Genomic DNA, 144,179 nt, shown 5'->3' with positions numbered 1-144,179 from the left:
ACTGAAAAAGACATATACAAAATATCATCATAATAAACAAATCCAACAAAATAAAATGTATACATAGAAATAAAGTAGGTAGCATGTTAACAATTATTCAGCCTAATTCAAATTCACACAAAACAGAAATACTAAATAAAAATCTTAGAAAAAATGAAAGAAAAAAGGGGAGGGGATAAGAGGTAATAAGTATGTCACCATATCTATGAAGGTAAATATGGAGGGGAAGAGTTGAAGTAGGCATTAAATTCCGAGGACCCCTTAAACTCCAGCCAATCAAACCAGGTGGCTGAAAGGCAGAGAATGTCAGTTTGGAGGAAGATGTAAGGTCCTCCATAATCATGTAATGGCCGATTCTTTAGAACCACCTTGAAATAGGGGGTCGCACGGGAGACCTCCAGAAACATGGGACAGTTGCTATTGTCGCATTCATTAAGTGCTGGAGTACAGATTTCTTGTACTGAAAAATGGACATGTCCATTTTTGACATTTGGTCGGGTCTAAAAGAATTGCCTAACACCAGTGACACCTCTACCGTAACTCCATCTAATACGATTACCATCCAAAGAATGGTGGAGGATTATTTTCAGGACACCGTACAAGTAGACATGTCACAGAGTCCCTTCGAATAATGGAAGAAAAAAAAGGCAATTTGGAGACCCTTGTATAAACTGGCTTTGCATTACTTAAGCTGCCCACCCTCCAGTGTGTACTCAGACAGAGTTTTCAGTACAGCCGGGAACCTTGTGAGCGAACAACATAGGAGGCTACTTCCACAAAATGTAGAAAAAATGATGTTCATTAAAATGAACTGGAAATTTCACGAGGAAAACCTTTCCCGCCAATCACGTCACAGTACAAATTCTTCTGTAATGGTGGATTCCAGCGGGGATTAAATAATATTGTGTGAGGAATCGGATGATGTACACACTGATGAGGGTGAGGATAGCAATGATGGTGACATCTTGCCACTGTAGAGCTGTTGCCTTTAGCTGATTGGTAGCTTTTTTTGTGGGGGCCCAAACAAACCAAGCACTTCAGCCACAAAGTGGCAGTCCCTGTCGCTGAAGTGCTTGGTTTGTTAAAGTGTGCATGTCCTTTTTAATATCCAACATAAGGGTGGGTGGGAGGGCCCAAGGACTATTCCATCTTGCACTACCTTTCATTTCTGCCACTGCTGTGTGGCAAAGTTTCATAGATGTGCTTTAAAATGTGGTGTTTGTGCCACTGTGCCGCTGCTCTGACGCTTGGTAACCAGTCAGCTCACTGCAACCTTTGGCCAATAATGGTGAAAACAATATTATAAGCTGTGAGGTAGTCTAAATTTACTGTGACTAGAAATTAATGTTATTGAGGTTAATAATACTCTAGGAAGAGAAAAAAGCCCAATTTATGTGATTTTAGATATTTTTGTTGATTTTTGTAAAAAATCCACATTCAAATCCAAATCCAAAGCCAGTCACCGCAGTTTGTCCAATCCAAATCCGGACGACGAATTAGAACCAAATCCGGCAAAAATGGTCCGGCGCACATCCCTAATTTGGACACATTAAATTTTTAATTGCACCCAGATACTGTACAATTGCTTTCGGGACACATCTTTTAACATAACTCAGATACTGCTCAATTGCTTTTTGGGCACAAATACATTTTAATCTTAATAGAACTAGATACTGCCCAATTGCTTTCAAGATACAAATTACTTTGTTAACAGCACATACTGTATATACTGCCCTTTTTTTTTTCCCTAAAACCAAAGGGCCTAATTCAAACCCAGTCGCTAAGCTGCAATCGCACGCTAGCTGCCGATTTTCCTTTTCTGCGTCTGCGTATGACTCACAGTGCGCGTGCGCCAGCCTGTCATTGTGATCGGGAAACGATCACTCATAACACACAGTCGTCCCACTAGCTTGAGTGACATAATACACTGTTTGTGGGTGGTAACCGGGGAAGGTGCTTGTAAATGAGTGGATGTGCGAACGCAGGTGTGTCTGACCATCAAAACGGCGTTTACAGGGTGTGCATAATTAAAGTGGAGCGTCATTGTACACCTCACCTGGCTCTTTTTTTGACTGAAGCACTCGCAGTGCTTAAGGTAGCATAGGGTCTACCTCAAGCACTGCATTTGCCTTCGATGGTTCTCGATGTTACCGATGGTCTTCTACACTTCCTGGAGATGACGTGTGCTGCAAAGGAAAAGGGGGCGGCATTACACCAGCTTGCGATCACTCAGCCATTGCACGCTAAGACATGAAAGGCATTCTGAAGCCAGGCAGTGTGATCGCTGGATTTGCATACCCGGCCCCTTTCGGCTGCGTGCGATCGCCGCTTAGCGACCGGGTCTGAATCAGGCCATGCTGTGTGACTTTATTGTGGCTGGCATTCTGGGAAAAGACCGGACTGGAGTTATCGCCAGGCGGCAGTAACAGTCCCTAGGTCACACCTGCCCGCCGCCACTGGGATATAGGTCCACCCTGTGAGTGGGACTTTTGGTGTCACCTCACACCCACACAGTGACGCAACAGTTATCATTATTAGTAGTAATAGGAATAATACTGTCATCACTGTTATAATTGCAACATTTTATCACTAATTCTTTTAATGAGATTGTATAATATGTACCTTTTGATCTCTGTATAATTATTATTATAAAGCTTTATTTATAGGGTGCCACATGTGGTTCGCAGCACTGTACACATGTTCACCTGTGACTTTGGGTCTGTTTAATGCCTGAGAAATGGCAGAGATTGTCTGCAGAAATGAGGAGGAAAACGAAGGTTCCTCAGCCCTAGATGTAAGTGCAGCTTTGTGGTTTTATTATTCTGGTTTCTCCATGCAGCAGCCATTTGTAACAATTTGCATATTAGAAAGACATCATTGCTGCTGTCAGGGCCGGATTTGGGGCCACATAGGCCTGGGGCTAAAAATTATCAAGGCCCTATAGTAAGAAGTGGAGGAGGTGTGGCCAGTGCTGTGTGGGTGTGGCTAGTGCTGTGTAGGTGTGGCCAGTGCTGTGTGGGTGTGTACACCCCCTACACTATCAGCCCCAGTGTCTCCCTAAATATGTAAAAGCAGCCAAATTGCATCATTTTTGTCAGAAAAATAAAAATACAAGTTTAATATTATGCTTTGTGGCCAACCATGTGGAAGCTGATCATCAACTTGCCATAATGACCATGGGCCTATTTAAATGTACAGTCCTGGAGATGTGGTTCCTGTCTGCCCCATTTAAATCTGGGCCTGGATAGAAAGATTATAATTAGATAGATAGCAATGGTAAAATGCAGGCAGGCTAAGATTTTTCATCTCAGTATGCTGATCATAGGACTTGCTCACATCATAACCAGAATTTGTGATGTCACTGAGCTTTGATAGAGAGGTCACTGATTTGTAGGAAACTGTCAGATACTCACTGAGCCTGCTTATATGACATCTCACAACCTAAGGTATGCTTATTTTACCCTAAATGTTACCTGAAAATGATAGATAGATAGATAGATAGATAGATAGATAGATAGATAGATAGATAGATAGATAGATAGATAGATAGATAGATAGATAGATAGATAGATATGGTGAAATGCAGGTAGGAACATTAGGCTGATCATGTGACTAGCTATAGAACTGTTAGTTATCACCTGTATCTGTTAATACAGTTGTGTCCTCAGTCACTGTGCTGTGTGGGTGTGTACACCCCCTACACTATCAGCCCCAGTGTCTCCCTAAATATGTAAAAGCAGCCAAATTGCATCATTTTGTCAGGAAAATAAATATACAAGTTTAATATTATGCTTTATGGCCAACCATGTGGAAGCTGATCATCAACTTGCCATAATGACCATGGTCCTATTTAAATGTACAGTCCTGGAGATGTGGTTCCCATCTGCCCCATTTAATCTGGGCCTGCATAGATAGATTATAATTAGATAGCAATGGTAAAATGCAGGCAGGCTAAGATATTTCATCTCAGTATGCTGATCATGGGACTTGCTCACATCATAACCAGAATTTGTTTTGTCACTGAGCTTTGATAGAGAGGTCACTGATTTGTAGGAAACTGTCAGATACTCACTGAGCCTGCTGATATGACATCTCACAACCTAAGGTATGCTTATTTTACCCTAAATGTTACCTGAAAATGATAGATAGATAGATAGATAGATAGATAGATAGATAGATAGATAGATAGATAGATAGATAGATAGATAGATATGACATTGACAGATAGATAGATAGATAGATAGATAGATAGATAGATATGGTGAAATGCAGGTAGGAGCATTAGGCTGATCATGTGACTAGCTATAGAACTGTTAGTTATCACCTGTATCTGTTAAGAGAAACCGAAAGATTGCATAAGAAAAGAGGTGTTTTAAACCTCTAGGATGGGGGCAGGCATGTATGCAAATTACTTGTGGGAGTTAGCCTATGGCAAGTAGGGGCGGGTTTGTAACAGGAACATTATATAGTGGGATAAAAGTGTGGGCCAAAGCCTCTTTGTTCCAGATTCCTCCAGGACAGGGAAGTGCATTTTGTCAGTTGTCATTTTCCTTAATAAAACTCTTAGTGCTTCTCCTCTTCTCTCCTCCTTTTCCTTATTGTATTTAGTCTCTTTTCATTTACTTCATATCATTGCTTTTACTTTTCCTTTCTGTCCTCAATCACTGTCTTTTCTGATTTCTTGTTCTGCTGGGGGTGGGTGTAGCTATGTCCTGCCTAGTAATGAGCCTCCCCAGACCCTGGTCCCTGGCTCCACAGTGCCCCCATGTTATTAGGAGCTGCAGGTGTGGTTCCCCTATTGATAGTTCTATCCCCCCTCAGGCTGCTGCAGCAGCTTTGTGGAAGGTGTGCCAGTGCGGGGGAGGGGTGCTTCCCTTCAGTCATTAATGCCCCTGGTCAATATCATCTTTGTGGCTGCAGTGGCCAGCACCATAGGCAAATGCAGGAGGGGTTTATGAGTGCCTTGCCTGAATCCCCCCTCAGCCCACACCATGATGACTACAATAGAAATAGCATATAATACTAAAGTTGCATGTTTTTTTAGGATCCCCTCAGTGTCACAAATGAAATAACTAGCACTACAGTCCCTGTTGATCTTTTAAATGTGTCAGCCAGTAGAAAAAGTTAAAAGCCAGTAATGAATATTGTTGTGCACCAACTAGATCTGGAAAACATGCACTGTACGGGGTGCACTGATATGGATCACCTATTGGATCAATTATTGATACTGGATAATACACCATCCAGTACATAAGTGGACCAATCTGTGCATCTATGTCCAGGACAGTGCATGGTTTCTTTTTCTGCCCTCTCCCAGATTCCCCAACTTGCTCATATGATCTGTAAAGGAGCCTGCACATGAAATAAAAAGATTCAGCTCAGACAGGATGGCTCTACTTCTACATATAATTGCTTACTGTGTTTGCTGGTCCTGTATATGCCAGAATTATATCATTCAGTACATTCGTATGATGTATTTTATAGCTGGTCTGTGCTGATTATGCCCGCTTAATGGTAGAAAACAGTTGCAGCAAACAGTGTCAGTATTATGCTGGGCATTGAGGTATCATTGGGGGAATAGAATGCTTTAGTGATGCGTTATCTGACAGTAAGGGGTAATGGCTTTGACACTGCTTTATTTATGTATGGCACCTTAGATCTAGCTTTTATCTCCTTTGAATCATATTATCAGTCAATAGAGGAGATTGTATTATATACTGTATTCTGAGCATTTAACTTACAAAATAGACAGAATACATGTGCTACAGTGAATTTCTACAGGGTGCACAGCTTATTATTGCAATCACTGCCCCAAGCAGCTATCACCGGGAAGCTCCATTCTCAGCTATGCTCCTACTTCGACAAATATACATTGCTGGAGGTCACGCAGCCTTCGCGTCCTGCCTATGAGGGGTACAACGCGAGCAAAGCAGCTAGTTCAGTTCGTCAGGGCTAACAGCAGGCGTCTGGGGAAAATGCTTCGCCTTTAATAATTCCACCTGTACGCAGGGACGAAAATGTCATTTTCGTCACCTCTGCTTGCGATGTGGTGGCAATCACCCAGTTGCCAAGTGTTTCAAGGGGGGTGCCCAGCAGCAGCCTGCACAGCCAGCAAAAGGCACAAGTGCTAAGTAAAGTTCCATCCCCTGTACGTGTCACAGCGATAGCAAAATGGTTGAGTTGGTACCCGGTTCTGCAGGACGCAGAATTTTCGTTAAAAGGCTTCAGTTTTGGTTTTCGTTTACCTATTTGCAGGGATGTCGACACATATTCGCCTAGAAATTTGAAGTCTGCCTTTGAATTGCCTCACATTCTTAGGGAAAAGTGGCTGGCGAGGTTAGCGTCAGGCGCATTGCAGGGCCTTTTGCAGAACCCCCATTAGGGATCTTGTGAATTCCCCGGTGGGAGTGGTTCCCAAGAAAATTCCAGGAAAATACAGGCTCATGCAACATCTGTCTTATCCGCCAGGCTCGTCAGTAAATTTTGCCATACCAGTTGAGGTTTCCTCGGTGGTGTACCAGTCTTTTGACGATGCTTTGGATGTCATTAGGTGTTATGGTCCGGGCGCACTGATGGCTAAGATAGATGTTGAGTCAGCTTTTCGTCTACTTCCTTTGCACCCAGAGTCATTCCAGTTTATGGGTTTTTAGCTTGGACAACGGATATTGCATAGACAAATGCTTGCCTATGGGGTGTTCTGTGTCCTGTGCGTTTTTCGAGCATTTTAGCACCTTCCTACACTGGTGCGCGGAATTTATTTATTTAATTTTTGCGGTAGTCATGGAATAGCCCACTATCTCGATGACTTTCTGTGTGTCGGCCCTTCCGGTTCAGGCAGATGCAGTTATCTTTTGTTTTCTTTACGAGCGCTGTTTTTTCATTTGGAGTTCCCGTTGCTGCGGACAAAACGGAGGGCCCTTCCCCTTGTCATTCCTGGGTATCGAGATCTGTACCTCAGCGGGTTCTTGTCGCATTCCTCTCGATAAGCCTGTCAAGTTGCGTAATGCCATAGCGGAATGCACGGCTTCCAGTAGAATTACCCTGCGGCAGGCGCAATCCCTCCTGGGCCTGTAAAGTAATTCCAATGGGCAGAGCTTTTTCACGTAAATTGGAAAGGGCCACGGCTGGTGTCACTAACCGAGACATTTGCTACGTTTATCCTCAGAGATTAAGCAGGACCTCTCTGTCTGGGTCTCGTTTCTTCGGGATTTTAATGGCGTTCGGTTGTGGATGTCTCCAGCCGCTGACAATTTGCAGCTGCAGCTGTTCACCGACGCAGCAGGCACCACAGGGTTCGGATGTTACCTTGATGGCTCCTGGTGCGTTGGCCGTTGGCTGGAAGAATGGGTGGGAAAGGGTTTGACTAAGGACTTACTCCTTCTCAAACTCTTTCCCATAATGGTTTCCTTGGAAATCTGGGGGGAATGGTTACGCAATCGCAGCATCATTATCAGGTGTGACAACCTGGGCGTGGTCCATGCGATACAATCAGCAACATGCGGCTTCCCTGCTGGTTTTGCGCTTGCTAGCGCAGCTGTGCTCACATGTTTGCGCTGTAACATCATGTTTAAGGCAAGACACGTTCCTGGGGTGGAGAATGAGATAGACGATGCGTTATCACGTTTCCAGTGGGCTAGGTCCCGATCTGTGGCCCCTGGTGCTGACGTTGTGCTTTGCCCCTCTTATGTTTGGCAGGTGATCGAGCCGGCATGGAGGGCTTAGCAGAACAGTCTTTAGCCCCCTCCACGTTGCGAGCATATCGGCAGGCATGGAATGAATGGGAAGATTATTCCCGTAGCAGCAAACAGGCAGGTAAGAGTCAGCATCGTTCCATGCTTTCTTTTATTTGGAGTCTCCATTTGGCTGGCAGATCCAGGGCTTCTGTTGCGCGCTCTTTGGGGGGCATTGCATGTTATTGTAAATTGAAGGGCCAACCTGACTTTACTAAAAGTTTTCTGATTGTGAAGGCTTTAAAGGGTTGGGCACGGGTCTCCCGGCCAGTAGCTGACCTTAGGAGACCTGTGGACGCTCATCTGCTTCCGGCAGTATTAGGGGCGGTTCTCGGAGTGGCTCTTACTGCGTATGAGGCGGTCCTGATTCAAGTGGTGTTTTCAGAGGCTTTTCACGGCACCTTGAGGGTATCGGAGCTGGTGGCATCATCCAAATGGGTTGATGCCGCCATGCTCCTCTCGGATATCCTGGTCAGTGAGAGGTCTGTTCTCTGTAGGATTCGGCAGTCAAAGACCGACCAGACTGGTAGGGGTGGGTGGATCTCGTTGGGTCCATCTAGGTACGAACAGATCTGCCCCGTGGCACTAGCTATGCGGTATGAGTTATTGCGGCCGGATGTTCCTGGTTCATGACTCATGCATATGGACAGGACTCCGCTTACCAAATACCAGTTTGGTTGGTTTTTGAAGAGGTGTGTATCAGTTTTAGGCCTCCCGCCTCAAGATTTTGGTACACACTCGTTTCTGATCGGAGCCGCAACTTCGGCGGCAGCTGCGGGTTTCTCGGCATCAGAAATTAAGGCCCTAGGACGTTGGAAATCGGTTAGTTATAAAGGTTACATTCGACCTAGGCGTGAAGACCCTTTGTTTTAAAGTCATTTCACAGTCTGTTCCGGTTACGTTTATATTTTATGCTTGCCTGGTTTTTGTCTTGTCTCATGTACTGTCCTGTCTTGTCTGTTACCCCTGTCCGTCCTACTCGGGATTAGCTACTCGCCATTGCTGGCAATGGGAGTCTTGAGGGATTTTACAATTTTTACCTGAACTGACGGATTCAATTCGGCTATTCTCAATCATTTAATTAGGCCATAGTCCATCCCTCAGCAGGTTTTTATTTTACCTCTTGCCGAGTTCACCTGTTTTTTCCCAATTCCCCCCCACCCATTCTTCCCCTTTGTGTCTTCTGTTTGTCTCAGCCACTTCAAATAGTAAAGTCGGCGACCAATAGAAAATTTTTCTTTTTGGCAGATACTCACTTATGTTCTATCAGATCCCACTAATACACCATAAAATTTTATTGTTTTATGACAATTACTAATTTTTTATTTACTGCTTTCCTCCACCTTTAGGATTGCTCTTTGACACGCAGGAAATTTGGGTTATAGGCCACTCATATATTTTCTGGGCTGCTAGGTTTGAGTTCAGATCAAGCTCCAATTTTTGAATATTCAGCTAGGGTCCGTTGCATAGGTTCCAGAGGTATGAGATGGCATTCCTTTTGTCCTAAACTGTTAGAGTATGCAAGGCTTTTTGGTAGGCCACGTATTTTGGTGGCTTATTTAGGAGGTAACGACTTAGGGCAGAGGTCCACTGTAGAATTACGAGTTGATATTGTCAACGATTTGGCGAGGGTGCTATCGGCCTGGCCCTTGTGTAAATTAATTTGGTCTTGCATTGTACCTCGACAGGTCTGGCGTGGGGTTAGGAGTTTTCCTGCTAATGACGAAGCTAGGAAGAAACTTAATTTCGTAGTTGCCAAATTTGTGATGGCCAATTATGGCCGTTTCATTTACCATAAGAACATTCAATTTCGATTTAGTTATATGTATAGACCTGATGGAGTTCATTTAACAGAGGAGGGTTGGTCATTGTTTATTGGGGATCTTTTTGAGGAGTTGGCGTTATTGGGGTAGTACTTGGTATGGTGGCGGTGCAGCGGTTCTATAAGCAGAACCTTGCTGTGGCGGGAAAGAACGGCAGGTCGCCAGTCCGGGTGCAATTATGATTTAAGGGCGCTCCCTTCGTTGACTGGTAGTTGGCTGTACCAACCTAACGGGGGGCAGTATCACCACCTAAACGGGTGGGAAGTCAAGATGGGGGTGAGCGTTACCTTTTGTTGTTGATATGAGTTACATGGTTATGTGTATGCACTCTGGGCGATCTACGCCTGCTATGCCTTTTGTTGTTTGTGTGTGGGCATAGCAGATCTGGCTGATTTCTGGCCGTCCTTTCTTTGCCACCATACATCCTTAAATAAATAATAATTATTATTGCTCCAATAAATCGCCATCAAGTTATCTGCCAAATCCACGTCTCAGTGTCTTTATTTTATGTTAGTATGATAAGTGGTTTGCACACATGACAACACCTCATCCGATAGAAGGTTTAGAGAAACCGAAAGATTGCATAAGAAAAGAGGTGTTTTAAACCTCTAGGATGGGGGCAGGCATGTATGCAAATTACTTGTGGGAGTTAGCCTATGGCAAGTAGGGGCGGGTTTGTAACAGGAACATTATATAGTGGGATAAAAGTGTGGGCCAAAGCCTCTTTGTTCCAGATTCCCCACCCTCCCTCCCCTATAAATTTTGGTATGTTGTGGGTTTGGTTTTGGGTGGCGGGAAAGAACGGCAGGTCGCCAGTCCGGGTGCAATTATGATTTAAGGGCGCTCCCTTCGTTGACTGGTAGTTGGCTGTACCAACCTAATGGGGGGCAGTATCACCACCTAAACGGGTGGGAAGTCAAGATGGGGGTGAGCGTTACCTTTTGTTGATGATATGAGTTACATGGTTATGTGTATGCACTCTGGGCGATCTACGCCTGCTATGCCTTTTGTTGTTTGTGTGTGGGCATAGCAGATCTGGCTGATTTCTGGCCGTCCTTTCTTTGCCACCATACATCCTTAAATAAATAATAATTATTATTGCTCCAATAAATCGCCATCAAGTTATCTGCCAAATCCACGTCTCAGTGTCTTTATTTTATGTTAGTATGATAAGTGGTTTGCACACATGACAACACCTCATCCGATAGAAGGTTTATACAGTTGTGTCCTCAGTCACTGTGGCTCTAGTGGCACCAAACAGCTCCTTTCAGCACCACAGTATAGGGGGGGCTGTACCAACCAATCAGCTCCAACTGTCATGTTACAGGCTGTTTCAAAAATGACAGTTAGGAGCTGATTGGTAGGTACTTTAACACTCTCCACTTTATCACTTTCCAAGGCTTAGTATATCTCCCCCTTGGTCCCAGACGACTTGGCCATGTTAAGCGTCTATAGTAGGAAGTGGAGGAGGTGTGGCCAATACTGTGTGGGTGTGGATAGAGCCATGTGGGCGTGTACACTCTGAGTCCCAATGTCCCCCTAATAGTATGTTCAGCCATGTGTCATGATGATGCTGTTATGATGATTGGCCTATGTTTATGTGGGGGCCTGGAGCTGTAGCTCCATCTGTCCCATTGTTGATCTGGCCCAGGCGCTGTGCACAGTTTCCTTAGAATATAGGACTTATTACTCTTCTTGAGTTTTTTTCTTATAAAAGTATCTGCATGTTGTGCCGGGATTCAGGATCACTGTTTTACTGCTAAAAGAAAATACATGCACATTAACACAAACATTTTAACATTTAGGTAATCATAAAGTTTAGAGTCCCAAATAATTTTGTCACCGGAGCAGTGTGGACTTGAAATATAACAATAATAATACAGATTAAACACCATTGGTGGCTTAGAAAGAAACTTCATAATAACCTTTGCTAAGGATAATGTATTAGGCAACTACGGTACAAACTGGACAGCTATAAAATGTCACATAAAACAAACTGTTACGGCTTTTCAGGATCATTTTCAGGTATTGTCATCTGATTATTAATTATTAAGCAGATTATTTAGTCACTCACAATATTTGCTGCCCCAGTGGAGCTTATGAACTATGGCCCTCATTCAGAGCCGTTCGCTATTTGCGTTCGTTCGTTCAAAAACAAGGGGTGGCTATGCAAATGATCCGTTCGCACATTGCAGTCTGTTCACACCTCTAAGTCTGAACGAGCGAGCAAAACATACGCTCTTTTATTTCTTAAAAACGCCCCCTGGCCGCTCGCACCATACGTCATGTCCGCTATTTATTAAATTAATCGAGTACATCGAACAGGATATGAACTGCTCGCTATTCTTGTGGTTGGTTTTTTCAACCGCTATTTTGCGAGCAGTTCTGAGTTAAAGAAAACCAAATGACGTGGTCATTGACGCTGCTATATTAATTATGCACACCCATAAAACGCCCATTTTGACCTTTAAGCACGCCTGCGATCGGATCTCCACTCCCCGTTTTCAAGCACCTTCCCCTGTTACCACCCACATACTCCTCATTCTGTCACTCAAAATAGCAGGCACTCGCTATATTGCATACAAATGATTTTCGGCCGCACTGACTGGTTCGCGCATGCGTACTAAAAACCGTACGCATGCGCAGATGTGCGAACATCGCTCGGAACGAGCGTACTGCCGATAGCGAGTGGCTCTGAATGAGGGCCTATATTCCATATCACATGGACACACAAACAAGGGTTCATTTTTTTAGTAAAAGCCAATTGATTTACTAGAATATTTTTGGATTGTGGAAGACAACCTAAGCACCTTTAGGAAACCTGGTGAGTACATACAAACTCCACACCAGTAGGGCCTTTCTGCTCCATGAGACATTTCAGTCCTCCCTGTGTCACCTATGTTTATTCTTTTGGATTGGTTTATTATATTTAGTGGTAACAAATCCTGGGGGTCTCAGGCGATAGACAGCTTATTGTTGATAAATGTTTGGCCATACTTGCGTGCAGCTTGAAAGCGCATTGTCATAGAAACGGTAGCGATAGATGAGAATGCTGCCATTATTTTGCTTGCTTTTCTATTCTGTGACTTTCTGACGTGTGCTGTGCAGAAGGCGCTAAACTGTCTAAATTGCTTTTTTAGTCACTAAAGTACACGGAGCCGAATTCCCCGGCTGGTTCCCAGACATAAGATCATACCATCTTGTGGGACCCCAATTCTATCTGCTGGGACGGTAAGTAGCAGAGAGACAGAAGTATATCTACTGCACTGGGAAATAATACTCTAGTGGTGTTTAGTAAATATAATGTATATATGTATTTGCTACAAATATCTGATCAGAAATGTAGGGGGTGCAACCACAGACTGAGGTATAACCCATTTGTAGAGAAAGAGAAGTCTGTATAGGGCGCACAAATAATCAATAACATTTAACTTTTATTAATTCATTATAAAAACGTAATTTTACCTAACAAAAATAAATTACAGCTAAATATTTATTAAAATGAATAGAGATGTATAGTGCTAATACAGATGTGTCCCCATACCCCTAGCATCAGTACGCCACGAGGCGCGTGACGCCTGGAGCGAATGAGCTGCCAGGTCCCAAATTTGCGCTGGGCATGTTTTTTGCAACTTTCTCAGCTGATAATGTGTATTAGTCACAATATGTGGAGACTGCACTGATTTATATCATATGTGACACTTGTCTATCTGTGTGCGATTGAGAACTTGGCGTGAAAAAAAGCTGTGATTCCTGCATCTTAGCACTTAGTATACAGATACAGACGTAGTCGCACACAAGTGACGATATATCAAATTAATCAGAGCAGTCTCATGGTGAATCCTAGTCACACATACTTGTCGACATTCAGCTTCCTCCTTTCGGGAGGGAGCTGAATGCCTGCAAACAGTTGGGGCGTGGCCGGGCAATGGGTCCTTTTTTGGGGGCAGGGCCAGGGGGGGAGCAGCATGATAGCGTCATCATGGCCCCGCCCCCTCCTCGCAATGGCAAAAAATAAAGGCATTGTGAAGTAGGGGGCGGAGCCAAGATGACGCGATTCAGCGCGAATCGCGTCATTGGGCCCCCCCGCTGCGGGGGTTTCTACTAGGTAGTCGGGAGGGCAGGCGGCAGCTGGGAGGCTTGCCTGTCTTTCCGGGGGTTCGGGAGTGGCACCCGATTTTTGGGAGGCTTCCGACCAAATCGGGAGGGTAGGTAAGCCTGAGTCACATTGTGAATAAGACGTATTTGTGGCCGAAAAATAAGCAGGGTTAGGGTTAGGCTGCGGGAGAGGAGTGTTAGGCGCTATAGGGGTTAGGGTTAGGCTGAATGAGGGGGTTAGGCTGCCGGGGGTCATTTGGGCTAGGCTACAGGGGGGGTTAGGGTTAGGCTGTGGGGGGAAGGTTAGGACACTTACCTGCATGAATCAGGATTCTGACTGTCGGGATACCACTGATGGTATTCTGACCTCCGGAGTCCCGCACCTAAACTTATAAAGCTTATTCTTGATAATTGTTTACCAGACTTGCGTTCAGCTTGAAAGCGCAATGTCATAGAAACCATAGCAATATATGAGAATGCCTCCATTATATCTGTCTGCTGTAGGATTTTCTGTTCTGACTGACGTGCGCTGTATAGAAGGCGCTAAATTGTCTAAATTGCCTTTTTTATATTCAGAAAACAAAAGGAGTGAATTTTACAGGCAGCCGCATATCTAGTCATCTATAAGCAGAGCCAAATTCCCCGGCTGGTCCCCAGACATAAGACCATACCATCTTGTGGGACCCCAATTCTATCTGCTGGGACGGTAAGTAGAAGAGAGACAGAAGTATATCTACTGCACTGGGAAATAATACTCTAGTGGTGTTTAGTAAATATAATGTATATATGTATTTGCTACAAATATCTGATCACAAATGTAGGGGGTGCAACCACAGACTGAGGTATAACCCATTTGTAGAGAAAGAGAAGTCTGTATAGGACGCACAAATAATCAATAACATTTAACTTTTATTAATTCATTATAAAAACATAATTTTACCTAATATAATAAATTACAGCTAAATATTTATTAAAATGAATAGAGATGTATAGTGCTAATACAGATGTGTCCCCATACCCCTAGCATCAGTACGCCACGAGCCGCGTGACGCCTGGAGCGAGAGAGCTGCCAGGTCCCATGTAACCAAATTTGCGCAGGGCATGTTTTTTGCAACTTTTTCAGCTGATAATGTGTATTAGTCGTAATATGTGGCGACTGCACTGATTTATTTCATATGTGACACTTGTCTATCTGTGTGCGATTGAGAACTTGGTTTAAAAAAAAAAGCTGTGACTCCTGCATCTTAGCACTTAGTATACAGATACAGACGTAGTCGCACACAAGTGACGATATATCAAATTAATCAGAGCAGCCTCCTGGTGAGTCCTAGTCACATTGTGAATAAGACGTATTTGAGGCCGAAAAAGAAGCAGGGTTAGGGTTAGGCTGCGGGAGGGGAGTGTTAGGCTGTGGGAGGGGAGGGTTAGGCACTGGAGTGGTTAGGGTTAGGCTACATTGGGAGTTAGGCTTAGGTTGTGGGGGGAGGGTTAGGCTGCTGGGGTCATTAGGGTTAGGCTGCAGGGGGGGTTAGGGTTAGGCTGCCTGGGGTCATTAGGGTTAGGCTGTAGGGGAGGGGGTTAGGGTTATGCTGTGGGGGGGTTAGGCTGTCGGGGGTCATTAAGGTTAGGCTGCAGGGGAGGGGGTTAGGGTTATGCTGTGGGGGAAGGGCTAGGATACTTACCTGCTTGAGTCAGGATTCTGACTGTCGGGATACCACTGATGGTATTCTGACCTCCGGAGTCAGCTTCAAAGCGCACTGTCATAGAAACCATAGCAATATATGAGAATGCCTCCATTATATCTGTCTTCTGTAGGATTTTCTGTTCTGACTGACGTGCGCTGTACAGAAGGCGCTAAACTGTTTAAATTGCTTTTTTTATATTCAGAAAACAAAAGGAATGGATTTTACGGGCAGCCTGAGCTCAGAGGAGGAAGGCTTCTATGACATCTTGCCACGCCGGACTCTGAGTTACTTCTCCACAGGTAATAAACTTGTTATCTTGGCTACATCTCTTTATAATGCAGGTGTGTAATTGGCAGACAGCGTTTCCAAAACAGCTTTTATATACAAGCTGCCACTTCCCACGGACCTTGTTGAGTCCTCCCACTTCCCCAGTAGGGTCACTTACCTGGTTGGTTGCATAGGAGTATATTTACTAAAGTGCAGGGTTTTAGAAGTGGAGATGTTGCCCTTAGTAACCAATCAGATTCTGACTATTATCTTATAGATAGTGCTAGATAAATGATAAATAGAATCTGATTGGTTGCTATGGGCAACATTTCCACTTCTAAAAACTCACACTTTAGGGGAGGGGGAGGGGGAGAGGGAGAGGGAGAGGGAGAGGGAGAGAAAAAATTTCTTACAGGGGTAGTGCCGTTGCCACATGTTGTTGCCTTATATGTATATATATATTCACCCAGCACTGGAATGCAGGTCACATAAATCGCTCTCACACCAACGGCACGGGGTCTAACCTGCAACAAAGAACTGACATAGGCTAAACCGAAACAGCCATAAAAGGCTGGATGGCAGCTAATGCCGCAAGGTGCAGTATGTTATTAACTCAGCACAGGCTTATTTCTTTTCTATAATGTGTCCAAATATTGACTAATGTCTTCACTTCTGTCCATCCCTCCAATTATAACGTAATCGTCCCCTTGTTACACCTCAGCCTCCATAATTGACAGGTTCATTTAACCTTAACTTAATGTCAGTGTTTGGAGAATACAAGCCATTGGCGCAGGTTGGTTTTGTCTTTTGAATTATTGCTGCTTTAAAAATTTCCCACATAGTTTTAGATCATGCAACATACTAGGGAACAGGGATGCAAGATCCCCAGTGTCTAGATAGACAGTCAATAGGTTAGGGTGAGGATTAGGGTTAAAATAATAATAAAAAAAGTGTCAACCTTTTCTATGTCAACCATGTTTATGTCGACTTTTTGACCACATCAACTATTTGACCGTGTTGACCTTAGTCCATGTCATACATTTACTAGTCGACTGTTTGACCCTGTCGACCTACTGCATGTCAACCATTCACTGTTCACTTATTGACTATCTACCTAAATACTGTCGATCTTTCAGTCCACACCCCACATTTAGATATTGCCACAAAATGCATTACATGCAGCAAGCGGTGCCAGGCAGTGGACACGCACAGATATCTGAGCTGCTCATGCAGTACCGCTGTGCCATAATGAGGATGGCTGGTGTTATGGGACACACACACAATAACAAAATAAACTAAATATTCCAATTATAACGGATACAATATAACTATACTATATAATAAACTTCTAACTTATAATACCGTCTGTGATGAGGGCCAGGTATAAATAGTCACTCATCCTTGTGCGAAACGAGGTACTGCATGTCTGTGGGTTAAGTGAGTTTTGGGCACAGGGTGTATCATTCTGTTGTGTTTATCTGGCAGGTGTATGGCAGCTTAATCACTTTGTGTCTTTCTTTTTTTTTTTTTTACAATTTAGGAAGTGAAACATCGAAGCCAAGCGGTATAAGCTCCATTTCATCTATAGACATCCCTGCCTGGCCCAGAGGTCACAAGACGCCTTTCCCTACCAGGTAAGAGGTCACACTGGTGCACCTGTAGATAGTGTTCCCTGAGATGCTGTATGGGGAAGGCTGTGAAAGTAACAATCCACCGCTTAGGGTGATCCCAGCACATTACATCCATTCTCCCAGACAGCTCTAGGACTTTAACAAACCAAATATACTGAACCAACGACACATGACTGGGGAATACGCCTCCCAGCAATAAGACCAGCCACAAGGCTCACAGTACCCTTGTACCAACACCAGTCTGGGTCTTTAGAAAAGTCTTAAGCTGCCTACACACTAGATGATATTTTACAGGATTCACCCGATATCCACACTTTGGAACGACAAATCGTGTAAAATATGTCCAAATCGTGAGTGTTCACTCACGATCACGATGCCAATGCGCGTACCCATGGGACGTACATCGCATCTTCAGATCTTGCCTACTGCAGGTAAGATTTGCCAATCTCATATACGATTTTGTGCAATAGATAGATGTTGTGCACAATAGCACCATATCATGTCCAGGAGAGCCTGGGAGCTGCCAGGGAGAGTTCAAGGGAAATCGCTCACTATATCTCATCGTGAGCACATCATCCAGTGTGTAGGCACCTTAAGAAGAGTCTTAGAAAATGACCACAGCACAATCACCGACCACAACCCCCACCCACCACTGATCCTACACAAAATAGGCCTGATATTTTATCTTTGTGTTTGTGTAGTTGTGTTTCGTTGGAATGATCAGTAAGGATGGGTATGGGATGCCGACGCTCAGGATCCCGGTGGTCAAAATCCCAATGCCAGCATCCTGACAGGGTTAAGATACCGACACCTGTTGGTTTATATCCTAACCCTCCGCTCTCCCTACCCCTAACCCACCCTCCCTGGTGCCTTAAACTAACCTTCCCCCTAGTGCCTAACACTAACCTCGCTACTTACCTTCGGGGTGCTGGTAATCAGGATGCCAGCGCTGGGATTCTGACAGGTGTCAGGATTCTGGTGCCGGTATTTTAAGCGCCAGGGTCTCAACTGTCAGGATACTAAATATATCCCATCAGTTGGTATTCTATAATTGAAGTTTATGGAATTTTATTATATAATGATGGGCCTATTTTATGCAGGGGCCTGGGGACATAGTCATCTACAAAATATGATCTTATATTCTACAGAAAATATCCCCTCCCTTTGTGGTTTCATACTGCCCACTACTGGTAACTTTGTTGTCCTGCACATTCATCCTTAATTTCTACTGCAGGGTCCATAGGGTATCCACAGGATACCTTGGGGTATAGGTGATGACGTCACGCATCTGGCACCACAGAGTTAAGTTTCTTCATCCTCCCAGGATGCACTGGGGTCCCTCTGCTATACCCTGCCCCCGAGCCTCAGGCATCTCAGTTTTCGTTAGTGCCTGGCTCGGAGTCGGATGCACCTGTATCAGAGGGGGGTCTGTCAAGGCCCCTGAAGTTTCCTTGGGCAGCTGTGGCTGCATATTGAGTGTACAGCATGGACAGTAGGTGCTGACGTCCATGTTGCCACTCCTCCAACTCATCGGTACCAGAACGCCGGTACTGATCTGGGGATGCTGGTTGGTAACTGGGGTCACAGCTAGCGGTGACCCCGGTTACCATGGACTGTGGCCGGATCTACAGGGATGCAGGTAAGTGGGCGGGTCAAGCGGTGGGTCCCCGCTGGTATACACAGTCCTGAGACCCCAAGCAGGGGGCTCCCTGGGGACTGGTCGGAGCATGGAGCCAGGTACTGATCTTGCGCTTCCACTTACCCCCTGGGACAGTGGGCCGTGGTGGGGCAGAAAACGCTCCGACATCCTAGGGGTTAAATGTAGGCATGGGGAGGCATGGCCTCCCAACAGCAGTCTGAGCCAGTGCAGCTGCTCCTCCCCCGGGCCGGCCTCCTTCTGCTCCTCGGCGCCCATTTTATTTTACATGTGGCAAGCGCTGCTGGACACGGTGAACGGTGGCAAGTGGTCCGGGTCCCCCCTGCAAACCACTTCTCCGGGCAAGGTTTGTGTATGTGGCGCTGTTTCCTACCAGCCTGAGTAGTTGATCACAGCGCGGATAGTGCAGTGTTATTCTGCATGGTATGTGACTTAATGCTAGTACTGCTGTCTGTAGTTTCACTTTCTACTGTCAGCCATTTTAACTGTCCCTGTCTTCTCTGCTAAAAGCCCTTGCGGTGTGGTGTTGCAGGGCATTATTGCCTCACTGAACACATAGTGTTTGGTGAAGCTCCGTTTACTCACCATGTCTGACAGTGAATGCGATTATCCTCTGCAGCCAAAGTGTTCCATATGCCAGGTGCAATTGGCGGAGGGTGATGGAAATTCTGAGGGGTTATGTAAGGCGTGCTTTTTAATGTCACGCCCTATTTTTGTCACTGCACCTGTGCAGGAGCCGCCATGTGCTTGTTTTGCTAAGGTACTTACGACCCTGGTGGGCCAGCTAGTGACGCCCCCTGTGTTACAGCAGATAGGGTTTTCACAGCACTCAATGGTGTCATCTCCCATGCAGGGGTTCCCCAGACAATTGGTGGTACCCCAGAGTCTCCTGGTTTCGGCCCCTCAGCTCCCACCAGAGCCTGCGTGGGTTAGCTCTCTGTCCACTACAGTGAAACACCTGTCAGACGTTTTACAGGGGGAGTCTTCATTGCGGCGGCATAAGCGACCTTTGCCATATCAGGACACACAGTATGATCAAAATGATGTGTCCACTGATGACGGTGAAATGTTAGACCTTTCTGACCAGGAGACTTTCCGTACAAGAGAGGCCGAGTCTAAGGTCTATGGTCTCTATACTGGGCCTTATACGTGCAGTCCGTAAGGTTTTGGTTATAGAGGAGGACGATCCTCACATGACTAAATCTAAATATGCCTTCTTTAAGGATATTAAGGGGGACGCCACTGTGTTTCCCCTATCTGGTCAATTAGTGGACCATTTAGAGAAGGCGTGGATAAATCCGGGTAAGCGGTACCATCCTCAGAGACGGTTGGCAGTCGCGTACCCTTTTGCGGATAATTATTTCTCAAAGTGGGAAACCCCTCCACAAGTGGACTCTCATGTCACACGCCTTGTGAAGAGTGCTACATTGCCCATGCCCTCCATGTCCTCGTTAAAGGATGCCACAGATCGTAAGGTGGAAATATGCCTGAAGTCCATTTATTCCCTTGCTGGGGGGCATCCAGACTGGCTATGGCTGTGTGTTGGGAAGCTAGAGCCATGGAACGCTGGACTGATAGCTTAGAGGCGTCTCTGGACACTGACTTGTCACCTGACCAGGTGGAGTTGGTGGGCAACCTAAGAGATTCGGCCACAAACATTAACGGTCTACTTGCTTCCAGGATCTCCTCGGCAGCAGTGGCGGCTCGCCGCTCACCTTATGGTTGAGGTCTTGGAATAAGGATGCAGATTCAAAGTAGGGTTTGGAATGCTTGCCTTTTAATGGACAAGTACAATTTGGGCATGATCTGGACAAAATTGTGGCTACTCTGGCGGCAGCTAAGTCACCGTGTCTGCCATCGGCTTGAGTTCCATCAGGGTCGGGTTCTTCGTCCTTTCGGCCTTATAGAACCCAGGGTAAGTCCAAGGTACAGTCCTTTCCAAGGCAGGCAGGAGCCAAGAGACCTGTAAAGCCAAAGAAACAGGCTTGGAGTACCAGACGTCCCGCTCCCAAGTCCAACAACAAGCCTTCAGTCTGACGGGACGGGCTTCTCTTTGGATGACCCCAAAGTGGGAGGCCGACTTCTTCAATTCGCCCAATGCTCTCGTCTGACCACTTCAGACACTTGGGTAAGAGAAGTAGTTTCTCAGGGGTACGCACTCTCCTTCCGGCGAAGGCCTCCCAGCCAGTTTTTCACCACGGGTCATCAGTACAATCAGGACAAGGCCCTGGAGTTCAAGAAGGTATTGCACTCTATGCTCCAGGCTGGGGTCATAGTGCCGGTTCCTTTGTCTCAGAGGGGATTGGCGTATTACTCCAAACTTTTTCTGGTTCGGAAACCCAATGGGTCCCCCCGGCCAATACTCAATCTCAAAGCCCTCAACAAATTTTTGAGGGTTCATCGGTTCAGGATGGAGACCCTGCATTCCATCATTTTGGCGATGGAGCCTGGGGATTTCATGCTGTTGCTGGATATTCAGGATGCTTACCTGCATATCTCTATTGACTCAGTACACCAGCGATTCCTCAAGTTTGCAGTGGTCAACGCCCACTTCCAGTTTCAGGCTCTGCCCTTTAGTCTGGCCACAGCTCCTCGTGTGTTCACCAAAGTTATAGCAGTTATGGCAGCTCACCTGCGGATGCAGGGGGTTCGCTTGTTACCCTATCTGGACGACCTCCTGTTGGCAGAGTCTACAGAGATAATTCAGCGCCATCTGCAACTAACAGTCTCGGTGTTACAGACTCATGGCTGGCTGATAAATTGGAAGAAGTTCTCCCTGGTTCCATCGCAGAGGATGCTCCATCTCGGAGCTCTGTTGGACTCCCAACATCAGAGGATCTTTGTAACAGAGGACAAGGCCTCTGCATTGCAGAGATTCGCATTTGCCTGCAGAGTTGCCGGGTGTCTATTCACTCGGCAATGAGGCTACTGGGTTCCATGGTGTCAATGTTTGACATGGTGGAGTTCGCCCCGTTCCACTCCAGACCTCTGCAGAGGTTAATCCTCTCCAGATGGAAGGGGTTGCCCCACCAAATAAAGTCACAGACAATGGTGCTGTCACCGGAGGTTCGTCGGTCTCTGACCTGGTGGCTGCAGACTGCTCACCTGAACAAGGAGCGCCCCTTTTGGGTTGCAGACTGGGTCCTTCTGATGATGGATGCCAGTCTCCGAGGCTGGGGAGCAGTGATGGGTCCACACTTCTTCCAGGAAAGGTGGATGCCAGCAGAGACTGCTCTTCCAATAAACATATTGGAACTTCGGGCAGTGTTCGTGATTCTCCAGCAAGCAAGACAGGTACTGCATGGAAGACCGGTGCAGGTACAGTCAGACAACGCCACCACGATGGCTTACATAAACCACCAAGGAGGGACCCGCAGTCAGGCGGCTCTGACAGAGGTGTTCCGCATTCTAACTTGGGCGGACAGCAATCTCCTTGCAATATCGGCAGTGTTCATACCAGGAGTCCTCAACTGGGAAGCAGACTTTCTCAGCCGTCTAGACGTGCATCCAGGAGAGTGGTCTCTTCACCAGGAGGTGTTTCAGCTACTGGTGAACAGGTGGGGCCTTCCAGAAATAGATCTCATGGCATCCCGACACAACAAAAACTGCTGGTGTTAGGGTCAAGAACAAGAGACGCAAAGGCTTTTCTAGTGGATGCCCTGTCAGTCAGGTGGACCTTCCAGTATGCGTACCTCTTCCCTCCATTCTCCCTTCTTCCTCGAGTGCTACGAAAATTCAAGCAAGAAGGCGTCACGCTCCTGCTGATAGCTTCAGCGTGGCCCAGACGGCACTGGTACTCAGACCTTCGGAGTCTCTCAGTAGACACTCCGATGCTGCTGCCTCAAAGTCCGGACCTGTTGTCTCAGGGTCCTTGTCTTTATCCGGACCTGGATCGGCTGTCTTTGACGGCGTGGCTATTGAGACTGCCCTCTTGAGGTTCAGGGGATTTTCCGGCTCTGTGGTTAACACCATGCTACGAGCTCGGAAACCTTTTTCTGCCAGTATCTACCATCGGGTATGGCAGGCTTTCTTTCAGTGGTGTCGCCCTAGAGGCTATGCTCCTCGGGTGTTCTGGTTATCCAGGGTGCTGGCTTTCCTACAGACAGGCCTAGATCAAGGTCTTCACCTTGCTTCTCTGAAGGTACAGGTGTCTGCCGTATCAGTGTGGTTCCATCATAGGATTGCTACGCTTCCTGATGTCTGTACCTTTATTTAGGGTGTGCTGCGTATTTAGCTGCCCTTTGTTCCACCTGTGGTGCCTTGGGATCTGACTGTGGTCGTAAGGGCTCTTCAAGGACCGCCATTTGAACCACTGGGCTCAGTGGATTTGAAATGGCTTACGCTTAAAACTGTGTTTCTTCTGGCCATTGCTTCAGCCAGAAGGGTTTCAGAATTGGGGGCTCTCTCCTGTCGACCTCCATTTCTAATTTTTCATAGAAACAGGGCTATGCTTCGCACTCGTCCTGGTTTTCTCCCGAAGGTGGTATCTAGTTTCCATATCAACAAAGAAATTATTGTGTCGGCCTTTAATTCACCTGACCTTTTCGTTTGGTGAGGCTTGGATGTGGTGCGGGTTTTAAGGCTTTATGTAGACCGCACTGCTTCTTTTCGGAAGTCAGACTTTTTGTTTGTTCTTTATGGCTTCCGGAAGAAGGGTTGGCCTGCCACTAAGCAAATGTTGGCAGGTTGGATTCGCCTCGCTATTTCTGAAGCTTATGTTCATGAAGGCCTTCGTGTTCCATCTTCTGTTAGGGCTCATTCCACTAGGTCAGTGGGTACTTCGTGGGCAGCTCGACGTGGCACCTCAGCGGTTCAGCTTTGCAAGGCAGCCACGTGGTCATCTCCATACTTTCGTACGGTTATGCTTTTGATACCTACGCCTCTCAGGATACTTCCTTTGGGTGGTGGATTCTCCTTTCAGCACAGGCGCGTCCCCACCCTTAAAGGATACTGCTTTGGGACATCCCCAAGTTATCCTGTGGATACCCTATGGACCCTGCAGTAGAAAATAAGAGATATGGTAAGAACTTACCCTTGTTATCTATTTCTACGAAGTCCATATGTTTCCACAGGACTCCCGCCCTATCGCACCTGTACTGCAGATGGGCTTTGCTCTGGTCACTGGTTTTTCCATCTCCTTCTGGTGAGAATGTGATTTCTTGTGTGTTCCAGACTTTCTTCTCTCTCTTTTCTCCTCCACCGGCCTATGGCTTGTAACGTAACTGAGATGCCTGAGGCTCGGAGGCGGGGTATAGCAGAGGGACACCAGTGCATACTGGGAGGATTAAGAAACTTAACTCTGTGGTGCCCAATGCCTGACGTCATCACCTATACCCCAAGGTATCCTGTGGAACCCTATCGACTTCGTAGAAATAGAGATAACAAGGGTAAGTTCTTACCATATCTCTTATTTTCTGCATTACTCTGAACTGCACTGAGTACTACTGGCATGCTCTGTCATGTTTTCCTCAGTAAAATATAGATAATTTTCTTACAAACACTTTTAATAACTTGTTTCATGCCACTGCCAAACCTGCCTGCACTCTGCATGATGATACCGCTGCAGGTATACACAGATGTGCTCACTTGTGTTACTGCCATACCTGCCTGCACGCTGCATGATGATACCGCTGCAGGTATACACAGATGTGCTCACTTGTGTTATTGCCAAACCTACCTGCACTCTGCATGATGATACCGCTACAGGTATACACAGATGTGCTCACTTGTGTTACTGCCATACCTGCCTGCACTCTGCATGATGATACCGCTGCAGGTATACACAGATGTGCTCACTTGTGTTACTGCCATACCTGCCTGCATGCTGCATGATGATACCGCTGCAGGTATACACAGATGTGCTCACTTATGTTACTGCCATACCTGCCTGCACGCTGCATGATGATACCGCTGCAGGTATACACAGATGTGCTCACTTGTGTTACTGCCAAACCTGCCTGCACGCTGCATGATGATACCGCTGCAAGTATACACAGATGTGCTCACTTATGTTACTGCCATACCTGCCTGCACTCTGCATGATGAAACTGCTGCAGGTATACACAGATGGAGTGTGCTCACTGTGACAAGCATTTGTAAAAGTTGATACCAAGTCCTTCTGTCTTTCTCTTCCAACATAGGCGTACAGAGGACATCAGTGAAAAGAGCCCCACACTGAAAGCATGCATGGACACACTCCTGCAAAGGTATCTGCTCCTAGTGACCTATTAGCTGTGGGATAATGCATCTTGCCTTCACTTTAAGTGTTTCTCCGCTTAAAAGAAAACTCCAGTAAAATTTTATCCAAAGTCCATCTACGGGGACACTTGTTCACACTGTACCTGCACCAATCATAGAGTTCCTATGTGTCCCAACAGTCCCCATTTTTACACAAGAAATGTCTATCGGATAGGGCTCATTTTCCTTAAATTCTCCTTGTGCACCCAATTCACAGAATAACTGGTTCATGGAGCTTACAGTCTAAATACCATAACACAAAATCACAAGCTATGGCCCATGTATAGTCTGTAGCTAATTATCCCACCAGTGTGATTTTTGGAGTGTACCTAATGGAAACTCACAGAAGCATGGAGAGAACATAAAAACTCCAAACATATAGCTGCCAGGTCAGATATCATACTAACTAACCACTGTGGTGCTATCAGCCTTTCACTTAAAAATATGGGAGCCCATAACCACTCTCTCCATTTTCTGAATCCCAAAAAGCAAGTGGGGCTGCCTGTGTTTCAGCTGTCACCAGTCCGCAGCTTGTCCATTCAGCTTAGACACATACAGTATATCCCATTACACTGTGCATTACAGCACTCGTTCTAATCAGTCAGGTGAGAAGAAAAAGTCACAACCCAAATGCTTCATTATATACTGTAAGAGCAGCTCACAGCCATGGCCCGACATGGGAAAATCAGGGGCACAGCGGATGTAAGGGGAGTATAGCTGATGTTTGCTACTACAAAGTTGTCTCTAAAAGGAATGGGGTAGGAGTTATATATGGGCTTTGGGTGAATTTATTGAAGACAATTATTCTATGATCAGTTAGACCAGTGCAGGACTTGTAGTGTCACAACAGCTGGAAAACCACAGGCTGGCCAGACCTCAACTACATTGTTACATGGGTGATATCACTGACCCAGGGGCAGGTGCTGTGGAGGCCCTTACACAGAGGTGCATTGTACTAATGTGGCACCAATACATTACATTAAGGCTACCTCCCAGTATCCTAACATGAACCCTTACAATATTGCTACATATGGCATTTTTCTTCCCTGCTGACCCCATCACATTCTGGCAACTTCTACTCTGGTCAAACATTTTTATTTTCATTGGTAAAATAATGACTGACCCTCACGAGCCATCTCTGCAGCCATGGAAATAATTAGTGCGGTCCGCAGAGTGATCCACCTTGGCAATGTCTGTAACCGTGGTAACAATCTTTAACTATCTAATTGCAATGACAGTGTGCTACTGTATTTTAAACGGATGATTCCTTTCAGAAGTACTAGTTTAAGTACCAAGAGTAATTTTTAATTATATTTTTTTAGTCAGAGTTGTCATTTAAAGTTGTATTTTCAGGCTATAACCATTCTTTCTGATATTGCAGGGAAGCTGAAATAGCCCTTCTGAAAACCCAACTTGCCCAAAACATAGAGGCTTGTTTAGAGGAGGAGTGCCGCGTGGTCGAGGCCCAGATATCCCTCTATGAAGCCCAAAAAGAAATAAAACACCTGAAGAAAAAATTGAAGACCTTAAATAACAAAGTGGCTGAGAGGGATAATTCATGGGGCAAAGTGACCGCATACCTAAGCCAGCAATGTAACAATCTACTTTCTGTGGCTGTGCCAATAACACCCATTATCATCATGGCACTGAAAGGAGGATCCAGCCCTGGCATTAGCATAGGATGTCTGATACATGGCCTGTTGGGAATATATGGACTGAGAAAAACTACTGGTGTGTAGACTCGGACAGAAGAAGGGGAGCACATAACTTACTACCAGCAAATCTCCCCAAAAAAGACAAGTAATAAACACATAAAGTGGTGTAATATTGGGTAATATACAGAATGCACAGAGGAAGTAATAGTGTTGTATGTAAGCAGGGTTGTCCCTGTTTATATTTAACACTATTACTTCCTTTGTACACTTCTGTACATTACCCAATAATTCACCACTTTATGTGTTTATTACTTTGATTTTTGTGGGAACTTAACATCATCATACCAGCAATAACAGTTATGTGTAATACACCTATCATCTACCCCTCTTACTGACATAACACCTGCTCCTAGACTGCCAATAAATCCTGAAGGGAGTATCACCATAATCTGTGTGGTTGATTTTATTTTATTGTGGGTCTGGTATTCAGAGCATAACACCTTCTGTGGGGGGGAGGAGTCATTTAACATTTCTGTGGGGTCATTTAATGTTTTCTGTGTGTGTGTCTGGCTGGGGCCATTTTTCATGTGTGTGTGTGTGTGTGTGTGTGTGTCTGCATGTGCGGGGGGGGGGGGGGGGGGCATTTTCTATAATTTGGCATATTCCACTCTCTGAACACTATTCTTATACTGAACTATTTGTAACTATCTTGAATTGCTAAATTTTTTTTATTCAATTGTCATCTATATTGGGTATTAACATATAGGGAAAAACCCTTTATAAGAGCCCCCAAGTAGGGTCTACTATCTCCTGAAAAGCAGATATTAGCCTGGACTAATAATGTGAGTGATTCCTTTTAGGGGCATTTCACCTTTAAAGTAACAGGGTATACAAACTTTTTAAATGATTAGTCTGCCCCAAACAACATAACGTATGCTATATACTTGGCATTAAGGTGAAATTATCTGGAGGATGAAAAATCTTCCAGCGGCGAAAAAAAATATTTTCCAAATAAATTCACTAACGAAAGTAGAATACAGGGAGTGCATATTACTAATAATTCTCCTTGTAATAAACAGTGTATTGCAGCAGATGTAACATCATAGTAACCACTTTATATAAGTACCGTGTTTCCCCGATAATAAGACCTACACCGAAAATAAGCCCTACCCCTACTTTTGAAACCCGGTCCAAAATAAGCCCTGCCCTGAAAATAAGCCCTAACTAAATCCCCATTTTGTCCGGTCCTACACTAAAATGCCCCCAGCTCCGCCCCCTGCATGAAATGGATGCCGCCAGGGGGGAAAGGAGACCTGGTCTCTTACTAAATGATAGAGATGGAGGAGGCTGCCCGGCTCGGGCCGCTCCATCCACCAGCTTACAGTGAGATACAGTAGTCAGACTCCAAAACAAGCTTTCAATAAAGCTTGTTTTGGAGTCAGCGTGAGTGACATCACGCCGCGACTCTGAAGGGCGAGGTCGACGTCGGAGGAGCCGCGGATCAAGAGCTGTGGACCGTGGAGGAAGGTAAAGGTAAGTGGGGAAATGGCGCACATTCAGACTGCATTCCACAGGGAGGGGGAGATGAAAAAAAAATGTTAATTAAAATAAGCCCTACCCTGAAAATAAGCCCTATGGGGTTTTTTTGACCCAAAAAAAAAATAAGACAGTGTATTATTATCGGGGAAACACGGTATTCATGAAATAACATTAAAAAAATGAATTGATCTGAGGCCAGCTGGAATACAATGTGAGGTACAATGTATCTACAGCAGAGGGGATTTGGTTAGCATATAGCATGTCTGTATTACAATTTATAAACAGACATTGACCAATTGATAACTTGTGTTTGATTGCGTATAATAGATAGTACAACATTAAAGCTGGGTACACATTAAACGACTTTCAAACGATGCAATGTCGTTACCGATTTTCCGTGATCTACCTGGAGCTCCTGGATAAACGATATAGTGCACACACACTGTACAATCTTACCAATGATCAAACGATATATTGTTCGTTGTTAAAGATTTCAAAATCGTTAGATTGTTAATGATATATTGTTTCCTTGCCAAAACAACAGACGACCATCTTACACATTTCTTCAAAATTGAAATACTGGGCTATAATAACTGCAGGGTATATAATGCAGGCGCCTTTTAGCTCTGTGCAGTTTTGCTCTATTACCAGTGAGCAGGGGCATAACTAGGCAGTTGAAGGCCCCATAGCAAAAGTTTGTAAAGGCCCCTATGTACCACAAAAGAGAGCTCATTCAGACCCGCTCGCTAGTTGCGTTCGCTCACTCCCTGCGTATGCAAATCCAGCTCAAGCCCAGCAAGGCGTGCGATCACTTAGAGTATGCAGATGCCCATCAGCCATTCATAAGACGGACACTTGCGTATGTCATCTCCTGGAAGTACTTTAAGCCATTTGGTACATCAAGCACCATCGGATGCGATCGCAGCGCTTAAGGTTGAGTATACCCTGCTGCAAGCACTGCGAGCACTTCAGAGTGAAATCCCACCAAGTGACGTGCACTATGACGCTGCCTTTTAATTAAGCACGCCTCTGAAATGGCGTTGAAATACTCAGGCACGCCTGCATTCGAACCGGCCTCTCCTGTCATTCACTCTGCTGGGCTGTCTATGCGCAGCGAGTGAACGCATCCCGGTCTCTCGCACTCGTTCGTGTACACACATTGCGATGTGTACACATGCGCAGAAGAGCGGCTATCGGCCAACTACGAGTGTTCGCATCATAGCGAGCGGGTTTGAATCAGGCCCAGTGGTCGACAGGAAATTTTAAAGTGGGGGTATGGAAATATCAGGGTGGCTTTACTTAGGCAGGCCCATATCCCCCTTGATATTTCCATACCCCCACTTCCTCCCATCACAGTACACACACCACACATCACAGCACACACCACCACACAGTATATTACACCCCACAGCCCACCACACCTCAGACCACTCCACACCTCACCTCGCTGTGCTGCACTCTGCTCCAGTGACCGTGGCGTTTCCAAACTCCCTTCCGCTCACTACTCGGTGGCTTTGAATAAGGTGCTGGCCGTGAGCTGTCATTGCCAGTTGGGCTGCATGCCCTATGCTACCAGAGTGCCGGAGGAGTGCATTATTCTTTTATATATATTATATATATATATATATATATATATATATATATATAGTGTATATATTATAAATATATATATAGAGAGAGCATGTTTGATTTTTGGATGTCTGAAACAATGGCAAATAAAAGTGCAATATTTGAATGAGATAGGAAGGGGCAGGTGCAAGATTAAAATTTTTGTCAAGTTACATACAAGATAATTACCAAGCTAAATACCGACACTGGGCCAACAATGGTGATCCCAATCACACTTTTTGTTTACAGCTTAGGCCCGTATTCAGGGCCTGATTCAGAGCTGGACGCTCTGACAGAGCGTCTTTATTTAATATCCTTTCACTTACACATTGCACACTTACACTGAAAGGTTCCCTAGCATTAAGGTTAATATTAAAGGTTTTATTCATTATCAACCATGTTGTGAAATGCATATACTTAATATCTAAGGTTTAGTGCATGATAAGCAGACCATGTTTGGTGCCATTCTAAACCACTGTTTATTTGCATATCTCCAGTTCTCGGCAAGGAGATCGCAACATGCGTCTGCAAGTTATGAACCATAGAGAGTTAGGCACTGAAATGTACTCTGTAATGTAATGTTTATTAGCCAGTTTAGACTTGTTCTTCGGCGGGAAAAGATATACAAAGAGCCGTTGGAGGACTGAACTACAACTGTTTAAACTGACCTATGAACTGCATCGTAACAGAAGACCCAAGAAGAAGAACCAATAGGATTATGCCAACGTTTCTATTGTATTGCCCACTCTCAGTACTGTATATATTCAGGCACTCTATTTCCAGTAGTCATCATATTCTTTCTTTTGACGGAGGCTTCACCTTTGATGCTGGGAAATCTGGATCCAGAGCGCCTGCATATGTATCGACTATACATTGTTTATGTATAATCTTTTGCGCTAATTGTATTTAGATCACAGCATGTAACTAAATGCTTTTGATGTGAATAATAACTTTTTGTGCTTTGGTACCACACTCAAAGTCTGGAAAGCAATTATTTCTTGTGTGACTTACAATGCTAAATAGCGACATTAGGGTATAAAGATACTTAGATATTTATAGTTGGGGGCTCGTAGAGTGAGGACATGCTACCACAATTTACATGGTGACACACGGTTATCGATTTCTCACCTAAGGGTGGACGGCGCCATATGCAAGAAAGGATGCACTGTGTCCGAAAACCTGCTACCACTTGATGTTGAGAGACCAATATCCGTTATTGTGTAAGTTCAAGCATCGCTGATTAGAATCCAGGGACAAGGAAGGAAAAGTTTGTTTTCTTTCATTGATAAAAGTTTGTGTTAGGGGGGTAAGTCGCACAATAGTGAACGCATATTTCCTGTATTGCTGCCACGTGTTCAAACGGTCATTGTATTCATAGCGTGATTGCTTGTTAAACCTCTGAATTGCACTGCTATATTTAAGGAAAAGGTTTTAATTTTTTTCTGCGCAGAAAAGGTGTATGTAACTGAAACGCGTGATTGTAAAGTGGAGGCTACTGTCTGGTTAAGCCTAGGTTGAAACTCAGTAGGTGCCCGACGGGGCCATACAAATTACTGGGCCAGTGTACAAAGCAGGTACATTGTGGTTATCAAGAAACTAAGGGGTTTCTTGGTCTGACACCCATTAATTGCAAAGTCCATTGATCAGTTAGGTTCTTTGGGCGATGCGATCAAACCACATGGTTATATAAACTGTGATTTTGAAGTGGGTTGTTGTGGGAGTGAAACTGCTGGCAAGGTTAGTTATTCGAACTCCTAGATGCTACCAGCTGGGAGTAAACTCAAAGTAGGAAGCCAAGCGGTGAAGCTTGAGGTGAATTCACCACAAGTAGAATAATCAGCTAGGCGGTTATTTTACTCCTCGTTTATGCACACGGACCATATTGCTTATCGGGAAAGGTGCATAACGGAATGTAGCGAGCAGCTGAAGCTTGTTTGAATTCGCCGCAGGTAGAATTTACAATAGGTGATTATTCTGCTCCTTATTGTGCTAGCTGACTGTAACACCCTGCGGGCCAGCTGTGTATGACGGGAGGGAGTGCGTGAACGTAGCTCACTGAAAATCGTTCACCAATCAAAATTCTCTAGAAATTGCTAAGCGTTTTCTCTGATGGGTTCGAAGCAATCTCTGGTAATGGTCGATGATGTGCTGCTGATGGAAGGACCGACTGGATCGGCCAGGTATATCATGTTTAAAAAGTATGGTGCATACGCTAAGGTGTACTATAGCATATGGGTCAATATGACCAAGGAATGTAGAAAACCTTTTCCTAAGATTGGTAGCTTTGATTCGGAGGTAGTGAATAATGTTAGAGATAGTATATGTTTAGTGAAATCTCTAAAGAAAAGGATAAAGTTTAATGATTGTTTAAAGTTGTGCCATCATGAGGGAACATGTGGCTTAGTGGTGTGCACGTGACGCAAACTAACGTCACGCCGCAAGGGGGCGCATACGCAATGCAAAATAGCATTGTGTGCGCGCACGCACAGCAAGGTAGCGTTACCAAAGGTAATGTTAGTAGCGCATGCACACCACCTCCGCCCTATGCGGATGGGGGTGAAGGTACAGTCGATCTCAAAAACATAAAAATGTAACAAGTAACTTGTACCCTCTCCTGAGTAACTATAAGGAACATGTTTATAATGCAGATGATGAACCTATTGTAATGTCAGCTCTATCCCATGTTGCCCAAATGTTAAATATACCACCACAGCAAGCACAGGTAACTGACCCATTAGTACCAGTAATGGAGGTAGCCCCACCAGTGCAGGAAGTATTAACACCCGCTGTAACAGCAGCGGAGATTGTTAATACCATAAGTAGTAGTAATAGGCTGAACCCTCAACCATGTAGCAAGACCAAAGGTAGCGGTGTGGCAGGCTTACATCCCGTCCGGACAATAACTGTTCCTAATGGGAATCCAGACGCAAATGGAATAGTGACCACCAGGGATGTAGCGATGCATTGTCAATGGACGAGAGCGGAGCTACATTCCATAATGCCAGATTTCCCTGACCCTAGGAAAGAACTAGCAAAGTGCCAGAGATCTGTAAAGGATTTGGGCAATGCTCATGAGCCAACCAACAAAGATTGGCGAGTGGTATTACGGGCATGTCTTCCACCCAATACTGATGTGACAAAGTTTATCACGGCCTGTGTATTGGATGGAGATGGTCCCATAACTGATGAAGGTAATCAGGACAACATAACCCGCATTCTCATCCAATTGGCCATTTATTTTCCAGTACTAGTTAACTGGAGTAAAATTTTTACAATTAAGCAGAAAGAGAGTGAGTCTGCAGCAGATTATTTCACCAGAGTGTTGCAGACTATTACCCAATACACAGGTACAGAATATATAAAAGACAACACACACCCTAGGGAATTGACAATCACAGTGCTTATGGATGGTCTTAAAGACACTCTAAAGACCAGGGTTCAGACCTCACTTCCTGGATGGAGGGGAATTACAGTAGACACACTCAGGAAATCTGCAATTGAACATGATAATAACATCCTAAGGAAGAGAGAAATGCAGAGCGAGAAACTAATGGCTGTTAGTATTCAAGCTCTGGAAGGAATGCAAGTATCACCAATACACTATTATCACACAGCCACAATACACCCGTCCCACACAACTTCCAAACCCATATCCCCATACACAACCACAATCTTTCCACACTCCCCAACCCACACGACAACAACCTTTCAACACACATCAATCACGAAGGTGTTACATTTGTAACCAGGAGGGACACACAAGTAGGTTTTGTAAAGCTAGAAAGTGGGAACCACCAAAACAGGGAACACCGAGATACCCACAGAAGGGGCACCCACAACAGTCAGGACAGTTCCAGCAATCACCTGCTCACATCGTAACAGTAAATGCCTTACTGTAGGAAGACAGTCAGCTCTAGGGGTCAGGTCACATCTGTAGTCTACAGCCAGTCAGGTTAACTGGGGACACTAGGGAAGAGCCTGTAATGATAGTTGATATAGCTGGTAACAAACATTCTTTTCTTGTAGACACAGGGGTGACCAGATCAGTGTTAAATTCTCCATCCAATTTACAGGTGACCAGCAAGACAGTACCAGCAATGGGTGTAATGGGTAAAGTGCAACATTATCCTTTAACCAAATCTGTAGAGGTTACTATCGGACCAATGCATACCAGGCATTCCTTTCTCCTGGCAGCAGCGGCCCCTACTAGTCTACTGGGAAGGGATTTGTTATGTAAAATGGGATGTGTCATTTATTGTACCACTGATGGTATATTTCTAGATATCCCAGAGAGACTTGCGCATGAGGTGAGGGACATATTGGACACTCCCCAAAGGTTAATGTTTCACTCTACCATTTCAGATAAAAATCCATCTCAGGTAGAGCAGATGTTATCTCAAGTATCAGGGTCCCTCTGGACCAAAGATGGACAGGACACTGGATTGATGGCAAATGTAGATCCCATAATAGTAAATCTAAAAAGTGGTAGGCAAGCTCCAAAAATTCCCCAGTACCCGGTAAAACCAAAAGTAGAGATAGGGCTTTATCCCATAATTGAGCGGTTACTAACAGGGAATTTTAGTCTGTACAGCAAGTGTAGCCAATCATCCCATTTTTCCAGTAAAGGCTGGGGGGAGGGGCTATAGATTAGTACAGGACCTTAGAGGGGTTAATAAGGCAGTAGAAAGCCAATTCCCCGTAGTGCCAAACCCAGCTGTCATCTTCATGCAAATCCCACCATCTGTAACCCATTTTACTGTCATTGACCTCTGTTCTGCCTTCTTCTCTGACCCTCTTCATCCTGACTGTCAGTACCTATTTGCATTCACATACAGGGGGGTAAATACACATGGACACGATTGCCCCAGGGCTTCATAGACAGTCCCAGTATCTTCTCCCAGGCCTTACACGACTGTTTACAATCTTTTCAACCTGCCAATGGATCTGTTCTAATACAATATGTCGATGATTTATTGTTGTGTTCTGATTCGTTTATGTCATGTTTAAATGATACAAAACTACAGTTGCTTCATCTCTCACAGACAGGACACAAGGTTGCTAAGGACAAATTACAGCCATGCCAGACCAGGGTTAAATACTTGGGACACTGCCTAATCCAGGGATTATGACATCTGACAAATAACAGAATACAGGCTATACAGACCATGACACTGCCGCAGAACCAACAGCAAATCCTAACCTTCTTGTGTGGATACTGCAGATTGTGGATCCCAGGTTTTTCTATTTTGGCTTTACCATTTCAGGACTTAGTTTCCTCCTCAAAACCCAACCGTGTCATACACACTGAGGAAACAGAGCAGGCTTTCCTTAACCTTAAGGACAGTCTGACAAGAGCACCTGCATTGGGAATACCTGATTATGAAAAACCTTTTGATTTATACTGTACGGAAGCTAATGATTGCGCAGCAGGTGTCCTCACACAAAAACATGGTGATGCCTGTAGGTCCATAGCATACTACAGTGCACAATTGGACACTGTGGCAAGATCACTCCCAATGTGTTTAAGAAGTGTAGCAGCAACTGCTCTATTGGTCAGTAAGAGTGAGGATGTAGTATTAGGCCATGATATGCCTGTTAATACACCCCATGCTGTATCTGCTTTGCTGAATTCTGCCCAAACCAGACATGTTTCCTCAGCTAGGTTCACGAAATGGGAACTAGCTCTAATAGCACCTGCAAACATCACCATTAAACGGTGCAGTACGTTAAACCCAGCAATGTATTTACCATATGTGCCTCAGGATGCACAAAGGGTGGAGAGAGGTGAGTCGTTGGTGGAAGGTGAGTTCTGCAGGTATACTGATGCACATGATTGTATGGAATATTTGAATCAGACCTTTGCTGCAAGACCTGACATACGTGATACACCTTTAGTAAATGTAGATGTCACATTTTACATGGATGGGAGTTGTCATAAACAAACTGACACTGGAGAGTTATGTACAGGTTATGCTGTGGTAAGTGACGAGGACATTATAGAAGGCAAACCCCTTGGTCCATCTCACTTGGCCCAAGTGGCTGAACTGGTGGCATTGAGGAGAGCATGTCAACTGGCAGAAGGTTAGTCAGCTAATATCTACATTGACTCCAGGAATGCCTTCAGGGTTGTACATGATTTTGGTGCTCTATGGCGTCTAAGAAATTTTATGACAGCTGCAGACACACCAGTCGCACATTCAAAACATATAAAAGGACTATTGACAGCGATTCAAAAGCCTAAGGCAGTGGTCATCATTAAGTGTAAAGCTCATACATATGAGGATGATCCGGTGTCACTGGGCAACAACAGGGCAGACGAAGCTGCCAAATGGGCAGCAGGTTTAAGAGTAAACATGCCAATTAATCAAATGATGATGATTCAAACGATTGATATGCAGAAATTAATTGAGATGACAAATTTGTGTTCCATTCAGGAAAAGGCAGTCTGGAGATCAAAGGGATGTGGACAAGAGTCCTCTAGACTCTGGAGAGATGGACAAGGTAAGCCGGTAGTACCCAAGGCATATTACCCAAGCTTGGCTGAGGCAGCGCACGGTCTGACTCACCTGGGAAATCAAGGTATGTGCAAGTTGGTCAGGGCATATTGGTGTGCACCAGGTTTCTCTTCCCAAGCCGAAAAGAGGGCAATGTCCTGCCTGACATGCTTGAGGAAGAACTTTGGAAAATCAATACCAACCGAGCCATCTCACATCCCTCCGACAGACGGACCTTTTCAGGTAATGCAAATTGATTTCATCCAATTACCACCCTGCAGGAATCTCAAGTATGTATTAGTTTGCACAGATGTTTTCTAATTGGGTTGAGGCATATCCAGCTGCCACTAATACTGCTGTGTTCACTGCTAAAAAGATTGTACAGGAGTTTGTATGCAGATACGGTATCCCTAGAATTATTGAAAGTGATAAGGGTACTCATTTCACAGGTGATGTCTTCCAGAGCATGTGTAAGTTGATGGGTATTAATAGTAAACTTCACACCCCCTATTGACCACAGGCCAGTGCGAAGGTGGAGAGAGTGAACGGTACTATTAAAAATAAACTGAGTAAGATCATGGCAGAAACTGGACTAGGATGGCCAGAAGCCTTGCCGCTAGTCCTTCATAGCATCAGGACAACTCCTAGACCCCCTCTCAATCTGTCCCCTTTGAAATACTGTTTGGTAGACAACCTCATTTGTTTGTAAGTCCACAGGAAGATTTGAAGAGTAACAATGAGGTAATTGTAAAGTGTCTTATAACAATGAGTAAACAGTTGTAGCAGCAGCAACAGCAATTGAAATTGTTGTCACCTGATATGCCTGAAACAAATTGTCATGCTGTTGAACCTGGAGATTTTGTTATGATCAGAAATTTCTTACTTTCAGATTGTCTGACAGATCGGTGGGAAGGTCCGTATTAAGTGTTGCTGACGAGTACAACTTCCTTGAAAGTGGCAGAGAGAGATACCTGGGTCCATTCCACTCACTGCAAAAAGGTCAACCATCCGGTGGAGATACAAGGCAGAGTCGAGGCAGATAACGTAGATCTGTCAATTGCGAGCCTGTTCCGGGAGAGTTAAAAGTTTCAGTGAGACACCTGAGCTAAACAAATCTGTAAATCACTGTTCCAGCAATGGAATGGTGTGTTGGGGTTATGTCTGTGTCTTCTTCCAGAGTTTTTATCATCCTAGTTTGTTTCGGGATTTCTGGTTTCTGTGACGGAGGACAGATGACGGAGAGGGGAGCTGATGGTGATATCGATGGAGTGGAGTTGGGAGAAGGAGTGCTAAACCAATCGGGGTAGTATCTGACCAAACTAATTTCAGTAATTGTTAATAGATCTGTCAGCATGGAAACTCGGAGACAGTGTGAAGGTTTATCATCTGAGGAATATTGTATTTGTGAGTTTTGTTTGTCCCTAATTGATGAGAGATGCACTCAACGGTGCCAACCTAAGTATAATCAGTATTGGGGTGGGTATCCTTTAGAGGATTATCATACCATGGGGGGCAAAGTTTTAAACCAGACTGACTGTTGGGTGTGCTCTCACGTGCCTCAGGGACAACATAATGTAGGGTTAGTGCCATTTCCATTAAATGTCTCTGCGGTCTTTTTGCAACAAGGGAAGATGCTGGATGGAAAATTTCTTATGTCCAAACCACCTCATCTTAAACTTCACCAGTATCAAGTAGATAGATCACTTCTGTGTTTGAACATCACCAACTTCAGTAAACCAGGAAGTTGGGAGGTGACTGGGAATAACCAGACGATGACCTTCTCACTAAGAGCTGATAATGAACCTATACATTTTGAACTTTTACACACAATTAGATTAGGTGGGAGACACTTCCGGTATCGGTATACACGTAGTGACACCAAAGAAATGGTTGGCAGGGTACCAGAAGTGTACTGTGCCAGGGTTATACAACCAGAAGTGTGTTAGTCAGATGGAAGAACCTGAGAGAGAAACATTTGCTAGAGAAATGTATTTAATGATTATGATGTATTCTGGGACTGATTCAGACCCGGACGCAAGTGGCCATTCGCTCGTCCGCCGTACGAGCGGAAATATTTAAATTCAAGCGCTCGCTCGTAAGTTCGCTCGTAGCTAATTTTCCACCCCATAGTCTCCCAACCCCTCCTCTAGCTATCGAACGTTCAAAATAGCAACCATCCGTCAATTCCAGAAGTGGCCCTGTCAGTTTTCGATTGCCTGCTATTTCATTCTTCAAACATACTTTAATCGTTTCATGGCAATCACTATATTAATTACCTTAATTGCTATTCACATGTTTTCAATCCTGTTTTTTTTCATTGTCAATAAACTTTATTCTTGTCAGTGTGTGTCATTTGTACCGCAGAATACGTACGGTTTCACCAATGGTATTGTTTTTCGAAATTAAATGTTTTTTGGAATGATACTATTGTTTTCCGTTGTTTTTTATAGGCATATTTTAGTAGTTTAATTTTTTTATTTAAATTAGCTTACGCATGTCACTGCATCAAGCCTATCATAACTCACATTATATTTGTGAGGCTGTAGGTCACATGACTCATATAATAACCAATAGAATGGTTCCTGTTAATTTACAAAGAACATTAGCCAATAAAAATTTTTCTAGTGCCTTTATTAAAACTGTTTTGTGTAAAAAAAATCATTGCCATCATGAGAGCCTCCACGTTTTGTAGGCTTGAGCTCCTGGTCCTCACAGAGGTGATGGACCAGAGAATCACCCATCATCCTCCCCCCATCACAAACCTCCGCAAGCGGATGGCGTACACGGAGGTGCGCCGCCGCCTGCGCTCCATTGGCTATCGCCGAAATATCAGCCAACTGGAGCGCAGGTGGTCGGATTTGCACTGCCAAACCCCACGCCTGCTTGCACATTGGCGTCTCCAGATTCTGGAAAGTAAGTGTTTATGTGTTTGTATATATTTTTGATTTTCTTTTTTTGTGGCCCTACCTGCGTGTGCATGTTTCCAGTATAGCCCTGTTTGTGTTTTTTGGCCCTACCTACGTGTGCATGTTTCCAGTATAGCCCTGTTTGTGAATTTTGGCCCTACCTGCGTTTGCATGTTTACAGTATAGGCGTGGTTTTTTTTTTTGCTGTTTTTTTTTGTAAAAAAATATAGACAAAAAAGCATTGTAATTAAATATGTTGGTCTCCATCATTTAGGGGCCGAGCGGATAATGAGACGGCGCAGACGGGTGTCTCGATCCCTATCCCCCACTCCCACCCAAACATCCTCTGCCCACTCTTCCCCAAATTCCCCCTCCACCCCTGACCTTGCCGCATGTCAGTTCCCTCCCTCTCCTCACCTTACCATCCCTCCAACTTCCCCCTCCCCTCAAACCCCCCCTCTGGCCAACCTCTGAAGAGGAGAATTTCGGTGCCCCAGGCCCAGGCACCATTTTGACCGGTATGTTTACATTTTAAACTATGGTTTTTTTATGGTTTTTGTCACTTGGGTTGATGTTGTCCTTTTGCCTGTGCAGTTCAAAATAGTAAAGTAGTTCCAATGTTTTTGATATATATATTTTGTGAAACAATGTCAAGGATGTTTTCCCCTTACACATATGACACATGTCCAAACACTCACACTTGTGTCTTTCTTGTTAACACTACCCACAAATGCTGTATTTTTTCCCCTTTGTAGTTTTTTTAGTTTTGTATTTTTCTTTTTTTTGGGGGGGGCCCTTATTTGTTTTGAATCTGTTCGTTTTGCATTCCTCTTGTTTTGGGCCTGTTTTGGCTTTTTTTTTTTTTTTAACGATAGTCTGAATTGTTAGATTTTTTAAAAAATATAAATGAAGGTGTCATTTTACTAATCCACACTTTTTTTTACCCACAGAGGAGCAGAGGCGGAACGAGGCATTGTCTGCGGGCTTAATGGAGCTACGGGGCCATGTCGTAGCAATGCTGGTCTCCTTGGACCATATTTTGGCGAGCCTGCGCCACTAATGTTTTTTTTTTGCAAAAACAGTTTGTTTAAAAATAAAGTTTTTTTTTATTTATTTAAGTATCATTCCTTGTGTGTAAATCTTAGATTGTTGAACCTTACATAAGTCTACTATTTGTCCCAGATTTTTAAAGTAATGTAAATTTGTTTGTCGAAAGCTCAAGTAAGTATGTAAGCTTGCACATTAAACACATAACAATACCAATAGGTTTGGAGAAGTAACCTCAAAATGTGAATATTTTCTGGTGTGGGTAATGTTAAAATTAAAGCTACCTGCTTAGGCCTACAATTGCAAACATACTGATTCACCATAATACCTTTGGTGTTTGTTTTTAGCAACAAAGCAGGGTACTAAACTTTTCAAAATAAGAATTACAGTATTACGCATTAAGCAACTTTGCATTTTTAGAAACAGGTTACACTTGGCTGTAATTTACGATGGAAATGGTTGGTTAACGTAAAATAAAATTTTACTGCACACAAATAATAAACACCAAGTGAATAGACACAATAAAATCAAACATTGCAAACACACACACAAGTCATAACCACAACAAAACCCCCCAAAAAACACAATCAGGAACTGTTTGAAGAAGTAGCATGCCAACATGAATCCACAAATGAGAAGAAATCATTGTTCCCGAAGTTATATCCAATGTGTCCACATAAAGTCATTTGTGTTGATCAGGTAGTAGGCATGGATTTTTAGGGTCATTTGAGAGATTAAAAACAAAAACAAAAAAACAGTTAAAAGCGTACTTTAAAATATTACATGTCTACATTGTGGCAATTTAAAAAATTATGAGGAAATAATTACCTAAAAAATCTGACCACAACTTAATCGCGTATGGCCCCCCACATACTGACCTCCGACCAACCTCGGGGGGCCGTCCTCAGGCAAGGCATCCTCTGGCTGCATTGGGACAGCACTCCTTATGGCGATGTTGTGAAATATCCCACACAGGACCACAATTTTCGAAACCATAGCCGGCAAATACATGAGGTCACCACCAGAGCGGTGGAGGCAACTGAATCGGCCTTTTAAAAGGCCGATACAGCGCTCCACCACCTGCCTGGTGGCTGTAAGTGCGGAATTATACTGACTTTGTGGCCCTGGTGTGGGATCCAAATAAGGAGTGAGCAGCCAGGGTGTGCAAGGGTAACCACTGTCTTATGTGAAAATATAAAAAAAAACATCAGGACCATTGTGTAACAAGCTTTGCATTGGTTTCAACAGAAGGTTTCAACTTACCCAGAAGCCACGCATCACCAGCTTGTAGGTTGTTTAATTTGTGCCAAATCCCTGATTTCCTGGATGACGAAGGAATCATGTGCACTGCCGGGGAATCTGGCATTCAGGGACAGGATCTGGAGGGAGGAATCACATACCACCATTACATTCATCGAGCGAAAGTGCTTTCGGTTCCTAAATATAGCCTCCAGCCTTGCTGGAGGCTGAAGTGGTATGTGAGTGCCATCCACAACCCCTATGATGTGTGGGAAGCCAGCTATTTGGTAAAAATTAGCCTTCGCCACATTAAGGGAACCCATATCCAATGGCATTTTAATAATATGATGGAGGTATTTAAAAAGTGCCTCCATCACTGCCCTCAGGATCCTTGAAAAGGAGGATTGGGATATTCCAGCGACTATTCCCACAGTGGTTTGAAAGGATCCTGAGGCACAAAAATGTAACACCGACATTAATTGCGTAAGTGGTGGTATTGCTGTAGGACTGTCAATTTGCTGTTCAAGATCACTCTCTATTAATGAGAGAGTGTCTATGATGAGTTGTGGCGGAAGATGGTAGCGCCTTAACACCTCATCATCTGGCATTCCAAAAAGGGTGACACATGTTCTATATATCTGGGGCCTTGCACACCTACGAGGCCTATGCCTGGGACGAAGTTGAGGTTGGTCGGGTTCTGGAACCATGGCCAAGATAATACGACCAACATCAACCTGAAATGTTAAGCCAGTTAGTTATTGTTTTAGACAAATGTGTTAAGAAAAATATACTTATCTTTTCCAAGCAAACCAAAGATGCTTACAGGCCTGGGACGTGTCATGTGCAAACCAACCTACATTTCAAAAGTAGAAAATATTTTTAAGATTAATTTAATAAACTATGATTGAAAACAAATTTAGTTTTCGAAAAAATAGAGAAGGGAGCACACATTAGATCTCAAAATAGTACGCTACATTTAGTGGTAAGACATGATTTTACACAGAAAAATTAAAAAAACATTAGTTCGCAAAATAGTACGTTAATTTTACATTTAAAAACAAAAAAAAACATTAGTTCGCTAAATAGTACGCTACTTTTACAGTTAAAACCACTAAAACATTAGTTCGCAAAATAGTACGCTACTTTTACAGTTAAAACCACTAAAACATTATTTCGCTAAATAGTACGCTACTTTAACAGTTAAATAATGACACATTATTTCGCTAAATAGTACGCTACTTTTACAGTTAAATAAGGACACATTAGTTCGCTAAATAGTACGCTACTTTTACAGTTAAAACCACTAAAACATTAGTTCGCTAAATAGTACGCTACTTTTACAGTTAAATAAGGACAAATTATTTCGCAAAATAGTACGCTACTTTAACAGTTAAATAAGGACACATTAGTTCACTAAATAGTACGCTACTTTTACAGTTAAATAAGGACACATTAGTTTGCTAAATAGTACGCTACATTTAATGGTAAGACTTGATTGTTCACAGAAAAAAGAAAACATTACTTAGCGAAACATATGCTAAGACCAACACATCGAATTTGTAAATTCATGAAACCAAAAACACTTACCAAAAACAGACAAATATCCCAAAGTTATAAAACGTCACTGGGTCACTGCCAAAATAACTGTAAAAAAAAAAAAAAAAAATTTTAAAATGTAAACTATTTACTATTATTTTTTAAGGTGGTTTTTTGAAATACTTACTCAAAAATTCAAATAAAAAAAGCCAAAAAATAAACAAAAATGCTAACGGAAAAAAAACAAGTAAGAAAAAAAGCAAAAAGATCAAAAAAACAAGTACTCCATCTACACAACCACAAATCACCAACAATCCACTACAACGCAAAACTTCCAACAATCATAACCTGCCACCTTGACTCGAGTCACACCAAGCCATAAATAGGCTTTATTTTCCCTCTCAAATTAAGGACGGACAATAGGAGCGCACAAGGAATGATGCAGCCGAATAATGCTGACGCATGTCTAAAAACGTCACTGAAGGCCAAAATCGGTCTGCTACATTGAGAAAAAACAATGAGTACAGAGCAGCAAAGTACTAGCCAACAGGCACCATGTAAGTGTTTTTATTTTTGATGGGAAAATGCGTATGTTTAACATTACATTTTAAAACATTTTACAAAAAAATGTTTTAAACATTTTAAAAAAAAGGTGTGGAGGATGCCATGGAAGAGGCTGCTGGCCGTAGTAGGCAAAATAGGGCCAAAAAAAAAGGCAGCCACAATTCACAAGGAAGGAGATGGAGGATTTGGTGCAAATGTGCAATGACAACCTGGCACAGGCACCAAGGAATATGGGTGCAACCCAGAGATGGAAACTGTGGGACGACATAGCCAGTGGTGTCAATGGTGTGTGTGAGTTTGAACGTTCAACCCGAGAGGTCAAACGCCGGTACGTAAAAACTACATTTTAGTAAAAAGTGTTTACAGGTCAAAATACTGCAGGAATAATGCCAAATTTTAAACCAACAGATGGAGCGACTTCAAATATCGGCTTAAACAAAAACTGGCTGATAGGGCTAGGCATGCAGGGGGGACAGGTGGGGGTCCCACCCCTGTGTCACTTGAGCTCACAGATTTGGAGGAGCTGGCCCAGGGGTGTGTGCAGGATAAGGAGGTGTTTGGCGTTTCGAACATGGATACCGACATGCCAGACTTTGCGGCTCCTCATGTTGCCCCAGGTAAATGTTGTAATGTTAACAACTCAGAAATGTGTTTTTGACAATATCTAGATTATAATTTTACTCTTTTCTCTTTTTTCTCACAGAGACACAGGCGGATGAGTCTGCTCCAGAGGTGAGCTTTGGACGCAGAATTTATTCTGGCTCTGCAGGGGAGGAAGCAGTAGATCCGGATGGAGACCCTGTGGCAGACAGTCCAGGGCATTCCCCCTCGCAGGCAGTGGCCCTCCTCACTGATCTCAATGTTAAAATGGATTAGCAGACTGAGATTCTGCTGATGGACGCCAATCTGCTACGGGTGGCGGACGCCCTGGAGCAAAGTGCTGCGGCCAACGTGACCATTGCTAAGGCCCTGGTGGAAAATACTGGGGCCAACGTGCGAATAGCAAATGCCCTGGAGCAGCTCGTTCGCCAGCACATGTTGGAGCCGGCCTCCCTTCCTGCCGGAACATCAGAACCCTCCACCTCTGGCACAACAACAGCCATCCCTCCAAATGTGCCTAGCCCTATGCCTAGTCCAGAGGCCACAACATCTGCCTCTGGCCCGGCCAGCCGAAGGACTTTCCGGACCCGTTCAGGCTCCCTCCAACCCCCGGCCAAACGGCCTAAAAGGCGATGACAGCACTGGCTAATTTCCCCACAATCCATCTCTGTGTTTGCCTCATATTCCTGCATGGCAAAAACCTCCCTCTCCTTTCTTGTGAATTATTTTTATTTGTGTTCAAATGCCACTTATTTTGTTGGTGTGTGGGCAAAATGATTTCTAGATTTTGTCCCATGAAAAAAAATATGTTTACTTTAAAAAAAGCTTGAAACAAAAATAACAAAAATATTAATTACTTTGGAAACAAAATTGCAAAATTCTATTGTTGATTTATTCACAAACTGGTTAAAAGGTAAGCCCTCTAACAAACTTACAAACAGTACAATGGAAATAGAAACATTTCATATTTTGCCTAAAAAACAAGGGCTAAAATCAATTTATGAGTTTTAATTAACAATTATCAAAAAACAAAAGGACGATTGGTTTCTTGGTCAAAAAATAAAATGGAAAAAAAAAAAACATGCGTACAATATTGTTTGCCTACAAAATAAACACTTACAAATATGTAAAAAACACTCACAAAACCCAAACATTTGTTAGCTAATTGATTGTATGCCCCAGAAATTAGCAGCTGAGTAGTTCACCTGCGTTCGGTTTTTAGCTACTAAAAAAGGTCTATTTGCTAAACACCTTACAAGCTGTTGAGCAATTAAAAGTTATTTGTTTTTGTTGCCTCACTTGATTAATCGCAACACCATCGATGACTCCAGGGAAGTATGAGGAGACCATCGTCATTGCGGTAGACTATACCAGACCACAAGCTGAGCGAGCAGTCTTAATGGAAATTGGATCACACAGTGACGTGTACAAAATAGCATCCACATTGGACGTTCGCACAAGATAATACATGTACGTCCAAAAAATGCCTTGCCACGCCTGCGTTTTCTCATCTCCACCCCCGTTACCACCCATAAACGGAACATTCTGTCAATCAAATGACATAGGTCACTTCCTGTTCGCTGTGTATACGAGCGAACGAAAAATGACAGCAATGATCTGGCAGCACATGCGCAATGAGAACCGGACACATGCGTGGTTTAAAACAATCGAATGCGTGCGAGCGAACGGCTGATAGCGTCCGGCTCTGAATGAGGTCCTCTATCCCTTACGTTCTATCCGATGATGTGTATTTTATATGTGGAAGGAAAGCATATAAGTGGCTCTCTCCGAGTTCAGAAGGTTTATGTTACCTGGGAAGGGTGCTCCCAGAGGTTATGACCCTTACACATGGTGAAATGCTTGGTATTCATAAAAAAACAACATCACCATATCTTTTACACACTGTATGAACACAGAGACATAAGAAATATGATACCTGGTGATGTGCATACAGCCACACAGTTGATTAGTGAAACAACTGGCTTTCAAGTTTTAGTAGCATTGGATCCCACCAGGATCGCTCGGGGTACTTTAAATTTTAGATACATCCAAGATCTTGCTAAGTTAGTAGATAATATCACCGAGATGTATGATGACACATTTAGAAATACAGGTAAAGAGTTACAGGCTTATAAGAAAGAACTAGTGCAACATAGACTAGTATTAAATTACTTAACAGCTGTCACTGGAGGTTACTGTGTGACTTTAGCCACCCAATTTGGTGTAAAGTGTTACACGTACATCACAACTAATACTAGTGATTCCAAGGAGGTGATAGATTGGAAGATGGATGAAATTCTGCAGCTGAAATGGGAATTTAGGAAGAACCATAATGCTTCAGTGGCTGAAGTAGAGGAAGGGGTAGAAGTGTGGTTCTCTTGGTTGAACCCTGTGAAATGGTTCTCCGGTCTAGGAGAGTGGGTCCAGGAAATGGTTGCTAGTGTAGGTAAACTCCTGATCCTCATATTGGTTGTCATCTTAGTAATTGGTTAATGTGTCAGATAAGTTCCTGCTCTGTTGAAATGTGGAAAATGCAATGCTAAGGTAAATCGAGAGAATGAAATTATGATGGTGGTTAGTAGTAATAATATGCATACTAAGGTAAATGAAGAACTGCATTACAATCCTGAACTAGAATGTAACATCAGATGAAGTATACAGTCAGGTGCATAAATATTGGGGCATTGACAGAATTTTCATATTTTGACCTCTATTCACCACCACAATGGCTTTGAAATTAAACAAGATGTGCTTTAACTGCAGACTTTCAGATTTAATTTGAGGGTAATTACATGCAAATCAGGTGAAGGGTGTAGGAATTACAATGGTTTCTATATGTGCCTCCCACTTTTTAAGGGGCCAAAAGTAATGGGACTATCAACTCAAAAGCTATTTCATGGACAGGTGTGGGCTATTCCCTCGTTATTTCATTATCAATTAAGCAGATAAAAGGTCTGGAGTTGATTCTAGGTGTGAAATTTGCATTTGGAATCAGTTGCTGTTGACTCTCTATATGAGATCCAAAGAGCCTGTCACTATCAGTGAAGCAAGCCATCATTAGGCTGAAAAATCAAAACAAACCCATCAGAGAAATAGCAAAAACATTAGGTGTGGCCAAATGAACTGTTTGGAACATTCTTAAAAAGAAAGAATGCACCGGAGAGCTCAGCAACATCAAAAGACCCGGAAGACCACGGAAAACAACTGTGGTGGATGACAGAAGAATTATTTCCCTGGTGAAGAAAACCCCTTCACAACAGTTGGCCAAATCAAGAACACTCTCCAGGGGGTAGGTGTATATGTGTCAAAGTCAACAATCAAGAGAATACTTCACAAGAGTGAATATAGAGGGTTCACCACAAGATGTAAACCATTGGTGAGCCTCAAAAATAGGAAGACCAGATTAGAGTTTGCCAAACAACATCTAAAAAAGCCATTACAGTTCTGGAACAACATCCTATGGACAGATGAGACAAAGATCAACTTGTACCAGAGTGACAGGAAAAGAAGAGTATGGAGAAGGAAAGGAACTGCTCATGACCCAAAACATACCACCTCATCAGTGAAGCATGGTGGTGGTAGTGTCATGGGGTGGGCATGTATGGCTGCCAATGGAACTGGTTCTCTTGTATTTATTGATGATGTGACTGCTGACAAAAGCAGCAGAATTAATTCTGAAGTGTTTCGGGCAATATTATATGCTCATATTCAGTCAAATGCTTCAGAACTCATTGGACAGCGCTTCACAGTGCAGATGGACAATGACCCGAAGCATACTGCAAAAGCAACCAAAGAATTTTTTAAGGTTAATAAGTGGAATGTTATGCAATGGCCAAGTCAATCCCCTGACCTGAATCCGATTGAGCATGCATTTCACTTGATGAAGACAAAACTGAAGGGAAAATGTCCCAAGAACAAGCAGGAACTGAAGACATTTGCAGTAGAGGCCTGGCAGAGCATCACCAGGGACGAAACCCAGTGTCTGGTGATGTCTATGCATTCCACACTTCAGGCTGTAATTGCCTGCAAAGGATTTGCAACAAAGAATTAAAAAGTGAAAGCTAGATTTAGGATTGTTTAGTTTGTCCCATTACTTTTGGGAATATGTGCCTATATGTGCCTTCCACTTAAAAAGTAGGAGGCACATATAGAAACCGTTGTAATTCCTACACCGTTCACCTGATTTGGATGTAATTACCCTCAAATTAAATCTGAAAGTCTGCAGTTAAAGCACATCTTGTTTGTTTCATTTCAAAGCCATTGTGGTGGTGAATAGATGCCAAAATATGAAAATTCTGTCAATGTGCCAATATTTATGCACCTGACTGTAGATTTAGCCATGCATGAAATGTATTATTAAATGTTATTTTATACATCCTAAATAATGTAAGTCCCTATCCCCTTCAAGACTATAAGGGTAGTTTTATGTCCTTCCCAGAGACACATTATTGATGGTTTAATGACCACATTGTGCCATCCCATAATATAACATTAAAGAATATTCCATAGTGCAATACTAAAAATAAAAAGTAAGACCAGAGTGTGATAGCGTGTTTGCTATCAAAGGGTGCACTGACGAAGCCGGATGATTGGCTGAGACCAGATCCTAAAATTAATATCTGCACGACGCCATTTTTCTTTGTCCGCATGACGCCATTTTGTGGTGCCTACACGATACCTCCGTGTACGGCGCTATATTATGAATATTAGCGTCATGCGTCTGCCACTACCGTATGCCCTATGCCAAAACTCATCATTACACAAATACTTACATTTATTAATACATATAATATGAACAGCCCCACAAAGCATGTTTCATAATGTACTCCACAAACTCGTAGATGCACAACAGATACTAGCGTCTTTATTTAATATCCTTATACTTACACATTGCACACTTACACTGAAAGGTTCCCTAGCATTAAGGTTAACATTAAAGGTTTTATTCATTATCAACCATCTTGTGAAATGCATGTATTTAATATCTAAGGTTTAGTGCATGATAAGCAGACCATGTTTGGTGCCATTCTAAACCACTGTTTATTTGCAGATCCATCGGCAAGGAGATCGCAACATGCGTCTGCAAGTTATGAATCATAGAGAGTTAGGCATTGAAATGTACTCTGTAATGTAATGTTTATTAGCCAGTTTAGACTTGTTATTCGGTGGGAAAAGATACACAAAGAGCTGTTGGAGGACTGAACTACCACTGTTTAAACTGACCTATAAACTACATTGTAACAAAAGAACCAATAGGATTATGCCGACTCGTTTCTATTGTATTGCCTACTCTCTGTACTGTATATATTCAGGCACTCTATTTCCAGTAGTTAGTCATCATATTCTTTCTTTTGACAGAGGCCTCACCTTTGATGCCGGGAAATCAGGATCCAGAGCGCCTGTGTATGTATCGACTGTACCTTGCTTCTGTATAATCTTTTGCGCTAATTTTATTTAGATCACAGCGTGTAACTAAATGTTTTTTATGTGAATAATAACTTTTTGTGCTTTGGAACCACACTCAAAGTCTGGAAAGCAAATATTTCTTGTGCGACTTACAATGCTAAATAGCGACATTAGGGTATAAAGATCATTAGGTATTTATAATATAAAGATACAAAACGTGGGCGTCTCAGTCGTTGGACATTTGGATGCACTGATGTACACCACCAAAGGGCTTTGTAGCCAGATTTGAAAAAAGTTGCAGACATACCACCCACAAAATATGCAAACACAGATGCTGCTCTGTCAGGCTCAGGCCCATAATACAGACCTGTGCTGCTTACACCTTTAAAGTCCCCTCACCAACCACACAGGAAGGTGTACACTTTAAGGTCCTTGGGGCTGCCTACATAATAGAGGAACGCCATGATATATCTATGTTTAAAAGGCCTTTGTCCTCTGGGAGGCGCATTTCGTGCATTCACAAGTTAGCATATAAACCTAGAAAATATCCTGATTGATGATGGCGGCCACAATAAAATAGCCGACTTTGGGCTGGCGATAAATAAGATTAATGGAGTGGCCAGATATGTTGGAACACAAGGATATACAGTATTGCCCCAGAGGTGAGGCTAAATCAGTGATTCCCAACCTCGGTCCTCAAGGCAAACTAACAGTCCTGGTATTAGTGATATCCATGATTGTGAACAGATGGTTAAATAGAAATAACTGAGGCACTAATTAAGTCACTTGTGCTCAAGTATGGCTATCCCTAAAACCTGGACTGTTAGTGTGCCTTGACGACCGTGATTGGGAACCCCTGGGCTAAATAGTTATAGTGTAAAGTTGGAGTGTATTAATACTATTCTTATATATATATAGGGTCTATGCACTAAGATAAATATGGAATATAGAGTGTTGCATTTCCATATATTTACTTCCTCTCCATCATTTTAGGAGCAAAGTCCAGATGGTCACCATTACCATGCAGTGTGTGTAATGGCCAAATAGCCCAACTGATGAATCCAAGTATGGCGAGCTTTACACTCACTGATGTACAGGTGTTATACATGGTGCATATAAAGATGCTAAAGGTGGACGTCTCAGTCCTTGGACATTTGGATGCACTGACGTACACTAGCAAAGGGCTTTGTAGCCCGATTTGCAAAGTCGCAGACATACCACCCACAAATATGCAAATACAGATGCTGATGTGTCAGACTCTGGCCATTAATACAGACCTGTGCTGCTTACACCTTTACACTCCCCTCACCAACCACACAGGAAGGTGTACACCCACTTTATGGTCCTTGGGGCTGCCTACATAATAGAGGAACACCATGATATATATGTATGTTTAAAAGGCCTTTGTCCTCTGGGAGGCGCATTTCCTACATTCACAAGTTGGCATCAGTTTATGCAGATGCTTAGAATGTATATCATATACTGTCTATTCTGAAACAAGTCCTCAATAATAAAAGGTGAAAAATTTCACTTTTAAAGAGATATAAACCTAGAAAACATCCTGATTGATGATGGTGGCCACATTAAAATAGCCTACTTTGGGCTGGTGATAAATAAGATTCATGGAGTGGCCGTATATATGTCGGAACAAGAGGGTATAATGCCCCAGAAGTGAGGCTAAATAGTTATAGTGTTAAGTTGGAGTATATTAATACTACAATAAAAAATATAGGGTCTATGCATTAAGATAAATATGGAAGTTAGAGTGGCGCATTTCCACATATTTACTTCCTCTTCGTCATTTTAGGAACAATGCCCAGATGGTCACCATTACCATGCAGTGTGTGTAATGGCCAAATAGCCCAACTGATGAATCCAAGTATGGCCAGCTTAAACTCACTGATGTACAGGTGTTATACATGGTGCATATAAAGGTGCCAAATGTGGGCGTCTCAGTCATTGTACATTTGGATGCACTGATGTACACCAGCAAAGGGTATGTAGGCAGATTTGCAAAAAAAAAAGGGGCAGAGAGGGGTCATGGTTACTCAGTGTTCCCAGAATCGGGGGAGTGTCACCACTTTTCTGGGAGTGATAAGGCCAGGGTCTGCATCGGTGGATGCAGATTTCCTGGTCTCGCAAGCTGCCAGGAACCAGCCAGGCTACGTAACTTTCAGCTTAAGCAGTCTGGCCAAAGGAGCGACCATTGCAGCCGATGGTCATGATAGTTGCAAGGGCAGTGGCAATGTCTTTGGACGCTACACTGAGATCTCAGAAAGGAGGTGTCTATTTCCTACAGGCACCGTCTGCTGTATTTGCATATGAGTTGGACGGTATTGCATAGCCACATCTTTGTGTCTGTGCAATATTGTCCATCTCTGAATCCGGCCCTAAGTAACTACATCCCATCCTGCCCGGGTTAGACAGTTTTCAGACCCAGTACTACTATAAAACATTAGTGCAGTCTTTTTAAACCCAGATGTGTTACTGATTCTGTTCGATTGTGACCAACACAGCAAGATAATTCTGCAGAACTTCTCATAAATCTCACTAAACACATAGGAAATAAAGAACAATCATGTTGCCTTTCAATAATATAACATTGCCTAAAGCCCTAATCAGTTGTAGACTCACTTCTTCTTACAGCTCCAATTCTCCTCCCCAATGTATAAAATATATGCCCCATTTTTAATATATATAACTTTCCCTAAGAATTGTGAGAGATTACACTATTAGTAGTGATTGTGTACCATGTATTCACATTGCACTATTCACCAACTACCTCCTTCATTATTTTAGCAGGGAAAATAAGTAGTGGGTAAACATAACAACAAAAATGCTTACTAATCCGTTATGAATGTGCCACACATCCCCAATCACCATAGCAGCACTGCATCCTATAGGTTTCCCTGCTACCTGCCATTCACTCTCAAATTTATGGCATTACCAGGGACTGCAAGACCCCCATAGGGGTACACAGCAAAATGAACGATATTACTGTCCAGTAATTATATGTGATGTGCGCAGCCGCACATCCAAACACACATCAGAAAATTGAATTGCTCCCTTAAATCAATGTGATGTGAATTGCCAACTTAAAGCAAGATGAATAACAGCATAACCCAAAAATTAGAGGATAAGCTAATAGTTGCTACCCTATACATTGTCACATAATTTATACCAATGGTGTTATGAGGGGGGTGCAGGTCGCACCCGGTTGTCACTCAGAGGGGGTGACACCAGAATGCTGGCTCCTCTGCAGTGATAAGAGCAGGGTGCTGCAGTCATAGAAGAGGAGCCGACAAGCCCAGCATCATGTTCACCTGCCACTTATAACCCTTATTATACTATGTGAGCCATGGGAGGGACAGGTTACATCCTTTCATGGGGCCAGGTGCTGGGATTATGATGTGTGACCATACACTGAGCTTTTGTTACCACATATTCTGAAGTTAATCATCTGTAAATCAGCAATGACTCCATTAATACATAAATAATATATACATATACATAACATTTAGTCAGAGCCAGTTGTACTTCTACTGTAGTAAATAATATGATAACAAAAAATTTAATGACATTAATATTTATACCCTATCTCCCCTTGTTCAGGTGTTTTTTTCCTCACCTCTTACATATAAGATATGTCTGATATTCCTTCTGCCTGCAGCCACCAGTGGAAGCATTGCCTCCCTGCACGTTGGAGTAACCACCATCCACAGCAGTGGCTTGCAAGAAGATCTAAGGTCCATCCATCAGGAACTTCCAGATGATATCCCTTAGGGCCCAGCACAAGAGCCTGCAGTAAGAACACCAGGCCTCGCTCCAGCAGCCCAGATGACATCAGTTGGAATAACATCACCCATCATCAGTCAGACTGGGTTGGATCTTGGAAGACCTGGAGATAGAGAGAACGTGAGTAACATACAGTGCATCTATGTGTATAATGTAAGTATGTTCAATGTATTTGTACATTGCTTTGGTATGTGTGTGGTGCTTTAACACCAGCTAATTATGTATCAGGTAAGAGAATAACTTATGTTGTATGTGCAACCCTGGGCAGAAGGGGAGCAAATTTGATGAAACAAGTGTGCGGGTGGTGGGGAAGGAGAAGGAAAAGAGAGGAGACAAAGAGGGGGAAGGGAGAAAAGGGAAGGAGTCCCAAATGCTAACAGTCTATAATGCCCTCAGAAATAATAACACATGGATCAGATGCTCAATGTCCTCACTAACTCTGGATCATACATTCTACTATATAGCAGACACACACTTGTCCTTAAGCAGAGTCCAGTGTTGTGGTTCTGAGTAGAGTTCTTGCTTTATGATGTAAATCTTCCTTCTGTCGCTCACACAAACCTCACACCTCCACCTCACATACAGGAATGGTATCAGTTCTTACAGAGACGCCATACATACAAGCATTCAGGTTACACAGTTCTTTCTGATCAAAGTTCTTAATTTCCTTGTTGGTCTGTTTTCCTTTTCCTATGGTCCATGTGAATGCTGTGTACAGGTAGTGTGACACAGTTAGGTTAGGGGGTCCCTCTCCTGGGTAGAGGACTCCTTCCTTACACACACACACAGCAGCAGGGAAGCAGCACACCAGTCTGGATGCAAGTACAAGCTGGTCGGCGCCAGTCTTTATTGTACAATGTCAGAAATATAAAGAAAACATAAATATAAATCCTAGCCCTGTCGGGGCACTAACTTCACAGGTAGTTCCCTCACTACCAGAACCTGGCAGGGCCTAATGCCCTTGCCAGCAACAAAAGCACAGCACAACACTCACAGTTAGGTTTCCAAGTGTCTTTGAGCAAACTCCCTGCCTGCTCTCCCAGGTGAGACACTCAGCCTTATCCAAACTAGGCTTATATTGGCCACTCTCAGGTGGAAACTCTAACAAGCCTGTTACCAGGCTGCGAGAACCAAAACCTGGAGTGGCCGTGGGTGGAGCCCTCCCTCTCCTCTCACCCACAACCCCCAGGTCCCAACCCGGCTTTTCAAAAAGCCGAAACTCAAGCCTGCTATACTGCAGACTTTCTCCTGGGGGTTTAAAACACATAAGACAGGAATCTGGGACAAATGTACCTGCCACAGACTACTTTACCAATGATCCTATCACAGTAGTTATCGTGTGTAGTATGTGTCAATTAATGAACATGTTATGTCAGCCACCATACTCGCCCATAAGGCTCATTATCTTACATCATCATTTTCATTATCTTACATCACTTGTTCATTTCCTTCTCCCATTACCTGAGACCGGGAACCACTTGGGGTTTATCAGGCTACAGCTCACAGCACAGGACTCATTTTATCACATCCTCTTGAACAGAGCTTAATTAAATTACTTTATTCAGCTCAGTGACCAAGTTTACCAGTACCGTCTGGCGAGGGACAGATACGACCAGTGCTGAGTAGGATCAGTGGCGATTAGCGCTGGGACAAGTGATGCCCACCACTATGGAGGAGAGGATGCACCTGGCATGTGACAGAAGAGTCATAGAAGACCCTCAATGGCCGGAGGATACTGTAGTCACCACTGAATGTCTTCCGGGAGATGTCGCTGGAACTCACCTGCAGGAAGCCAACATCGGGAGCCGAATGTGGTAGGTGTAAGGTGCCCCCAGGTACCTTACATTTTTTAATTACATTTCTTATTATTTAATATTATGTATATATTACTAATATAATAGATAATAATACAGGAATTGTAAGGTCCCTCCTGGGTACTTTTGTAGAATAAAATCTCCAATACTTTATTATTAATTATACAGTGTTTATTTTGACGAGAATATTAAATTTAGTTTTAGTCTTACTTGTTTATTTAAAATTGTAGTTGGTTTAAAGTCACATTTTAGTCTGTTTTGTTTCCTTGTTTTAGTCAGGATTTAGTCAGTGGACCTCAGTTTTCATTTTAGTCTAATTTTAGTCAATGTTTTAGTCATATGCTTTGCAAACAGTTTAATGATACTGTAATGGATTTTGCTGAAGAACGTTTTTCTACAATTCCCTTGAGAACTTGAAGTTAGCATACCTTTACCTATGTGTTTAGTAATCTAGGCTCAGTAGCTAGAAAATGTGTTACATACTGACTTACCGTCGTACTCCTCCCATATATTATATACAACTTAATGCCTTATGTTTGTTAGAACAAGTGCAATACACAATCACATTTCCTTCACACAGGTCATATTTAGTTTCTACAAATAACTAGAATATACACCTGTTCTTTATAAATGTAAAATAACCCTACATCAAAGATAGAAAGTAATTTATGTAGTATGTACACATAATGATAAAACTATATAAAAAACAGTATTAAAAAAATACAAACTGACTGATTACCGCCAAATTGCTGAAACTGCAAATCATGGACTTCAGTGTATTAAAATTTAGCTAATCTGTGATTTTCCTGACCTACAGTTTACGTAATACAGTTTACTTATCTCGGTTTATTCTCAGGCAGGCACTTCTGTCCAAGGTGACTCTTGCCCTATTGTGATGGCCCTTTTCAGGTCCCGTGTAACATTAAACACAAACTTGGGAACAGCCTGTGATGCAAATTGCAAGTAAATCTAGGGCCAGACCAGTGTTAATTTTGACAAGGATTTTAAATTTCTGCCTTTGAAAAGGCCGCTGCTTGCGTTGAAACGCATTAAGGAAATAGAAAAGTACGAAGCTCTGACTCCTGCTATTATTGCATTTATTATTTGGCTTGAGTTTTGACTGCCATTTACCACCTGGAGCTGTTTTCATCAGCTTTGAGAACATCCATGCTCCGGGACATGGCTGTGGGTCTCTGCCACTCTACCTATCTGACCAAGGTCCTATCATCCATCCAGGAACTGTGGAAGCATTGTTGTAGTTTTGCTGCACTGTTGGTGCAACATCCAGTTGAGCTTCAGAGCCGGTTACAGTTGAGGCAGATAGAAGCTATCAGCTCCAGGTTACATTATATCCAAACAACATTGAAGTTTTACATAAACTTGTGGAACGCAACTGATTCAACGTAAGATCCTTGTGCTATTAATGCACGGTAGGTCCGATATGGACTAATTGTCCACTTTCACTCTGATTACCTTAAGAACAATTAATTGTAAACTGACATCATTCCTATTAAGGACTTACTTCCCATCACGGGCTCGAGTTGATGAGTTGATACATTTTCTATATTTGAGATATATATATATATATATATAAATATGATTTCAATAACTACATTGTCTCCATTAGACTTGAATTCCCAATTTCAGCTACATTGAATCCATGTATCTTTTCTGTGGATTCACATATCTTTCTATTTGAATTCTCTATGGCGAATACATTTGTGCTTTTTATGTGTATGTATACAATTTTTATTATATAGATGTATATTTTGCATGTTTATGCATAAGGTGAATATTGCTATTTAGACTATTAATACTTTTTACCAAAAAAATGTATTATAAACTTGTGTATTGATACCTATGTATGCAGGGCCACTGCTTTTTTCCTTTTCCAGTTGTTCCTTTTTGGAGAATCAGGCAATCTCTCAGGTGGTGTGCAGCAGCAAACTAATATGTATTTGGTCTGTTATTGCAAGGTTGGCGCTTGGTATTTTAAAGTTCAAATGGACAGGCACGTCTGCGTTTTTCCAACCATTCCCCCATCACCTCCCAAAAGCTCACAGCCTGTCACTCACTCTGCAATGGATTCCTCTGTGCATCCGTAAACATAGTGCGATTGCAGCACACGCGCAGTGCGGCTTATATGTATGCGCAATTGCAAACAATTGCTTGATCTGCGTACGTAATTGCACTTGCGATCGGTACTGAATCAGTCCCATAGTCGCTTATTTAAAATTGAAAACAGATTTTGCCGTAATTTTCGTTATTGTTACTATTTAGTGCTCAAACGTTGATAACGTTGATACTGTAATTATATTACTAATATAATTAATAATTATACAGGATTGTGATTGGGCGGCTATTAAGGGGAGGTGGAGGCCTGAAGTGTAAGGTGCCTCCTGGGTACTTTACATTTTAAAATAAAATTTACTATATTTTATTATTACATATATTACTAATATAATTGATAATAATACAGGAGTGTGATTGGTTGGCTATTGAGAGGAGGTGGAGGCAGGAAGTGTAAGGTGCCTCCTGGGTACCTTACATTTTAGAATAAAATTTACTATACCTTATTATATATATTACTAATATAATTAATAATTATACAGGGGTGTGATTGACCAGCTATTTAGGGGAGGTGGAAGCAGGAAGTGCCTCCAGGGTACCTTCCATATTAGAATAAATTTTACTATACTTTATTATTATATATATCACGCATATAATTAATACAGTAGTGTGATTGGCCAGCTATTGAGGGGAGGGGGAGGCCAGAAGTGTAAGGTGCCTCCAGGGTACCTTACATTTTAGACTAAAATTTACTATACTTTATTATTATAAATGCACAATACTTTAGGATTATACAGTCAGGTGCATAAATATTGGGACATTGACAGAATTTTCATATTTTGGCCTCTATTCACCACCACAATGGATTTGAAATGAAACAAACAAGATGTGCCTTAACTGCAGACTTTCAGATTTAATTTGAGAGTAATTACATCCAAATCAGGTGAATGGTGTAGGAATTACAATGGTTTCTATATGTGCCTCCCACTTTTTAAGGGGCCAAAAGTAATGGGACAAACTAAACAATCCTAAATCTAACTTTCACTTTTTAATACTTTGTTGCAAATCCTTTGCAGGCAATTACAGCCTGAAGTCTAGAACGCATAGACATCACCAGACGCTGGGTTTCATCCCTGGTGATGCTCTGCCAGGCCTCTACTGCAAATGTCTTCAGTGTGATGTTCTGGGTTGTTTGTGGACCCGGGGTGGTAGCAGGAGCAGATTTGAAAATAAAACTAGGATTTTTAATAAGTGCTTGAGTAGACATATAATGGCAGTAAATAAAAGTCCAGGAATATATAAATGTGCACAAGAGTTCTGTGGTGGGAGTAGAAGGGTTAATGTCCAAGTAGAAATAATTAGAGCTGTCCAGGTGTGCAGGTAGTGAAACTGAAAATAATCAAGCCAGGTTTGCAGGTAGTGAACTGAAAAATAATCAAGCCAGGTTTGCAGGTAGTGAATAGAAGCGCAGGATGTCAGCAGGCTCAGGCACTCAGGTATGGGTAAGGGTGATGGAGGAAGCGGGGTAGTCCAGTGGGAGCTAGGAGCTGACAGGCAGACTGGCAGAAGGCGAATTCACAGGAACAGGTAAGCACAGAGAACTCCCTCTCAGCTAGGCTGAGATACACGTTGCACTGGCAAAGAAGGAAGGCACTGACCCTTCCTAAATACCCCATGCTGTGCTGTTACTGGCCGGAGGGAACATGTGACTCACCAGGATTGGCCAGCCGCATCACATGGCCAGAAGGCAAGATGGCGGCACCCATGCCAAACGGAATGGAGATGCCGCCAGGCCTTACCAGCGCAGAGTGACAACAGGCCCGCACAACAATGTGCGCAGCCAAAGCCCCCCGCCAGACACCAGCTCCGCCACCAGACAGCCCGCGCCACAATGACCTCACAGGTAACACTCGCCTAGCACCATGCTGAAATACCCTGGCCGTGACAGTACCCCCCCTTTTGGGGTGGCCTCAGGACACTCACCAGGCTTCTCCGGATGGGCAGAATGGAATCTCCTGATGAGCGTGGGAGCGTGGACATCACGAGCATCGGTCCAGCAACGTTCCTCTGGACCGTAACCTTTCCAGTCCAGCAAATACTGTAGATGACCTCTGCGTAGACGAGAGTCCAAGATCTGGGCGACCTCAAACTCAACTCCTCTCTCCGTCTGGACTCGAGGAGAAGCAGGTAGAGCACTATGGAATTTATTCAGGACCAGGGGCTTCAATAAGGAAATATGGAAGGAATTAGGGATTTTTAGGTATGGGGGTAACTGTAGACGATAGGCCCCTGGATTAATGACTTCTGTTATGGAGAAGGGACCGATGAAGCGTGGTGCAAATTTCATAGAAGGAACCCTCAGACGAAGATTCCGGGTGGATAACCGGACCTGGCTTCCAACTTGCATGCGTGGAACTATTCTACGCTTCTTATCGGCCTGGGTCTTATAGCGAGAGGATGCCTTCAACAAATCAGACCGTACTTGAGTCCAGATGGCAGCAAAATTCCACACCGTGTCCTCCACGGCCGGAACATCGAAAACAGGCAGGCTTCGGAATTCGGGAACACGAGGATGAAGGCCATATACAACCTGAAATGGCGTTTGGTTAGTTGACGAGTGGTAGGAAGCATTATGTGCAAACTCAGCCCACGGCAGCAAGGCAGCCCAATTGTCCTGGGAAGATGACATAAAAATTCTTAAGAAAGTCTCTAGATCTTGATTAACTCTCTCGGTGGAGCCGTTGCTTTGCGGATGGTAGGCCGTGGAAAAGTTTAACTTCACTTGAAGAACAGAACACAAAGCCCTCCAGAATTTTGCAGTAAACTGCACACCACGGTCAGAGACAATTTCAGCAGGAAGGCCGTGTAGACGAAATATGTGTTGGACAAACAACTGTGCCAGGTCAGGGGCAGAAGGTAACTTCTTCAACGGTATATAGTGGACCATCTTAGAAAATCGGTCTATTACAACCCAGATAGTGTTGAAACCTTGAGAAACTGGCAGGTCTGTGACGAAATCCATGGAGAGATGCGTCCATGGACGTGATGGAGTAGGTAATGGAAGCAATTCCCCAGCTGGAGCTTGTCGTGATGATTTATGCTGGGCACAGGAGGAGCAGGAAGAGATAAATTCCATTATGTCTGCCGAAGGCCACCAATAGTGTCTTTTCAGGAACTCCAAGGTCTTCCGAGTGCCTGAGTGCCCTGCGAAGCGAGAGGAATGTGCCCAAGTGAGAAGCTGCTTCCTTAATTCCGGGGCCACAAATGATTTTCCCATAGGAGGCTGAAGTTGTAATGCGGCGAAAACTCTTGATTCCAAGACAGGGGTATTGCTTTGATTTTCAGATTGATCATCACAGAGGAGAGATCTCGATAGGGCACCAGCCTTCTGATTAAGTGCTCCAGACCGAAAGGTCAGGGTGAACTGAAACCTGGCAAAGAATATTGCCCAGCGGGCCAAACGAGGACTCACACATTGGAGGTTTTTGAGAAATAGGAGATTTCTATGGTCCGTAAATACAGTAAATGGAAACTTGGCGCCTTCTAGCAAATATCTCCATTCTTTCAACGCCAACTTTACAGCTAGTAGTTCTTGCTCACCTATGGCGTAGTTCCTTTCGGCAGGTGAGAATTTTTTAGAAAAGAACCCACACGGATGGACTCGGTTGTCCTCATAACGTTGAGACAAGACTGCTCCCACAGCTTCAGATGATGCATCTACTTCCAACAAAAAAGGCCTGTCCAGATCTGGTTGTCGAAGAACTGGTGCTGAGATGAAGGCCTGTTTTAGAAGATGAAAGGCAGACTCTGCCTCAGGTGACCATTGGGCAGGATTAGCACCTTTGCGGGTCAAGGCTGTAATGGGAGCCAGCAGTGTAGAAAATCCCTTAATGAAGCATCTATAATAATTGGCGAAGCCCAACATTCTCTGGATGGCCTTCAGTGTCTGAGGTCGGGTCCAATCCAGAATTGCTTGTACCTTCTTGGGGTCCATTTCTAAACTGGAGCCAGATATTACATAGCCGAGAAAAGGTACACTGGGCACTCCAAAGACGCACTTCTCCAGTTTGCAGTAAAGGTGGTTTTCTCTCAAACGGGTCAGGACTTCCTTAACATGTTCTTGATGTTTAGCCACAGAGGGTGAAAAAATCAGTATGTCATCCAGATAGACAACCGAAACATATAACAGATCCCGGAAAATCTCATTAACGAAACTTTGAAAGACAGCAGGGGCGTTACACAATCCAAAAGGCATTACTAAATACTTGAAATGTCCATCTCTGGTATTAAAAGCGGTCTTCCATTCATCGCCAGCTCGGATACGAATGAGGTTGTAAGCCCCTCTTAGATCTAATTTAGAAAAATGACAGAGCCCTTGACCCTATCAAACAACTCAGTAATCAGGGGAAGAGGGTATCGATTTTTTACAGTAATGTCATTAAGGCCTCGATAATCGATACATGGTCTTAGACCACCGTCCTTCTTGCCAACGAAGAAAAACCCAGCTCCGGCAGGTGAAGTAGAGGGGCGGATGAACCCCTTTGCCAGGTTGTCCCGGATGTACTTGGTCATGGCTTGAGTCTCAGGCAAGGACAGCGGATAGGTACGACCACGAGGTGGCGTCTTATCAGGTATCAATTCAAGTGGACAGTCCCATTCCCTATGAGGGGGTAAGATATTTGCTTGTTGTTCAGAGAAAACGTCGGCAAACATCTGATATTCCTTGGGAATGGCAGAAGAAACTAATGAAACTGTCTTTCTCACAGGTCGAATTTTTGGAAGACAGGATTTCTGACAGTCCATACCCCATGACAGAATCTGCATAGAACTCCAATCAATCCTGGGATTATGTTTACGTAACCAGGGTAGACCAAGAACAATTTCTTGAGAGGCCTCTGATATCACCAGGAATTTTAAGGACTCAGAATGAAGTGCCCCAATTCGGACCAATACAGGTTGAGTCTCTTTGGTGACTATCCCGTTAGTCAGAGGGCGTCCGTCTATCGAGGTCAGAGAGATAGCATGGTTGAGAGTCAAACAAGGTATCTGAAATTTATCAATGAAACTAGACGTTATGAAATTTCCGGCTGCTCCTGAGTCGATTAGAGCAGTAGCAAAGACAGGTTTGGGTTTAAGATCCAAGGCTAGGGTAATCGTGAAATCTTTAATTTTTGGAGACGGGTTCATAACTCCTAACTTGATGTCTCCAGGGTCAGTTAGGATTTGGCATTTCCCGGTTTACGGGGGCAGGAGATCAGCAGGTGACCAGACTCTCCGCAGTACAGACAGAGGTTTTTTTGCATTCTTCTCTGACGTTCTTCTTTGGAGAGGTGTGTATGATTCACCTGCATAGGCTCCTCTTCAGTGGGAGAAGGAATGGGACGGGTAGAAATGGAGGGGATAAATGACCTTTGCCGGTCAGTTCTGTTTTTTTCAGCCTGACGTTCCCTGAAGCGTAGGTCAACTTTGATACACAATGAAATCATGTCATTCAGATTAGTAGGAAGCTCTCGAGTGACTAGATCATCCTTTAGTCGGTCTGACAACCCATGCCAGAAGGCCGAGGTGAGGGCTTCCTCATTCCATTTGAGCTCTGATGCTAAAATTTGAAATTGCACGGCATATTGACTGACAGGATGGACCCCTTGTCTCAGTGTCATGATGTTTGATGATGCTGATACAGTATGCCCAGGTTCATCGAAAATCCTCCTGAAGGATGACACAAAGCCTGCGTAATTATCCAGCAGTGGATCTGAGCGCTCCCAGAGTTGGGAAGCCCATTCCAAGGCCTGGCCGGATAACAGAGAGACTATATAAGCCACTTTAGTTCTTGCAGTTGGAAAGTTGTCAGGCTGCAGGGTAAAATGTATGTCACACTGATTTAGGAATCCTCGGCAGAGTTTAGGATTGCCGTCAAATTTATTTGGTAAAGGAAGATGTAAGCGGGGAGATGATCTGCCTCCTGTATTCCCAGACGCTGATGCGGATGTAGATGCTGGTACTTCAGGGGTAGAAAAGGAAGTTTGCAAACTATCCTGTCGCTTGGACATCTCTTGCAGAAATTGAGCCATCTGATGCTGCATGTTTTCCAGATCTTCTAAACGACCAGAAATGCACCAAAACAAATCCACTCCTGACTCCTGATCCGTGGCTGGCTCCATGGGGCCAGTGCAAACTGTGATGTTCTGGGTTGTTTGCGGACCCGGGGTGGTAGCAGGAGCGAACACAGAAGCAGATTTGAAAATAAAACTAGGATTTTTAATAAGTGCTTGAGTAGACATATAATGGCAGTAAATAAAAGTCCAGGAATATATAAATGTGCACAAGAGTTCTGTGGTGGGAGTAGAAGGGTTAATGTCCAAGTAGAAATAATTAGAGCTGTCCAGGTGTGCAGGTAGTGAAACTGAAAATAATCAAGCCAGGTTTGCAGGTAGTGAACTGAAAAATAATCAAGCCAGGTTTGCAGGTAGTGAACAGAAGCGCAGGATGTCAGCAGGCTCTGGCACTCAGGTATGGGCAAGGGTGATGGAGGAAGCGGGGTAGTCCAGTGGGAGCTAGGAGCTGACAGGCAGACTGGCAGAAGGCGAATTCACAGGAACAGGTAAGCACAGAGAACTCCCTCTCAGCTAGGCTGAGATACACGTTGCACTGGCAAAGAAGGAAGGCACTGACCCTTCCTAAATACCCCATGCCGTGCTGTTACTGGCCGGAGGGAACATGTGACTCACCAGGATTGGCCAGCCGCATCACATGGCCAGAAGGCAAGATGGCGGCGCCCATGCCAAACGGAATGGAGATGCCGCCAGGCCTTACCAGCGCAGAGTGACAACAGGCCCGCACAACAACGTGCGCAGCCAAAGCCCCCCGCCAGACACCAGCTCCGCCACCAGACAGCCCGCGCCACAATGACCTCACAGGTAACACTTGCCTAGCGCCATGCTGAAATACCCTGGCCATGACATTCAGTTCCTACTTGTTCTTAGGGCATTTTCCCTTCAGTTTTGTCTTCATCAAGTCAAATGCATGCTCAGTCGGATTCAGGTCAGGGGATTGACTTGGCCATTGCATAACATTCCACTTTTTAGCCTTAAAAAACTCTTTGGTTGCTTTTGCAGTATGCTTCGGGTCATTGTCCATCTGCACTGTGAAGCGCCATCCAATGAGTTCTGAAGCATTTGACTGAATATGAGCATATATTGCCCGAAACACTTCAGAATTAATTCTGCTGCTTTTGTCAGCAGTCACATCATATTGCCCGAAACCCTTCAGAATTAATTCTGCTGCTTTTGTCAGCAGTCACATCATCAATAAATACAAAGGAACCAGTTCCATTGGCAGCCATACATGCCCACGCCATGACACTACCACCACCATGCTTCACCGATGAGGTGGTATGTTCTGGATCATGAGCAGTTCCTTTCCTTCTCCATACTCTTCTCTTCCCATTTACTATACTTTATGATTATATATATTACTAATATAATTAATAATAATAATACAGGGGGGGGCGTGGCCACGGAGAGCATGCTGTAGCGCGTATCTGGCTGAGCTCTCCGGGCTACTGTATCCTAGGCACTCATCCTGACTGCTCCCCTGGGACTGAAAACCGGCGTGGGGCCAGCGAAAGCTGCGGTGATGGCAGAGAGAGGTGGTTAAGGGGACAGATTGGCTGACTTACCCGGCAAGGAGCTGCGGTGGTGAGACGGGGCCGGATCACGTGCACCGCCGGCGCTATCTTCCCCTGACGGAGCGGTGTCTGCGTGGCGGCTCCCCTGTGTCTGAAGGGAGCGCATCCATCTCAGCAGCCAGCAGCAGAGTTGTGACTCATCCTACAGCCTCCCAGCGTGGCAGACGGTGAGACTTCCCTGCACAGTGTGAGCGCTCAGCTCGGCTCTCTATACTGCAAGGCTGTGTGTGCTATAGCTGCAGGGTGACTCATGCGGCTCCAGTTCACAGTTCTGCACCCTGTCTCCTGGTGGCAGTTGCTATTATAAGCACAGTGCCTGTGTGTGCCTCATATAAAGAATATTATAAAGCAGGAGGAGGTGTTACATATATTCACACCTGTATAATACAGTACTCTGCCATATTCTACAATAAATAGCTCCTCCCATCTATGTTCATGATGGGAAAGAATTCAGCTGCTGCAGCTAAACTGGAAAGGTTCTCCAGAGTACCTCCTGCCCAATCCACTTCTTCTGCACAGGGAGACAAATCCCCTCCTACATCCCCTGCAGAATCAGCAACCTCAGTTGAATCGTCTGACACTGCGCTTCAACGTGTTCTTGAGGCGGTGACGGCTTGTGAGACTAGGCTGTCAGAGAAGATCGGAAAAGTACAATCTGACCTCTCAATTATACACCATGACCTGCAGTGTGTGCGTGAGAGAGTTGGTGAGGTGGAGACTCGCACTTCCACTTTGGAGGATAAGGTAGCTCCTTTAAGCGTCCGTGTTGACTCTATGGATTCACAGCTTATTTCCATACAGAGGAAAATGTCCGACATGAAGGGACGCCTAAGGCGTAATAATGTCCGTTATGTGGGGTTGCCAGAGAAGGAGGAGAGAACCAATCCTGAAAAATTCCTGGAAAAATGGCTGTCTGATACGTTCGGATCTACCTCTTTCTCCTCTTATTTTACAATTGAGAGAGCTCATCGGGTGCCATTTAGACCCCTGCCGCCAGGGGCGACGCCGCGTACTCTAATAGCGAAGTTCTTACATTTCCTCGATCGAGACTCTGTTCTTCGACTGGCCTATACTAACGGCCCTTTGCAATGGAATGGGACTCGTATCTCTGTATTTCCGGATTTCGCCTTGGAATTACAGAAAGACAGGGCCCAATTTCTTCCGATTAAAAGGCGGTTGCGTGATCTTAATATTTCATACACCATGATATACCCATCCAAGCTACGTGTCATTGCTGATGGTGAGACCAAGTTCTTCTCGACCCCAAGGGAAGCGCCACTGTGGCTGGACCGCCGCAGACAAGCCTGGGAAGCACTGGCCAATGATTGATATCCTGGTATCTTATCTTGAGTTTCACCAATTATATGTGGTTACAAGACTATTATATATTGTACTCCCGCTGCAGTGTTTATGGTTCATGTTATAGCGATGTTTTGCTCCATCTACTGTTTGATAAGCAAGGTAATATACTCTGTATTGCTTAGTTTAGTTTTGTAGTGTGGGGTAGGGGTGTTCAGGTACAAGGTATGCCTAGGTTGGGTTTGGTATACAGGGTGGGGGGTGTTATAGGGGATGGGCTCATGCTAGTTGTATGGGATAGTTTGTTTATTTTCTTTTTTTTCTTTTTAATTGTAGTGGTTTCTTTCTATTTTGTGTGGTGCCACATACTTATTTTTCATATGGTTTCATTGATGTTTAAATATTTTTGTAACTATCTGAATGTCAGCTTCACACAATATTAATGTTCTCACCTGGAACGTGAGGGGCTTGAACGATAGGGTTAAGAGATCGCTGGTGTTTAGACAGGTTAAAAAATATGCTTCGGATGTAATTTGTCTGATGGAGACTCATTTGACGGGTGGGAAATTGTTGTTGTTAAAGAAGTCATGGATAGGATGGACATATCACTCCTCACATACTTCTGCGTTACGAGGTGTGTCTATTCTAGTGTGGAAATCTGTCCAGTTCCTTTTGGAAAAGGTGCAGTGTGATGCATGGGGTAGATACGTGTTCTTAAAATGAAAAATTAATTCTATATCCTTATTATTATTGGCGGTATATATCCCACCACCGTGCTCCCATGATGTCCTCAAAAAGGTCGCCGAATTCTTGGCCGTATTCCTGGGAACTCCTGCTCTATGCGTGGGGGACTTTAATAACATATTAGACCCACTGTTAGATACACATAGAATGTCCGCTCCAGCTACACAGGGGAGGGGAACAGGTTTCACGATTATGTTTGGAGGAATGGGCCTAGTTGATGCTTGGAGGGCGAGGTATCCCTCTGTGAGACAATATTCCTGCTTCTCATACACACATTCAACATTTTCCAGGATTGATCTGGCATTAGCTACACCAAATTTGCTGCCTAGAATCCACAATATAATATATGAGACCAGGGGGATTTCTGACCACTCCCCAATAACAATCAGTCTAGACTTGGAGGGTCAGAGGGGCCAACAATTTTGGAAATTTAATCAGTTTTAACTTTCACGTATGGGCACTGGAGCAGAGCTGGAGGCGGAGTGGAGGGAATTCTTTGAATTAAATAGTGGTACTGCATCTATTTCGGTTTTGTGGGACGCCTTTAAGTCATTTCTCAGAGGCTCTCTTATTCGAAGAGTTGCTGGCTTAAAGTTTTCCTATAAAAGAGTTGAAATGGATTTGGAGGCTTCATGTAAATCCTTGGAGTTAGCCTATATTGCTGACGGCTCAGAATTAAATAAAAAAGCATGGGGGATGCCCAAAAATTGTGGATGGACTGTTTGATGGACAAGGCCCAATACAGGCTACTTTTTAATTCACACTTGCAATATGCATCCGGTGATAGACCCGGTTCTTATCTAGCTAACTTGGCCCGAACTGAACAAAAGTCACCCAATACAGTGATAAAATTAGTTGGGTCAGATAACGTTGAATATGTGCACACCCCAGATATTGTGGAGGAATTCGTTAAATATTACTGTGACCTTTATAAATCTAGGTTGGTTCATTCCCAACAGGAGGTGCGTGCGTTTCTGTCTGCTGTGTCACTTCCGACACTCTCCCCGGAGGCAAGGGATTCTCTTGACTCCCCATTGACATTAGAGGAAGTAGAAGTGGCCCTAAAATCATTCCCAAATGGTAAAGCCCCTGGCTTAGATGGGGTCCCCCTGGAGTTATACAAAAAACATAACAACATATTTGTACCTCAACTATTGGAGCTTTTTAATCAAATTTACGTAAACAATATGTTGCCAAAGTCTATGTCTGAGGCACTGATAGTTGTCTTACCTAAATCAGGTAAAGAACTTACCAGACCTGATTCATACAGACCCATTTCTCTCCTCACTACAGATGTGAAAATCCTTGCAAAAATATTAGCCTCCAGGATTAACCGGGTCATAACCCAATTGATTCACCCTGACCAGACAGGCTTTATGCCCGGTAAGTCCACGGCAATAAATTTACAGCGGTTATTTACACACTTACAGATAAAACATGGGGACCCACAAACCTCTATTATCGTGTCACTGGATGCCGCCAAGGCGTTTGATTCGATTGAATGGGTATTTCTCTGGGAGACTATTTAACGTTTTGGTATTGCCCCAGGTTTTATTAAGTGGATAAAGCTTTTATATACGGATCCTGTGGCGAGGGTGTCGGTGAATGTATTTATTTCCACACCCTTTTCTCTGTATAGGGGAACAAGGCAGGGATGTCCCCTGTCACTCATCCTGTTCGCTATGGCCATTGAGCCCTTGGCTTGCATGATTAGAACTCATGCTGACATACATGGGTTTTAGCTAGGATCAAGGGAAGATAAAATTGAGCTGTATGCGGATGACATACTACTTTTGGTTACGCACTTTGATACCTCTATGCCTAAGGCTTTAGAGGTTATTGACTTATTTGGAAAATATTCTGGCCTATTAATTAACTGGGATAAATCATGTATCCTTCCCTTTAGGGGGACTTGCCCTGATGTTCATGTTATAAATCTTCCTTTAAAATGGGTGAACTCATTTAAATATTTAGGAATATGGACCTCTAATACCCCTCAACAATATTTGTCACTGAATTTACTGCCGCAAATTGCTTATCTTAAGTCTCGTGTCCCAATTTGGAGTAAACTGCCACTAACTTTAATGGGAAGAGTGAACCTTGTTAAAATGGTTCTCCAACCTAAAATTCTGTACATTCTATGTCATTCTCCGGTGTACATCCCTCAGAATTTTTTAAACAGATTGATGGTCTTTTATCCTCTCTACTATGGGCCAACAAAAGAGTCAGGATCAAATTAGATACTTTAACTAGGCCTCGTGATTCTGGTGGCTTGGCATTACCTTTTGTTAAACTGTATTATTTTGCTGCACAATTGGCACATGTATGGGAATGGATTAATAACAAAACTGATAATTCTTTGCCCTCCCTTATCCTGGTTCACTACAAGACAGGCCTATCCCCATTGCAACTATTGTTGAGTGATAATATACATATAGTTAATATCCCCTTAATTAGGCAGGCTAACACTATCTGGAGACTGGTTTCACGTCTATTACAAGCAGAGGGCATAGATCCAGATACTCCTCTTTCCCATGCTCATTGTCTCAGTGAGCTCTCTGCTCTACAGTTCGGTGAGGCCTGGTACCAGTGGGGTATAGTGTCTATTGGGCAGATATTTCAGGCAGAAATGCTAAAGTCCTTTCACCAGTTGCGTCTAGAGTTTGACATCCCCAACCATTTCTTCTTTAGATACCTCCAACTTAGACATGCCATCAATGCCCAGTTCTCTGAAGTTCCTCTATCTCTACAGGAGTCTCCTATTAAAACTTTATTGCAATCTGCTGGTTCTGGCTGCTTAATATCTGGGATTTACTCTAACTTGCTGAATAAGCACCATAAGTCTGAGTTATTATCTTTAAAACTGCAATGGGAAAATAATGTTGGAGTAATGGAGGAGGATGATTGGAGAGCAGCTCTTGCTAGCCCTCGTTTTGCTACCACGTCCGTCAGATACCAGCAGATACAATATTTTATAATACACAGAGTATATATGACACCCGCCCGATTAATGAGAATAGGGGGCAGGTCGGACTCGAAATGTCCTAAATGTAACTCTTCTGAGGGGAACTTTTGGCATTTAATATGGTCTTGTCCTCTGGTGAATTCCTTTTGGCAAGGGGTACTTCGTGTTATTATTTCTACGGGTATACCTCAAGATATCCTTACCCCTATGACATGCATTTTGGCTGTGATTGATGCAGACTCAATCGATAAGCACAACATACGATACACTGTTAATCTCTGTACGCTTGCAAAAGTATGTATAGCAAGGGAGTGGATGGCGACTTCTGGGCCAAACCTGGGAACATGGATATCCTTGGTTGGGGCGGTTGCTGCGCATGAAAAGTATGTTTATACTGCCAGAAACGCAGTACCGAAATATTATGCTGTCTGGGAAAGATGGCTCGATTCCCCACATAGTTGTTCAAGGTTGACTGTGCCTAACCTGTTCACTGCTCTTTTCCAGGGAGTCATGTTACCAAAATACGCTAATATTGTTGTGTGAGGAGGCATCGCCGTATATCTATATGTCAAATTATTTGTTGTTGGTAATTTATGTAAAGGAAGGAACATAATTCATGTGCTAATTAAATGCTATAAGTGAGACCACACATATTTATATATTTTTTTCTTTTTTATTTCTCTTTGCTGTTTTTTTTTTTTCTTGTGATATATGTACTTAGTTTTTATTGCGTTATATACAATGTTCTTATAATGTAAATTTATTATGCATATAAAACTCAATAAAAACTACTGGATTAAAAAAATAATAATAATACAGGAGTGTGATTGGCAGGCTAATACGGAGAGGTGGAGGCCGGAAGTGTAAGGTGTCTCCTGGATACCATCCATACTAGAATAAAATGCACAATACTTTATGATTATATTTATTGCTAATATAATTAATAATACAGGAGCGTGATTGGCCGGCTATTTAAGGAGAGGAGGAGGCTGGAAGTGTAAGGTGTCTTCTGGGTACCTTCCATATTAGAATAACATTTACTATACTTTATGAATATATATATTACTAATATAATTAATAATAATACAGGAGTGTGATTGGCCGGCTATTGAGGAGAGGTGGAGTCCAGAAGTGTAAGGTGCCTCCTGAGTACCTTCCATATTATGATAAATTTTACAAAGCTTTATGATTATATAGAGTGCATCTGTAAAGTATTCACAACGCTTCCCTTTTTCTACATTTTGTTATGTTACAGCCTTATTCCAAAATGGAATAAATTCATTCTTCTCCTCTAAATTCTACACACAATACTCCATAATAACAACGTATAAAAAGTTTTTTTGAGATTTTTGCAAATTTAATTAAAAAAAAAACCTAAGAAATCACACGTACTTAAGTATTCACAACCTTTGCTCAATACTTTGTTGATGCACCTTTGGCAGCAATTACAGCCTCAAGTCTTTTTGAATATGATGCCACTAGCTTGGCACACCTATCTTTGGGCAGTTTCGCCCATTCCTCTTTGCAGCACCTCTCAAGCTCCATCAGGTTGGATTGGAAACGTCGGTGCACAGCCATTTTCAGATCTCTCCAGAGATGTTCAATTGGATTCAAGTCTGGGATTTGGCTGGGCCACTCAAGGACATTCACAGAGTTGTCCTGAAGCCACTTCTTTGATATCTTGGCTGTGTGCTTAGGGTCGTTGTCCATCTGCAAAATGAACCGTCGCCCCCGTTTCTGGTCAAGCGCGCTCTGGAGCTGGTTTTCATCCAGGAATGTGTCTGTACATTGCTGCATTCATCTTTCCCTCTATCTTGACTAGTCTCCCAGTTCCTGCCGCTGAAAAACATCCCCACAGCATGATGCTGCCACCACCATGCTTCACTGTAGGGATGGTGATGAGCAGAGCCTGGTTTGCTCCAAACATAACGCCTGGCATTCACGCCAAAGAGTTCAATCTTTGTCTCATCAGACCAGAGAGTCCTTCAGGTGCATTTTGGCAAACTCCAGGTCGGCTGCCATGTGCTTTTTACTAAGGAGTGTCTTCTGTCTGGCCACTCTAATATACAGGCCTGATTGGTGGATAGCTGCAGATATGGCTGTCCTTCTGGAAGGTTCTCCTCTCTCCACAGAGGAATGCTGTAGCTCTGACAGAGTGACCATCGGATTCTTGGTCACATCCCTGACTAGGGCCCTTCTCCCCCAATCGCTCAGTTTAGACGGCCGGACAACTCTAGGAAGAGTCCTGGTGGTTCTTAACTTTTTCCATTTACGGATGATGGGAGCCCACTGTGCTCATTGGGACCTTCAAAGCAGCAGATATTTTTCTGTACCTTTCCCGACCCCCTGGGGTGCCTAACCCTAACCCCCCTTCCCACACTTTAAACCTAACCCTCCCGGGGCGGGTGCCTAACCATGCTCTGGGGCCTAGAGCTTAGAGGGGCTCATCTTCCTTATCAAAGTTACATATGTTATATACATTTAAAACCATTGGGTGGTACATAGGGGCCCTTACAAACATTTGCAAATATCTAGTTATGCCCCTAGATTTGTACTAAAGGTTCTGTATGTATAGATTTATACTTTACTTCCACTGTATTCATTATAAACTTTATGCAACATTTTATGAAAAATAAGCTCTTAATATTATGAATGCATAGAAACATTGGCTTAAAAAAAAATGGAAACTGCCGCCTGGAGTTTCTGTCCATTTCGTTTAACAAATGCGAGAGGAGGAGGAGACCAGGGTGATGGCGGACAACATGTGAAGAGTTGCTACGACTGGGCCTGTGCAGCAACTTCTCCTCAGCTATCTCTGTGTGTGCTGGTAATAACACTATGTACAATATGTGTGTGTGCTGGTAATAATACTATGTATGCATGGGCGTAATACAGTTGAATACAGAGCTCTAGAGCTCTCTCTCTGAGGACCTGCTGCGCATGCACGGCAGTTCAGATCATAGCCAGTGTAGAGACGGAGACAAAGCTGTCTCTGTCTAATAAATAGATGTCATCTGTCAGAGAAGATTTCTGGGGACTCAGAAACCTCCCCCCAAGTGCGCCAATGCTTGCAGGGCAATAGTATAAGCACATCATTAGATATTGTCTTTCCCGCACAGCTGGAGCAGTAGTTATACATACAGTTTGGTGCATAAAGTGAGAGCACTAGGTCTGGGGGAGGTTTACAAATATAGTATATACATTAGTGGAGAACAGGCTGAAGCATAGAAGACAAAGGGTCGTGTCCTTTTCTATCTGTTTATGACTTACCGTGTTGGTGACCTGTAAAATAAGGTGTCCATATTTATTGATGACGCTGGTTTCCAAACTTTCTCGGTTCAGGGCATCCTTAGTGTCTCATCAATTTTTGCACAGCACCCCTTGGCAAAAATCAAAAACATTTCTGGTAATTTAGTTAGGTGCAAACAACTTACTACATCATAAGTATTTATGTTCTAACAACAAGTTGCCATTTGAAAAAACTAATATGCATAAAATAAATTGAAAGAAAAAAACAATAATTTGATTTCATTATTTTTAATAACTTTATTTTGGTTTGTAAATGTGCGGTTACGGCAACTATTGATTAATATTGGTTTTGAACAAAATGTCACTTTACTTACAATACTCCTAGCAAGCTTGTGTTTGTCATATTTTATAAAGCTTAAACTGAGATGATGCAACAATAATTAGATGACACCTAACAAAAAAAAGGGGTCTGCACACCATCAGGCTATGTCCTTGCTGCTATTTACTGATTAACCATTGGTTTGCTAGTACTGGTATGTGATAGCCACTTTACATCTACTTATTACCTCTATGAATACCTGTATTACAAAATAGAATAAATAAATAAAACTACTTTATTGCATGATTACATAGGATGAGGCTGTATAAATGGCTATGCGCTGTGGCTCAATGTACAACCTTGCCATTAGATCGCCTGCTGACAGCATGCCTCCATGTGCACTGCAATGCCCCTATGTGCAGCAGCCCACATTTTGGGATGATAGTAACTTGTGGATTCAGGGCCTGATTCAGAGATGTATGTGCATCAGATGATGAAGGTACATGAAGGTACATCTCCGATGGTTAGAGGTCTTTGTCTGAGCAGGACCTGAGATTATGCTCGCAGACTCCTCAAAGCCACAGCATGATTGAGATGCTGCGGCGGTTGAGAGGGCGGAGTGGGGACGTAACTGGTCACCATTCCCGGAAATGTTTTCCGGGAGGAACGAGGCCAAGGTCTGCGTCGGCAGATGCAGATTCCTCGCCTCTTAAGTGACCAGCACCCAGTCAGGCTGTAGGAAGCTTCATCTTCCGCAGCCATCGTGACCATTGTGGTGCTCACAAATGCAGCAAGGAGGTGACTGACACCCACTCCTGCATTTGCATTAAGATGGACGGAACTGCAATGCTGCTTGTGTGTGGCTCTGCAATTCCTCCATCTCTGATCAGGCCCTCAGACAATATGTGAACTAGATAGTGACATGATACATAAAAATGATTGTAGGTAACTGTAGGGTTGAGATGCAATCGGAAAAACCGTCTGCCTTAATACCGACAGCCGGCTTCCCGACTGTCATATCCCGGCGAGGGTGAAATGCCGGGCGTCTAGATGTAGACGCCTGACATTTTCACGACGCCGGGAGACAGGCGCCCGGCATCCCGATCAAAGGGATGCCAGGCGCCGCGAGCGGACAGCCGGGGGGGGGGGGTTAGGTTTAGGGCACCCGGGGTGGACTTAGGGTTAGGCACCTCGCCCGGGAGGGATAGGGTTAGGCTAGGGGGAGGGAGGGTTAGGGATAGGCACCCCCGGGGGAGACTTAGGGTTAGGCACCCCCCCCCTGGGGGACTTAGGTTAAGGCAGCGGGAAGGTGGGGGTTAGGGTTAGGCACTTGGGGGGAGAGGTTAGGGTTAGGCACCCATAAGGAGGGTTAGGGTTAGGTTTATACTTACCTTAGGAACGATCGGGATTTCCAGCGCTGTCTGGCTTCCGCTGCCGGGAACTCTGCTTCTGTCGGCCTGCCAATGCCGGAAATCCCGATTTGGTAGGGTTACTCACCTAGTGGTAATAACTATGTTATGCTTACATTGAATGGAATACAAATGGGGAAGTGTGATATGGAAAAGGGCTAATAGCAGAATAGCAGTCCAAGCACATAACATACGAGATGCCTAACATGGGAACAGCATATTATATTCTTTGGTTTAAATGCTAAAACCAGGAAAATTAGGCTTGTTTGCTTACTTTGGGAAAAAGGTGCCTTACAGATGATCTTATTCATATAAATATATGGAAAAGGGCCTAGACTGCACACCCTGAATATATATAATGGGAGGTGCTACCTGTTGAGACTAATGTTGCAGACACAAAAGGAAAAATTACAACTGCACAACTCCAACATTGCTAATTACATATATAATACATTCTGCAATAAAATTGTGCAATAAATAGAGGTTTTAGCATAATCATGGCCAAGGTTATGGGCCTACCCACCACGTCCATGTAACCTCTTAGGGTAGGTCCCTAACATAATGGGGTTAAAGTCCAGGGTGCAGGACACCCCCAAACCAGCCCAGCTGAGCCACCCCAGGGCATCAATCTAGTGAGAAGGGTGACGTGTAAAAGAGTGCGCAATTTATCCTTTGTGTCAGCGTTATATAAATATATGCAAGGGCAACACAAACATTTAATGAGGGATCATTAGCTGTGAATGAAAGAGGTTTTGCCATGTGAATAGTATGTGGCATCTTTCTGTAAGAACCTGTGGCATTCCTCCTGACCCAATGACACGGTACTGGCAAAAGAGCTCACAGAAATTAGAAATGGAGTGGACTCATTTCTTACAAGACATGTTACCTGTAATTGAGGATATTATGTGGTGATTGTTGTAGTGTTCTATATATGGAATACATGCATTGGTCTTATGAATCTATATAGATTAAGGCTACAGTTTATATAGTGATATTCTGCCACAATAGAGGATAACTCTGATGATACAGACATTGAGAGGACATCACTTACCCATATAGGTATACCCCAGCAATCAGTGTCAGAGAAGGGCGGCCACAAGCATTGGGAAGTCCTGCTTCAGGTTGCTTGCCCAGTGCGCCCGTTCCAGGCACCCTGCAAGTAAAATCCTGGAGCTGTGGGTCAAAGATGGTGCTGCCCCCAGGGCCTTACACGAAAGCACTACCTGCACACCCTTAGTAACGGCACTGCCAGCAATACTCACAGCAGGAGCGCCGAGAGGGGGGTGCAGCGGGTACTAATTGCCCAGGCCTGGGGTTGTTGGAGGGGCCCAGCAGTGTACCAGGTCTGCCACCGAACCCTCAGTGACAACAGCCTCTCTCCCCAGCCCAGAACACCTTGCTGTGTGCTGGGCTGCAGTGAGTCCAAGGAGGCTGCTGCCGCTCAGCTTGGACACACTCACTGTTGTGTCAGTAACATTTAACAATTATATAATGGAAGATCACATTAATATGTTCCATAATATTATAGCAAATCAAACAAACAACCATCCACAAAACTGGTTTAGACTTTAATATGTTAGAGGTTTATTATATTGTATAGTTATATTGTATCAATTATATTTGGAATATGTAGTATATTTGGTTATACTGTGTAGAATGTGTGTAATTGTTATATAACTCCCCTGTAACCTCTCTAGGAACACCAGGTTACTAACTCCCATGTAAACTATTGTACCCACCCTTAAACTCCTGCTAAGTGGTGTACCTCCTCTTATTAATCCAGTGCCTCCACCCAAGTATTGGTAGTAGTCCGGGCCTACTTGGGTAAACCCACTTAAATGCTATAGTTATAGTATTTCCCAATAGCCTATGTATCCATAAATCCTATTGGTGCATAGTAACACAACTACCAGTAGATTGGAACATTGGATATAATACTTATTTTCCCTGTTATGTATAAATAAGTAACCGCTCCATTTGTTGTAGTATTATAACTTATTTATATTAATGGTTGAAGTGGAGCCTAACAAACAGTTAAATCTCATAACTTAAAATTCACATACAGAAAATATTCTTACAGGATATTGCACCGACATTTTACATCAATAACTATAACACCTTCTCTTCCTATGAGTCAGATAAAACATGCAATTAGATGTGCAATAAACACTATACGGAGGAGCTTACAGTTCTATGAGACCCCGTCATCCATATTGGATTCTAACAGACTATGGATGTCTTAACTCTTAAATACATATTAGCAACATATGTATGTTGTACAGAGCCACACATGTTAACAAAAAACTTTTCCTACTAACCATGTAGGTATAACTCAGGCACTTTTACATGACAGATGGTTAATTTTATATATCCACAGTCTGATAAGATATCTAATGAGATATAACTGTGAGTATGACTGGATAGTAGTCTGCTAGGGTCAGTCTGCTGATACACAGCTGATACACAGTGTTACTTTATGTCTTTATCCACTTGAAACTAAAAGAGGTCATAGATACATGTGATCCCAAATATAGCAACAGTGTAGACTTTCTCTCTAGAGTAGTAAAACAATTCCAGAGCTCACCTATGCTTTGTAAGTGCTTTTAGTAATTACCTCAAACTTCTAGTCTCTGTTGAGAAGTATATCCAAATCCCAGCTGTGCCTCTATACCCTTTCCCAGATCCCTACTTTAGTTGGCAAATGTGGGGTACAGTGTACTAGGCTAAATTTCACTAGCGGCTGTCAACTTTGACAATACCAGCATTCTTTTTATCAGTGCTTTTCCTGGATCTCCCTTCCGATAATCAGTTATAGATGTTACAACCAGCAGCTTAATCCTACTGACAGCTGCTGTGGTTGATATTCCTACTAATCAATGCTCACCAACTCCTGTGTACCTGCACATCAGGTCCCCCTGCATCAGCAAGCAGGTGCAGCTGCTTCTTCACGTATGATGTAAAGACGGGCCCCTCAGACAGCCGTCCCGCCTCCTTCTCACAGCCAGCGGTCACTGACAATGGAATGGAAACTGCAGCGCCGGTCCCTCACTGTGCTGCCGGCCACCCCAGGAGTCGCCCACCTCGTCGACTCCGCTGCCCCGTAACTGTGGGCTGCTAGACATGCCCCATCTCCTTGAACACAGGCTGACAGCTGTGTGATGAGCTCTGCTCTTCCTCTGGGACCACCATTGCTGCTCCATCGCCGGGACCTCTGCCTCCCCAGCATGCAGCAATGCTCCATTTCCTGTCAGCTGTAAGCTTTCTCTGCTGACAGCCGCTGCTGATGTTTCCTATCCGGCTCCATCCCCCTGCGCTCAGCAGCCCACCACAGCTCCGCTCCCCAGGAAACAAGGAGGTGAGCACTCGATGAGGGGAACAACAGACTGCCCAGCAACAGATGCTGGGCCGCTCTATTTATACCCCAGGCTACAGAGACACGCTACCACTCACTCTGGCCGCGAGCCTCTTTCCTTCCTGCACTAAGCAGGAGCCCCTCCATGCGCTGCCTCCTAGCCCTTCCCACCTGCAGCGCGAGCCCTACACACTCTGCCTATGTTAAACATGGGCTTCCCGACTATAGCTCGTGCCATGGCTTTTACCTATATTACTTGTACAATACACACCACTTAAATATACACTTAAAGTCAGGTGCATAAATATTGGGACATTGACAGAATATTCATATTTTGGCCTCTATTCACCACCACAATGGCTTTGAAATGAAACAAACAAGATGTGCTTTAACTGCAGACTTTCAGATTAAATTTGAGGGTAATTACATCCAAATCACGTGAACGGTGTAGGAATTACAATGGTTTCTATATGTGCCTCCCACTTTTTGTGGTGGTGGTGAATAGAGGCCAAAATATGAAAATTCTGTCAATGTCCCAATATTTATGCACCTGACTGTATGTACAGCCATGGCCAAAAGTTTTGAGAATGACACAAGTATTGGTTTTCACAATGTTTGCTGTTTCAGTGTTTTTAGACCTTTTTGTCAGATGTTACTATGGTATACTGAAGTAAAATTACAAGCATTTTATAAGTGTCAAAGGCTTTTATTGACAAATACATTAAGTTTATGAAAAGAGTCAATATTTGCAGTGTTGACCCTTCTTTTCAAAACCTCTGCAATTTGCCCTGGCATGCAGTCAATCAACTTCTGGGCCACATACTGACTGATGGCCACCCATTCTTGCCTAATCAATGCTTGGAGTTTGTCAGAATTTGTGGGTTTTTGTTTGATCACCCGTCTCTCTTGGCTGTGAAGCAACTCCACACATGAATGGTCTCAGGATGCATTACTGGCATGCGCACATTGCAAATATCGGCAGGCTATGTGCAAACGCAGTCTACCGAGCGGGTCTGATTCAGGTCCTAAGTTCATTGTCATGGCAAAGAGGGACTTTGCAAATAATTGCAATTCACCTGATCACTCTTCATGACATTCTAGAGCAGGGGTAGCCAACCCTGGTCCTCAAGAGCTGCAACAGTGCATGTTTTCCATGTCTCCTCACAGAATCACAAGTGTAATAATTAGCTCCACCTGTGGATCGTTTCAAATGTGTTAGTGAGTCATGACTGCACCTGTGCACCAGCTAGGAGGTCTGGAAAACGTGAACTGTTGGTAGCTCTTGAGGACCGAGGTTGGCTACCACTGTTCTAGAGTATATGCAAATTGCCATCATAACAACTGAACCAGCAGACTTAGTGAAAACTAATACTTGTGTCATTCTCAAAACTTTTGACCATGGCTGTACAGTATGAATTTAAAGTACCATGACATCTCCACACATATAAAGTACTGTGCAAAAGTTTTAGGCAGGTGCAGAAAAAATGCTGCAAAGTAAGATTGCTTTCAAAAATAAAAGTGTTAATAGTTTATTTTTTATCAATTAACAAAATGCAAAGTGCATGAACAGAAGGGAAATCTAAATGAAATCAATATTTGATGTGACCACCCTTTGCCTTCAAAACAGCATCAATTCTTCAATTCTAGATACACTTGCACACAGTTTTTGAAGGAACTCGGCACGAAAGTTATTCCAAACATCTTGGAGAACTAATCACAGATCTTCTGTGGATGTAATTTTGCTCAAATCCTTCTGCCTCTTCATGTAATCCCAGACAGACTTGATGATGTTGAGATCAGGGCTTTGTGGGGCCATATCATCACTTCCAGGAGTCCTTATTATTCTTAATGACATTGGCTGTATGTTTGGGGTCGATGTCCTGCTGCAAAATAAATTTGGAGCCAATCGGACACCTCCCTGACGGTATTACATGATGGATAAGTACATGCCTATATTTCTCAGCATTGAGGACAAAATTAATCCTGATCAAATCCCCAACTCCATTTGCTGAAATGCAGCCCCAAACTTGGAAGGAATGTCCATCATACTTCACTGTTGCCTGCAGACACTCATTATTGTACCGCTCTCTAGCCCTTCAGCTCTAAATTGCCAGAAACCAGTGGGACCCAGGTACACCCATCTACTGTTCGGAGAAGTCTGGCCAGAAGTGGTCTTCATGGAGGAATTGTGACCAATAGCCATACCTTCAACGTGGAAACAAGGCCAAGTGACTCAACTATGCACGAAAACATAGGAACTGGGGAGCAGAAAAATGGCAGCAGGTGCTCAGGACTGATGAGTCAAAATGTAAATATTTGGCTGTAACAGAAGGCAGTTTGTTTGCCGAAGGGCTGTAAAGCGCTGTGGTATATGTGTGCGCTATATAAATAACTGGTAATAAATAAAAATTAGCTGGACATATTCCTAGCTCTAAATGGGTTTAGTGCAATGAAATGGGTTTTTCCCCCAAACAACAAATAATCACAAATATTTACTGGTTTTATTAATTGTTAAACATAGATTTTTATTGGATTTACAAATGTATATATACTACTTAATAACATGTTATTTCAGGTACAAAACTTAGATCATAGAGTTAGAGGTATGTTATGATTTTTATTGAATATAATGCTATACTACATATATCGCCCAGTTTAGAGGATGTTTTTTTTACATATAGAAAAACTACTAAAGCAGCACATCCACTAGCAGACCAAAAAACCACTGCACGAGTATTACACTGTAATCATGCAGTCATTTCACAGTCTGTGCTGTGCCTACACTGACCGATTGATCGTTCAGTGTAGGCACTCTCCATCATCTGTGAACATGCCCAATCTGTCGTTATCAACAGATTGACTGGCATGTTCACCCGATGATTGATGTCGGAAACAACCAGCGGGAGCAAACATCACTGGTCGTTTCCGACATACAAGTGCACGATTACTGAGCGATTGCACGATTATGATGTCGTAATCGTGCAATCGCTCAGTATTATCGGCATGTGGATGTGCGCCTTTAGAAGAGACAAAAACATAGTGGGATTTATGGACCAAGAGAATTACATGAAAATAGTCTGGGTCCCTACAGGCTTAAGAGCATTCAAGAAACCTGGATTTGCATTACAAAACGTATCACTTTTCATTTAACCTGTATCTTACAATTATATCCTGTATTTCTATATAAAGCAGAAAATATACTGACAGTGGGGTGGGAGCAGTTGCACACTTAAGAAGAGATGGAAAGAAGGAAGGAAAGGAGGATCATAGTATGGCAGGTACAGTTCCTCCATCAGACTCTGGCCTACTATGGCTGCGTCTGTGGACGCAGTGTCCGCGACACTCCCATTACATCCATGAGATTTATATTTTTTGGTTGCACTTGTATTCTATTTGGGCAGCACAGATGGTGTAATGGTTAGCATTACTGCCTCACAGCACTGAGGCACTGAGGTCGTGGGTTCAATTCCCACTAAGGCCCTAACTATGGGCCGAATTCAATTCAGTGCGGTGATGAATAGTCGCGGGAGGGAGCTCCCGTAGCTATTGAATTGGGCCCTATGTGGGTCTCCTCTCGGTACTCGGGTTTCCTCCCACACCCTAGTGTGTAAGTATATGCGTGTACATGTGGTAGGGAATATCGATTGTAAGCTACATTGGGGCAGGTACTGATGTGAAAATGGCCAAATATTCTCTGTTAAGCGCTGCGGGGTATGTGTGCGCTATATAAATACCTGGTAATAACTAAATAATATTACCCATTGTATAAACCGTCACAAATGCAGATGCAATAAAAGGTGACCTACATAATCATCAGTATTGTGTGTGGATTGTGTGTGACTCAGAATCAGGCCCATGGTGAGAAACTTCTTCACAGAACGTCACCTATATCACATAGAGGTAATCTGTCGTGCAGGGGGAAGTAATATCAGCACTAACTAAATAGGGCTCATCTACTAATGTGTACTAATACAAATTATTATTACTACCCATTATTTATATGGCGCCACAAGTGACACACAGCACCTTACACGTGTAATTACCAGACACAGCTCAGACATCACAAGATATAAAGCGCAGAAGACTTACAATTCAACACAATACAGAGCATAGCAGTATACAGGCCTAATAAGCATCACTGTGCATACAGTCCACATACCCATAAAGAGAGGAGCACCGGCTGATCCCCCCTAGTACAATGCCGCTGTTTGGAAGGAGTAGAGGCTGGTATGTATGAGGAGGACAGAACATGGGGGGTAAAGGGCTTCTTCCTAGGGGTACTGTGTAATGCACCAGTATAAATGTTTTTTTGTCATTATAATAAAAGCAGAAGAAACAGTTGATTTAATAAAGATGAAAAACGTACAAGGTATATTGGAGACTGGTGAGTGAGAGGATTTTTAGTACAAAAAATATTTAACTAAGATACAAAACATATGTGAGCACTAACAGGGGTAGTTTATACAGGGCTCTAATCTGTATAATATTAGGCCTAATCCAAATGCCTTGAGAGCAGCACATAGGGAGAGCCATGTGATGGAGCACACAGGCCCAGATCCGGCTGATGAATGGGCACCTTCATCCCTTACATAGAATAATACTCTCACATACTAGAAGAACATGTACATTTGTTTCTTTGCAATGTAAATTTCTAGCTCTGCAGTCAGACCTCAATGTGTGATCCTTCCATTGTGGGGCATATTATTTGTGTTTGGCCATGGGAGCCTATGTCATGTTACCGTGCAGTCTCACAGTCATTCACCAGATTACCTGGCTAGTAAATGATACCCATGGTGAGGGGACACTCTGGAGAAGCTGCAACATGTTAGGGTATCAGAGGACAGAGGGGGGATGATTTGCTTTTCTCTAGGGAAATGATGCTGATTCAGGAGGAGAAGTGATATCCAGTAATAAAAACATAGGAAAATGAACATAGGCACCACTCCCAATTTACAGTGACATAAGTAATTGTATATCAGATGGGCTCAATCTATTATACAATTAGTAAAATTACAAGACAATCTACAAATTATTCTACTTTCTAAAATACAGACCCTCTCCCATAATAAATACATTATAGTGTATATGGGGAAGACTGGTGAGATCACATGATGCCCGTGCGCTGGCATCACACACCTGTAGTCAGGGTAACGCGGCTGTTAACTTTCAAAGTGGAGAACGGCAGTTGGAAGACTGAGCTCATCCTACTACTGGACATGGAAGCTGCTGGAGGAAAAGCGCAAGTGAGTGAGAAGATGGCAGGAAGACGGGCTCTGAAGAGGAAGCCGAGTGAGCCCAAGAAGACAACAAATCCTAAGGCTGGTCGTGGCAAGAAGAGGAAACAACGGAATAGAAGAAGATGGACCGACGACTCGTCCAGTTCAGATTTAAAGAAGAAGAAGAAGAGGGATGAGAGCAAGATGGAGTCATCAGAGTGTGACCAGCCAAGATCAGGTAGAGAGGGGAAGGTGGTTTCATCAGGCCAAAAGTGTCTCAGTATAGGGCAGCTGTAGATCTCCTGCACTTCAGTTGGATTCAAAATTTAGCAACATGTCTGTTACATTTAGTGTTACTTTGCCAAGGTTGTATATTAACATGTTATGATATAAGCAATATTGAGGGGATTTCTTCAAGTTTCAAGTACTATGGGTGATGTAATACAGTTATTAAAGTACTAAGGGGGATATTCATGAAAGATTGGAGAGAGATAAGTAACAACCAATCAGCTCCTAACTGTCATTGAACAGGCTGTGTTTAAAAATGATTGAATGATTTTTTCTCTCTCAAAGCTTTCATGAATATCCCTCTTAGGGGGAGATTTATCAACGGCAAGAGAAAGATTAAGCAGAGAGATTCAGGGGGGGATTTATCAAAGCTTGGAGAGATAAAATGGAGAGAAATACAGTACTAGCCAATCAGCTCCTGTTATTTTTCAAACACAGCCTGTACAGTGACAGGTAACAGCTGATTGGTTGGTATTTTATCCCTCTCCATGCTTTCATAAATCTCCCACTGAAATTTAAAAAGAAAAAACTTATTAAAATAGTACATTCAACAAGTAAGGAAACATGTATGAAGTCAAGTACACAACATAAATGTGCTGTAACCTATAGCAGTCACTCAGATCCAAATGTCATTTTATAGTTACATTTGGAAAATTAATGCAGCTTTTATTTTGCATAAAGTACTCATCAAATCATCTCCTGCATCTCCCTCATTGCATCTAACCGAGCAGCTCATCTAGTCAGCCAACATGTCTCCAGCTGTCAGATATTATTACTAGAATTATTACTATTATCTAGATAATATAATCTAGATAATAATTGTGTAATGTCTGTCCCATCTCTGACTAGAGATGGCCATTGAGCATCAATGTTTAAAAAAAAACATTGATGGTGGCTGGCCAATGTCAACTAGTTTTGCTGTTGATGGCAGAGACTCAAAGGTTCTCTGCCACAGATGGATGAATGGGAGCCATTTTTTTTTTTTTAATTCTTTTTATTGAATCAGAGACATATAGACAAACAATTCAATACAGCATTGAGTAAAAAAAAAAAAACAAATTTGTGGATACAAATTGACAATTTCAATTTGATATAAGCAAAATATCAGGACATATACTATACTATATAAAGATAACATTGTATTGAAAATAAAATTGTTATAGATAATGTAGATAATATAGGTGAAGGGTGCATCGTGTGGGATATCACTATGGAGCCACTGGAGGATCATTGTCAAGCACACGTAAAAGGTACCACGAAGAAGAAGAAAAACATTTAGTAAGAAGTTGTTGAGTGGTTATTGGGAGTGTAGAAATATAGCTCTCCCATATTTCCAAACATTTTTATACCCTAGACTCTTTGTCCAAAGAAGCCTCCACCCAATCCATTTGGAACAAATAAAATAACTTCTCTTTAAATAGTGAAAAGGGGGGTGTACCTGGCTGATTCCACACCTGTAAAATGGTTTTCTTAGAGGCCGCGCTAACCGCCAGTAGCAGTCTGTGACAACCTTTTGTTATATGTTGATCTTGGGGGAAAATACCCAATACTGCCCATAAGGGATCGAATGGCACAAAATTGACTAAATTATCCATAGTATATTTGCGAACTCTCAGCCAAAATATTCTGACCAGGGGGCAAGACCACAGACAATGAAAAAAAACTGCGTTGTCCTCCCCACAGCGGCGACATGAGTGTGAGGTCGAGGATCCCATCAGGAAGCTACGATGTGGGCTAATATATGTTCTGTGGTAGACATTTAGAAATAATTCTTGATAAGAGCTAGCAGAGATAGTTCGACAGGAGTCATATAAATTCTTGAGCAGAACATCAGGTGTGAGTTGGGGGAATTGGTGTATCCATAAGGGCAAACCAGTTTGTAGAGTGTTGTAATCTAAGCTATCTCTCAAAAATAAGTAATGGTGGGATATCGCTTTACATGAAGGTAGGGGGACTGATAGTAATGCATCTAAATTGTTGACCCAATCTTTTTCTGAAAAATATTTAGTGACTTGCTTTATATAGTGTTGTACTTGGTAATAAGCAAAGGGAAAACAGGATAAAAACTAAAATTTCTCTACCGCCCTATGGAACGCGAGAGGACCTCTAAGATCAGAATCCACCAGACATCGTACAGACTGAATACCCCGGGCAGCCCACATTGAGAAAGGGAATGTAGCACTACCGAGCTGAAATTCTGGGTTTCGATGTAGGGAGACAGAGTTTTGTGGGCATTCAATCCCTGCTTATGCCTTAGTATGTGCCACATCCTGCGTGTGGTCCATAGAAGAGGGTTAGCTTTTTGATCCAAGGTAACTTCACAGTCATGAAGGTGTAAAAATTAGGTTAGATTATAATCTTTTAAAAAATTATCTTCCAGAGCTAGGTCAGTATAAATAGATGTGCCATTCAACCAATCTCGTAAATGGCGTAATAAAGCAGAATGGTTATAATGAACAATATTTGGGAAATTAATTCCCCCGTTGTATTTGCATTGTTGGAGCCGAACCAGGCCAATTCTACTTCGCTTATTGTTCCAGATGAACCTAACAAATGATGTGTTGAGTTTTTTAATGCCTTCTTGAGACAGTAGTAATGGTAAGGATTGGAACAAGTAGATCAATCGGGGAATCGCTATCATTTTAAGCAAGCTAGCCCTCCCTAGGTAAGAGAGCCGAAGATGCCCCCAACCACTTAGAACCCCAAGCAAAGTTTTAATAGCCCTTGATATATTGGTATAATACAGGGATGAGGGATTTTTAGTTATCTGAACTCCCAGGTATGTAAAACACCCCTTCGCCCAGGTAAAGGGTACATTAGCATGCCAATGTGGGCGAATAAACCCAGGCCGCAGATATAAAGCTATAGATTTTTCCGAATTTACCCGGAGTCCAGAAATATCTCCAAATTCTTTAAGCAAAGATAACAGATAAGTTATAGAAGTTTTGGGTTGAGAAAAATACAGGAGTACATTGTCTGCAAATGCCGTCACCTTAAGTTCATTAGTGCCTATCTTAATGCCTCTAACAGAAGAATCCTGCTGAATTAGACGAAGTAGGGGGTCCAATGATAAATTAAAAAGAAGAGGGGACATTGGACATCCCTGTCTAGTGCCTCTATGTAATCTCATCACACCTCCCAGTAAACCATTGATCAACCATTGTCTGTGGAGAGTTATAGAAGTAATGTATTAAGTTAATAAAGTCTTTTCCAAAGGCTCTACGTGACAAAATTGGAAATAAATGGGGCCAAAGAATGGTGTCAAAAGCCTTGTGTGTATCAAGACTTAGCAATAAATTGGAGGAGGATACATCTTGGGAAGAAACAACGTTAGCCGCTATTGCTGACCGAATACCCTTGACCGAGTGTCGACCCTTTACGAATCCAAGTTGGTGTGATGTCAATAAATTAGGGAGAATAGATTGTCAATTTTTTTTTTTTTTTTACTGTTTACAGCACAGAGTTTAGCCCCGAGGGTTTGCAAACTATCGATGGTTCACCATAGATGGTTTGTGTGCCATTGATGGAAATCACTGATGGGACCATCGATGATAACCATAGATGGCCATGGCCATCCCACGGATGGCCATCCCAATCTCTGACATGCAAACGCAGTGAGTGTAGGTGCCTGCAACCAACGGCTCCCACTGCTAGGGAGATGGGACAGACCTAGTGCCAGAGAAGAGGAGGACCTGTCATGCTGCCGGGAACAGGGTAAATATGGAGGATGGAGATGTGGTATGGAGTGGGAGAAAGGTGGGACAGAGCAGTAGAGGGGGGAGTGGATAAGAAGGAAATGGGGTTGGACAAGGCAGGGGGCGGGTTACAACTTTATATATTTTACTATGTTTGATCTAATGGAAGATTTTTTTTATATGAACGACTCAAATGGTGATATAGAAAAAGTATACAAGGAAAGTGACACATGAGATGAAACAATTTCAGACATTTTAATGGATATTTCAGTAGCTTATAAAAATGTTATAGTGTATTATACACTAACACATGATTGTAAGCTGTTCTTTCCTTTACATGCTGCAATTATGTCCTTAACTGTAAATTTACCTAAAACAAACTAGAAAAGATGGTGAAGTCTATAATATAGTAATTAGTACTATTTTTGAAATATATATATCATGTATTACATTTATTAAGAAAGGTTAATTATTTAAAAAAACAGCTAAGTGATTTATATGCAGAGGGAGTAGTTTAATGATTTGATGGGTGAGTAAATGAAATGAGACAATGTATATGTACATACCTAGGCAACGGGAAGATGTAATAATGAATAGGTGAATACAGATTATAAAGAGATAACTGGGAACATTGGGCCTGATTCAGACCCACTTGCGAGCGGCTGTCCGCTCGCAAGTGGGTCGATGTTATGGACTGAGCATGCGCACGACGGAGGGAGCTCCGTCGTGCGCATGCGCCAGACACGACGAGCGAAGGAAAGTCCTTCGCTCGTTGTGTCCGATCAAAGGGGGCGTGCTGTCAATGTTGATTGACAGCACGCCCCCTTTGGTGGGCGTGCCGGGGGCGTGCCTCCCTGATGGGGGCGTTCCCACGGGAATGCCTCCCGTCAGAAGCCGGCCCACTGACATCACTAGTGATGTCAGTGGGAGTGATATTGGCTCTGATAGAGCCAAAATCACTCCGGAGCTTGCGGTTGAAAACCTCAACCGCAGGCTCCGGCTCGCAAATTCGATGGTCGCGATGGTCTCGACCATCGCGACCATCACAATGCACGCTCGTATAGCCTGTGGGTGGTGACCCACAGCTATACGAGCGTCCAGGAGGACGCTCCATGAAAATGGAGCCCGGCCCTCATTCAGAGCGTGCGCTCTGCTCAGAGCGTACGGCTCTGAATGAGGGCCATTGTGTGCATTATAATGTGAGGTTACTATACAATGAGGCCTGCTGTATCCTGGTAACTAAAGGTGTCTTCAGCTATAATGCATTTTATATACTGGCCCCAATTAGCCCACTTCAGTAATAGCCAATATCATCATTGCTGCGGCCTTATAATGCATCTTGTTACACAGCAAATTAATAATATTTCCTTATTTTACTCCACAAGGACCAAGCAGCGTCTCGGCAGCCTGCCCCGGTGATGTCATCGACCGGTTCACTATCCACCGTGAGCTGGGCCGGGGCAGCTTCGGAAAAGTAAGTTTTATTATTTTCAATTTGTTAATTTGTTATGAGGGGCTATTATGGGCATGTATTGTATCCTATGCATATGCACAGATACATTAGTCTGTGTATAATAATAGGTCACATCTGTAACTGTCATTTATCCTAATCAGAAACCATCTGATCATTCTGCAAATATTTGATTATTGCCCCATTATGGTAGTTTTAGCTGTGCCATAATAGAAAACTCTCTGTAGGTCAGTGGTTCTCAATCATTAGTCACCTGGGTCCCCCATTTGCATTTTTTGTACCCTAGACATTTGCCAAAAAATACATTTGTCTATTATTATAAAATTGGACGTGGATAAAAATGAGGCCATAATGCTTGTGTGATGACCTGATCACAGCTGCAGCACACATGTGCACATCACACCTAACATGCACAGTGCATGCCCCACCTCTCACTGCACACGCCATGCACATTACGTGTAACCTGCATGCACACACTGCAGCAATGTGACAGAGAAGACCAGGAATGGGGGCATGGGGCATATCTATGATGGGAGCAGGGTATGCGGTGCACAGGAGCCCCTGGATGATACTTGCCTACATCACTGAAATCACAGTGAAAATGGCACCAGTGCTATTCTCCAAGAGATCAACACATGCACAGTGTACTGGCGAGGAGGGGGCTGCATGGAGGCTGCACATACCTAGGAACTGAAGTAGTGGTTTCCCACCTCTCTTAATCTGCGCCTGACAGGGGAGGGGGTAATAAGTAAGTATAATGGGACTGGAGTGGTCAGGGAGAGCATGGTAATAAAGTAGTAATAAATATATTTGCTATTCGATAAAAAGTTTAGGTGCCACTATATATGTGCTATTAATAGATTTACAAAAAAATAAATAAAAATGACACAATAGAATCAATTGTACATATATAAATATATATATATATATATATATATATTACTATTTATGAAAATTGTAAAATTGACAATAAAACAATAGATCACATATGCCTTCTTTTTCAGGGTCAGTTATTTTAGATTTATTGTCAGGGTCTAAAGCCGGGTACACACTAGACAATATGTCGTCTGAGCCACATATCGTCCACATTGAGCAGTGTGTACCCACTATGTCGCTGATGATACGCCCTCCCGAGCATAGTCAGCGTCATCGTCCATAGGACCTGCATGCAGCATGGCCCCGCTGGCGCTCTCAGCATCTGCAAGTGTGTATGCACTTGCCGATGCCGGATCCCTCGCTGGGTCCCGTCGCGAATGAGATCAAGCTGGGTGCACTTCTCAGTCCCATTGTACAATTAGGGGTATAATTACTAAAGTGCGGATTTTTAGAAGTGGAGGGGCCAAATGTAATAGGGTGACAGTGTAGAAAATGTGAGAAAAAACTCTCACACTGTTTAAACTCTGCCAATGTAACAGAGCCCGAGAACATGCAAACTCGGATGATTTTACAATATAAAAACCCTCATGATATAAACTCTTATCCAGATGTTTTCCCATTTTAAAAATACAACAAGACCAATGTAATAGTGGGAGATTTTACTGGTAAACTCTAACATTTTTTTAACTCCCACCCTATTACATTTGGCCCGAGATGTGACCATTGTAGATCATATGACTCGTTATATCACTTAAGATCTTATTTAATTGGTTCAATATGGTCACATGATATAGTTCTGGATATGCTGGAACAGACTCTGGGCCTGATTCAGACCCGGTCACAAGCGCTGTGCGGTCGCAACTGGGTCGATGGTGAGCCGGCTCCGTTGTGCGTATGTGCGAGACCCGGATAGCGACGGGCACTCCGTCGCTCCGGGTCTCGCAACAAAGGGGGCGAGCTGTCGATGTTGAGTGACAGCTCGCCCCCTTTGGTGGGCGGGCCGGGGGAGTGGCTGCCCAAACGGAGGTGTTCCCATGTGAACGCCTCCGTTTGGGGGCGGCCCCACTGACATCACGAGTGATGTCAGTGGGAGAGATTTCGGCTCTGTTAGAGCCGAAATCTCTCTGGGGCTTGCGACCACGAAACCCTACCACAAGGGTCTCGTCGCAAACCCGATGGTCGCGATGGTCTTGACTATCGCGACCATCTTCCTGGCCGCTCACTATAGCTGTGGGTGGTCACCCACAGCTATGCGAGAAGCCAGGACGCCGTTTAAAAAAAAAAAAAAAGCCCGGCCCTGATTCAGAGCGAGCGCTCTGTTAGAGTGTCCGGCTCTGAATCAGGGCCCCTATTTGATATTGTTCTGGTAGTCAAGACAACGTGATGCTGATCATTAGGTGATTTATTTTAATCACATGACATAGTAAGTATCATGTGACTCGATTTAAAGATGTAATCAAGGATTGTTATCAATCACAATTCGGCAGTCAAAAACTGATGCGGCGTCTCAGCCACCCCCCACGTGTTTCTCCTCACAGGCTTGTAAGCGCGTAAGTGAGTGGGGACAGATGCCCAGAGGCACCGCGTCACCAAGGTAACCACATTCCATCCGCTCCTATACCATGTGACCCCCAATGTACACATGACTCACTGCGTCATCAGGACCCTCTTCAATCAGCTCCCCTATGATCACTCTCGGAGCAGACTGAACTCTATCGTATTCACAACAGCGCCTGGTCATGTGGTATAACATCATTGCAGAACACCCCCAATTCATCACACTGAGGGGCGTGCCCAGCACTTATGAAGGTGCTGGGCTTCCCCCAAGCTCTCCCCTTATGGCGAATAATTGCCATGCACAGTAAAGCACCTTACACAGTATTTCTTACACAGTAATGGCCATTATAACACATTATGCCACACGCAGTAATGCCCTTTATTACACATTATGCCACACACAGTAATGCCCTTTATAACACATTATGCCACACGCAGTAATGCCCTTTATAACACATTATTCCACATGCAGTAATGACCTGTATAACACATTATGCTATATGCAGTAATAACCTGTATAACACATTATGCCACATGCAGTAATGCCCTGTATAATACATTGTGCCACACACAGTATATACCTCTATAATACATTATCCCCAATTCAAATTACACCACACAGTAGTCCCTTATTCATGTTATGACACACAGTGGGAGCCCTTTTACGCAATGCCCAAATTAGTGTCCCTTATACACAAGGCCCACAGTAGTAGTGCCCCTAATACAATGCTCACAGTAGTAGTTCCCCTTATACAATGCCCACAGCAGTGGTGCCCCTTACACAATGGCCCCAGTAGTGGTGACCCCCATTAGTAGTGCCCCCAGCAGTAATGCCCCCTATAGTAGTGCCTCTATTAGTAATTCCCCCTATAGTAGTGCCCCCAGTAGTAATGCCCCCTATAGTAGTGCCCCTATTAGTAATGCTCCCTATAGTAGTGCCCACAGTAGTAACGCCATTAGTAGTGCCCCCATTAGTAGTGCCCCCATTAGTAATGCCCCCTATAGTAGTTCCCCCAGTAGTAATCCCCCATTAGTATTTTGGATAACAGAATATTACGTATTTTGGAATATTTGCATAAAATAATGAAATATCTTGAGAATGGGACCCCAATATACACACAGAATGCATTTATGTGTTATATACATCTTATACACATAGCCTGAAGGTCATTTTATTCTATATTTTCTATAATTTTGTGCATCAAAAAAAGCTTGTGTAAATACATGAAATTCATTTATGTTTCATATACACCTTATATACACAGCCTGAAGGTTATTTTATACACTATTTTTAATAATTTGTGCTTTAAACAAAGTTTGTTTACATTAAACCATCAGAAAGCAAAGGTTTCACTTTCTCAGTCATGCTAAAAATATTCCGTATTTCGGAATATTCCGTATTTCGGAATATTTGGATATGGGAGACTCAACCTGTATTGTGCACATTGATGATTTTATTGTATGAATATTAGTAATTGTGATTTATTAAATGTGATCCATTATCCTTTTAACCAACCATCCTGCATTTATATTTTATATATTATATAGTATTTTTTTAATACTCCATACAGCCAGCGCTGGTATATATTATTATCACTAGTGTTTGTCTAGTTCAGTTTATTGAAAGTAAATATATCTCAATGACTGAAAACAGACAGGTTCCTGAAATCAGGACGACCGATTATTGACACAGAAGATTTGCTTTGCATTGCCTATTACTGCAGTAAAGCAATTAGGTATGCTGAGACCACTATAACTAACAGAAGGGCAGACATATAACTCTAACAATCACCACAATAGTGACCATAAATAGGCTTTTTATAATAAACCACTATGTGGGGGAATTCATATAGCCGTGAATGGCTTATCGTGCGAATAAATACTTATACCACCAAAACTTTTTAATAATAATACACTAATATACTTTTATCCTATATCACTTTGCCTTTTTGGGGAGTACAGGCAGATTTCCCAGGGCCATAACTAGGGTGGTGCGACCAGTGCCGTGGCACAGGGCACCGCAGGGCAGGGGGCTCTGTTTGGGCCTGACAATTTCCTGTTTATTATCATTCTCACTTGTAGCTTCTTCTTCCTTTATCCCCAGCATCTCCTGGCCTCCCCTATCTCTTCCCTGGCCCTTCCCCATGAGGCTGTGGCCCTTTTTCAGGTGCGTGTCTTATGTCCCTATTTATCCCCAGCATCCCCTGGCCTCCCCTATCTCTTCCCTGGCCCTTTCCCATGAGGCTGTGGCCCTTTTTCAGGTGCGCGTCTTATGTCCCTATTTATCCCCAGCATCTCCTGGCCTCCCCTATCTCTTCCCTGGCCCTTCCCCATGAGGCTGTGGCCTTTTTCAGGTGCGTGTCTTATGTCCCTATTTATCCCCAGCATCTCCTGGCCTCCCCTATCTCTTCCCTGGCCCTTTCCCATGAGGCTGTGGCCCTTTTTCAGGTGCACGTCTTATGTCCCTATTTATCCCCAGCATCTCCTGGCCTCCCCTACCTCTTCCCTGGCCCTTCCCCATGAGGCCATGGCCCTTTTTCAGGTGCGCGTCTTATGTCCCTATTTATCCCCAGCATCTCCTGGCCTCCCCTATCTCCTCCCTGGCCCTTCCCCATGAGGCTGTGGCCCTTTTTCAGGTGCGTGTCTTATGTCCCTATTTATCCCCAGCATCTCCTGGCCTCCCCTATCTCCTCCCTGGCCCTTCCCCATGAGGCTGTGGCCCTTTTTCAGGTGCGTGTCTTATGTCCCTATTTATCCCCAGCATCCCCTGGCCTCCCCTATCTCTTCCCCATGAGGCTGTGGCCCTTTTTCAGGTGCGCGTCTTATGTCCCTATTTATCCCCAGCATCCCCTGGCCTCCCCTATCTCCTCCCTGGCCCTTCCCCATGAGGCTGTGGCCCTTTTTCTGGTGCGCATCTTATGTCCCTATTTGAAAAATAGGGGAGGGGGCGCCAATACTCTTTCTGGCACAGGGCACCAAAAACTCTAGTTACGGCCCTGAGATTTCCCAATTCTCACCTACACTTACTGTGGGAAAGATCGGCAAGAATTATCTTGCGAATGCCGCAACTCGACTATTAAAACTGAATTGTTTGGAAAACTGGAGTGCGCATAGACGCGGTAAGCAGAAAATAAGAAATGATCGCAAGCAGCTCATGCTGAGTAAAATGCCTATATTCTGTGTGTGACTGCGGTTATATCTGCATGTGATATACTACGTTACAGGGTAACAGCCACTGACACTGTAACGTAGCATTTTGCATGCAGATATAACCGCAGACGCGCACAGAATGCAGGAATGCCGCATATCATTTTATTCAGCATAAGCTGCTTGTGTGTTCTATTTGCTTAGCGAATAAGACACATTTTAAGGTAAAAAGGCACATAAGAAGACTCTCTGCGCTAGAGTCACACAGCATTTGCTCCCAAATGCTGGAAAATTAACAAAAACTGTTGTTTGGACAAATTGTTTAGATCAAACATTTAACAAAATTGTCTGAACGACCATTTTCATCTGTTTTCTGGCATTTAGGAGCAAATTGCTGATTATCATTTACTCCCATACGTTACCAGATTTTCATTCCAACCAATCAACTATTTGGATGGTTGGATGAAAGTTGGTCTAGTGTGTGGCCAGCTTAAGACTGTGAAAAACACAAATAGTATAAGACATCAGCAGTATTCATATATATCTCTTGGCATGCAGAATACACTTATACACTGTTTCATACTAAGGGCTGTATTCAATTAGTGGCGAAAACGGACTTTTTTTGCCATAGGCGAAAACTGACATTTTTTGCCAAAAAAAGGGCGATATTTTTGCCAAACAAACAGGCAAAAACGCAATTGACAAAAAAAAAACAGGAGAAAAGTTTTCTCTATCCCAGACCAGGCTAAAAAAAAATGCAAAATCCCAATATTTTGCAAAGAATGTGGTTATTTCTTTCAGAACCCATTGGACAGCCCCCCTAATGATAAAAATAGGGATTTTCCATTTTTTTTCGCCTGGTCTGGAATGGAGAAAACTTCTCTCCAGTTTTATTTTTCGCCAATTACATTTTCGCCTGTTATTTGGCGAAAATATTGCCTTTTTTTGTTGAAAAACAGCCGTTTTCGACAATGGTAAAAAAAAGTCAGTTTTCGCTGCTAATTGAATACGGTCCCATGTCAGTTACAACAATCAATATGATAAATGTTTTTAAATTACTTTGCTGTATCTTTTGAAACTGTTATTATCAAGTTTAATTAAAGTTAAGTTTTAAACTCTTTCTTTCCTCTTTCTGATATTACCCAACGGCTTCTTCAGGATGTCCTTCCTAACACTTTAACAGCTCTATATTTCTCTGTATCCCTTATACACTAATATATACATATGGGCTGCCATTTGTACCCCTGACACTCTAATGTCTCTATATCCCATCACATGTATCCCTAACACACTAATATATACATATGTGCTGCCATTTGTACTCCTGACCCTCTAATGTCTCTATATCCCATCACATGTATCCCTAATACACTAATATATACATATGTGCTGCCATTTGTACCCCTGACCCTGTAATGTCTCTATATCCCATCACATGTATCCCTAACACTAATATATACATATGTGCTGCCATTTGTACCCCAGGCCCTCTAATGTCTCTATATCCCATCACATGTATCCCTAATACACTAATATATACATATGTGCTACCATTTGTACCCCTGACCCTGTAATGTCTCCATATCCCATCACATGTATCCCTAACACTAATATATACATATGTGCTGCTATTTGTACCCCTGACCCTCTAATGTCTCTATATCCCATCACATGTATCTCTAACACTAATATAATGTATACATATGTGCTGCCCTATATACCCCTGATCCTGTAATGTCTCTATATCCCATCACATGTATCCCTAATACACTAATATATACATATGTGCTGCCCTATGTACCCCAACCCTCTAATGTCTCTATATCCCATCACATGTATCCCTGACACTAATATATACATGTGCTGCCATATGTACCCCTGACACTCTAATGTCTCTATATCCCATCACATGTATCCCTAACACTAATATATACATATGTGCTGACATTTGTACCCCTGACCCTCTAATATCTCTATATCCCATCACATGTATCTCTAACACTAATATAATGTATACATATGTGCTGCCATTTGGGGGTGCAATTAGGAAATCAGCTGACGTGATCACGACAGCCCGCTTCCCGTCCGCTTTATCCCGGCGTGGGTTAAATGACAGCTGTGGGGGGGGGGGGGGAGGTTAGGTTTGGCGCACCCGGGGAGGACTTAGGATTAGGCAACCACCCGGGAGGGTTAGGGTTAGGCTAGGGGGATGGAGGGTTAGGCACCCCCGGGGGGACTTAGGGTTAGGCACCCTCCCGGGGGACTTAGGTTTAGGCAGCGGGGAAGGGGGGGGGTTAGGCACTTACAGGGGGGCATTAGGGTTAGGCACTTGGGGGGGAGGTTAGGGTTAGGCACCCCTAAGGAGGGTTAGGGGGGTTGGGTTAGTTATAACTTACCTGAGGACGATCGGGATTTCCAGCACTGTCGGGCTGCTGCTGCCGGGATCTGTTCATCTGTCGGGCTGCCGCTGCCGGGAATCGAACCACCGGCCATGTTGGCCGGCTGTATTTCATACTGATGCCGCCATTTGTACCCCTGACACTCTTAATGTCTCTATATCCCATCACATGTATCCCTAATACCAGGGGCCTCTTAAGAGAGGAGGGGGCCTGTGTGCACTCCTTGTGCGGGAACCCCTACTCCTCTCCCCGGTGGCCTGGACTGCCGACTGATGCGGCTGTCCAGCCACCGGAGCAATAGTAGACTCCGGGCACTAGAGTGTGCCCGGAGTCTACTTCACATGCACAGAACACCGGAAATTGGCGGCGGCGGCCTTTTTCCTGTGTTCTGCGCAGTGCTGACACCCGACACGCGGTACCACGGACAGGAAAGTTTAAACTAATATGGGTTCAGGGTGTGCGTCGCGGGGCCCCCTGGACCCGGGGCATTGCACCTATTATAGATACGCCACTGCCTAACACTAATATATACATATGTGCTGCCCTATGTACCCCTGACCCTCTAATGTCTCTATATCCCATCACATGTATCCCTAATACACTACTATATACATATGTGCTGCCATTTGTCCCCCTGACACTCTAATGTCTCTATATCCCATCACATGTATCCCTAACATTAATATATACATATGTGCTGCCAGTTGTCCCCTTGACCCTCTAATGTCTCTATATCCCATCACATGTATCCCTAATACACTAATATATAAATATGTGCTGCCCTATGTACCCCAACCCTCTAATGTCTCTATATCCCATCACATGTATCCCTAATACTAATATATACATATGTGCTGCCTTATGTACCCGACCCCGTAATGTCTCTATATCCCATCACATGTATCCCTAATACACTAATATATACATATGTGCTGCCCTATGTACCCCAACCCTCTAATGTCTCTATATCCCATCACATGTATCCCTTATACACTAATATATACATAAGTTCTGCCATTTGTACCCCTGACCTTCTAAATGTCTCTAAATCCCATCACATGTATCCCTAATACACTAATATATACATATGTGCTGCCATTTGTACCCCTGACCCTGTAATGTCTCTATATCCCATCACATGTATCCCTAATACACTTATACATATGTGCTGCCATTTGTACCCCTGACCATCTACTGTCTCTATATCCCATCACATGTATCCCTAATACACTTATACATATGTGCTGCCATTTGTACCCCTGACCATCTACTGTCTCTATATCCCATCACATGTATCCCTAACACTAATATATACATATGTGCTGCCATTTGTACCCCTGACCATCTAATGTCTCTATATCTCATCACATGTATCCCTAATACACTAGTATATATACATATATGTTGCCATTTGTACCCCTGACCTTCTAATGTCTCTACTGTATATCCCATCACATGTATCCCTAATACACTAATATATACATATGAGCTGTCCTATGTACCCGACCTTCTAATGTCTCTATATCCCATCACATGTATCCCAAATACACTAATATATACATATGTGCTGCCCTATGTACCCCTGACCCTCTAATGTCTCTATATCCCATCACATGTATCCCTAACACTAATATATACATATGTGCTGCCCTATGTACCCCTGACCCCGTAATGTCTCTATATCCCATCACATGTATCCCTAATACACTAATATATACATATGTGCTGCCATTTGTACCCCTGACCCTTTAATGTCTCTATATCCCATCACATGTATCCCTAATACACTAATATATACATATTAGCTGCCCTATGTACCCCTGACCCTCTAACGTCTCTATATCCCATCACATGTATCCCTAATACACTAATATATACATATATGCTGCCATTTGTACCCCTGACACTCTAATGTCTCTATATCCCATCACATGTATCCCTAACACTAATATAATATGAGATATGGTAAGAACTTACCTTTGTTATCTCTATTTCTACGAAGTCCATAGGGTTCCACAGGATACCTTGGGGTATAGGTGATGACATCAGGCACCGGGCACCATAGAGTTAAGTTTCAGCCTCCCAGGATGCACTAGGGTCCCCCTCCTATACCCCACCCCCGAGCCAAGGCATCTCAGTTACGTACCAAGCCATAGGCCGGAGGAGAAGGAAGAGAGAGAAAAAAGATCTGGACACACACAAGAATCACATTCTCACCAGAGGGAGACGGAAAAACCGGTGACCAGAGCAAAGCCCATCTGCAGCACAGGTGCGACAGGGCGGGAGTCCTGTGGAACCCTATGGACTTCGTAGAAATAGAGATAACAAAGGTAAGTTCTTACCATATCTCATATTTTCAACATCATGGTCCATAGGGTATCCACAGGATACCTTGGGGATGTTCCAAAGCAGTATCCTTCAAGGGTGGGGACGCTCCTGTGCTGAAAGGAGAATCCGCCGCCCGAAGGAAGCATCCTGAGAGGCAAAGGTGTCAAACGCATAATACCTCACAAAGGTATGGACAGAGGACCACGTGGCAGCCTTGCAGATCTGGACTGCCGAGGCACCACATCGAGCTGCCCACGAAGGACCCACAGACCTAGTGGAATGAGCCCTCACAGAGGAAGGAACCGGAAGGCCTTCATGAAGATATGCTTCTGAAATGGCCATACGAATCCAGCCTGCCAAAGTCTGCTTTGAAGCAGGCCAACCCTTTTTACGGAAGCCATAGAGGACAAACAAGGCGTCCGACTTCCTAAACGAAGAAGTGCGGTCAACATAAATCCTTAAGGCCCGCACAACATCCAAAGTGGCCTCACCCACAGAAAGGTCAGGTGAGTTAAAAGCCGTCACAACGATTTCCTCGTTGATGTGGAAACTCGAAACAACTTTGGGAAGGAAACAAGGACGAGTGCGCAGCACCGCCCTGGTCCTATGAAAAATCAGAAAAGGGGGTCTACAAGAGAGAGCCCCTAAGTCAGAAACACGTCTGGCTGAAGCTATGGCCAGAAGGAAAATTGTTTTAGCTGTCAGCCATTTAAGGTCCACTGAGCCCAGTGGTTCAAACGGCGGTCCCTGGAGAGCCCTCAGGACCACAGCTAAATCCCAAGGCGCCACCGGTGGAACAAAAGGTGGCTGAATTCGGAGAACACCTTGCATAAAGGTGCGCACATCAGGGATTGCCGCAATCCTACGATGGAACCAGACGGACAGGACAGACACCTGTACCTTCAGAGAAGCAAGGCGAAGCCCATGGTCTAGTCCCGCCTGCAGAAAAGCCAACACTCTAGACAGACGGAACTCCCGAGGTGCATAACCTCTCGGTCGACACCACTTGAAGAACGTATGCCAAGGCTTCCAAGCTCTTAGCATAGTACGTACTACAGAGCTGGAAAACCCCCTGGACCTTAACATGGCCATCTCAACAGCCACGCCGTCAAAGACAGCCGAGTCAGGTCCGGGTGAAGACAAGAACCCTGTGACAGAAGGTCCGGTCGTAGCGGCAACCGCAGAGGACTGTCCACGGACAGACCCTGAAGGTCTGAGAACCAGTGCCACCTGGGCCACGCGGGAGCTATCAACAGGAGAGTCCCTCCTTCCTGTTTGAATTTCCGGATTACCCGTGGAAGAAGGGAAAACGGAGGAAAGAGATAAGCAAACCGGAACGTCCACGGACAGAGCATCCACCAGAGACGCCCTTTCATCTCTTGTGTGAGACCCGTACACCGTCAACTTGTTGTTGTGCCGTGACGCCATGAGGTCGATCTCTGGAAGACCCCACCTGTCCACCAGAAGTTGAAAGATGTCCTGGTGCAAAGACCATTCCCCCGGATGAACGTCCTGGCGACTGAGAAAGTCCGCCTCCCAGTTGAGAACTCCCGGGATGAATACTGCTGATATGGCCGGGAGATTGCGCTCCGCCCAGACCAGGATGCGGGACACCTCTACGAGTGCCGCCCGACTTCGGGTACCTCCTTGCTGATTTATGTAGGCCACGGTGGTGGCGTTGTCCGACTGGACCTGCACGGGGTGACCTTGGAGAACCCGCTGTGCCTGCTGAAGAGCATTGAAAACGGCGCGGAGTTCCAAGATGTTTATCGGAAGCTCCTTTTCCGCCTGAGTCCATCTGGCCTGGAACAAGTGTGGACCCGTGACAGCTCCTCAGCCCCGAAGGCTGGCGTCCGTTGTCAACAGGACCCAATTCGCCACCCAGAACGGACAACCCCTGTTGAGATGGGTTGTCTGCAACCACCAGGCTAAGGACAGGCGAACCTCCGGAGTGAGCACCATCGTCTGGGATTTTAGACTCTGAGGCAGTCCATTCCATTTGGACAGGATCAATTGCTGCAGAGGTCTGGAGTGAAACTGGGCATATTCCACCATGTCGAAGACCGACACCATGGAGCCCAGTAACCTCATCGCTGAGTGCAGAGACACACGGCGATTCTGCAGACAACTGCGCACCCTCAACTGCAAGGCAGAGATCTTTTCCCCCGTCACAAAGATCCTTTGCTGTCCGGAGTCCAATAAGGCTCCGAGGTGCAGAATCTTCTGAGACAGGATCAGGGTGGACTTCTGCCAGTTTATCAACCAGCCGTGCCGTTGTAGTACAATGGTCAGGTCCAAGTGGCGTAGAAGGAGCTCTGGAGATCCTGCCACCAACAGAACGTCGTCCAATTACGCAACATGCGGACTCCTTGCAGCCGCAGGGAAGCCGCCATGACCGCCATCACCTTGGTGAATACACGTGGTGCTGTCTCCAGCCCAATAGGTAACGCCCAGAACTGAAAGTGGTCGTTGCGGATTGCAAACCTGAGGAACTGCTGATGGCGCAAAAGAATAGGGACATGCAGGTAAGCGTCCTGTATGTCCAACGACACCATGTAATCCCCAGGTTCCAGCGCCAGAATGATGGACTGTAGGGTCTCCATCCGAAAACCTCGGCACCCGCAAAGACTTGTTGAGTGCTTTGAGGTTGAGGATCGGAAGATACGACCCATTGGGTTTCTGCACCAAAAACAGATTGAAATAGAAACCCTGGCCCCTCTGGGAGAATGGAACAGGCGCTATAACTCCAGCCTGGAGCATAGTGTGCAAAACCTTCCGCAGTTCCATGGCTTTGTTCCGGTCTGATGGAAGACCCGTGGTGAAGAATCGAGACGGTGGCCTGTGCCGAAAGGAGAGGGCGTACCCGTTAGAAACCACCTCGAGAACCCAAGTTTCTGTCGTGGTAACCGAAAAAACACTGGGCAAACTGCAGCAGGCGGCCTCCCACTTTGGAATCCCCCAAAGGGAGGCCCGGACCGTCAGGCCGCAGGCTTGTCATCGGGCTTAGGGGCCGGATGTCTGGTACTCCAGGCCTGTTTCCGGGGCTTGGCCGATTTTTTGGGGCAAGCCTGTCTGGGAAAAGACTGCGTCTTAGGCATACCCTGGGCCCTGTAAGGCCGAAAGGACGACGTACCTGAACCAGAAGGAACCGCAGCAGACGGAAGACATGCCGATTTGGCTGCCGCCAGCGTGGCTACGATTTTGTCCAGATCTGGACCAAAGAGGACTTCTCCATTGAAAGGCAAAGCTTCCAAGCCCTTCTTGGAATCAGCGTCCGCCTTCCAAGATCGCAACCATAAGGTGCGACGAGCAGCTACAGCCGCTGAAGAAATCCGAGACGCCAGTGTACTGATATCCAAGGCCGCCTCATTGATATAAGTGGCCGAGTCCCGGAGATTGCCTATCAACTCGGTCTGTTCAGCCGAACAGTCGGAATCGAGAGACGCCTCCAAACTTTCAGCCCAGCACTCCATAGCCCTGGCTACCCAACAAATGGCCATAGCTGGCCTAGCTGCCCCCCCGCAAGGGAATAAATGGACTTTAGGCAGATCTCTACCTTACGGTCCGTAGCATCCTTCAAGGAAGACATGGAGGGCATGGGCAATGTGGCACTTCGGACTAGGCGTGTCACATGAGAATCCACCTGTGGAGGGCATTCCCACTTAGAAAAATAATTATCCGCAAACGAATAAGCCACCGCCAAACGCCTCTGAGGCTGATACCGTTTGCCCGAAAGAGGAAACAGTGTGGCGTCACCCTTAATATCCTTAAAAAAGGCATATTTAGATCTTGAGGTTTTTCATCCTCAATCACTAAAGCTGTGCGGACTGCCCGAATAAGTCCAGGAATATAAACCTTGGACCTAGCATCCGACTCTTTAGTACGGAGAGGTTCCTGGTCCGAAAGATCCAGAATCTCCCCATCAACAGACGTCATGTCGTCATCCTCATAAGGAGAGGACAGAGACGCCACCGACCGCTTATGTGGCCGCAACACAGACTCCCCTTGTAACACATCCGTCAAATGCTGTACAGAACTTGTCAGAGAATTAACCCACTCAGGCTCCTGAGAAACCTGGGGAGGGGAAATAGGGAGACTGTGTGGTACCATCAATTGTCTCGGGAAACCCTGCATGGGTGACGACACCACTGACTGCTGGGACAAACCCATCTGTGAGAAAGCAGGCTGCGGAGCTAACTGGCCCACGAGGGTCGTAAGCCGTGACAGTAATTGGCCGCGCCAATAAATAACACTGCCGACATAGCCCCTCCGTGCTACCCTCCCCCTCCGCTATTGGTACCTTAAAAGTAGTACACCTAGGCTGGAGAGGAAAGTCACTCCAGAAATGATGGTAAGTATGTGACCCCTCTCACTGATACTTGTAGTATAGTGTGAGACCACCCTGCAATCACCGCACCGGAAGGGCTTTAGCAGAAAAAGATCAGGGACAGTGAAAAGGCTGACAGTAGAAAATGAAAGTACAGGCAGCAGCGCTAGCAGAAGTCACATACAATGCAAAGAAAATCAATTCCTGCACTAACAGCACTGATAATCAACTACACAGACACGGAGCCTGGTAGGACACAGCGCTGCATACACAGACCTGAACCAAACGGAGGAGAGGTATACCAGGGGACCCAGACCGTGATTCCACCGCTCCCAACCTTCCAGCAGTGTTAACCATGCGTCTTGTAAAGATGGCCACCGAGGAGCATAGAGGAGGCCGGCCTGGGGGAGCAGCGCTGCCACAGGGCCAGTCAGCACAGTGCAGAGAGGGCTGTGTGCAGCGGGGGAGGCGCCGGCTGTGTACAGGGAAGGCGCGCTCCCCTGGCATGCAATTAACCCCTGGGACGCCGCAGCACTACCGCTCAGCCGCGGTCCACTGTCCCAGAGGGGTAGTGGAAGCGCAGGTTAGGTACCTGGCTCCACGCTGCAGCCAGTCCCCAGGGAGCCCCCTGCCTGGGGACTCTGGACCATGTTTCAGCAGGGTCCCACCGCGGGACCTCGCTGATTACCTGCTGCCCCCTTGGATCCGGCCATGGTCCCAAACATCTGGGGTCACCGCTAGCTGTGACCCCAGATGCTTACCAGCATCCCCGGATCGGTACCGGCGTTCTGGTACCGGCGGGGGTGTAGGGAAGACAGCATGGACGTTAGCACTGATTGTCCATGCTGTACTTCCAGATGTGCAGCCACAGCTGCATTGAAGAAACTTCAGGGGCTATTCTTAGCCCCCCTCTAACAGGTGCATCCGACTCCGGCCGGGCACCAAACAAAACTGAGATGCCTTGGCTCGGGGGCGGGGTATAGGAGGGAGACCCTAGTGCATCCTGGGAGGCTGAAACTTAACTCTGTGGTGCCCGATGCCAGACGTCATCACCTATACCCCAAGGAATCCTGTGGATGCCCTATGGACCCTGATGTAGAAATACATATGTGCTGCCATTTGTACCCCTGACCCTCTAATGTCTATATATCCCATCACATGTATCCCAAATACACTAATATATACATATGTGCTGCCCTATGTACCCCTGACCCCGTAATGTCTCTATATCCCATCACATGTATCCCTAATACAGTAATATATACATATGTGCTACCATTTGTACCCCTGACCCTCTAATGTCTCTAGATCCCATCACATGTATCCGTAATACACTAATATATACACATGTGCTGCCATTTGTACCCCTGACCCTCTAATGTCTCTATATCCCATCACATGTATCTCTAACACACTAATATATACATATGTGCTGCCATTTGTACCCCTGACCTTCTAATGTCTCTATATCCTGATAACCGCGAGGTGTTTTGGATATTGTTTTTAAACCTTACTTATTATTAGAAGAAATGGAATAATTCACACCAATACCAACTTTAAAATAAATTACAATGTTTTACTTAAAAAGCAAATGAATTATACATGTATTATGGTATTAATGTCAAAGCAGACTTACAACATAAAAAAACAACAAGTTCAGCAACAGTGAGAAAATGACTATGTGCAATGCCTAGCAGAGATGCACAAGGTGACAGTCAGCCCTGTTTATACTTACAGCCCAGCGCCCCGCCACTCTCACGACCTACGATCTCTCCTGCTCAGCCCGACTGACCGACCCCTCCCCTTTTTGATCAATCTTTTATACTTTTTCCTCTTTGCTACTGACATATTCTAAAATGACGAATATTAATTAATTAATTCAATATTCATGCGCACTAAACATTTCACTGATAATATGTTTTAATCATAACAAAACCTATAATCTCCTTTCTATGTTCTCAAAATATTGGTGACCGCTTATAGGCCAAGGCTGTTCTGATTAGCTCCCTTTAGACAGATCTGAGACATGCTGCCTTCTAGTCTGTTAGTATTAAACTAACCCATGATTCTGTCTTGGCTAGTAAAGAAATAGTTTTCTACAGTTCTGATTTATACCTATTTCCGTAATAACACTTATACCTTTTAGATCAAACAATATTAACCAATAATAACTGTTGCTTCAGACACACACCTGCCTACTTTACAGAGAGGGTAAACCTCATCTCTAGGCCTGCGGCCATTCGACACGTGACGGTCCTCTGCAACTTACAACTAATATATATATACTGATATACTTTTAATTGCAATGAAAATAATGAAAGACATAATCATGCATATATTTGTGAATTGCTGAAGGAATATGAACGGTCACATATTCTGGCGTTATCAGTTCCATCCTCATGAAATTTGAGGGGTCATAACTCCAAAAAAAGTTCATATCTCTCATAGATCGCATTGTCTGATTTCTTCTTAATGCATTGGAACATCTTCTTGAAGCATTTCACTAATATATAGAAAATCAACAACATCATGACAAAAAATGTTAGTCTTTCCATTGCGTGCATAACATTGCTTGACCAAGTTCCAACCCATGCAAACTAGGTACTGGGGTTCGACCAGGTGAACCAACTGTCGGGAATCACACCTTCATGTTTATTTATTCAGCAAATTCATTTTTAACCCGAGTAACTTCATTTAACCTTTATTTTATTTATTCTGCATCAGAAGAATTTGTGATGTATGTACAACACTTTAACTCGTATACTGTTTGTAATGTGACACAATATCCAAAGTTACAGCTGTAAGGTAGTGTGTGCTACATTTTAATTCAGTGTTTTATTGCTTGAAACTCTCTTACCACAATGTCTGCGATATTGTTTATTAATTCCCTATGTACCAAATGTTATTATGTTACCACATCCTAAACCAACCTTATAACTTTGGGACAGTGTAAAGAGGTGCTTTTACTTTTCCATATACCATTTGTATTTCTATTTACCATTCTTACACAGTAATTATTTCATATGTTTCTTTTAGATTTTCTGTTGTGTTACCTTTGCATCAGGTAGCAATGTTCTTATAAGACCCATTTAAAAAGAATTCACCGGTAACCATTTATATGCCAACACATATAATTTAACCCCTGTGGTAGTGTCATGGTTTATTAGACAATGTGTTAGAAAAGCATTATAAGGAACATTACAACGGGCACCCTTTTCATCCACGCTTTCTTCTTGCTTGTTCCATTCTGCGATATGATGACTGTATGTTTTATTGTACCCCAACATTCCTTCTGTTATTACACAGTTTATTAATGCACTTGCATATAATTTTTTTATTAGGTTTTGTGTATTCAATAATTTCTAAAAGATCCCCAAACAGGTTTAATTCAGTAAGATCCTCCTTGTATAATTGTGTTACAAACACTGGTTCGCAAATAAATACCTTCAGCTCCTGTACCATTCTGTTAATAGACATGATGTTGTCCTGATCATACCTTGGATACCTTGTTAATTTTAAACGTAGGGAACCTGTGACACTATAAGGTTCAGGTGTGTGAGTTCCACATAGTGAGTGAAGTGTTGTTTGATTTGAGTGCAATGAAATAGACATTAGCACAACATTCTCTGAATGACATGATGACTACATACCCAACAATCAGCTTTATTCTTATTTCTATAAGCTCATGATAAGTGTCCAGGGAAGAAGTGTCAGTTTGTATAGAGATGCTGTCTTTGCACCATTGTATACCCCTTTTCTGAATTTAAACCACAGTATTTACATATACACCTTGGAATTGTGAGGCAACCCTTCACACCTTTGCCTTACTGTAATGGCTCTTTTTTTCCCGATACTTCATCAGATGTATCTTGTACGTAGTACCAGTATGAGACCTTATTTACCTGTATTTTGTTATTTTAATGTATTTTCTTTTCAACCATTTTAAGAATTTTTTTCCCTTGGTCTTTTGACCATCCTCTGATGCGTACCTATACCTGGGAGTATCAGTAGCAAAATGAGTGTGTGCGTCTTTTATGATTCTTAATGTGATTAAAACCATATCCCTTATGATCATGAGTTTTAAAATAGGAGTGGAGTCTACCAATATGACCCCGGCAGTACCCCTAGGATAACTCTCCACACGGTCCTCATCAGTCACCATTCCTTGTCAGCTCCTATTCACTATAAAAAATAAAAAATTTAAAATGGAAAAAAAATAACTTTCCCAATCAATGGATACACAGAGACTTGATCACCAATAGCCATCTTTCCTTTTCTTTGTTCACAACCCGCAGAACACTACTAATAATGTCCCCGAATCTGTGAACCTTATCTTGGTCTGCACTGTGACTTTGATCAGGCCCATCATCAAATAAGTTCGTTAGATTTAAATCACAGTCAATGTCTTTATCTGCGTCTTCTTTGGCTTTAACTGACCTCACCGCCGGGTCGCAACCTTCTTGCAGTGAGATTTTGTGAATCCAATTGTCCTTTTCAGCCACATCGAGGTTGTTAGCAGAACCTGGAATGGGCCTTGCCATCGATCTATGAGACAACCAGAACATAAGAAATTTCTCAACATTACATAGTCTCCAGACTGGACTCCATGATAAGGTTCTTCTGGGAGTCTCTTCACAAGCTTTCCTTCAGATGCTGTGAGAATTGTATAACATAGTCCATAGTTAAATCATATAACAGTGACAAGTCTGTTGCTGGACTTACAATAAGGATAGGCAGCTTTCAAAAAAAAAAAAAAAATAGCTCATAAGGCACAGGTTAAGTGATCGCTTTGGAGTGGTGTGGATGCTATACAAAACTAGAGGTAAAAGGCCCCAGTCAACTCATGGCAGTCTCCATACCCACCTTATCTAACATGTACTCAATGTTAGTGTTTACACATTCAATTTTGCTTTTTTTATAAACCCATATATTGATATATATTGCTTGTAATACCTTCCCTGTAAAATGTGTACCTCTGTCACCTTCAACAACACATGGGATACGATATTATATCTGGAAACATAAATAACTGCACAATTTCTTAGCTGTGAATGATGCTGCACATGATGTAGGATTTCTGTGACAACATCTGGAAACTGTGAAGTCCTCACAAACAATAAATGGTCAGATAAACACAAGGTATTCAGGACACACTGAACCTACTAATGATAGTGAGATTAGTTGCAGGAAGGACACAAATATCAGTAATAATCATCAATTGTATCAGCTGAATCAGCTCTAACAGTTCACTTCTGGGAAATAGTCATAAACAAATTGTTGAATAGAATAAACAGGCATAACTATAGCAGTAAGCTTAGACATTTAAATTAGCTTCAGAGACAATAGTCTGTGAGGTACAAATCTTGGTATTATTGATTAAAATAAACAAGCATAGAGAAAGCAATAAGCTTAAGCGTTACATCAACATTGTCATCACCAGAGACTGGAGTCTCTGGGGTTCAAATCTTGAAAAAAAACAAAATAAAAAACAAAAGGGGGTCAGCTGGGCCAGCCGGGGGCGCTGCCGGTGCTGTTGGCTGACTGCCACCTTGTTCCACCTCTTAGCCTCCTGCTGCCATATTGCCAGACATTGCAAATACCTAACCCTATTCTTTACCAACTTAGACAAAATGACTGTTGCTTTCAAAGCCTTCAAAACAGATTGGTTAAATGTGCAGCCATGGGGAAACGACCAGAGGTCCATCCGGTCATCCCACCCCACCCTGCAACAAACCTCACACGCTCATCTCCATACCTGTCTTTCATAACTGCATACATACTTGTCATTCCTAATTACATATGATTTTGTTTTATTATTATTCCTAGATCCCGCATAACACTAATTTTATTCCCCATCCTCTGTTGCATTTCTTTAAACAGATTTTTTTTAAATAACTACCCTTGTAACTCTTGGCAACTCACTCGATGCCATATTAAAAAAAAATGTCTTTCTCTCGCTCTGCTGCAAAAATAAAACCGCATTTTTTATTTCTCTCAAACAGCTAATCTCTATGACCTTGAAACGGGAACACTCTTCCAGCTCCTCAAATAAGCTTTTACACTTGTAATGAGAAACTTAATTCTTTCTTAAGTACAAGTTTGTTAGTGGGATACCTTTACAATTTCATGGTAAACTACCCTGGCAACAATTTTCCGTTTCACCAAACCAATTCCTTCTCACCTTCAATCAAACAACCATTACCATCCAGGTGCGTCACGCGCCATTCTCCCCATACTCTGTAGCTTATCAAGCTACAATCAACCTCTTCACCCTCAAATCACTTGCGCTTACCCTCTTAACACTTACAAGAACCAACTCCAATCCCATACAAGTACCTAGATAATGTTGCATTTTAAAAATCAAATGAGATTAACTGTTTCTTTCACTTTAAAATTGTGACACGTCTGTCAAAATGAAAACCCCAAAAAACTACCCTAAAAAACTACCCTAATCGTGTTTCCTGTCCTTCGTTATCAGGCCAAACACATCTCAGGTACGATCTGACCTCGTTAACAGATTCAGTACTTCAATTACCTTGTGTCCCCCTTTATTAGGGTTCAGGACACCTTTTGCATCACTTGCAACTACACAAGTCTATACCTGCCCTCGTTATCAGGTATCTGTAAATTTATAACTAACCACGTGGATTTCTTTTCTTTGTTTATAATATTACCCCGCAATTCACATAACCAGATTCATGCCTCTCTACTCCACTTCTTATGCAAGGCATACTACAGGGGAAAATGAGAAAAGCTAGCTCACCAAATGCTCCCCGTCCTAACCACCTGCCGACACAATCCAAAATCTCCTTTATAACCACAAAAGCAACCACCAAATAAAAACTCAGTAGCACTGCCCTAATTTCTGGGAAAAATTACTCAAATACAATTTCAAATTTCTGGAAACCAGAAATCAAACAACAGTTCTAATGAACTGCTTCTGTCGGAACCCAAGTCCAAAAACCGAATGAAATGACAAATCCCTGTCTAACAACACTATTGGATCGAAATCCTCAAACCTCAATTTCCAAAAAAACAACAACATTGCATATGTCATAAAATATTATGAAAAACTCATCTATGGTAATCAAATCCCTAACTAACTCTAGCACAGCAACATATGCATAACTAAGACACATCAGGGGTCCCTGTCAATGGGGCTGTCAATGAAAGAAAAAGACAGAAGAATGAGGAAAGATAAAAGACAGTATTGCGCAACCCTTCTTTTTTTTAAGAGGGAAAAAAAAAAATTATAGATCACTCACACAAGTTGCATACACTGCTGTCTACAGGTTTTTTTTTTTTTTTTTGACACAAGACCCTAAACTAACCCCAACTCCAAGCGGAAGCCGTAAGCGATACTCGGGTGGGGTCCTTTCCAGACCCTGCCGCCGTGAAGGACAGCCAATTACCCAATCACACGTCATTCAACCAATCATACGTCACTCTTTCATACAGAGCAGGGAAGGAAGAAAAATGAAGAAGGAAAAAACTGGTTTGCGCAAAAAAAACAGTTCTCAGAGTGAGCAGAAAAAGAAAATAGAAGGTATCAATAAAACTTCCCTAAAATAAACATCAATCTACCAATAATTTCAGAAATAGATATCTCAACTAACAAAAATGCCAAGATAATCACTTAACTTGCAAATTAAAAAAAGAAATCCTCTCTATTCTACACTCAACCTATTTCAGTGCACGGGGAAGGAAGGAAAAAAACCTCAGCAAAACCCATTTACTTTCCCTATCTATTGGGCACACTGCCCAGACCAGAAAAGGAGGGGAGGAATCTCTCCTCCTAACACCATTTCTCCAAATACAAAACTTTCTTATACAAACTACACAATGGAGAAAAACCTTATTTTGAGAAACAAATTATACCAAAACAAATCCAAAACAATCAATACAGCGCAATTAACTTAACCATCATATCAATGACCGAAGGAGAGAGAAAAACAAAAACTGCACGTTTTAAAAATAAAAATAATCTAATGAGCAAAATAACTCACTGCCGTGCGCTCTCTCTGAATCACCGATACAGCGGGCGTCAACAGGTGTATCCCGCTGGGGCCTCCAACCGATAACCGCGAGGTGTTTTGGATATTGTTTTTAAACCTTACTTATTATTAGAAGAAATGGAATAATTCACACCAATACCAACTTTAAAATAAATTACAATGTTTTACTTAAAAAGCAAATGAATTATACATGTATTATGGTATTAATGTCAAAGCAGACTTACAACATAAAAAAACAACAAGTTCAGCAACAGTGAGAAAATGACTATGTGCAATGCCTAGCAGAGATGCACAAGGTGACAGTCAGCCCTGTTTATACTTACAGCCCAGCGCCCCGCCACTCTCACGACCTACGATCTCTCCTGCTCAGCCCGACTGACCGACCCCTCCCCTTTTTGATCAATCTTTTATACTTTTTCCTCTTTGCTACTGACATATTCTAAAATGACGAATATTAATTAATTAATTCAATATTCATGCGCACTAAACATTTCACTGATAATATGTTTTAATCATAACAAAACCTATAATCTCCTTTCTATGTTCTCAAAATATTGGTGACCGCTTATAGGCCAAGGCTGTTCTGATTAGCTCCCTTTAGACAGATCTGAGACATGCTGCCTTCTAGTCTGTTAGTATTAAACTAACCCATGATTCTGTCTTGGCTAGTAAAGAAATAGTTTTCTACAGTTCTGATTTATACCTATTTCCGTAATAACACTTATACCTTTTAGATCAAACAATATTAACCAATAATAACTGTTGCTTCAGACACACACCTGCCTACTTTACAGAGAGGGTAAACCTCATCTCTAGGCCTGCGGCCATTCGACACGTGACGGTCCTCTGCAACTTACAACTAATATATATATACTGATATACTTTTAATTGCAATGAAAATAATGAAAGACATAATCATGCATATATTTGTGAATTGCTGAAGGAATATGAACGGTCACATATTCTGGCGTTATCAATCCCATCACATGTATCCCTAATATACACATCACATGTATCCCTAATACACTAATATATACATATGAGCTGCCATTTTTCCCCCTGACCATGCAACATCTCTATGCCTGTAACACACAGGTACTGCTGGCGTATGACAGTGTGAGCAAGAGGAAGGTGGCAATAAAGATCTTGAACAACAGTGGCCGGTCGGGAGCAGAAGATCAGAGAGCTGAGGTGGAGAGAAGAGCTCTTCATGTCGCCTCAGGAAGCCCCTTCCTTATCCGCAGCCTGCTCACTGTCCAGACCAAGGTATTACCATGAGTGTAACGCTGAGCCTTATGGTGCTGTATTAGGAATAGGTCATACATGTAAAACTTTCTGTTTTTTGTGCCTGAGGAAATCTTCCTGAGGATTTTGCACAATCAATCAGAAAGCATAAATTAAATAACTATATATGTAAAATGTATCTAAGGTCTGTCTGACAGCTTTTATAACTTGTGCCAATCTATGTGTATGAGAATGGAGGCTACGTAGGGAGAGACACAATGCAGCAGGCACAAGGCATGTCATGAGGATGTGCCAAACTGCACAATGGTAACATCTCTGTCTTCCCCATGTTAGAGACTCCCATAACGTGTAACTAGGTCGGTGTATTTCTGGGACTATTTTCAAGACTGACACCTAACAAATGACAATTATTTTTTTCAAAACCATTATGAAAAATTGTTGATGTTTTAAATATATGATGAAGTCAAGAACATCTTTTTACAAACATTTAACTATGTTATTAACCAAAAAATGCACCTACGGGGTGTCCCCCAGTGTCCATAATTGACCATACACCCACCAGTGGCAATAGATCCCCAAGTGGAGAGAGATCCCCAAGTGGGAATAGATCACAAGTGGCATCACTCCCCCACTCCCTAGTGGTAAAAGAGCCCCAGTGGCATTGCCACCCACCTACCAGTGTCCATATGGCACCACACCCACTATACATGTGCAGAACTGATTTCCTCCTGTGCCTGTTTATTATTCTTGCTGTGAATGCTACTGTGAGTGCCACCTGCGACTTGATTTATACATATATATCATAGTATGTTTTATTGCCATGGGAAGAATGGCTAAATACATATTTAGAGCTTGCTTTAAAATAATTTCCCCACACATTTATAATGAGATACAGTAGTCACTCTGTAAGAGGTTGGTGATTATTGTGACTGTACTGTCTGTGTCCTCTGATAGAACATCTTTGGTTTCGTGATGGAATACGCCAGCAGGGGAGACTTACACCAGCTCCTGTGCCGAAGAGGCTGCCTTGAGACCAGCGCTGCAACGTAAGATCTATCAATGAGCTGAGCCGAGAATCAGAGTAATTGTGTGTGAGAGAAAATCTCAGACATAGGAGATTACAGTGTGAGAATGAGATACATTATAATAATACATGCAGAGGTAGAACAGTTGTCAGGTCAAGTTTGGAGAGGCATGAAGGCAGTCAGCATTAGGAGGATGTGCTGATGCTTATAGTGCTATGTGGAGGTTTTTTGGGGTACCTCCAAGGTAAGTTAGCTCTCAGCTTTTATATGTACTGTTATCATGCAGTACATCAATTGTAATTATATGACCCAGAGTGGGTGCTACCATTATGTAGCAATAATTATTTTGGGGTGAGCGTTTGGGAGTGGGGCCCCCAGGGGGGTTCTGACTGGGCCTTTCTCATGGCATCACCACTTAATTCACATAGAATACTTTTATCACTTTTCTATTTGTTTGTATATTATTTGTGTCATTTTAATTCTTTCTCATTTCATTAACACTTATTGATTTATACTTACACATCTTTTCTTTATACTTCACTATCACCTTTTTCCCTTTTTCGTGTGATGCCCTGGGGATGGCCCTTGGTTGGAATTTTTTTGGGGTGCCTTGCTTCTCGGACGTGAACCCCTTAATGCTAGGGACGCCTGTATAGAGGAGCCTTGACGATTGGCCTGGCGCTTATTCATATATTTGCAAATGTATGTAACTAATACCTCTGAATCACTATTATCATGTAGGATTTAAGTATTGTTTTTGCTGCAGTGTGCTGGGGGGCAAATCTCCTTTTTTTCTGTGTTCAGTTGTCAGGTCAGACTACTAACACCATTACATTTACATTACTGATTATACCAGCACTGTCACTACTGATTATCACATTGATTTATCCCCTCTCCACTCATTCATCTCCTTTTATTATGTCACTACTTACACTATACTGCCACTGATCTTATCTGCGCTATACCCCTACTGACTTTTCCTGCACTGTCCCAGCACTGATCTTACCTGCGCTATGGTCCCCCTGACCTTACCTGCTCCATGCCACCACTGATCTTACCTGTACTATGACCCCACTGACATTACCTACAATGCCCCTATTGATGTTACCTGTACTATGACCCCACTGACATTACCTGCACTATGCCACCACTGACCTTACCTACTATGCCCCCACTGATATTACCTGCACTATGCCCATACTGACCTTACCTGCTCTATGCCACCACTGACCTCACCTGTACAATGCCCCCACTGGCCTGACCTGCACTATGCCGCCCAGTGGCGGATCTAGGGGAGGGGGGCGATCTGGGCGATCGCCCCCCAGTAACACACAGCCACTGTACACAGGCAAGCAGCCTGAGTGATCTGCTCAGGTTACCTCTATTCACACCGCTTGCAGCCGGGGGAACCGGATATATGACGTGCGCACTATGCTGCAAAAAGCCTGTTTTCCCCCTAAGGGGGCGTGGCCATACCTCCCGTGATTAGGCCGTGCCCCCTTCCCAGTGACCCGCACCAGCTCTCTACGGAGTCGGACCTGGCTACAGACAGACACAAGTACAGTAGGTTGCTCAACCGATGCTTGGGGTTATGTGTGTGGGAGGAGGGTGTCTGAGGTACAGTAGATGACTTAGAGGAGTACGAGGGTATGCTATCATCAAGGACATATATTATATATATATATGTAAAGTATATATATGTGTATATATTTATATGTGTGTATATGTGTACATATTTATATGTGTGTGTATATGTGTATATATATATATATATATGTGTGTGTATATGTATATATATATATATATATATATATATATATATACACATACTGTATATATGTGTGTATATATATATATATAGATAAGCCCCTTTGTCAAGGTGTGAACAAAGGGGCTTATCACTCCAAAACGTTGGTTTGCTTCATGTGACACTATGTAATATATTTATCTTGCTATAAGTCTCAGAGTGCTGCAGCCTTTTTTGTTCTAGAATGTCAGCGTTCACTGAGGGCACCGGAGCAAGTTATTTGTTTTATGAAGGAGTGCCGGACCGAACCTCCTCGCGTATATATATAGATATATATACTGTATATATGTGTGTATAAATATATATATGTGTGTATATATAGATATATATATATAAATATACTCTATATATACACACGTGTGTGTGTATATATATATATATATGTATATATATATATATATGTAAACATACAAGTGTATGTGTATTTATGTGTGTGTGTGTATATACAGTGTATATATATATATGTATATATATATATATATATATATATATATATATACATATATACACACACACAACATCCCCGGACAGCACAAGTCTAGATACGCTCCTGATGCCGCCACTGACCTTACCTTACCTATTCTATGCCCCCACTGAGCTTACTTGCACTATGCCCCTGCTGACCTTACCTGTACTATGCCCATGCTCACTTTACCTGTACTATCCTTTTACTGACCTTACCTGCACTATGCCACAACTTACCTTACCTGCACTGTGCCCCCAGTTACCTTACCTGTACTATGCCACCACTGACCTTACCTGCTCTATGCCACCACTGACCTTACCTGCTCTTTGCCCCCAGTTACCTTACCTGCACTATGCCCCCAGTTACCTTACCTATACTATGCCACCACTGACCTTACCTGCACTATGCCACCACTGACCTTACCTGTACTATGCCACCACTGACCTTACCTGCAGTATGCCACCACTTACCTTACCTGCACTATTCCACCACTTACTTTACCTGCACTATGCCACCACTGACCTTACTTGCTCTATGCCCCTGCTTACGTTACATGTACTATGCCCTCACTGATCTTACATGTACTATGCTCTCACTGACCTTACCTGCACGGTTCCCCTAGTGACCTTACCTGTACTATGCCATCACTGACCTTAACTGCGCTATGGCCCCCCTGACCTTACCTGCACTATGCCACCACTGTCCTTACCTGCTCTATGCCCCCACTGACCTTAAATGTACTATTCCCTCACTGACCTTACATATGCTATACCCTCACTGACCTTACCTGTACTATGCCCTCACTGACCTTACCTGCACTATGCCCCCACTGAAATTACCTGCTCTATGCCCCCACTGACCTTAAATGTACTATGCCCTCACTGACCTTACCTGTACTATGCCCTCACTGATCTTACATGTACTATGCTCTCACTGACCTTACCTGCATGGTTCCCCTAGTGACCTTACCTGTACTATGCCATCACTGACCTTAACTGCGCTATGGCCCCCCTGACCTTACCTGCACTATGCCACCACTGTCCTTACCTGCTCTATGCCCCCACTGACCTTAAATGTACTATTCCCTCACTGACCTTACATATGCTATACCCTCACTGACCTTACCTGTACTATGCCCTCACTGACCTTACCTGTACTATGCCATCACTGACCTTACATATACTATGCCCTCACTGACCTTACCTGCTCTATGCCCCCACTGAAATTACCTGCTCTATGCCCCCACTGACCTTAAATGTACTATGCCCTCACTGACCTTACCTGTACTATGCCCTCACTGAAATTACCTGCGCTATGGCCCCCCTGACCTTACCTGTACTATGGCCCCCCTGACCTTACCTGTACTATGCCATCACTGACATTACCTGTACTATAAAAAAATAAAATAAATATCTTGCGCTTGTTGTAAAAGCAGCTCATTATAAATGTTTAAAAATGAAATATATATGTTAAGAACTGTGCATTTAAATATATATAAAAAAACAAAACAATGAATCACAAGTAAAAATATATAACATATAAATAATATATATAACTGTGGCAGAGATAGAAGACACTCAAAAGGTGGGTACACACCTGTAAGATATATCTGCAGATCGAGTGATCGGCAGATGTATCTTTAGATGATGGTCGCTCATACACACTGAACGGCCATCATCTATCTGGCAGCCACGGGTCCCGCTAGTAGGGAGGCGGGTCGGAGGCTCCTCCCCGCGGCTGCCGCTGTGTGTGTAAGAGCGGTCTGCAGACCGCTCGTACACACTTGCCGATGGACAGATATGTCTGCAAACCATACTTGCCCACCCTCCCGATTTGGCCAGGAGCCTCCTGAAAATCGGGTGCCGCTCCCGGCCTCCCGGGAAGGCAGACAAGTCTCCCGACCTCCGGCGACGTGTCTGCACCCCCCGCAGTTGTAAGTATAAAGCCCGGCAGCGGGGAGGGGGCGATGACGCGATTTGCGTCATCGTGGCTCCGCAATGCCATTAATATCGGCATTGTGAAGAGGGGGTGGAGCCACGATTACGCAATTGCGCTGTCACACCCCATGCTCCGCCCCCAATGACGAGTCACTGCCGGGTCCCGCCCAGTTTGAACGTGCCACGCCCTCTGCTCTGTAAGCCCGTCACCTCCCTCCCGGAAGGAGGGAGCTAAATGTCGACAAGTCTGCTGCAGACATATCTGTCCATTAACTGTGCAGCACGGTCAATGCGATATGTCTGTGAACGATTTTGGGCCTGATTCAGACCCGCTCGCAAGCGCTATGCGCTTGCAAGCGGGTCGATGGTGGCCCAATGCGCATGCGCACGACGGAGCCAGCTCCGTCGTGCGCATGCACGAGACCCGGATAGCGACAGACAAACCGTCGCTCCGGGTCTCGTACCAAAGGGGGCGTGCTGTCGATGTTGAGTGACAGCACGCCCCCTTTGTGGGCGGGCCAGGGGAGTGGCTGCCCAGATGAACAAGTGATGTCAGTGGGAGTGCTTTCGGCTCTGGTAGAGCCGAAAGCACTCTAGGGCTTGCGGCAAAGTGACCCTACCACAAGGGTCTCGTGGCAAGCCCGATAGTCGCGATTGTCTTGACCATCGCGACCATCTTCCTGGCCGCTCGCTGTAGCTGTGGGTGGTCACCCACAGCTATGCGAGCGGCCAGGAGGCCGCTCTATAAACACAGAAGGCCGACCCTGATTCAGAGCGAGCGCTCTGTCAGAGCGTCCGGCTCTGAATCAGGCCCTTTATTCACAGCCATATCGTCTGTACACAATGACCGACGGCCACCAGATATATTGGCCGATCAATAAATTGGCCAATATATCGTCCAGTGTGTACCCAGCAAAAGACTCTTCAGCAATGTAATGAAAACACAGACACTGGACCTCATTCAAAGTCGGTCGAAAGCGGCCGCTCGGTCGTACGCCTAACGACTGAGAAACTGAAAAAGGAAAGGCCGGTCGGTCGCAACCAAAGTGACGCCCATGAACAAAGCACCTCCTCTAGCTAGCTAGCGAGTGATATCAGCTAGCAATCGAGTCAATCGTTGTCAGTCGCTGTATGTTAATTTTCTTCTGATGGTTGCGGCCGCTTGTGTTGTGTTGATGGCCACAAGTCATGTTTCCATGCTCTATCGATCAGCTTGTTACTAGCTTGTTGACAATTGTTTAATTACTGTTCTAAAGTGTTGGTTTTTTTTTAAATTTCTCTATTTTTTGCATGCTGCCAAATGCAAAAAAATGTAATATATATATTCTTGAAAAAAATAAATAAATAAATATTGAACAAACTAATGAAATTGTGTCTGATTTAATAATGAAAAATATACATGGTTAATCAAGGTATTGAAATAGCAGAGGATATGAAAAGACTGGTGCAGGCTAAATAATGCAAATTACAAAAAAAAAAAAAAAAAAAACGCATAAAAAGCCATCCCCATGAAATTTATGTATTCTTATTATTCGCTAATGCAAACGCAGCTGAATCAATTACAAGCCAATTAGCAGTGTTATTAGCTTCAACAAACGATTATTAGCTGCTTGCATTGTGTGGCTCAAAATAGAAACATCAATCCTAACATCAATAACATTCAATAGTATCGATTGTACTCTGGGGCTTGAGAGAGCAAGTAAACAACCTCAAGCTGTATGATCAGCCAGGCCTCGAACCTGCTCGCAGAGTGACATTTTACTACTTCTGGCCTTCTATGTCGGTCGTAGCAGGTAATTTATGTACGCCCCTAAAACGCCCTCAAAACGCTGAGGCACGCCTGCGTTTTCAGACCACCACTCCGTCAACACCCACAAACGGCCTTTCATGTCAATCAAGCCTCGTACTCACATGCGCACAACTAACCGTGCGCAAGCGTGGTTTGGAAACATCGGATGCGTACGACCGATCGGCCGCTTACGACCGACTCTAAATGAGGTCCACTGTCTGTAGTACAATCAACCTTACGGAGTATAAAAACAAGAGATATGGTAAGAACTTACCTTTGTTATCTCAATTTCTACGAAGTCCATAGGGTCCACAGGGTTGACCTTGGGGTATAGCTGGATCTGGATCCACGGGCACCACGCAGTTAAAGCTTTGCTGCTCCCAGGATGCACTTGGGTCCGTCCTCCTCTATACCCCGCCCCCGGCCACAGGCACCTCAGTTGGTAAGCAGCTAAGGCCGGAGGAGGAGACTAAACAGAGAGAAGGAAGACTGGAACACACAAGAAACCATACTCACAGAAATGGGAGACGGAAAACCGGTGACCAGCCACACAGCCCATTTGAAGCCAGGTGCGTCAGGGCGGGCGCCCTGTGGACCCTATGGACTTCGTAGAAACAGAGATAACAAAGGTAAGTTCTTACCATATCTCTTGTTTTCTACTTCAGGGTCCATAGGGGGTCCACAGGGTTGACCTTGGGGATCTCCCAAAGCAGTTCAACTAAGGGCGGGGACGCTCCTGTGCTGAAAGGAGTACCCGGCGCCCAAAGGATGCATCCTGAGAGGCGAAGGTGTCAAACGCATAGAACCTCAAAAACGTTTGAATTGAAGACCAAGTGGCCGCCTTACACAGCTGAACAGCGGAGGCGCCACGTCTAGCAGCCCAAGAGGGACCCACAGAACAAGTGGAATGAGCCTTAACAGAGGCTGGCACAGGTAAACCCTCCTGTGCATAAGCCTAACAAATAACGGAACGAAGCCAACGGGCTAACGTTTGCTTGTTGGCAGGCCAACCCCTCTTGTGAAAACCGAAGAGGACAAACAAAGAATCCGACTTCCTAACCAAAGCAGACTACATCTAAGGAAGCCTCAGCAGCTGAAAGATCAGGTGACTGAAAAGCTGGCACAACAAGTTCCTGATTAATGTGGAACTTTGAGACCGCTTTGGGCAAAAACTCAGGACGAGTGCGGAGCACCGCTCTGTCCTGGTGAAAAATCAGAAAAGGAGGGCGACAGGAAAGCGCGCCCAATTCTGACACCCTCCTGGCAGAAGCAATTGGCAGGAGAAAAACGGTCTTAAACGTCAGCCACTTGAGCTCCACCGACTCAAGTGGCTCAAAAGGAGTACCCTGCAAGACCCGTAGTACCACCACCAAGTCCCAAGGGGCCACCGGCGGCATGAAGGGAGGCTGGATCCTGAGAACACCTTGGAAAAAGGTGTGAACATCTGGCAGTGTAGCAATCCGTCGCTGAAACCACACGGACAAAGCAGACACATGAACCTTCAGAGAGGCCAGGCGTAAGCCGAGGTCCAAACCCGATTGAAGAAATTCCAAGATTCTGGAAACCCGGAACACCTGCGGATCATAGTTTCTGGATTCACACCACTGAAAATAAGTGCGCCACACCCTGTGGTAAATCCGCGCGGAAGCAGGCTTGCGTGCCCTAAGCATGGTACCAATGACCGAACTGGAGAAACCCCTAGACCTCAAGACGGCTGTCTCAAGAGCCACGCCGTCAAAGACAGCCGACCCAGATCCGGGTAAAGGCAGGGCCCTTGAGACAACAGGTCCCGACGCTGAGGAAGAAGGTACGGAGCGTCGATGGAGAGGCACCTCAGATCGGAGTACCAAGGACGTCTGGGCCACGCCGGAGCTACCAGCATGAGCGTGCCGCCGTCCTGCTTGAATTTCCGCAGAACCCGAGGAAGCAGGGATATCGGAGGAAACAGATACGCCAGGTGAAACGTCCATTTCACCGACAGTGAGTCTACCAGACAGGCGCCTGCGTCTCTTGTCCTTGACCCGTAAACGGGCAACTTGTGATTGTGACGGGAGGCCATCAAGTCCAGCTCCGGCAGCCCCCACCTGTCCACGAGTAGCTGAAACACCTCTGGGTGAAGCGACCATTCCCCAGGATGCACGTCGTGACGGCTGAGGAAGTCCGCCTCCCAATTGAGGACTCTGGGAATGAAGACTGCCGAGATCGCTGGAATGTGACACTCCGCCCAAGCAAGAATGCGAGACACCTCCGACATTGCTGCCCGACTGCGAGTTCCCCCTTGGTGGTTGATGTATGCCAGCGTGGTGGCATTGTCGGACTGCACCTGAACCGCCCTTCCGTGAAGAGCGGGGCCGGACGACTGCAGGGCCCTGTATACTGCCCGCAGTTCCAGGATGTTGATGGGGAGAAGTGCTTCTTCCGCGGACCAACGACCCTGAAGCGATAATGAGCCGGTCACTGCCCCCCAACCCCAGAGACTGGCATCCGTCGTGAGTAGGACCCAGTCCGGGATCCAAAAGGGGCGCCCCTCGACCAGATGCGCTGTCTGAAGCCACCAAGCCAAAGACTGCTGAACCTCCGGGGACAACACCAGCATCTGAGAGCGGATCCGGTGAGCTAACCCGTTCCATTCCGATAGAATCAGCCCCTGCAGGGGCCGGGAATGGAACTGGGCAAATTCCACCATGTCGAATGTCGACACCATGGACCCCAGAACTCTCATAGCCGAATGGACCGACAGGCGGCAACTGCTCAGGCAACTGTGTATCCGCAGCTTTTGCAATAAAAAATGTATCACCGAAAAGAGGTAAAGGCGTATAACACGTGCGCACTCCCAAGTATGCAACACAAACAGCCCACAATCTGGTACTGAGTAGCACACCGCAGTATGTGACAGACCTCACAAATACGTAGATCTATATAAGTGAGGTATACAGAAAGAACACCCCTCCCCCACGCACCCGCGGGCCGTAGAAGGAAAGGTATAGGTAAAAAGCTGACAGTAAGTAGAAAAAGCACAGACAGCAGCACTAGCAATAGTCACATACCATGCAGGAAGTTATACTCACTGCACCTTCAGCTACAATCAACCTCCCAGATTCAGTGTCTGGGAGGGCTATAGCGCTGTGAACACTGTCCTTTGCAGGGGGAGAGGTACGCAGGGGGACTGGTCCACTGTATCCGCCTGGGAGCTCTGCGATGCTGCCTGGAAGATGGCCACCAGAGAGCACTGAGGAGGAGTGGCCAGGAGATAACAGCCCAGCGACGCCAGCACACATGAGAGAAGGCGCGCTGGGCTGAGGGGAGGAGCCACTAAAGCAGGGAAGGCTGCCTCCCCTGCTAGTACTAAACCCCCAGGGAAGCCGGTTCCCCGCCGGTACTTACACCCCGGGGGCCAGCGGTCACGCGGGGTATTCCTGAAGAGGGGGAGCCCGCCGCCGCTACTAGCGCCGCCGGTCTGTCCCCAGAGACCGGCGGCTGAAAGACTGCATTTACCCCCCGCGTGCAGCGCGAAGCGCTACACGTGGCTTACCTGGCCCCGTAGAATCCGGCAGCAGTCAGTGGGAGCTCCCGGACCCACGCTAGTACTGACTCCGGGGTCCCGCTGCGATCCCCAGATCAGTACTGGCGTCGCAGCGCCAGCGGGGCTGTTGGAGCGGCAGCATGGACGTCCAGATGGACAGTCTTATGCTGCCGCTCTGAAGATAGTAAAAAATAAAATAATAAAATCTTCTTCTTTGTAAAAAAATTTAATTAAAGCTTAGGGGCTGCTTATGCAGCCCCACTGCCCAGGGTGACCCGACTCCGGCCGGGCACCAACTAAAACTGAGGTGCCTGTGGCCGGGGGCGGGGTATAGAGGAGGACGGACCCAAGTGCATCCTGGGAGCAGCAAAGCTTTAACTGCGTGGTTTCCGTGGATCCAGATCCAGCTATACCCCAAGGTCAACCCTGTGGACCCCCTATGGACCCTGAAGTAGAAAGCTCCTTTATCAAGACTGATTACATTGCTGAATAGTCATTGAGTGCCTTCTATCTCTGCCACAGTTATATTAGTGAAAACCACAGAGAAAAGGAAAAAAGGGACTCTTTGTGGGGGCACACAATAGGTATGGAGGTATAGCTGATATCAGCGAATTTAAAAATTAACCTTTATTCAATATGGTATTAAAAAGATGAGCAACTAAAGACAATACAACAAAGAGAAAAACAGACAATACATATATGAATAAATCAAGGGAAATAAATTCTCCACTAGATAAGCCAGGCAAAATAATACTGTGATGCTATAAATACTAATATGTGCCTATAACCACAATATAATATTGGTACCAATTAGTTCATAATTAAGGCGTGCTTGCCTAAATACATATATCCATGATTCAAGGGAGATGCATTCTCCACAAGGAAATTCACCTCTGATGCTAATGTCTCTCTTTATGATATTAGAAGAGATGGATAAGACGTGTATAAATAAATCAGGGGAGATGCATATTCCACTGCATGAACCTAATAGGAAAATACTGTGACGATATAAATATTAAATATGTGCCTTTGGCCACAATACAAAATTTCATACCTATTAATTCACGGTTACACCGTATTAGCGTGTACAGCAGATTATGCGTATATGCTTAAATAAAGGAAGATGCATTCTCCACAAATAAATTTGTCTATGATATCAAGGTCTCTCTATGTGCGGGTCCAGTATACTTTCCCTTGTAATAGTTATATTAGTGCAGATTTGTATAACAGTCCTCAGGATTGCTGACACCTTCCCAATTGTCCTGTGAATGGGATACACCTTCCATGTACATGACTAATTGTGCATCTGAATTATTCTCACACAGGTCAGGATCTAGTAGTTTACACTACAGGTTGAGTCTCCCATATCCAAATATTCCGAAATACGGAATATTTTTAGCATGACTGAGATAGTGAAATCTTTGCTTTTTGATGGTACAATGTACACAAATTTTGTTTGAGCCACAAAATTATTGAAAATATTCTATAAAATGGCCGGCATGCTGTGTGTATAAGGTGTATATAAAACATAAATGCATTCTGTGATTAGATTTGGGGCCCATTCCCTAGATATTTCATTATTTTATGCAAATATTCAAAAATACGGACTATTCCAATATCCAAAATACCCCTGGTCCCAAGCATTTTGGATATGGGAGACTCAACCTGTATTTTAACATTTTACATTTCTTCTGTCACAGATTCTACGCTGCAGAGTTGGTGTCCGGACTACAGTATCTCCATGTCATGGGCTTCATACACCGGTATCTACATTTTCTCCCTCATTTTATTATACAGAAGAAATGTCACTTCCGGAATTACCATGTACATATTCTTCCCAGAAGTAACTGTTCTTACAATGGAAGTTATTTGCTTAATAGTCTCCCTAACACATAATCACTAACTCTGGGCCTGATTCAGACCCGCGAGCGAGCCCATAGCGCTCTCAAGCTGGCACTGCGCGCGCACGAGCCCCGTAGCGTGTGAATTTTCACTTACTGCGGGACTCACTACAAGACCGGGTGGCTGTCGATTGTGATTGACAGCTCGCCCCGTTTTGAATGCGTGCAGGGGAGGTGGCTGGACAAACGGAGGCGTTCACTGGGAAGCCTGCCCCAGGAAGTTCACTGGGGCTTGCGGTGGACGAGACCCTATCACAAGGGTCTCATCGCTAGGCCGCCCGCTAAAGCTGTGGGTGGTCACCCACAGCTTAGCGAGCGGACTGGAGGGGGGTAAAAAAAAAAACACCCTGATTCAGAGCGAGCGCTCACAAAGAGCGTCCAGCTCTGAATCAGGGCCTCAGTCATGCGTCTTATTTTATTAGTTTACTGCTTTCTAGTCTTAGGGCCAAATGCAACAGCTTTCAATTTGCGAAAAGTGCAGAACGCTTTAAAGCAACCAACCTGGTTTAGCCATTATAAGAATTGTCTCTTTATATAGATTGTAAGCTTACTGTCAGGTGGAATTGATGTCCAGAAGCATAAAGGTCCCTAGGGATTAAGTATATTTGCAGTGTGTGTGATTCTTAATTGCAAGATTTTTGACTATTATCTTCTTTTATTATGTGTAATAAATAATGATCTATTTTTTAAATAGTTATGTGATTACTGGATATGACTATAAGCGCACCCATTGTGTTGAGCATTCTGCACTGAGCCCCTTTTAGTTATGTAATAGGGTTCCTTGAAAGCTGATATTCAGGTCAGTATAGATATGTGGGAAAGTGACATCTGCGCTACTGGTGTATGTGGACCTATATAGGTTTCTCCCCTAAACTCTGGTGATCTTACACTACATAACTACATAAGTGTAAGTGCAAATACACAGGGAGGGCATATTCTATGCACACAGACACAATACTTTTACTGACTACTGAAAGGGTTAAAAAAGAGAAACAACAAACCAGGTTTACATTTCTAAGGACCACAATGATATTATGTATGAGCCACACCACATAATACAGACCTGTGCTGCTAACACATTACACAATCTCCCCTATTTCCTCACTAACCACACATGAAGGTATACATCTAGGTTATGGTCCTTGCTGCTGCCCCATAACATGGGAATGCCATGATCCAGCCATGTGCAAAAGTCCTTTGTTCTCCGGGAGATGCATTTACCACATTTGCAAATTAGCCTTAGTCACTTATGATGCTTAAAATGTATATCATATACTGTCTATACCAGTGGTCTCCAACGTTAATTGAGGTGTGAGCTACTTTAGAAAAATGAAACCTCCTGAAGAGCTACTAAAATTGTAGAAAATAAAAATCTGTCTAATAACGAACAATTAAAGGTAATTTAAAGGGAAAAAAATGTTTCATAGAAAATAAAAATGCATTTAATTATTACAGTGATATTGTTGTAGTTTGTAAATAAAATTTAAACACAGGCACATTTCACTGTTAATTACTGTCTCCAAGGAGGTACGTGCAGTAGAGGAGCAAAAGATATAGGCAGAGCTGCTGTGTAATTTTCCGGCGGAGCAGGGCGGGAGTCACTCGCTCCACCGTAGCATAGACGCTGTGGGTGGAACTACGGGGAAGCGCGTCATGTGATTGCTGTAGAGGCTGCGGCAATCATCGTACTTCCCTGTTGCTCCACCCATGGCGTTGATACCACGGGGGAGCACACGTCAGAAGTCACTTCCTCCTAGTGACTTGGCCGTACTGCAGCTAGGTGAGCTACCAAAATTAAGACCACAAGCTACAGGTTGGAGACCACTGGTCTATACTCAAATAAGTCCTTAACGAAGAAAGTGCAAAATGTCCCTTTTTACAGAGATATAAAACCAGAAAACATCCTGATTGATGATGCCGGCCATATTAAAATAGCCGACTTTGGGCTGGCGGTACACCAGATTCATGGAGTGACCGGATATGTAGGAACAAGAGGGTACATTGCCCCAGAGGTGAGGCTAGATTGATATAGTAGTAAGGTGTAGAGCATGTTAGTGTTATTCATATATGAGGGGTCTATGTACTAAGGTCAATATGGATCAGAGAGTGGCGCATTTCCACATTTACCCATATTGATCTTCTTTATGTTATTTCGGGGGCAATGCTTTGATGGTTACAATTACCAAATAGCAAGTGTAATGGTCAAATTGCCCAACCTGATGACTCCAAGTGGCCAGGGTTACACTCACTGATCTACTGGTGTCTATGCTCAGCTTTAGATTTTGCCTGTATGTCAACAATCATGCTTTGCAGATTCAGAACACTATTCAGGTTTCACTGATACACAGGGGCAAACGCAGGCTTTCTAGAAAGGGAGCTCCGTAGGAAAAACTCCACAGCATAATTATTGACGGAAAGAATTCCATCTATACATTGTCACATAACTCACACTCCTTACAGCCGGTGACAAGTGTAGGGTGGTGATTACATGTTTATATGCTACAGGCATACATTACATGTATATAGTCATACAAGTATGTTGTGGTGGAATTATAAACACACATTTGTACATTACATTCATAGTCACATAGGCCCTCATTCAGAGTCGGTCGAAGCGGCCGCACTGTCGTACGCCACCGATGTTCGCTATACTGCGCATGCGTAAATTTCGCAATGCGCATGCGCAAACTAGCCGCTACGATCAGAAATTTCTCTCTCCTTGAACACAGCCAGGTCGGTAGTTTGAGTGACAGATTGAGGCGTTTGTGGGTGGTAACAGGGGAAGGTGCTTGAAAACGGGGGAGTGGAATTCCGAACGCAGGCGTGCCTAATTATGCGAACAGCGTTTTATGGGAGTTCATACAGTTTAGTATTGGAGTGCATAATTAACAAAGTAGCGTCATGGCACATGTGACATGGGATGTTTTTACACTGACATGGTCGTAGAGCTTAAGAGAGGGTATGGTCAACCTTAAGCTCTACGACCAGTTCCGATGGTTATCGATGGTCTCGATTAATCCTTATATGCCCGGAGATGACGTGCAATGCGTACGAGAAGGGGGCGTATTTTTTTGAATTTCCGACGGCTTCCTCCCCTTGGTCGGCCACCTACCGAACCGAACTTAGGGACGCAACTCGCAACAGAATCATTTGCATATCCGGCCCCTTTTCCCGTACGACCGTGCGGCTGCTTCGACCGACTCTGAATGTGGTCCATAGTATCGTGCAGTGACCTCTCAGTGACTATTGCACAGTGGTCACTGCCCAGTTGTACTTTCCCATATATAATAATGACTAATTTAATGAACTGTGTCCCCTTATATTGACAGATGCTCTTCAAACATCAGTACGATGCCGGTGTTGATTGGTACGCTCTTGGAGTGGTACTTTTCCGCATGACAACTGGAAAATCCCGGTTCGACTGTGAGCTCTCTGCATTACCAGGCTTTAACCTGAGCCCTGACACAAGGGACATCATTGAAGCGGTGAGTGTGCAGCACTGAGTAAAAGGATGTCTGTTATATCTATAAAGCTCCCATTCTCTGATATCTATCATGTAGTTGTTCTTGCTATGAATGTACAGGTAGCTATATATGGAGAAAGTGTATATTACATATGTCAGGTTACTTTTAGTGCTGCCACCTTTCTGACACTCATACACAAGTGGAGACTGAAGAAAACTCCAACCCAGATAAATCAGCGCTGCAGGAGTCACTTTACCTGTGTCATAGTTTATGCTACATTTATCCTAAACTAGATGTTTGGGGTAATATAATAATACATTACTTGTTTGCCTCTGACAACACAGCACTGAATTATACTGCTGCCAAATATGTCACTATACAGGGATCAATTAGCAGCTGAGCTGTCATTTTAATTATGTTCATGTTGCCCTTTTCAGCTCCAGTGTGAAGACCCTAAACTACGTCTGGGTGTGAACGGCCAAATTCGCCACCATCCGTTCTTCCAGGGTATAGATTGGGCAGAGCTAGAAGCTCTTCGTGTGCAGCCCCCATTCATACCCGGCAAAGTAAGTACATAGAAGTGGTAGGTAAAGTATATGACACTAATCATGTCTCCCTACTGCCTATCATACCCCTCATTAGGCCATGGGGGTGATGCAGAGGTGTATGCACTGCTGATGGTCGATGTAGTGGAGCGATATTTTGCTACTGCATGTGTCTAAGTGGAACCGCGCTTGTGTTCTGATTGTGTCCGTACAGAGGACCTGATTCAGACCCGCTCGCGAGCGCTATGCGCTCGCAAGCAGGTCGATGGTGACCCAGTGCGCATGTGCACGACGGAGCCGGCTCCGTCGTGCGCATGCGCGAGACCCGGATAGCGACGGGCAAGCCGTCGCTCCAGGTCTCGCACCAAAGGGGGCGTGCTGTCGACGTTGAGTGACAGCACGCCCCCTTTGGTGGGCGGGCCGGGGGGTTGGCTGCACAGACGGAGGCGCCTACCGTCTGGGGCAGGCCCCACTGACATCACAAGTGATGTCAGTGGGAGTGCTTTCGGCTCTGTTAGAGTCGAAAGCACTCTAGGGCCTGCGGCAACGAGACCCTACCACAAGGGTCTCGTCGCAAGCCCGATGGTCTTGACCATCGCGACCATCTTCCTGGCCGCTCGCTATAACTGTGGGTGGGCACCCACAGCTATGCGAGCGGCCAGGAGGCCGCTCTAAAATACAGAAGGCCGGCCCTGATTCAGAGCGAGCGCTCTGTCAGAGCGTCTGGCTCTGAATCAGGCCCAGAGTCACAGCTGTGATATCAGACACATGTAGGGAGAAGTGTAATGTAAATGTAATGGGCCATCCTGGGGATGACAGCGAGGTGACTAAGCGCACGAACGGAGATGGTCCATCATTAGACATGTTACGTGTGTCGCAGGCGTGTCAGAGAAAGTGGTTATGTACACAGGCACTCATTTGCTCACAGGAGGCCATACTTGGATGAAGAAACTGTATATGTCATAAGGCTGGGGCACGTTTTAATGGTGCGACCAATGGTGTGTATAAGTACGCACAAATCCATATTACTGCATGTACGGACACTGAATGTCCCTGCACATTCGGATGCACAGATGTACAAAAGGGAAGGGCTTTATATCGCCATTTCTATTTAGTTGCAGACAGGAGACCGTCAATACACACAGCTTGCGGGCGCTTCTGTGGCCACCTCAGAATCAGCCCCTATGGGAGCCATAGGAGGGATAGGCTACATCCTTTCATGGGGCTAGGTGCTGGGTTATATTGTGTGACCATACACTGGTGTTTAATTGCCACATATACTAAGGTTAGTCATATATAAATCAGCATACATGAATAATATACAGTATGCATATACATAATGTATACTCAGATCCAGTTGTTCTCTACTATAGGAAATAATGATGATGCTAAACACTGGTAATGACACTTATACCCTATATCCCCCACATGTTCAGAAGATATTTTTCCTCACCTCTTTCATGTGAGATATGTCTGATGATTCTTCTGCCTGCAGCCACCAGTGAAGGTATCTCCTCCCCAGACGTCAGTGTAACCATCACGCACAGGAGCAGCTTATAACAACATCGCAGTTCCATCCACCAGGAACTTTCCAGATGATGTTCCTTTGGGTTCAGCAGAACATCCAGCCTGCGTTAAGAACAGCCGGCCTCCATGCATCAGCCCAAGTTACATCAGTTGGCCTACCATCTCCCATCATCAGTCAGACTGAGTTTGATCTCTGAAGCCCTGGAAGAACTGGAGATACACAGAAGTGAGTAACATACAGTTAACATGTACATTATATGCAGAGGTGTAATAACGTTTTAGGTGAGGCCTGTGTACAGCTGGCCTATCTCCCCCATGTGCTGAGGGCCCCCAGCTAAACCTTTTACAGACATCCATCTTTCTGGTGATATCCTGGCACAATGGTCAGCACCATCTGTCTGAAAATATCACCTAAAGATGCCACAAGCAGCAGGTATATGGGGCAAGTATCACTGCTCTGCACGCAGTAGGGTCTATTTCGTGGGTATAGGTAGTGTGGCACAGGGTCCCCTTTACCCTAGGGGCCATGTGCACCGCACATCCTGCACCCATTACAGACACATCACTGGGTATATGTATGCAGTATATGTGTCTTCTTTATATTTCAATCTATATTTTTTCTGTGTATTTATGTCTCAGTAGATATTTGTGGTCTGAAGGACCGTCCAGACTAACATCAATGTTCTTTAACCCACAGCACCTAACCTGGAGAGGATAAGGTGCAACAGATGCCCACTTATCTCAACCACCAAACTCACCAGTACATAAATGGAGGCACCCTCGTTTGAAAGCGGGAAGTCCCCTCTATCAAACGATGTGCCCACTTAGAAGCAAATGTCTGTTGATGACATTGATCACCAGACAGTAAACTCCTGCACTATAGAAATATAATGTAGTCATGGGGGAAAATCTTCCCCAACCTGGCTACAAATAGTTAAGGGGCACTCATTTTAGAAAATGTAGGTCACCTCTTTTAAATGTTGGTGCTTCATATTACTTATTACCTGGTAATCATTTGTGATTACCAGGCAATGTTATCCCACACTACAGAAAATGTTTTCCGTATATGGGTGAGAGGGCACTATGTGCCCTATCACCCTGCAGAGTGACAGCTGCAACAGAGTGAACATCCATAATTAAAAGCGGGGAGTCCCCATATTCATATTATGAAGCCCACTAGTAGTATTCCTTGGAAATCACCTGACATTTACCGTATGTGGGTGTCACCCACATGTGAGGGCAGTCCCCTCTTTCAAATTATGTGGCTGTCTTAGCAGCAATTGTCAGACAATATCATTCAATGCTATGGAAATAGTTTTCCATAGATGGGGAAGGGCACATTGTGCTTTCTCTTTCACATACTGGCCTGCACATACATGGGAGCATCATGTCTTCAAAGAAGGTAGTTTCCTCTTTCCATATAGTAGATATGCCCCCTCAGGAGTTATTGGCCCTGATTCAGAGCCGGACGCTCTGACCAGAGCGCTCGCTGTGAATCAGGGCCCACCTCCATTAATATGGAGCGTCCTCCTGGATGCTCGTATAGCTGTGGGTCACCACCCACAGCATATACGAGCGTGCAGGATGATGGTCGCGATGGTCTTGACCATTGCGACCATCGAAACTGCGAGCAGAAGCCTGCGGTTGAGTTTTTCAACCGCAAGGCCAGGAGTGATTTTGGCTCTATCAGAGCCAAAATCACTCCCACTGACATCACTAGTGATGTCAGTGGGGCCGGCTTCAGACGGTAGGCGTTTCCTTGGGAACGCCTCCGTCTGGCAGGCACGCCCCCGGCACGCCCACCAAAGGGGGCGTGCTGTCAGCCAACATCGACAGCACGCCCCCTTTGATGAGACACTCCGAGCGAAGGAAAGTCCTTCGCTCGTAGGGTCTCGCGCATGCGCACGACGGAGCTCCCTCTGTCGTGCGCATGCGCAGTGCGGACCATCGACCCACTTGCGAGCGGACAGCCACTCGCGAGTGGGTCTGAATGAGGGCCATTGTCTGGTGATAACCAGACAATAGCTGAAATAGTACACACAAAAATGTTTTACAGATGGATAGTGAAGTGGGGGGGGTGTTCTAAACCTCATATCTCCCAATCTTGTGTCAAAAAACACAAAAAAACAAGAATCCTTATTTAATGCATTTGTTTGTCTTGTGTATAAGATAGTGGCCTTGTTAGATTCCAATATTCTTCTTACACATTGCAAGGGGTAAATTTACTAAAGTGAGAGTTTTTAGAAGTGGAGATGTTGCCCATAGCAACCAATCAGATTCTAGCTATTATCTTCTAGAAGGTGCTACTTATATATTAAATAGAATCTGACTGGTTGCTATGGGCAACATCTTCACTTCTGAAAACTCTCACTTTAGTAAATTTACCCCTAAGAGTTTAAAACGAGACAGCAAAAATCTGAAACCCTAACCCTAACCCTACACATAGAATCCTGCTTATGGAAATATGGGTTATTAGTGAAACAGGAACCATAAAGTAATTATTTGTGGCGTTTATAAGACGAAAAAATAATCACATTTGCTTTTGTTTCCTTTCTTGAAGTGTCTTGGCCTTTTGGGTTTATTTTGTTTTATGTGTTAGAATGAGTAAAAGGGGTAATTTCTGAAAACACAAGTCTTCAAAAACAAGGTATAATATGTGTAGGTACCATATAGAAAAATTACTGATATTCATGTTGGAATGTGACAAGCGGAAATATGATAAAATGACCTCAAAGTGGTGTTGCTAACACAAAATAATTATATTTATCTGCAAAATTAGCACTGTCTCTAATTAAAAGACTTCATAAATATATAATGTTATGTTCTTTTTGGTCAGTATGCAGCAGAGGTGTTCACCATCATTAGAAGAGAGACAATACCAGAGCGAGAGAAGGCTGAACACTTCCGGAGGATGCAAAATACACAATACATTCACATTCTCCACACACAGCAGTTCACTTACATTAGATATATTAAGTATATATAATAATAATAAATTAATAGGATAATATAGTCTTCACAATAGGTGATATAATTATTTACATAAAAATTGTATTATTAACTATTATTTAGATAATTTAAATAATTTTATATTTAAAATAATCAATTATTCAATTACTAATTAAAAAGCAAAATATTTACTTTGGATACTTAATAATACTTAATACAACAACAGGAGTGTGACTGGCCGGCTATTGAGGGGAGGTGGAGGCCGGACTTAATTAGGTTAGTGAAATAATTATTAGTACAACAGGAGTGTGATTGGCCGGCTATTGAGGGGAGGTGGAGGCCGGACTTAATTAGGTTAGTGAAATAATTATTAGTACAACAGGCGTGTGATTGGCCGGCTATTGAGGGGAGGTGAAGGCCGGACTTTAATTAAATTACTTAACTTATTATCATTATTAGCCTTTATTTATATGGAGCCATAAAAGGTCTGCAGCGCTTTAATAAGCAGATAAATAAAAATAGTATAAAAAAACATGTATAATGATAACAAAGAATATTCAGTCTGATCATACAATTTTGACATTTAGAATAAACATAAAGGATACTATAGTCTTCACTATAGGTGATATATTTAAAAAAAAAGAAAACATTTTAGAATTAACTGTTAACTAGATAACTTGAATCATTTTATGCTTAATTATTAATCAGATAACTTAAATAATGATTTTTTTACTTAATTATTCATTTGATAACTTCAATAATTAATATAACTACAGGAGTGTGATTGGCCGCCTATTAAGGGGAGGTGGAGGCCAGACTTTAATTAAATGACTTAACTTACTATCATTATTAGCCTTTATTTATATGGAGCCATAAAAGGACCGTAGCGCTTTAATAAGCACATAGATAAAAATAGTACAAAAAAAACAAGAACAAAGCCACTTATATTGATAACAGAGTATATTCAGTCTGAACATATCATTTTGACATTTAGAATAAACATATAGGATACTATAGTCTTCACAATAGGTGATATATTTTAAAAAATAAACATTTTAGAATTAACTGTTAACTAGAAAACTTGAATAATTTTATACTTAATTATTAATCAGATAACTTAATTAATGATTGTATTACTGAATTATTAATTTGATAACTTAAATAATTAATATACAGGTTGAGTCTCCCATATCCAAAATGCTTGGGATCAGAGGTATTTTGGATAACGGAATATTCCGTATTTTGGAATAATTGCATATCATAATGAAATATCTTGGGAATGGGACCCCAGTATACACACAGAATACATTTATGTGTTATATACAGCTTATACACACAGCCTGCAGCTCATTTTATACAATATTTTCAATACTTTTGTGGCTCAAGCAAAGTTTGTGTACATACATGAAATAAATTTATGTTTCATTTACACCCTATACACACAGCCTGAAGGTATTTTTATACCATATTTTGTAATAATTTGTGCCTTAGACAAAGTTTGTGTACATTGAACCGTCAAAAATCAAAGATTTTATTATCTCAGTCATGCCAAAATTATTCCGTATTTCGGAATATTCCGTATTTCGGAATACTTGGATATGGGAGACTCAACCTGTAACTACAGGAGTGTGATTGGCCGGCTATTGAGGGGAGGTGGAGGCCGGACTTAATTAGATTACTGATATAATTATTAGTACAACAGGAGTGTGATTGGCCGGCTAATGAGGGGAGGTGGAGGCCGGATTTTAATGAAATTACTTAACTTAGTATCATTATAAGCCTCTATTTATATGGCACTGCAAAAAGTCTGCAGCACTTTAATAAGTACATAGATAAAAATTGTATAAAAAAACACGAACAAAGTCACGTATAATGATAAAGTATATTAAGTCTGAATATGTCATGTTGACATTCAGAATAAGCATATAGGATATTATAGTCCTCACAATAGGTGATCTGCATATAAATATATAGAAAATAACATCACTCCCTTCATCAAATCCATTACCTGTCAAGAAAGTCTAATCAAACTGACATTGGATCGCCACTGGAATGTTTTGCTGATGGATCCTATGTTGAAAGAAATTCTTCCCCCTAGACCAGTATAAGAGGAAAACAAAGAATCTCAAGGAAATCCTAACACCCAGTTTACTGAAGTTGGAAGATTCAAGAAAAAATATTTTAAAGAAATGTCAGTGGTGCTACAAATTTAGTGCCTGTAATATATGCAAATATTTATACCCAAAAAGGAAGTCTTTCTCTAACTATGATAATTCCAAAGAATATAAGATAAAAGACTTTATCAACTGCAACTCGACTATGGTCATTTATATACTAGAATGTACCTGTGGTTTTAAGTATATAGGAAGAACAAAAAGAGTATTGAAATTATGCATACAAGAGCATGTTCGTAACATCAGAAACAAAAAAACAACTCGTGCTATTTACAGACATTTTTTAGAATTGCATAATTCCGATCCTGAATGCTTATCCTTTAAAGCTATAGAATTGGTTATACTGAGTGAGAGTGGGTGACATTCTTAATAAAAAAATGTAGGGCCCTCTCACCTTCTGGTTTTAATAAAGCTTTTGAACTTGCTACTTTTTTAGAAATTGCTATCCCATTTCTATAAGTTATTGTCTCCTCTTTTACTAAATAATTATTTTTAAGGATTAAAGTTTTACTGAAAATTTTAATGAAATTGTACCTCTATTTTTGAAGTGTTTTTAACATGTAGGTACCTATATAATAACTAAGATAATGTTACGATTGTCTGGGGGTCCAGACTACCAGAATACCTTTAGGAGAGAGACACCAGGAGACGTAGGGTGAAATAAAAGTAAGTGACTTTATTGTCACAAAAAACAGGCAAGAACGTATACAAGAATAGTCCAAAGTACGAACGGTGCGGCTGAACACCGACGGTACGGATGAATACCGATGGTATGGCCAGGGAGCCAATGGTGTGGCTAAGAAGCCGATAATGTGGCTGGAGATCCAGTAGAGTGGCCAAAGGCCGTTGTTGCTGCTTGGGAGCCAATGATGCGGCTAAAAAGCCGTTGTTGCGGCAAGGTGCCGATAATGCGGCTGGAGAGCCAGTAGAGTGGCCGGAGGCCGATGTTGCGGCTTGGGAGCCGACGATGCAGCTTAGGAGCCATTGGTCTGGTAAGGTGCCGAAGATGTGGTTGGAATGTCAGTGGTGGCCGGAAGCTGATGTAGCGGCTTGGGAGCCGAGTAACAGTCTGTGCACTAGTGCAGCTTGGAAGCTGGGAAACAGTCTGTGCGCTGGTGCGGCTTGGAAGCCAAGAGACAGTCTGTGCCCTGGTGCGGCTTAGAAGCCAGGAGGCAGACTGTGCAATAGTGCGGCTTGGAAGCTAGGAAAGTCTGTGCACTGATGTGGCTTGGAAGCCAGGAGGCTGGGAAACAATCTGTGCACTGGTGCGGCTTGAAAGCTGGGAAACAGTCTGTGTACTGATGTTTAGACAGTATAACCTGCACAGAGTGCAGGGCTGGCTGTAACTTAAGAGAAGCAGTACCCAATCAGAGCCATCTCCAGCAGAGAGTAATTCCTAATCACAAGCTGATGTGCACCTGAGATCTGCAGAGAGGGAGATGATTAGTTGCACCTGAGAAAAACACACAGACAGACAGGAATGACCTGAGCACAGGCAAAACAGGATTAGATGCAGTCTCCAGTAGTGACCAAGGCTGGGAACTGCCACCAAGATGATCCGCTACGTGCGGATCCTAACAGATAAAAATGTATCTTCATTCATTTTTTTCACATTTTTTAGTGCTGTATGCAAAATAAAGAAGGATTTTGTCTCCAATGCATTACTCCCTCAAAATGGTCGCTCTGTATCTTTGAGAAAGTCAGGGACGCATGGAGTTTTTTTTATTATCTACAAAATGGCTGCCAAACTCGATGGGGCAGAAGTGACGTTCCACACAGTGAACCAGATGGGGCGGAAATGAAGTTTTTGTGCCACATGCGTTCCACCATCTAGAGGAAGTGACACTACGTATGTAGGCTGCACTGTAGCGATGGAGTGGATTTTTTTCCATGGTTCCTTTTACACTGACAGCAAGAAATTACGCACTAGCGGTTCAAGTGCGTTCCATCAACGTAATAAATGTTTTTTTCTGTGTTTTGATTATATTATGTATATTTACGATAGCTGTTTAGTTTTAGGTGTAGTTTACACATGCTCCAAATGTATGAAATACCTATAAAGGCTTCAGATAATGTGGCTTAAATTGACTTTTTACTACTTCCTGTGTTATGGATGACAGGAAGTAATGTTTTGATGTTTGGTCCACGTGTCCTCCCTCTTTAATTGGTATAGGTATAAGTATGTCCTAATGTCCCTATCCTAATATCCCCTTGAAGAAGTATGTTTTGGATAAGACAAAACGCTTTGGGACCCGCTATCCTGGACCATTATATTATGGACAGATAAGCTTTCATTCATTGTACTTCTTGTAAGTTTTCTACCTGCATTTATTCGTGGATCTTTGTTAAATAAAACTGTATATATATATATATATATATATATATTATATATTATACATATATATATTATATATCTATATATATATATCTATATATATATATAAACTGTTTGGTGTGCTATATGAGTATGGGGAACTTGCTGTAGTTCCCAATCTCCAGAAAATACAGTTAATTTTATCTATGCAGTGTTAAAATGTTACACTCTTGAAGAAGAGTGGAGGCAGATGTAGTAAATTGTAGAGGCAGATATGCCAGGCAGCAGCATTGAGGACAGATTATAGTAGAGAGAGGTTGGAGTCAAAGAGGCCAGATAAGAGGAGGATACAGTAGTCCAGTTGGGAGATGACCAGTTAGTGGATGAGGGTCTTGGTTGCCTCCAGGGTGAGAAAGGGTCTAAACCTGGAGATATTTCTGAGATGGAAATGGCAAAACTGCAAACTGTACTGAATGTGTGGTTTAAGCAGAGGGAGGAGTCAAGAATAACTCCAAGACAGCGCACTTGTGGGCTAGTGGAGATGGTGGTGCTATCAATAGTGAAATTGATGGAGACGAGGTAATTCAGGAGGGCGGGAAGATTATCAGCTCAGTCTTAGACATGGCAATCTTAAGAAAGACTGGGACATCCAAGATCAAATGGTAGAGAGACAGTTGGAGATATGAGTGAGGACAGAGGTGGGGAAAGGTCAGGGGAGGAGAGGTAGATCTGAGTGTTATCAGCATAGAGATGACATTGGAGGCCAGAAGAACTGATGATCTCACCTAAAGAGGATGTATAAAGGGAGAATGGGAGAGGTCAAAGAACAGAACCTTGGGGAACATGTACAGGTAGAGGAAGTGGGAGAGAAGTGGAGTGAAGGGAATGGAAAGTATTTGCAGGAAGAGAGGGTGTCAGTGTCAAAAGCAACAGGGAGGTCAAGGAGAATAAGCAGAGAGTAGTGTCCTTTGGATTTGGCAGCAAGGAGTTCATTGCTGACTTTAGTGAGGGCAGTTTCTGTGAAGTGGAGTAGACGAAAGCCAGACTAAAATGGGTCAAGCAGGGAGTGGGAGGAAAGAAAGGTGGTAAGGCAGATGCAGACAATCCGCTTGAGGAGTTTGTAGGAAAAGGGGAAGAGTCAGTTGGGGCAGTAATTAGAGAAGAGTGTCAAAATCAAGGGTGGGTTTTTTAAGAATGGGGGAGACAAGGGTATGCTTCAATGCAGAGGGGACAGTTCCTGATAAGAGGGGGAGACTGAAGAGATGGGCAAGATGGGAACAGACATCAAGAGAAAGGAAGTGGAGGATGAGAGACGGGATAGAGTGAAGGGGGGTGGTGGAGGCAGGGTGGGGAAGATTTTACTGGATTAGTGCCATGACTTTATCTCCAGATGCTGGGGAGAATAAAGTCAGAGTTGGCAAAATGGATAGGGATAGGCAGGCTGGGGATGAAGGGTATGGGGTGGGGATGGTCTGGGGGAATTGCAAACAGAGTGACAAAGTAAAGGGCAGAGTGAGGATGGGGTGCGAGGAATGAGGGGAGAAGAAAAGGGAGTTGACAGTGGTGAAGAGATGAAGGGGTTGGAGGGCTGGGAGGAGATAAGGGTCTTGAAATAAGACTGTTTAGATAAGGAAAGGGCAGAACTGTAATTTTACAGCATCAATTTGAATTTATTTCTGCACCCATAACATCTCCCGACTATTCCTCTTAATAATACACTATTGAAGCTTATAAATTAACCAATACCGTTATATTACCTGCATTTTTTGACAATTTAACTATACTGCTCTATACCACAGTCTTTACTTCCAGCTATCCTGCCCAAATCCACACAATGTCCCCCTTTTTCTCAACTCCCCCCTCACTTAGCAGCTACAAAATCCTACATTCTACCACCTGTTCCCCCTTTAAATTATTAACAGGAGTGTGATTGGCCAGCTATTCAGGGGAGGGTGAGGCCGGACATTAATTCAAATTAATTAATCTCCGTCGGCCGACCGTGATTTCCTGGTATATAAAACATTGAAAACATTCCCAAACATCGGGAATCTGAGTCCAGAGAACAATATTGACTCAGGCCCTAAGAACAAAGATAGTCAAAATAATCCTGTTAAACCGGGGTGGCCAGACTTTTGGACTCGGTGATCTACTTTTAAAACTAAAAACCTTTCGTGATCTACCGAACCAAAAACAGGGACGTGTTCTGGAAAAAAAGGGGGCGTGACCTCACAGCGAGGGGCGTGGGGGTCTGTCCTGGCAAAATCACCCATAGTATCCCCAATTCAAATTACTTCACACAACAGCACAATCTTATTCACATTACACCACATAGTAGTGTTCCTTATTCACGTTACGACACACAGTAGTGCCCCTTATATACAATGCCCACAGTAGTGCCCCTTATGCAATGCCCCCAGTAGTAGTGCCCTTTATGCAATGCCCCCAGTAGTTGTGCCCATTATGAAGTTCCCCTGTAGTTGTGCCCATTATACAATGCCCTCTGTATTTGAGCCGCTTATGCAGTGCCCCAGTAGTGCCCTTTATGCAGTGCCCCCAATGCTGTGCCACCTGTAATGCCCCTTATGCTGTGTCCCGTAATGCCCCTTATTCTGTGCCCTTAGTAATGCCCCTTGTGCTGTGCACCCTCCGCTGTGCAGTACTTAGCTGTCTTCACGCGTATCAGCGCACGCCGCACCAGCTTCTCTCCGGCATCTGTCTGTGCCTGCCGCTGACAGGATCTAGCTAGATCCAGCCGGCGCACAGGCTCCTCACATGGCAGGCGACGCGGGTGACGTCATGATGTCAACCGCGCACTGCATGACTGGGAACGCTAGCCTCTGAAGTGAACAGAGGCTTCTTTAGTCTCTGTTCACTTCAGAGACCAGCGTATCCGAGTTGCTGTAGCAGATTGGTCGCGATCTAACGGTAGGAGTTCCGCGAGGTACCGGTAGATCGCGATCGACCTATTGGCCAGCCCTGTGTTAAACTCTACAATTAACATGGAGTATAAGTAAGGGTTTTAGTAGATGTTTGGCTAAAGATCCACTACGTTACCCATTAGTTGGGTCCCTAACATCCCTAATACTAACACATTATGTCCATTTATCCAGGCCCATACACTACGTCAAGATGAACTCCATCAGCTGGGTCCCTAACATCCCTAATGCTAACACATTATGTCAATTTATCCATGATTTACCTATAATAGTGTCCATTCTAATATGTAGACAGCAATGTAGGAACCTCTGCTGATTAAAAACACGTAAGAACAGATGGGAGTGGTGCTAATACCAAGCAGGAGCCTCAGTATACAATATATACACAAATATAGAAGAAAGGGGAAGGGGGTTTAAATTGCACACCAATTGTACTACAAATCTCGGTATGGTAGCTCCTTTTTTTCTCCCAGTATAGAACTCCTTCAGGTTCTAGTAAATGTGTTGTTATGCCTTAGAAAGAATCAACTTTATTACAAGTGACACAAATATTTGTTCCTGCAAAATGAGTTATCATTTTGGTCATTTCTTTTCTGGTTGCTTTTCATGGTAAAAGCCATACAAGGTATTGGATTTTCCAACTACTAACGCCAGTTAATATGAAATTGTTCCACCCTATTAACTTCTATTATTGCCTTCACCTGAAAAACAGCCAATAATAAGGTTCAGCCTCAGTTTTACAGCAATCCAATATTTCCTGCCCCTTCCAGTTAGAAATGGATGCCTCTTCCTTAGGACCAGTTCTCATCACTCACTTTCATGAAGACAACATCCATTTGGGTTATTTACCTGTAAATATCTTCCTAGCGAGAACAACAGCTCAATTGGAAATAAGGGTCTCTCGCTATAAAGTTGTTTCTAGAAAAATGGTGACAGCTTTTGGAGGGTGCACAAATATTTACAAATGCCTCAATGGATGAACCCTTGTCATATGCAGTGATTTCTTTAATTCATCTATTTAATATTCTGATTACATACCATTCTGGCTTGAAGATTACTAAGGAATACACCTTCTCATTCACACCCAAAACCAATAATATCCTTGGCCCAACTTGCATTATTTTACCCACCACACAATACTCAGAGAACCCTCCTCATGTGAAGATTTCTGTCCTCTCGTCTCTTTCTTCCAAACTCATGCAGAGGGCTAATAAATCTTATTTTGCTGGACAGACGGAAATACAGAAAACCGAGGATCTACTCCCATGATTGTACTGGGGGCCTACTCTTCATCTAAATGCTAAATACTTTATACTTGCTTGCTCCATTTGTGCCCAATACAAAAATAACTGGGTCCTCTCCTGTTTCTACATATGCCAGCCCAACCATGGACACATATTTCTATGGACTTTATGTAGATAACCTCCATTGAAAGGCTACAATACTATTTGGGGTGTGGTTGACTGATTCTCCAGATCAGTGTATTTCAGCCTTAACGTACTTAGGGGGTCATTCAGACCCGCTCACGAGCGGCAGTACGCTCGCAAGCGGGTCGATGTTCCCCACTGCGCATGACGGAGGGAGCTCCGTCGCGCGCATGCGCGAGACCTGGCGAGCGATGGGCTCTCCATCGCTCGGGGTCTCGCAGAAAAGGGGGTGTGCTGTCGATGTTGATTAACAGCACGCCCCCTTTGGTGAGCGTGCCTGCCAGACGGAGGCGTTCCCATGGGAACGCCTACTGTCTGAAGCCGGCCCCACTGACATCACTAGTGATGTCAGTGGGAGTGATTTTGGCTCTGATAGAGCCAAAATCACTCCAGGGCTTGCAGCAGGGAGACCCTACCGCAGGGTCTCCGTCGCAAGTCCGATGATCGTGATAGTCAAGACCATCGCGACCATCATCATGGCCGCTCGCATATGCTGTGGGTGGTCACCCACAGCTATGCGAGCGGCCAGGAGGCCGCTCCATTTTCATGGAGGAGGGCCCTGATTCAGAGCGAGCGCTCTGGTCAGAGCGTTCAGCTCTGAATCAGGCCCTGATTCAGAGCCGGACGCTATTTTTTTTTTGGAACGGCTCCTGGCCACTCGCATAGCTGTGGGTGACCACCCAAAGCTATAGCGAGCGGCCAGGAAGATGGTCACGATGGTCAAGACCATCGCGACCATCGGGCTTGCGATGAGACCCTTGTGGTAGGGTCTAGTTGCCGCAAGCCCGAGAGAGATTTCGGCTCTAACAGAGCCGAAATCTCTCCCACTGACATCACTCGTGATGTCAGTGGGGCCGGCCCCAAACAGAGGCGTTTGGGCAGCCACTCCCCCGGCCCATCCACCAAAGGGGGCGTGCTGTCACTCAACATCGACATTGCCCGTTGCTATCCGGGTCTCGCGCATGCGCACGACGGAGCCGGCTCCGTCGTGCGCATGCGCTTTGGGCCACCATCGACCCGGTTGCGAGCGCTCAGCACTTGCGACCGGGTCTGAATCAGGCCCTTAGGGCCTGATTTAGAGATGTACACAAACCCAATTGTTTGCGTACCTCTCTGATGTTTCTGGGTCTGGGCAGGCTCCGTTTTGTGCATGTGTAGAACGTGTGCTGCATGCTCGCAGACCCCTTAGCCGCAGCATGATACACATGCTGCGGCATTTGGGAGCAGCGACCAGTACTGTTCTCCAAAACAGCCGGCCACACCGAGAAAGTCTCACCTTATGCAGCCTGGCCAAAGCGATGGTTGCGATGGTGATCTGAGGCAGCTGCACTTGGATGGCGGATGCATGCAGGAGGTGTCTATTTTCTACAGAACCCTCCTGCTGTATTTGCATTTACTGCACCACC

The 144,179-nt window shown here is 43.8% G+C and overlaps 1 protein-coding gene across 1 annotated transcript; it reads left to right on the top strand.

Moving 5' to 3' along the window:
* The first annotated feature begins 83,536 nt into the window (after positions 1-83,536).
* On the top strand, positions 83,537-130,980 carry LOC148515406 (protein kinase C delta type-like). Its single transcript, XM_088480120.1, has 9 exons — positions 83,537-83,879; positions 89,010-89,098; positions 112,840-113,010; positions 113,944-114,035; positions 125,237-125,299; positions 127,320-127,449; positions 128,767-128,922; positions 129,339-129,467; positions 130,942-130,980. Exons 1-9 carry the CDS (start codon positions 83,537-83,539, stop codon positions 130,978-130,980), a joined length of 1,212 nt encoding a protein of 403 aa, XP_088336246.1.
* Positions 130,981-144,179: the final 13,199 nt, after the last annotated feature.

The sequence above is a fragment of the Taudactylus pleione genome, unplaced genomic scaffold (assembly GCF_031769625.1).
Source record: "Taudactylus pleione unplaced genomic scaffold, aTauple2 ptg000250l, whole genome shotgun sequence".
Classification (NCBI taxonomy): Eukaryota; Metazoa; Chordata; class Amphibia; order Anura; family Myobatrachidae; genus Taudactylus; species Taudactylus pleione.
This window is presented reverse-complemented; position numbering and strand designations above follow the sequence as displayed.

Excerpts from the sequence above, each read along its gene's own strand:
- LOC148515406 (XM_088480120.1), top strand. The coding sequence starts at position 83,537 with ATGCCCGTGCGCTGGCATCACACACCTGTAGTCAGGGTAACGCGGCTG. Across the intron at positions 127,450-128,766 it reads GAGGGTACATTGCCCCAGAG|ATGCTCTTCAAACATCAGTA; the intron begins GTGAGGCTAGAT and ends TTATATTGACAG. Across the intron at positions 129,468-130,941 it reads CCCCATTCATACCCGGCAAA|CCACCAGTGAAGGTATCTCC; the intron begins GTAAGTACATAG and ends TTCTGCCTGCAG.